Consider the following 144179-nt stretch of genomic DNA (forward strand, 5'->3'; position numbering starts at 1 on the left):
CAAGATTGACTATAACCTTCGAGTTATCTGTTCCGCTCCTCGAGAAATACATTTTTGCCTACTAGCTTCTGTAAACATCCTCTCCAGCTGCAGAGCCAAAGGGCCGACCTGTCTCAATGCAAGTAATTCATAGCCTCTGTTACCATGCTTCCATGGAAGGCCCCGTGCCCCCACGCTTCTCATGCAGACACTTAGGCGCTCATACACGCATCCACAGTTAGCATAGAATAGCTTCTGCCCTAGAGACCTTTCCGCCCAGATAGTATGGTTCCTAAACATCAGATATCAGATACGATAAAAGTACAAGTTGATCTGACATGCCAGACTTCTGTCTCTTCCCGTCAGTGTAAATGTCAAGTCCCCTGCACCCCGTCAATCACACGTCATGCAGCTGCGCGCGCATCCAAGCTTCCGATTTCTGCTGACATTGCAACAATTCTGTTAGCACCACCCCTTGGTGCCACCCACTTGCGTCACCTATCAGTGACGTTTCTAGTACACACCTCTAGTTCACGCCTCTTGATTACGTACTAGTACCACGTGTATACTGTTATCTTGTCTTCTCTCAGCTGTTACGCCTCTTGCATTATTACGTATGATGTGAATTAAGTATATAAGCTATGTAATGTCAATAAAGTTTGCTCTATCCCTTCTGACACCCCTGCGGTGGTCAGAACATGATATCCTGGTCTTGGCCATTCCTTTATGAGGAATAAAACCCTTAGAAACTCTAACACCACGGACTCTGTCTTTTTTCATCCGATCTGAGTTATTATTGATTAAGTACTTACCTGCATAGAAATTAAGAGAGTAAATTAATTATTTACGTCAGTATGATGAACAAAATTAGAACGAGGGCAGCGATATTTTTACAATTCGTAGTTATCCGCAATGTGGGATCCAGAGTGCCGGGTAGGGTGGGCATCGAAGTGGCAGAGGGAAAGAAAGGCGATAATGGTTTAGCAGTTAAAACATGTATGGAGGAGAACATAGTTGTGAGCGTCCACAATTCTGTTGCGGGCAGTGGTATGGCTTCAAAAGACTTTCGCAGAGGTGAGACAGAAAGTGCACGAATCATGCACGAACTACCGTGGCAGATATACAAAGCCGAGTGGTCCATTCAGTTAAAAAAACATTGTGGGTGAAAGACAGTGAATCACGGTGTCTAACGAAAAATCTGTGTAGGTGCTGCTATGTTTTTGATCAAACAGGGCAAGTTGAATAGTGAACTGGTAGTGATCTATGCCGAGAGGTATGAGCGTTAGTGTAAGACAAGAGGATTGGGGGCGTGTGGGAATTAGGTTAACAAGCTCTCTGCATTGCTGTGGCGGGGGAGCGCATTCCTTTGAAGTCTGATGCGGGGCAGGGAGCGGATGCGTTTGAAGTCTGATGCTGAGGCGCACTGGCTCCCAAATCGCAGACAGGAATGTGTGATGTGCACGCGCCTGGCTCACATGAACTGTATCGAATCCGTAGTTTGGGGAGACTTTTCGGAAGCCTTATTATAATCTCGCTGATCAATGCTTACGCATTGGTTCAGCGAGACCTAAAAATAGTGCAAGTGAGAAAGCATCAGGGCCAGATGGGGTCCCTGTTGATGGTTTTAAACACAATGAAGAACTTTGGTCCCCCATCTTAGTTAACCTGTTTAATGCTATTATTCACGGGGTGCTACTGCTAACTTGGGCTGAAAGTTATGATCGGCCTTATTTTTCAAAAAAGTGATAGAGGTAGCCAAAATGCTACCGACCAATTTCCCTTCTAGATTCCACCTCTAAACTAATGGGCAGAGTTCTGTTAGGCATGTTGGAATGCTGGATAAAAGATAAAAACATCTTAAAAGATGCCCAGTACGGTTTTAGAAGGGGTATTGGAACGGTGGAGCAATGCGTAAACCTTGAGTTGCTTATAGGGAAATACACACTTGCCAAAGAAGGTTTACTCCACCTTTGTTTTGTCGACCTCTCTAGTGCTTTTAACTTGGTAAATCATGCCAAGTTATGGTGAACTTTAGCAGAGATGGGTGCCCCCGGCAACATTATACATTTTTTATCACAGATATATGCCCATCTAACCTCAAAAATACGCTATGGCCAGAAGGGGGAATGCACTACGCACTTTAGAGTCACTAGAGGAATTAGACAAGGCTGCGTCCTCGCCCCTCTTTTATTCTCCCTTTACATTAACAGATTTGATCTTTTATTACAGAGTCTGCAAGCTCATTCCCCTGTTATTGGTAAACGTGTCACCCCGTTTCTTTTATATGCATGATGCAGGCCTAATATCCAGGACTGCAAATGGCCTCGAACTTTTGATAGATAATTTTACAAACTTCATGACTAAAAAGGACCTAAAAATTAACCTGAGCAAAACACTAGTCATGATATGTGGGAAAATGAAAACAAAGAGAAGAAACCAAAATGTTAGCGGAACCCCTATTGAAAGGACATCTACCTTTTCTTATCTGGGGTTACTTTTTTTAATGGCAACGGACCATGAACTACACATGTACATTCCTGTAAATTAAAGTTTGTGAGATCAAGTGAGGCTCTTTTTAAATTTTCTCAAAAAATAGGGAATACTAAGTGAGATACTAAAGTGCATCACAGGGGTTTGCTATGGTGGAGCGCTCTGGGGTATGGCAGCCATCTCCCCACTACAAACCCTTGAGAATACATTTTTGAGAAGGGTTTTATCGGTCCCAAATTCAACAGCAACATATGTAGCTCACAAGGAGTCAGACGCACCATATATGAACAACCTGATCAATGTAGCTGCCCCCATATTGTGGCATCCAATCTGGACTAAAGAAGAAGCTCACTTTACTAAATACATAATCATGGATTGCCTGAAACAAGATTATCATAGGAATATACCATGGTTGGATTATATCTGCAGCTTTTTAGCAGAGTGCAACTTGGAAACAAATCTTAAAGATCCAGTGAGCATCCAGACCTATAGTAAAATGGAGCTCAAGAGGATATTCCTGAAATCCAGAGAAAATAAGAGGGTAGCTGAACTTAGTACAAAAACAGGTGTTACATTTTATTGTGAAGGACCGATCTTTTCTGGCACACAACGGTACCTCATTTTTACTAGAAATGTACATCATAGATTTTATTTGACAAGATTAAGGCTGAGCACGCTCCACTTTCAAGTAGCCTTCCCAGAGATGGGTAAGTGGAGCCGAAATGTACCTAAGTGCCCGTGTGATGGTAAAACTCCCCAGAGTACTTTGCATTTTATACTTTTTTGTAATTTTTACTGGGACACCAGAAAATTAATTTTATGACCTTTTGTTATTACTAACAAGTTGTATTCTTATAAATCTGCTTTTTATCATGTCTGTAATCTGGAAAATGCATTGATATGTAACACAGTTATCCTTTTTACTCAGATGGACGTAAATAGAGAAAGGATCTTACATATTTGGAAGCGCTAAATTATGAACTTGACTAGATTGAAATTTTTATACATTTTAATAATATATATTTTTGATACAAAGTTTTTAAAGATAATGTGCCGCTATTTTTGAGGATCAAACTTAATTGTATATATTTTTTGACCTCTGTAATGAGCCGTAATCCATACTACCCAACATTTAATGATATATTTTGTTTACACTTGTTAAAATTTGTGATTTGAATTGTATTTTTTAAAAATTCATGATGAAATGTTTTTATTTGTAGAATGCTTTTATGGTTATATACTTATATACCGAATAAAGCTTGTTTGAATTGAATCTTGATTTATGTGGCGCGGAGGAAATGTGATTTATGTACTGGGATTTATGCACCATGATTTATGCCTCTAAATGGTTTTAGGATTATAAGGTTTTGGTACTGTGGTTATTATTATCATTATTGCAATTTGTAAAGCGCAAAGATCTACCTCCGACGGAGGTGTCCCTGCGCTAAAAGCGATTGCGGGGGGTAAGGTACCTAGTGGGGGGAGGCTCTAAGGTATGCTAAATAGCCAGGTTTTAAGAGATTTCCTAAAAAGAGGTTCTGACTTAGCCTTTCGGAGGTGCTTCGGCAAGGAGTTCCAGAGAGCGCCAGTTTTAAAAGCAAATGAGCGACCGCCCAGTCTTTCTTTTTTATTAAAACATGGAATAGCCAGGAGTCTCTGATGATTCGATCTCAGATTCCTGTTTTGGATATTTGGGTTAGTATTAGTTTTAATTATTTGGGGCCATTGTCATTGTTGGATCTGTAAGCGAGGGTCAGAGCCTTTAATTGGATCCTCTTTTTAACAGGGAGCCAATGTAGGCTGCGCAAATATGGGGCGATGTGATGGCGGAGTGGAACGTTTCTGATGAGCCTGGCTGCCGTATTTTGAATAACTTGCAGGTTTCTGATGAGGTAGTCTGGGAGTTCCAAGTAAAGGCTGTTGGTGTAATCCAGCTGAGAGATAATCAGTGCGTGCACTACCGTTTTCCTGCGGTCCATTGGTAGGAGATGTAGAATCTCCTTAGGGTTTTCAGCTTCCAGTAGCATGATGGCGAGATATGGGCATCTTGGCTTTTCCTGAGAGGGTGGAGTCAAATTTAAACCCTAAATTTCTCACCGACGAGACTGGCAGAGGAGGGAGATTCAGTTCCTTTGTCCACTAAACCTCGGCTTTTGGTGGTGATGGCTGGTTAAAAAACAGGACTTCTGTTTTGTCTGTTTAATTTTAAACAGTTGGCTGTCATCCATGATGAGAAGTTTATCAGGCACTGTTTTAAGTTGGTAAAAATTGCCTCAGAATGATCCCTAAAAGAAAACACCAGCTGGGTGTCATCAGCGTATGAGACCACCTTGACATCATTTTGTTCAATGATTGAGGCAAGTGGGGCGAGATAAATATTAAAAAGGGTTGGGACTCGACAAGCAAGCCGGCGGGCAGCGGATACATGAGGGCATAGACAGATTTTCTGGGATCGGCCTTCTAGAAAGGAGTGGAACCAAGTTAGGACGGTGCCTCCCACACCCATCAGCTCAAGGCTCTCCAGAAGGATCCGGTGTGAGACAGTGTCAAATGCTGCAGACAAGGCCAGCAGCTCTAAAATTGCGTAATTACCATGATCCAACGTTTCTCGTATTGTTTCTGCCACTTCCAGTAGAGCTGTCTATGTGCTATAACCTGCCCATGAATCCAGATTGGGAATCATGTAGGAGGTTGTTTGATTCAAGGTATGCTGAGAGTTGTTTTTGTTTTTCCAAGGTCTTGGCCGGAGTTGGCAGAAGGGAAATCGGTCTAAAATGTTTTAATTTGGTAGGGTCAGCATCAGATTTTTTTAGGATGGGCTGTACTAGTGTGGTTTTACATATAGATGGATAGGTGCCAGTATTTAGGGAAGAGTTCCAGATCTGATTTGGTGGAGGGTTCAGTGCTGGGGCAAGTAAGGTAAATGGATCAGTTGGAAATCCAGATTTGATTTTGACAAGTTGATTAAGGGAAGCTTCAGAACTGAAACTGTGAAATTTACACCAGGTGTCTGGGCAGTGAGGCTTAGGTGGGGGTAGGGAAAGGGTTTTTGTTGGGGTAAATGCAGAGTATATTGCCTGTATTTTATTCTGAAAAAAGCTGGAGAGGTCCTCGCACAAGGTGGTAGAATTTGCAACGGTGCATTCCAAGGCCTTTGGCTTGATAAATCCTTGCACAATCCTAAAAACTTATTTGGTAGAATTGTCAGAGGCGCTAATTTGATCAGCCAGAAAGTCCCTAATAGTGTGACATTTGAGTTTTTAAAATTGTTTTAGTGCCGCTTTGTAAGCTCTCTTAGACTCAGTGTCATAGGTTTTCCGTCATATTTGTTCCAACATTTTACATATAATTTTCATTTTGCGTAGTTCATCTGTAAACCAGGGGGCGGATGGTTTGGTTCTAATCCTTTTTGAATTTCTAATCAGGGCCACTTTATCAAGAGCTGTGGTAACCCATCCATTGAAAGAGGAGGAATCATGGCTCGGATCCCCTGTGAGCAACAGAGGAGTGTTTTGAGACAGCCGGTCCCATGGATTCCAGTGAGACTTTCCTCCGAATCCTTTTCTCTTTGTATTTGGCTTTCACTGGAACTTTGCGGCAAGGACCAGCAAAAGTAAAAGGTATTCAGCTGTGATCTGACCAAGTAAGGGGGATAGGATCTGCCACCTTTAGAGTTGGAACGTTGGTAAAAATCAGCTCAAGTAGATGAACGGCTTTGTGAGTGGGAAGAGTAACCATTTGGGAAAGGTTTAGTCCCAATAGGGAGTCAGACAGCTGAGAGACTAAAGGACAGTTATCATTGTCCATGTGGATGTTGAAATCGCCCAGGACAATGATCTTTGCGTGTCTGAGTGAAAGATCAACTATCAAATCGCATATCTCCAACAACTCAGACGGCTCAGAGTCCGGGGGCCTTTAGATCAATAGTCCTGCCACAGAAAAAGTGGGGGAGATTTTAATGCTGAAGGAAATTACTTCAATTCGTCTGGTCTGATCAATTCTTTTATATGAGATCTCCCAGTGGTCACTTATGATCACAGCAAGCCCACCCCCCTTCTGCTGCCTGTCCGGTTAGCGGTGATTATTTTATAGCCTTCTGGAATGGCAAGCAGTATGTCGGGGTTGGTGCATTCCCTCAGCCATGTTTCAGTAAGAAACACGAGGTCAAGAGTTTTGGATTCTAGGGTTAGCCAGATGTCATCTCTGTGTTTGGGGAGAGATTGACAATTGATTAGACATGCGTAAATAATGGACCCATCGGCTGGTGTCCGTGCTTTAGACAAAGTATCTGTATTGATTCTGTTATGTCTATAACCATGGGTCTGTCCTTTACTAAGAGAAAAGGTGCACGCCTTGCAGTATTCCTATTCGCCATCACTACTTAGTTTGATGGAGCTTGCTTGTGAGGTTATTTTCTACTGTGATTTATGCCTCTAAGGTGATTTATGATTAGAACGTTATGGTCTAAAATGTTTAGGCTTATGAGGTTGTCGCATATTGTATTTTGCGCCTGATGTGATACTGTGCATATTATGATATATATTGCAGGATATAATTCTGAGTACAGTGGTTGCCAGTAATTACTGGTTGTGTTCCACATTTACTATTGGTTTTACATCTACTATTTTCACTGTGTGATGGTCCTGTCAGGTGTATATAATCCCCTGTAAATATTGCCTAGTGCCAGTTGGCACAGTGTATTTGTGTGATTAATATTCTAATGTGTTTATGATAATACAAGGCTATTTTTATATATAACCTTGTGTGGAGTTCCTTTTGGGTTGTGCCTAGTATATTGCTGCTGTGGGTGTGTTGCGCAAACGCTTTAAACATTGCCTCTGTGATAAGCCTGACTGCTCGTGCCATGCTACCAAGGGGGTGAGCAGGTGTTATCTTCAGGTAATCTCCCTTGCCCTGACTAGAGTGGTGATTTCTGCCTGACTTAGGTGCAAGCCCTAGCCAACCAGAAATCCCATTTCTAACAATAACATGACATGACATTACATAACATACCATAACATACCATAACATACCATAACATACCATAACATACCATAACATACCATACCATAACATACCATAACATACCATAACATAACATACCATACCATACCATAACATAACATAACATAACATAACATAACATAACATACCATAACATACCATAACATACCATAACATACCATACCATACCATACCATACCATACCATACCATACCATACCATAACATAACATAACATAACATAACATAACATGACATAACATAACATAACATAACATAACATAACATAACATAACATAACATAACATAACATAACATAACATAACATAACATAATATTACATAACATAATATAACTGGAGAAGATCTGAGTTTGCTCATCAGAAAGAGCTTTGGTGAAGTTTGTTTAAGGAGTGTTGGGAAAGCTGCAAGTCATCATTAAAGGATTATTCCCGAAAGTGACACCCTCTCAGTCAAGCATGAGTTAAGGGGGAGTACCGATTAATGTAAGAAATAATTGTCCGAGATACTTGAGAAGATGGTCAGCGGATGTAATAGTGGGAGCCAACTCCTCAGAATAGGTTTGAAGAGGGGTGGTCGGTTGTGATTGTTTATGATCCTAAAGCCTTGAATACTTGGTTGTAGACGCCCAACCATCGCCTAAGATCAATGAAATGATTTCTATGCTACATGGGGCTGCTCCGCTTTAGACTTGAAAGCCCCTCAGATCAGGTGGAGTTGGCTCCGGAAGCAAACTACTTGTTCCCTGCATAACATCATTGGGACTGTTGTTTTACAAGAATTCCACTGGTTCTGGCTTCAGCAGCCTCTTCATTACAGCTGGCCTTGGTTAGTATATTTAAGGATTTTGATACAGGGTTAACTTTGTCCAGATTTGGTGTAATTCTGTACAGCTGTTTTTTCTGTAGCTTCGACAGGCGTTTCCTTTGAGAATGAAAATGGGAAATCAACGTTTTGGGTCACCCCTTTTTTCTTCGCACCCACTTGACAATCTTCATAAAATGTTCAAGGAATGAGCGGGGATGGATCAACTTTTATTTTTAAATGTTTTGAGAAGAATCTTCAATTTGTGCTAAAGTTATGAACAGCACCGAGACCGCCCTCATCGCCGCCACCGATGACATCCGAGCCCTGATGGACAATGGAGAAACAGCGGCCCTCATCCTCCTAGACCTCTCCGCGGCATTCGACACGGTCTGCCACCGCACCCTAATACGGCGCCTCAGCAACATCGGAATCCAGGACAAGGCGCTGGAATGGATCATCTCCTTCCTCGACGGAAGAACACAGCGAGTCCGCCTACCACCGTACAAGTCAGAGGCCTCCGAAGTCATCTGCGGCGTCCCCCAAGGATCATCCCTGAGCCCCACCCTCTTCAACGTCTACATGAGCCCCCTCGCGGCCATCGTACGCAAACACCACCTCAGCATCATCTCCTACGCTGACGACACCCAGCTGATCCTCTCCCTGACCAACAAACCCGCCGCCGCCAGAGCCAACCTACACGAAGGGATGAAAGAGGTAGCCGAGTGGATGACGACCAGCCGCCTGAAACTAAACTCGGACAAGACGGAGGTCCTCATCCTGGGCTCCTCTCCCTCCGCCTGGGACGACTCCTGGTGGCCTCCCGCCCTGGGCACCGCACCCAAACCGACAGACCATGCACGAAACCTGGGCTTCATCCTGGACTCCTCCCTCTCCATGACCAGGCAAGTCAGCAGCGTCTCCTCGGCGTGCTTCAACATCCTACGCATGCTACGGAAGATCTTCTGGTGGATCCCCACAGAGACCAGGAAGACCGTCACCCAGGCCCTCGTCACCAGCCGACTGGACTACGGCAACGCCCTCTACGCCGGGACCACCGCCAAGCTCCAGAAGAGACTCCAGCGGATCCAAAACGCCTCAGCCAGACTCATCCTCGACATCCCACGATCCAGCCACATCTCCGGACATCTCAGAGACCTTCACTGGCTCCCCATCAACAAGAGAATCACCTTCCGCCTCCTCACCCACGCACACAAAGCCCTACACGACCAAGGCCCGAGCTACCTCAACAGCCGAGTCAACTTCTACGCTCCCAAACGCCACCTCCGATCAGCCAACCACGCCCTCGCCGCCGTCCCCCGCATCCGAAGAGCGACTACAGGAGGAAGGTCCTTCTCCTACCTGGCCGCCAAGACCTGGAACTCCCTCCCGTCCGACCTGCGCCTGACCCAAGACCACCTCTCCTTCAGGAAGAAGCTGAAGACCTGGCTGTTCGAGCAGTAGCGGCACCCCCACCCCCCCCCCCCAGCGCCTTGAGACCCTACGGGTATGTAGCGCGCTTTATAAGTGTCACTGATTGATTGATTGATTGAACAAAACAAAAACGTGTTGTTCTTATGGAAACTGTGACCTCACTATGACTGCACAGTGACAAACTCACTTTGTCTGTACCGTGGCAATCGCTACTATGCAATATATATGTATGTATGTATGTATATATATATCTGTTACATAAAATCAGATTGTTGTTTCAGATGTTATTTTTCCCACCGCACATTTGTCAATGCACCGTGATGTCTGTCCTTCACAGAAATCCACAGGTGTGGTTTCAGGATTCCTGAATTTTATAGCAGGTTGTCGAATGTCTACTGGCTAATTAATATTCATTAGGCAGGAGGTTTTGCACCTTCCTGCAAATTAACATTTTGGGATGCGCGTGACTTGTACATCACTCTGAAATCTGTAAAAGTGGGGGGTTTCGGCCTCTTACTAGCACCCAGACTGGGCCTCTTATAAAGTAATACAAACAATTTCAGTGTCTAGGTGCTCTAGTCAAATTATAATATTTCGCTATAAAACCACATTTGTAATTATAGTGGTCTTGGTGATTTATTTCACGCTCGTTTTTTTACTCTGAATACTATTTTAAACATTCATAGCGTGTCTTTCTTAGCAGGGCAACTTTTTCTCTTTTTAGCATATATACATTTCACAATGTTAATAAAACATTTGAAAAAATTAACATTTAAATGAAAAGGAAAAACAATTGTGAAGTAGACCAGTCCTTCAATCTAAGAAAAAAGCACATGGCGGAATTCACATTTAAAATTCAATCATGTTATACATCCTGCCAGTGTAAGCTAGATGGGATTCTGTAGCGCAAGAACAGGCAATTTGCTATGTTTTCTGACTGCTACAGGTCTCTTTGGGTCATATCTTCCCCCAACCAGCTTGGTCAACACGTTTCAAACCCTTTTTCTGGGGTTGTCCTCCGGACCGGGACTTGGTCAGTGATTTCTCCTTTTTGTACACTACTGGAGCACGCAGTGAGTTCTGTTCATAGTGGTTTCTTCGAAAGTGCGACTATTCCGTACATGTTGAAGCAGGTTTCTGCTCTTTATGCAGTAGCGGCTCAGGATGGGAGTGCTGCGGGCGGTGGGGCGGGGTGGGGAGGAGCAGGGTGGGAGGTAGTAAAGTATGGAATATGGCCCAAAGGAGGTAGGTAAACAAACAAATAAATAAAACAAATTTTGTTGCGCACGCTGCATCGCATTTGGCAAAGTAGTGCGCGCAACGAAATTTGTTTTATTTATGTATTTGTTTACATACCTCTGTTCACCCATATGCCATAGTTTATTACTCCCCACCCTGCCCCCCCCCGCTCCCCTCCCACTGCCCCCCAGCACTCCCACCACGAGCCACTACTGTCTTTATGGTAGTCCGTAAACTGCAGTCTTCGAACGACCTTGAATTATTCCTAACCTATGCAGACTGGCGTGTAACATGAAGTAAAACACATCAATTTCTTCCCGTGGTGTAACTTCTGTGGAAATTCAGAACAGCGTATCTTTCGGAATGGAATACATTAATTCCGTTCTCCTCCTTTGTTGACCGGTGGCGTTCAAGCAATTAATGTTTAAAAACGTTTTCAAAGTAAAAAAGGAGCGTGAAATAAATCACCTTGGGCCATATTAGCAATGGCCAGTGATAATTATCGCTGGCCGTGCTTAGCGATAATTAGATTATCGCAGGCTATCCCTGCTTTTTATCACCTTGGTAGCGCGTAATCAACAACGCGTTACTCCAGGGCGATAAAAATTGCAGAGATAGCGAGGTTATCTCCCTTTTGCAGGGAACATCTCTGGTTTTCCAGCGATGTTTCCTGCAAAATAACCTTGCTGATATGACCCACAGGGTCGTATCAGCAAAATCCACCCCCTATGTTAGGTGTGGCTAAGTCAAGAATTTACGCTACAAAAGGGGGTGGTAATGGACGGAGCATCTGAACCAATCAAACACTCACACCCAGTCAAAAGATCTGGGTTTAATCATCACCGTTCTTTAGCCCACTCTGCCACCCCAGTTCAGACATTGCTATATGCAAATCAGTCTGACCCTGTGCCTCATGGGAACATTTCAGCCCGAACTGCCAAGCCATGCCTTCCCTTGACCGGAAACAAGCTTGCGAGGACCGGTTTCTGGCATTCCAGCCGTCTTCAGCCCGGCTTGCTTGAATCCAGTGGCAAAGTGAGCAAGGGACTCACGTCTGAGCATACCCTGCCACACTTATGGCGGCCAAAAGCTATACAAAAGGGGTGGTAATGGACGGAGCATCTGAGCCAATTAAACACTCACACCCAGTCAAAAGATCTGGATTTAATCCATCACCGTTCTTTAGCCCACTCTGCCACCCCAGTTCAGACGTGGCTATATGCAAATCAGTCTGACCCTGTGCCTCATGGGAACAGTCCAGCCCGAACTGCCAAGCCATGCCTTCCCTGGACCGGAAACAAGCTTCCGAGGACCGGTTTCTGGCATTCCAGCCGTCTTCAGCCCGGCTTCCTTGAATCCAGTGGCAAAGTGAGCAAGGGACTCGCGTCTGAGCATACCCTGCCACACTTATGGCAGCCAAAAGCCGTACAAAAGGGGGTGGTAATGGACGGAGCATCTGAACCAATCAAACACTCACACCCAGTCAAAAGATCTGGGTTTAATACATCACCGTTCTTTAGCCCACTCTGCTACCCCAAGTCAAGAATTTAGCAGACGTTAGTTTTTGGACAAAACAGCAGTTTTCTCCAAAATCAAACGTCTGCTAAAATGCTGGGGCATCCTTGCTGATAGCGCGAAGCCGCGCTATTGATGTCCTGACATGTAGTGTATGTCAGGAACGCCCACTTTGCATCTCATTAGAGATGCAGAGTTAGGCGTAGTGCAAAAGGGTGTTAACATGCGATTATGCATGTTAGCACCCTCTTGTAAATAGGGCCATATTTTTGTCTCCGCTTTTTTGGCTTTTTAAGAGATAAAGCCCTTGTAAATAAGCCCACCATAATTGCAATTGTGGTTTTTATAGCGAAATATTATAATTTGACTAGAACAACTAGACACTGAAATTCTTGATATTGATTTGTACATCAGTCAGATAACAAAATGTTGCCCAGACCAGTGGAAGTGGGATTTGCATTGGTTAATTCATGACCTGGCTTCAAACATTAGACCAATGATTCACCAGTTTATTACAACTGTAGTTTTCACAAAAAAATTGTGCAGGAAAGTACTGGGGAATATTTACAGGAATTAAAAATAGCACTGCAAACCCATATATAGGCATGTGAAAACCAGAATGTCATCAACCACAGCACCACAATTTGCTCATCCTTTCCCTCTGGTGATAGTGTTTTTCCAGGAATTGCAGACGTGCTTCCAGAGGTGTGTCGAAATTCCACTATTTGTATTTCAAACTGACTGAGAACTCAGTCCAGGTATATTTCACAGCACACACCCTACAATTGCAACACACAAAGTGCTTCCTCGACCTGTTTAAGGTAGTGCCAGAAACTGATGTAATGCTAATTGATTCGAAACTGAGCCTCGCATCTCCACCTTGAGAAATAGAGACATATTTTAGAAATGTAGATTTATATATATATATATATATATATATATATATATTCACTGAAAAAACCATAGGTTTCACACCAGTTATAGTTAGGAATTAGCATTTAAAAAACCTATTAAATTCACTGAAAAAACCATAGGTTTGACCCCAGTTATAGTTAGCTGGAAATTTTACTGATATAAAACCATTGAAATTCACACGTTATAGTTAGTCGGACTCACTATAACTTGCGCGTGCAATGCACTGCTGATGACATCACATATTACATCACTCATGACATGGTCAGTGACATCACTCATGACACCATCCTTGTGACATAGTGACAGACCTCCTTTCACTATAATGTAACCCTTGAGACACATATTCAAAAATAGAAACTGAAATTTTTAAAAAAATGGAGATACCTATATCAGTTACAACAAGCAATTCAGTAATTCCACTATCTATATACACATCCACTCATTCACCAATAGTTTTATATAGTCACTCATACATATACTCACTCATCATATGAAGTGATACACCTATACATCCTGTTACACACCGACATTCATCCAAAAGTTACTCACACACATATTCACACGTGCAAATAAACTATTGGACATCCATTTATTTGAATATAGAGTTATACACACACTTCCACCTTACTTCTATTTAAAATTACACATATTTATTCTCTTAAACAATCACTTATAGAAACACATACTTATTTAAACAGGAACTCTTACAATCTCTTACTCTCACATATACTCACTTATATACATCAATATTCATATATACTAGATTAAAACATATGTAGTTACTGATAAAGACACTAGTGAGACAGTCATTCACTCACTAACAAACACATATAGACACTCATCCACCCATACAGTCCTGTACATATGCTGTCTTCAAAACACATAGAAACAGAGAGTCAGTCACTCATGCATCTATGTGCTAAGTAATACCCCCACCAAACCATATAGACACTCATACTGATACTAAGAGAAACATCTAATAACCCATATACATACGCATGTAGCTACTTACCAACACATGTAGCCACTTATACACAAAGTAAAACACTAATATATATATTTAAATATTTAAACATTACTCACTAATATTTACTTTTTCAGAAAGGCACATATTCACTGGATGGTGTCATCAGTGATGTCATGAGTGATGTCACTGACCATGTCATGAGTGATGTAATATGTGATGTCATCAGCAGTGCATTGCACGCGCAAGTTATAGTGAGTCCGACTAACTATAACGTGTGAATTTCAATGGTTTTATATCAGTAAAATTTCCAGCTAACTATAACTGGGGTCAAACCTATGGTTTTTTCAGTGAATTTAATAGGTTTTTTAAATGCTAATTCCTAACTATAACTGGTGTGAAACCTATGGTTTTTTCAGTGAATTTCATAGGTTTTTTAAATGCTAATTCCTTTCTATATCGAGTTTGTATCCTTTTTTTTTTTACAATTTGCTGTTTTTTTGTAAGTATTCTTTTTTTTATATATTTTTTTTTTTTGCGCTCTTGGTGCGCGCTCCGAGAAGCTTTCAGCTAAGCGCTCCCGTAAGCTTTCCGGTGAGCTTAGCAGAAAGCGCACCCGGAGCGCTATTGTCGCTCGTGAAAAAAAATATGAATGAAAAGATAATAATAATGCAAAACTTTTCGTACTATACAAATAAAATCAGTTTTTTTTAATAAGGAAAATGATTATGCATTTCTGTAAAAGTTTGATGACATCACTTCGGCGCGCAACGTAAGTGCCCTCGGAAGCGCCTACGCTCGCGCCTCGTAAACGCACGCAGAAGCGCCTACGGTCGCGTCATATGTGCGCCCCGGAAGCGCCTCAAATCGCGCCGCGTAAACGCACCCGGAAGCGCCTACGATCGCGCCACGTTTGCGCCCCGGAAGCGCCTCCGCTCGCGCCGCGTAAACGCACCGGAAGTGCTCCGAAGCGCGCAGCGTAAGCGCGTCGGGTCATGTGACCCTAAAATAACACTTTTCATTGGTTGCTAACAGTTTTTTTTACAAAGAATGAAATCCCCACCCATTTCCTTCACTATTGCTTTGTACTTGGAGAGAGCAAGAGCTGTTCTGTGTACTATCTTCATCTCCTACTTTCCTGATCTACAGCAATGGCTGCAAGAGAGTCATCCAGCAGTGATTCAGATGCATTTGTAGATGAGGACCCTCCTACGGAGAAGAAAAAAATCCATTTCATCTGGAAATTTTATAACATCCCTGAAGGTGAAAAAAAAGTCAACGCTCCAAAAGTAACCTGCAAAATATGTGGGAGTACTTTATCCAGAGGCAATCCTCTGAAAAAATATAGTTTTGGTAATGCCAATTTAATCAGGCATGTCAAAAGAAGACACCCAAACAACTTTGCGAGGGAGAGTGTCAGAGACCTGGCACGGAAATTACCCACAGATGGCGGCAGCACCTCCACTGGTGGAGCAACACCTTCGGGACCATCCCGTAGAAGAATGGTCCCTAACATACAGCCAGAGTTTGCAGGCATCAAATTTCTGTGCACGGAGTGTAACGAACTGCTCTGCTATGGGGAGCAGAGTGTTGAACTTATTGCCCTAAAGAAACAGCAACACCGCTGCCCTGACAGTCCCTAAATTTTCACATTTTTTTGCTCCTGTTGAGCCGTTTTTGAATTCCTGTTTTTTGTTTTTCCCTTGACAAAAATCCAAAAAAATTATAAAATTGTTTTAAAAAGCCAAAAAAAGTTCAAAAAGTTCAAAAAACACAAAAAAATATAAAACAACAAAAAGAAGAAAAAAAAAAGTTCTTTTCAGAACTACCTCTAATTTATAAAAAAATGCATTTTTTTGTGAAAAAAATCTGTCATTTTTTTTCTCCTTAGTACGCTCCTCAGTAAGCTCCCCGGTACGCGTACCGGGTGCGCCCCCCGCGGAAATCGAAAAAAAATAATTTTTTTTTGAGGCCCCGCGGGGCCCTTTAATGGCCCCCACATCAAAACTAGGGGGTCAGAGGGGGTGTACTCTTCCCCCTTATTGTCATTTCCCCCTTTCTTTTAGCCACCTCTTGTGTCTCGATTTTACCGAGACACAAGATGGCGGCCGCTCCAGACTGTTTAGAATGTTTACAGACAACTGAGATCCAATCAGCTTCCTGCGCGCAAGTCGCGTGTCGCGCCTCGAGCGCTCTCCGGTGCGCGCACCGGAGCGCGGCTATAGATATATATATTTTTTTGAACCTAAATTACTCAAAATCCACTGGAGCACATATCTTGAGACATAGCAAAGGCACATCGGGCTACCAGTCCCTACAATTTTGCCAAGTTTGGTGGAAATCCATTCAGCCGTTCGAGCTAAAAGTGAAATCGACCGCCCTATGGAAATTAACATGGGGAAAACGCGTTTTGGGACCCCCCTTTTATCTCGGCCCCCGCTTGACGAATCCCCCCCAAACTTTCAGGGAAAGACCGGACCGCCATGAGACCATTTTCCTGAAAATTTCAGGCAGATTCGTCAACCGGCGCCAAAGTTATTCAAAATAGAATGTTGAGATTTAACATTGAAAATTATCCTAACTATAACTACCTACTGGCGACCGCCAGTAGGTAATATATATATATATATATATATATATACATATATATATATAAATCTACATTTCTAAAATATGTCTCTATTTCTCAAGGTGGGTCTATATATATATATAATAATGGAAAATTCATTTGCATCATATTTTCAGCTCATATATGCAGGAATGGGAAACTGTATTTTCCTATTGGCCCTACACCAGGTTGATACTCTAAAATGCAGAGCTATTGTTGCCAAAATCTTTTGCAATTGCTTGCATGTGCATGCATGAAGACACACTGACGTGATGTGAGTGATGTCAATTTTCGAATGGGTTTTCTAATAAAGAAAAGAAAAATGAGAAGGCAGGAGTGTGGCTGAGGAAGGAATGTGGTGAGTCAGGGGAATAGAAGAAGTGGAAGGAGAGGCAGCACAAGGGAGAGAGAGAACAAAATACACTCCCTTCCAGTGCTTACATAAAAGCAGTTCCTTGACTGCAAATAAAGAACATCTTGGAAGGATAAAAGTCAACCAATCAAAGCACTGTGAGACCAAAATGCTCCTGGTGGTGATATATACATGAGCAAGGAAGAAAGCCATTGAATCAGAAAGAGGATAGGGGTCTTAACAAAGACATATAATATTAAGCCGTGTGCTGACCCAAAACTCTCTAAGCATATTGAAGGCCATCGGTCTGGCAAACAGACAACTTAAGCTGTCTGTAGGTTGTTTTATGTGGAATTACAGCATAACTATGTGTGGCCTATCTTTTCATGTATGGAGTTCTCCGCCCTGATCTTGGAGTATCCACAGTCTTAAAGTTACTATTAAATTGCAGTTTTGAGAATACTGAAAAGAATAAACTCACAAACACATGTACGTTTATCTTTGTGAACATGGCGGTGTGAGTGGTGGACAACGAAGACAAAGGCATACTAAAGGGGTATAAGCAAACCTTTAATTGGATTCCCAATGTCAAAGGTGATTTTTGCCAGGTAAAACTGGGACACCTGACAGGCGTCAAAGTTATGTAACATTTTTAGCAGATAAGCACCGATCTCTCAATCTTCCACCCTCCTATCCACTTCAAAATCCAAGCCAGGAGACCAAAAGTGAGATTAAATTAGGTTCTTGAGATCAGACCTACCCATGTGACCCTGGGGCCCATGCCCAAGCATATCTTGCCTAATTCCTTCACAAGTTATAAACTTTCCATTTCTCAAAAGTGAGGGATGTTAAAACACTAGTTCTGTTGCTCCATGGTTTTGCGACTTCATACTACCATGTTGACAATAGACACCTTCAGTAAGATAATATGTGATCAATTTGAAAGGCTCACATTTCCACAGCCTCCCATTCCCTGTCTACACTCCTGAATGAATGATTTACCCATTCTTATAACTTGGATAGTTCATCACTTTCACAATCATCCTTGCTAACCCTGAAGGATGGTTTTAATGGAAGACGCGAGAGACAGGCATCAATCACATGCTTTTTGCCAAGTATAAAATGCTACAGCAAACAAATGATGGGCGGAATGCTGACAATGCAAACATTCTCCCCCAGTCAAAAAGATCTGGGTTAAATCCATTGTTCTTTTGCCCACTACGCCACCCCAGCTCGGACCCAGCCATATTCAAAGCCCCATGGGAACAGTCCAAACCGAGCCGCCAGGCCAGGTCCTCCCTGGACCGGAAACAAGCATCCTGGGACCGGTTTCAGGGTATGTCACCCTTCTTCAGCCAGGTTAGCTTGAATCCAGTAGCACAGTGAGCAAGGGACCCATGTCTGGCAGTACCCATCTCACTTAGGGCGAAAAGTGTTACAGCAAACAAATGATAAAATGCATCTCAAACGAGTACTCTTGAAACTTGTACCAATACCATGCGATCTTGGCCATAGACTTTTCCCTCTCACTGTGATGAGATATTAATAAGTGGCTTGTAGTCAGATATAAGAATTATTTAATTTCCCCACACATAGGGCCCGATTCACAGAATGAACTTAAGACTCAATCCTAAACTTACTACTATTTTGGTATTCACAGAATGAACTTACTGCTTTTGGTATTCACAGAAGTTAGGATTTTGTCTTAAATTTGTCTTAAGACAGACTTAAGACAGACTTAAGACAGACTTAAGACAATCTTAAGACAGACGTAAGACAGACTTAAGACAAAATCCTAACTGAAGTCTGTCTTAAGTCTGTCTTAAGTTTGTCTTAAGACAAACTTAAGACACAATCCTAACTTCTGTGAATACCAAAAGTAGTAAGTTCATTCTGTGAATGCCAATAGTAGTAAGTGCATTCTGTGAAGGCCAATAGTAGTAAGTGCATTCTGTGAATGCCAAAATAGTAGTAAGTTTAGGATTGAGTCTTAAGTTAATTCTGTGAATTGGGCCCTTAGTACTGGGGGTGATCAATAGCTCAGATGCAAGCAATAAGTTCTCTCTCGATCACTGCATATTTGCATTCAGTGATAGTCCATGCAGTTCTTTAAGATAAACACAGTGCCAGACTTAAAACTCCAGAAATCAACACCATAGCCCTTGAGAACCCAGACCCAGTGGCCAACTTCTTCTTTGCATTGCTGGGGTCTGTTAACCACCCTTCGCATAGAGTTTTGTTTCTGGTGTGAGACTGCTTGTTTAAATATGCTTTCCAGATACTGTGATAGCTGGTAATAGCTTGTAGAGCATTTTGTTTAATTTATTGTATGTTATTGTTTCACTCAATGTTTTAAGTTAATCCTAATTACTGGGATAAATGAGATTTATGTTTTGCTCTGGAGTTTTCGTTGTGAATAGGTACTGATTTTCATTTATTTTTTTAAATTTAGAAATAATATATAATTTGGAATTAAAAAGTTGTACACAAGACCAGTTGTAGCGATGAATCGAGGCTCAATAATGTTCAATTTGAAAGTGTACTTTGAGTGCTGCCACGACCTTCAAAGTTGATGCCAGTCATTTAATCTGACGTGCATCAACATTGGGAGGTAGCTATGTAACGTGCACAACATTTGTGATGATGTCTTGCCTTATCGAGGCCATTTTGAACTGGGTCTGGCATGATCGCATTAGTTGGATGTTTTACTGACTCTTCTACCAGGATTACTTCTTCGAAAATCCAAACATCAGGTCTCCTAGCAACCTTTTTTTTAATAAATTTGTTACCTTAAATGAACAAATTAAAAAGAAAATAAATATGTTCACCAACATTTTATGAAGTTACATATGGCCTCATTTACAAAGAATACATTAGGTAAATGTGTTCGCAATTTTCCCACTGACTTTTATGGAATGCATTCTTATTCGTGACCGACCAGAAATACAGAATCGTAGTGAGTAACAATTCGATCTCCCTCATAAATATTAATGAGGCAGGTAGCCATTTGCGACTCACTACGATGGTTACAATCACAGGCATGGTGGCCTGTTGGGGTCAGCAGACCACCATCTCTGTGATTACCTATATAAACAAAGCAATATATTTTTTTCAAATCCAGCCGTTTTCCCAAAAGTAAAACGGGATGTGTTTAAAAAAAGGAAAAGGAAAATATTTACCAACTTTTTTTAAAGTGCGTGCTTTAAAGAATCTTTTTCAATCAATCAATCAATCAAAGCATTTATATAGCGCACTACTCACCCGGAGGGTCTCAAGGCGCTAGGGGAGGGGGGGTCAGGTCTAGAGCTGCTTCCTGAAGGCAAGGTGGTCCTGGGTCAGGCAGAGGTGGGTCGGGAGGGAGTTCCAAGTCTTGGCGGCCAGGTAGGAGAAGGACCTTCCTCCTGTGGTGGCTCTTCGGATACGGGGGACGGCGGCGAGGGCGTGGCCGGTCGATCGAAGCTGGCGCGTGGGAGCGTAGAAGTTGAGGCGGCTGTTGAGGTATCCTGGGCCTTGGTTGTGTAGGGCTTTGTGTGCGTGGGTGAGGAGACGGAAGGTGATTCTCTTGTTGACCGGGAGCCAGTGCAGATCTCTCAGGTGTCTGGAGATGTGGCTGCGACGGGGGATGTCCAGGATGAGTTGTGCTGAGGCGTTCTGAATCCGCTGGAGTCTCTTCTGGAGTTTGGTGGTGGTTCCGGCGTAGAGGGAGTTGCCGTAGTCCAGACGGCTGGTGACGAGGGCCTGGGTGACCGTCTTCCTGGTCTCGGTGGGGATCCACCGGAAGATCTTACGTAGCATGCGCAGGATGTTGAAGCACGACGAGGAGACGGCGTTGACTTGTCTGGTCATGGAGAGGGAGGAGTCCAGGATGAAGCCCAGGTTGCGTGCGTGGTCTGTTGGTTTGGGTGCGCTGCCCAGGGCGGGGGACCACCAGGAGTCGTCCCAGGCGGAGGGTGAAGATCCCAGTATGAGGACTTCCGTCTTGTCCGAGTTCAGTTTCAGGCGGCTGTTCATCATCCACTTGGCTACTTCTGTCATCCCTTCGTGCAGGTTGGCTCTGGCGGTGGCGGGGTCGTTGGTGAGGGAGAGGATCAGCCTGGTGTCGTCAGCGTAGGAGATGATGTTGAGGTTGTGTTGGCGTGCGATGGCTGCGAGGGGGCTCATGTACACGTTGAAGAGAGTGGGGCTGAGTGAAGATCCTTGTGGTACGCCGCAGATGACTTCGGTGGCCTCGGATCTGAACGGGGGGAGGCAGACTCTCTGTGTCCTTCCGAACGAGATGATCCATTCCAGTGCCTTCTCCTGGATTCCGACATTGCTGAGGCGCTGCACTAGGGTACGGTGGCAGACAGTGTCGAAGGCCACGGAGAGGTCTAGGAGGATGAGGGCCGCTGTTTCTCCGTTGTCGAGCAGGGCTCGGATGTCATCGGTGGCTGCGATCAGGGCGGTCTCGGTGCTGTGGTTGGCCCGGAAGCCAGACTGCGAGAGGTCGAGGGATCCGTTCGTCTCGAGGAAGGCGGCCAGCTGCTTGTTGACGGTCTTCTCGATGACTTTTGCAGGAAACGGGTGCAGCGAGATGGGGCGGTAGTTCTTGAGGTCGGTGGGGTCGGCTGATGGCTTCTTTAGTAGAGCGCTGAGTTCGGCGTGCTTCCAGCTCTCCGGGAAGGTAGCGGTGTTGAAGGAGGTGTTGATGATGTCCCGCAGGTGGGATGCGATGACAGCGTCGGCCTTGTTGAAGACGTGGTGAGGGCAGGGGTCGGTCGGAGATCTGGAGTGGATGGAGTTCATCGTGCGGACGGTGTCTTCAGTGCTGATCGGGGTCCAGGCGCGGAGGGTGGTGTTGGGGGGCGGTGGTTCAGTCATGGCGTGCGTTGGTTGAGTGCTGAAGCTGTTGTGTATGTCCGCGATCTTGTTGTGGAAGTAGGAGGCGAGGGAGTTGCAGAGGTCTTGTGAAGGGGTGATGTCGTTGTTTCCGGCGTTGGGGTTGGAGAGCTCTTTAACGATGTTGAAGAGTTCCTTGCTGTTGTGTGCGTTGTTGTCCAGTCGTTCCTTGAATGCAGTTTTCTTGGTGGCGTGGATCAGTTGGTGGTGTTTTCGGGTGGCGAGCTTGAGGGTAGCCATGTTGTTCGGTGTTGGGTCTCTGCGCCAGGCTTTCTCGAGGGCTCGGCAGTTCTTCTTGGAGCTCTTGAGTTCGTCGGTGAACCATGGGGCTTTCTTGCTGCTGGGTCTGCTAGGCGGGGTCTTCAGAGGGGCGAAGTCGTCTGCGCAGTTGCTGATCCACTTTGCGAGGTTGGTGGCCGCCTGGCTTGGGTTCGTTGTGCTGGTGGGAGGGTTCATGCTCAGGGCAGTCGCGAGCTGGTCGGCTGTGATCTTGTTCCAGCTTCTGCGTGCAACCTGTTGCTGGTGGTGGTGGATCATGGTCCTTCTGAAGCTGAAGTGGACGCAGCTGTGGTCCGTCCAGTGGAGACCGGTGGCGTGGCTGAAGGTGATGTCCTTGCTGGATGAGAACACGGGGTCGAGTGTGTGTCCAGCGTAGTGGGTGGGGGTGGTCACCAGCTGCTTGAGACCGAGGTTGGCGAGGTTGTCCAGGAGGGTGGTGGTGTTGCGGTCGTTGTTGTTCTCCAGGTGGAAGTTGTGGTCCCCGAGGAGGATGTAGTCAGCGGAGAGGAGGGCGTGCTGGCTGATGAAGTCGGCGATGTCTTCGCTGAATTGTGTGCGTGGTCCCGGGGGTCTGTAGATGAAGGTGCCTCTGAGGGTGGTCTTGGGGTTGATGTGGATCTGGAAGTGCAGGTGTTCGGTGGGTGCGAGGGTGTCATCGGTGTTGGTCGTGATGCGGATGGTGTTCCTGTGGATGATGGCGATGCCTCCTCCTGTCTGGTTGACGCGGTCCCTCCGGATGATCTTGTAGCCATCCGGGATGGCGATGGCGATGTCGGGCGCTGAGGAGGCGTTCATCCAGGTTTCCGTGAGGAAGGCGACGTCTGGGGCTGTGGTGTCAAGCAGGTTCCAGAGCTCGACGGCGTGTCTGTGGATGGAGCGGGTGTTGAGCAGGATGCACTTGAGGTGGTTGCTGCTGGTGCTCGGTTTGGTTGGTGCTGGTGTAGTGCAGGTCCGGATGCAGGTGAACTTGCAGGAGTGGCAGCAGAAGGGTCCGTGGGTGCGTCTCGGGTGGCACGATAGCAGCCTGGGATACGACCGGCGTTGAGTGCGTAGAGTTCGGTGGCGTCGTAGGTCCGGTGGGTGGGTTGGTGTCTGCGGGTGCCAGGGGTCCTGGCACTAGGCGCGGTCCAGGCGCGGACGGGCGCAGACAGGCTTACCTTTGGCGCTCCCGCTGCGCGCGTCCGCTGCGTGGTCGCTCAGGGGACGTCATAAGTAAGGAGCCGGGAGGGCGGGTCAGCTGGGTGGCGGGAGCGGGGCGGCCAATGGGCAGGAGGGGGGCAGAGTCGGCGGAGGTCTGTGGCGGGAAGGGGGACTGAGGGCGGCTCAGCGGCGGCTGGGTCGTCCGGCGGCCGGGAGCGGCACACAAGGAAGGGGGAGGGCAGCAGAAGGGGGAAAACAGGAGGCAGCAGAGGACAAAAGAGGCAACACGAGTGAAAGGCTAGCACAAGGGGAGGAAACAAAACAAAAGCGGCAGCGAAGGCAGCCACGAGGCAGCCGAGGAAAGAAAGAGGCTAACACGAACAGTAGGCTTACACAAGGAAGGGAGACAAAACAGAAGCGGCAGCAAAGGAACAACGAGGCAGCAGAGTGGGGAAGAACAGGAGGCCGCAGCGAGGCAGCAGAGCAGCTTAGCAGGGCAGCTCAGGCAGTCAGCGGGCAGGAGCAGTGGAGTGGGGGCGACCTCGCCTGGAACAGGCTCAGCGGTCGCTCCCATTCAGTAAGGGGGAGGGGTTTCTTTGGTCTTAATGTAATTTCCTGGTTAAGGGCTGGGTAGAATATGTTTCGACAGCTTGAAAACTGTAAATTGAATTAGATTAGTTTAGTCACTTTTGTACTGTGGAAAAACAAATTCCTCAGCAATGGGGGAGGTGGTTCACGATGTAATGTGTCAGAACATAGGGGTGTGCTCTGGAGACCCAAAGGCATAGAAAACTCGAGTAACACACCACGAAAAATATGCAGAAAAAGTACAAGGCATGATTCATGAGTCAAATCATGAGTGCACTGGCCACCATTTCGTGAAACATGGGAATCGTATTAAATTTGCAACTTTTACAAAGGTTTATAAAAACTCTTGTGGTGTGACTGACGCAAAGAGATGAAAAGAGAGACATAGAATAATTGACAAAGAGGGGTGAGCCAAAGTTCATGCACAGTGGTGGGGGGTGTTGTCAGTTGGGATTGTGCGCTCACAGCAGGTTGGATGCAGGGCTCGGTAGTGGGGCAGGTCATTTGGCCATACCATCCTGCACACAGTTCTGTGCAGCAGGGGATCGGTGCCCACAGTGGGTTGGGCAGTGCACAGAGGGCTTGCCCCACCACCCCTTGCAGGCTGGGAACATGTGTAACTTCAGAACGCGCAGCGGGCGCGCTGTTTGCGCACCGAAGGCGCGCCTAAGGCAAGCCCGTCTGCGCCCGTCCGCGACCAGCCGGGACCCGGGGCCACAAACCTTGGCTCTCACCCCACCCAGAGCAGGACCTACAGCTCGGCGGCCTTATACAGCATAGGTAGGACTGCCACTCCCCAGTGCTCCCATATCTTTGCTCCCACAGAGCTACCCGCCCGATGTACGGGGTGCAAACACTCCTTCCGCAAATCCCCGTCGGCCGCGGCACAAACGTACCGTATGTACGCGCTAAACTGCCGCTCCTTACCTAAACATAGCACACAGATTGCCATGCTGCTAGAGGAGCAAAAGCCAGACGCGGTTTTCCTGACAGAAACGTGGCTCACTGCTCACTCTGAGCCAGACGTAGTTCAAGCCTTACCCGTAGGCTACCATATCCTTAGAGTGGATAGACCGGTAGGGAGAGGCGGAGGTCTGGCGATCATTCTGAAGAACCAGTACCGATGCCGTACTACAGCAGAAACTATCCCTGAGTGCGAGAGTGTAGCATTCTGCATAGAGTTCAACACAAATAGCACTTTCTCCGGCACCCTGATCTACCGCCCCCCTGAGCCTGTAAAAGTGTTCCATAGGTCTCTTCCAGAAATTATAGCGGAAAGAATTCTTTCTTCCGCCAACCACACGATCCTAGGGGACCTTAATCTCCATTTTAACTCCCCCTCAGACCACATTGCTCAGGAATTACTAGATGATCTGGAAGCTCTCCAACTGTCCCAACTTATTGCAGCCCGACCCATGAAAAGGGCAATTTACTTGACCCTATATTTAGTAACTGCCTGGATCTAACTGTTGATCAACCCACCCCCCTCCCATGGTCGGACCACTTTTTGGTCCCGTTTACCTGGGTCAAACACAAAACCCCCCAGCTACCTCCCCAAGTCTCCACCAGGAGGAACTGGTCAAAACTCCCATTGGAGTCCTGGCTGCATAACCTGTACTCCACTCGCCCGTCACCCTGCCTAGACCCCAATGTGGCAAACGTCTACTATGAAAGTTGGATCACCCACTCGCTAGACTCGATCCTCCCACTTCGTAGATCCTCCTCGAAGAGACTACAGAAATCTGCCCCCTGGTTCTCTGACTCTCTAAGACAGCTAAAACGTCTTTGCAGGCAACGAGAGAGAGCCTGGCGTTTAGACTTCCTCCCAGATAAAAAGGCAACCTACAAAGAGGCGATCAAAGCCTACAAAGAAGGGATCAGAACGGCCCAGGCAACCCACTACTCTGAGAAAATACTAGAAGCAAAATCTAAGCCCAAAGAAATTTTCCAAATTATAAAGCAATGTTCCAGTGCCAACACGGCACCCCCTCCTAACAAAACCCAGGACCAATGCAACAAGCTTGCGGATTTTTTTCACAACAAAGTTCTAAAAATTTACTCTACCTTCCCAACTGCAGCCATAACCCCGGATGCGATTAATCCACTCCCCCCTAGACCACCTCTTCACCCAGACCAGCCTTCCCTTGAGCACTTCCCTCCTCTGGACCTCGTCACTTTAAGCAAGGTGGCACGACAAGTCAAGTCGGGCTCCCCTTGTGATCCTGCTCCTCCAGAAGTCCTGATGCAGGCAAGCAAAGCCACCCTGCCTGTAATCCTGGATCTTCTTAACACATCCATATCCACTTGCTCAGTCCCCACAGCTTGGAAGCAGGCCATGGTACGGGCGCTGTTGAAGAAACCCAGCCTAGACCCAGATGACCACTCCAGCTACCGCCCCATCTCACTTCTCCCTTGGGCTAGCAAGGTGTTAGAGAAGTATATAAACGCGCAGCTGGTCCAGTTCCTGGAGGACCACTCTCTATTACACACATCCCAGACAGGCTTCAGACCGAAGCATGGCACGGAAACCGCCTTGTTAGCAGTCACCGAAGAAACCAGAAGGATACTGGACCAGGGAGGATCAGTGGCAGTGATCCTCCTTGATCTAAGTGCCGCCTTCGATACGGTCAGCTATACCACCTTGCTGGACCGTCTCTATAACATCGGAGTTTCAGGTGACGCTTTAAGGTGGTTTGACTCCTTTCTGTCTGGGAGGTCGTTTCAGATCTTCGACGGAGAGACAGTGTCCTCTAGCAAACCCCTGAGCTGCGGAGTACCACAGGGCTCCTCCCTGAGCCCTGTATTGTTCAACGTGTACATGAGGCCGCTGGCGGGTGTTGTCGAACCATATGGCATTAAAATCGTGTCATACGCCGACGACACCCAGCTTGTGGTCTCGCTGGCCACGGTGAACAACAGGCATTCCCCAGCCAACCTGCTAAAATGCCTAGAGGACGTTAAGGGATGGATGACCAACTCCTCCCTAAAACTAAACGGAGAAAAGACGGAGCTCATGCTCCTAGGCCCAACCTCCCCTGTGTCTTTCACTTCCTTGTGGCCCAGTGCACTGGGCCCCCCCCCACCCCTAAGGAAAGTGTCAAAAGCCTGGGAGTGTGGCTGGACAACAAACTCTCTTTCTCCACCCAGGCCACAAAACTGTCCGCCACTTGTTTTGGCCTACTTAGAATCTTGAGGAAGGTTCTCCCGCTACTTCCACTAGAGGCCAAAAAGGTGGCGGTACAAGGTCTCATCCAGTCCCGCCTGGACTCGAACAATGCCCTATACGTGGGGGCACCTGAGATGACCCTCCAAAAATTGCAGGTTGTTCAAAACTGTGCAGCACGCACCCTGCTGAAAATTCCGCGCACCCAGTCAGCCAGACCTGCTTTAAAAAGTCTCCACTGGTTGCCAGTGAGGCAGAGAGTGACCTTCAAGGCGCTGTGCTCGGCGCACCGCGCCTTCTGGAAAACGGGCCCAGCCATTAACACCGACCTTATCACCCCCTTCCACCCTAACAGGAACCTTCGGTCGACGGAGGCGTTCCTCGCCGCTGTTCCCAGAGTGAAGCGAGCCAGGTCTGGGGGTAGGCTGTTCTCTTTGAACACCGCCAGGCTCTGGAATGCTCTCCCCATCTCACTCCGGTCCAACCCAGACCTCCTTTCATTCCGCAAAAACCTAAAGACACTGCTGTTTGCCAAATCCTATGTACCCTAGCTCCTCTTCCCATCACCTTCCTGCTTCAACTCAGCGCTTGGACGCCTACGGGCAGCAACCGCGCTTAACAAGTATTTTTACAATTTACAATTACAACCTGCCTGAAGGATGTGCACAGCTAGGGTTGGAAATTTAGTGTAAAAATCCCTTGAAATTCACAAAAAAACTAAAACAAAAAACTGAGTTATGCTTTTGCTCTGATATGAATTAACCTTAAATAAATGAAAAGACAAGAGGCTTTCAGCAAAACAGGAAAAAGTTGGTTTAATTAAACGCTGCAGCCGGGAGAGCCTGGATAGAATGTGTCTGCTCAAAATCTCTCGATGTACAAAGTTTTGGCCGTTAATTTATACAGTTCATGAGGTATAATAAAACAACTTTCTACATCTCAGTTGCAAATCAACAATCGCAGGCATCTGATAAGGACACATATGGCTCTCCACCTTGGGGAGAGCTAGTGTGGGCTTTTGTGTATGTGTCCAGATGTCCGGCATGAGGAGCGGGTGATCACTACCTGTGGTGTGCCTGTCATGTCCTGATTGTTTGAGTGTGCCTTTCTACGTATGGTATCTAGCTTTGTGGTATTTCTAGGGAGCGCAAGCCTTTGGCGACCATTTATCCTGGACTTGTTTGTGGTGCAATTATCTATCTGTGGACTCGATCAGTGTTTTCCCTGGGAGCATATTAGTCTTTGGTATATGGGGGACCCCACCTGTGACCTGTTACTCGATAGTCGTGCGCATGGGCCGAAGGACCTGCCTGACCACGTATCTCTGACGAGGGGTTTGAAGAGGTCACCTTGGGTCAATCCAACAGCAATGATATGAGTTCATCAGAACTCCTAAAAATAATAAGCCAGCCACTGGTATCATTTTTGTCAACAGTATCAACATTACGCATACAGTTGTCATTGTGTACATCGATATAATTGGTACTGGTATTAACAAGGTTATGTTTGCTCTGGTCTGAACGTACATTGACATTGTTCTTACTCGCAACAATAAAATTATCGTATGAGCATGGATCATGGTATACATTGGTATCGCTATAGCTGATGTTGGCGCTGAGGTGTAGACACAAGTTACACTATACATTGACATTGCATTCATGGGCATTGGATAGGTACAAGCTGTGGCATTCTTTAACATTGCATTTACTGATATTTCCGTTGTTGGGTCTGCACATATCATGGCATTCATTGACATTGTATTCACCCATTCCGACAATGGTTCTGACTGAAACGTGTAAAACACTGAAGTTTGCCAGTTATGGTTCACAGCACACACACTTCATGGCATAACCAAAGGAGATAGATAGATAGATAGATCGATAGATAGATAGATAGATAGATAGATAGATAGATAGATAGATAGATAGATAGATAGATAGATAGATAGATAGATAGATAGATAGAAGCACTTCTAAGGCGGAGGAAGAAACACTATTGGGGTCAGGTGGCAAAATATTTCCCTAAATAGGAAACACTAGAGCAACAGGCAGAAAGATGGAGCAGGCAGTCACATTTCTATTCAAAACATTACCTTTACTGTTTGCTATGTGAGGCACTTATGATTTCTTTGGAAGTCAAAGGTTTTTTGAGGTCACTGGGGCCCAGATTTAGTAATCCCTGCATTTGCCCAAGGCAACAAAAGGACTTAAGTCAAATTTATGAAGCGGAGTAGTAGGCAGTGTGCATTGTTTTTGGCAACTTGCGTGGTGGAAGTGCTGCGCAGGCCTGTGTGATGCAATGATTAATGTAGGCAAGGTGGGTGTTCCCATCGAAATTCGAATTAAACAGTAATGCAGTGGGATTTACAAAGATATTGCTGCATGGCGCATCTCTCGTAAATACAGCCCATCATGATGAACAAAAGTAAATACCAAAGTGCAACACATTCTCACACAATGCTATGCAATGCAGCACTGTGTAAGTCTTAGAACATCAGGCCCTAGGTACTTTGGTGAATCAACTTCTTGGAAACTCCTGTACAAGGCAAATTATCACTTTAGGTGAGCATTAATTGGCTCTTGTCCAAGTTTTGGGAGTTGTAACTTGAGTTGAGGACAGTCTCTTGTGCAAAACCAAGCCTCTTCTCTTCCTCAAAACCATCAAAACTTGGCACAGATTTCTGAAGTAGGAGTGGGAAATTCTTCTGCTGCCGTGGTCATGATTACTGTGATATGTCACCTGTTAAACCTTAATATAGAAAGGAACTCACCAACTTTGTTTCATAGGTAGGGTGGGGCCTGATACTCCAGAGATACATAAATAACTGAGGTAGAAGATGAATATATAAACGTAACAAGAAAAGAGTGTTTAAGAACACAACTTAAGTACAAATGGAGCAGGAAAACAATGAGTATATGACCCCTCTCGGGTCATTATCGAAAGCCCTCACTCACCACCCTGGTTGGTGACATGCTTCATCATAGGGCCCCACTGGAGAGGCCGAGTGCCTCCCCAGTGTGCTTCGACGCCAGATCTACTGCGGAGCAGGTTTTGTGAAATAGACGTGAAGTGAGTGATTAGGAGGTGATAGTGATAGTTAAAAAATGTCTTCAGTGTCTCAAAAAATATATTTTATTACTTGATCACTTGGACAGATTAAAATAATGTGGGAAAATGGTCCAAATAAATTGTTTGGTTATTTCCAGTAGGTTAATAATAAGTCAACATGTTTCTGCCTTGAAACGGTGTGAATTTACCAGGCATTCATCAGGACAAAAGTGTACTAAACCCTGGCGGTATGAGCACTCTAAGGCTCACCCTAACCTAGGGACGTGAAAGTGAAAATCGCGTGTTAAAAAGTGCATGGAGAAGGAGCGAACTCCTCCTAAGGTCCTCCCAATTTAGGAGACCTCACAGTCAATGAATATGCACCTGTTGGAAAAAAAGGGACAGCGACATACACATAAGAGACAGGACAAACAGTTAAAATTTGCTATGGTCATAGGTATATCTCCAGTGCACCAAGTGTGGTGAGAGGACAGTGGATGGCGGTATAACTATATTGTTAACACCATACTATGTCCCTGGAGAGATTGCGCTATGCTATAGTTGTGCTGTGGACTACAGGTGGTTCCCAGATTTAAAGTAGCCCTTGCTTGGATGCCAGCACGTGTAAAATATAGGATCAATGGACCTCAATGGCCAGTGACACCACCTGTAAAAAACACATAGAAGTCCGAGATAAAATGTCTCCCTTGAATGGTGAGTCAGATGCACACCATGGATCTCTAGAGGGGGGTGTTAGCATAAGTGGCACACCCTCAGGGAAGAAAATAACATATTCCAAACATTAAATACAAAGAAATGAGGGCGCTCTACTTAGCTCGATCACGCCGGCTCAGGAAGAGCTGTGGATTAAGATAACCAATTTACGCCCTCGACGCCAGGCACCCGCTTGGAACCTGCTGACACCCTCATTAACCGGATCCTGAAGATAAATGTGGACTCCGGTAATGTGTGTGCGCATCTGTGTGCATGTGACGTTATTGTGGTTGTAATGTTACACAAAGTCAGAGCAGAGAAGTTTTCATAGGAACACCTGACCTCAAAAGCAAATATTCACCTTTGAGGACAGAGGGAGGGAGTGACAGGCGTAAGTCACCGGAGACACTCATAAATCTTTCATAATTGTAATTATGTGTAAGTATGCAAATTACATTGTACATAACTGTATTAACTCTTCAACTCCCCCACCCCCATTTTAATCTGTTCTGAACCAGGCCCACCAGACCCCCAGTGTTCAGTGTTTACAACCTTAGGCTCGAAATGCTGATGCAGCATTAATAGTGTCTGTCAAAGGAGGTTTGAGCTTTATCAAATACAGAGGGCCACTGGAATTATGCGGCAAAGGAGGGCCAAATTATGACAGGTGACCAGATAACTTTTGCAAAGGAGGACCCACCGCTGCTCAGCATTACGTGGGTCCGTGTTTTAGTAACTTTTGAAACATTTTAGGTAGAAACAGTTTTTGTAAAAATCTTCAAATTATGCAGCAGATAATGGATTAATGGATTAGGTGGCAAATGTGACAAACTCATAACTTTGCAGAGGCCACTGAATCACTTAAGTGCAGTGTCCCTAAAATACTCAAAGCAGGAATATTGATTATAGTGGTGACATCAGCAGCTGGATTTAAAAACTTGCTGGCACAACTTTCGCCTTTTTGTGAATTGCAAACCTGCCCTTGTCTCCCAACAAGCTTGCTGTGTGAAAAATGCAAAATCAGTTGGTCATAAAAAAAACAAATTGTTTTTTTAAACACCAAGGGGCAGATTCCGATTCGGTAAACCAATCGTACGACCTAATCGAATCCGTAGCCCTTTCCGTACGACTCATGCAATTCCGTCCGAATCGCGTAGTACGATTCGTTTTGAAAAATATACAACAGAATTGTTGCAAACCGTACGAAAAGCAAGGGAAAATCCGTATGACACGGACCCTCACAGTGAATCGTTAACATGCTGTACGACCCGACAAGTACGATCCGGACCGGGGAAGGAGAACGCGATTCGTACGGAAAATGTCGCGTATGAGCGGTTCATACGGAGAGCCACACAATCACCTATGCATCGTACCCCTGCAATCATGGGGTGAACGCACCATACCCCTACCCACCGTACCCCTGCAATCATGGGGTGTACACACCATACCCGGGGGGGGGGGTCCGTTTCATACTCAGTTCGAGTCAAAATCTGCTTTTCCGCACGTTTTGAGCTCCCGTAGAAAAAGAGTCGTACGGAGTATTGACAAGACGAATCGTGCTTGCTGGGTCAGAAAATGCTACTTCGATCCGTACGGACGTTGCAGACTGCGTGTTCCGAATGTGATTCGTATGTATTTTTAAGTCGTATGGTCTTTCTTATGATTCGTACGGAGATCTGCCATGGGTCCGAATCGTACTTCATCGTACGTACGGAGACGTTTAAGAGTACAATTCGTACAGGAAATATACTGCTATTTGTAAGGGATTTTACCGAATGGGAATCGGCCACCAAATGTACATATTATTACGTATTTCAGTTCTTTAAAAAACAAACTGCTTATCAGAGAAAACAGATGATTTTTATAAAACAATTACAAAAAGTGTTTCTCTAAAATAGAAATTCTCAATTGTAAATGCATTAGATATGCTCCCCATATTATATGTTTTGAAAATAAATTTTTCAGCTCCATTCACAATTTATGTAAATAGGAAAACATAACATTTGCCCATTCTCAGTTAGCATTGATGACGGCCCTACCAGACATGGCCACGCACATCTGGTGACCCTATAATACATAGGATCACTTTCCTGAACCTCCCCTTAGCACACGAACCTGCAATGGTTGTTTACTCAGTGAATGTTCCTTCCTTGTGTTACACAGGTAGGGAGCACACCCAGTACAGCCTGCATAATATCCACCAAGCCCACCCTTGGGTGATGGACCTGGCCGCCCACCTGGACATCCTGAAGGCTTTCACTGCTGTGCTGGGACCTGACATAATCCTGCTGGACTCCCGGTTCATCTGTAAATACCCCTCCTCTGACATTCCACACACAGACGACGCGGTGCCCTACGTGGCCTGGCACCAGGACATCAAGTAGGCAAACGCTCATGCACACCCAATCATCATACCTTTGGGGCCAAACGTGGGCTTAAACTAGAGGTCTGTAAAACTGCAACTGTGCAGGTCTTGTTGGTTGCAAATTCATCATTTTGTAATTGCATGGTTTAGGAAATTTTAAGTGTTCTTTTTATTCTGGAAAATAATGGCCAACGGTTTCTAAAAACGCTCGCTTTATTAAGTTGAAGGACATTTTACAAAAAGTCGAGTTACAACTCCGTTCTCTCACAAAACTGATGGTTTGATGACATTATGTCTCGCAGTTAATTATCACTCATAGTGAGTTCCAGAAATCATTATTACAGGCGTTATGTGAGGGGCATTAATAGCTAAACTGCTTTGACAATATCACACCTGACCGAAGATGTATTGGTGTTCAGTTAATGTATTACAGCTGGTCTTTCTGTTTACCCTTCACAGGTACTGGGGCTTCGAGGGCGGGCCAGTGGCCTTAGTGTGGCTTGCTCTGGATGACGTAGACACAGAAAATGGTGTCCTTCAGGTTATTCCAGGTATGGACTTATGTGTATATGCAAAGCATCAGGCAGAGCGTCTGGGGCAAAGTTGGAAAGAAAAGCCTCCCTTGCTTTCAGCAAAGAGCTTTTGTGTCATAAGGAGCAACTTGGCGAAGGTTATGAAGTTGGGGGAGTGTCCATATAATGATTGGGTTCCCTCCGTGCGGAGAGAGGGTTAAGGTTGAACACCTGAAGGATAGTTGCATCAGTTGGATGTTGATCAGAGTCTCAGACAGAAGATTTAGGACCAGATTCACTTCCTCATGTTCTGCAATGCATCTATCAGCTGTGATACCACCTGGACTCAAATAACTTACCAAAATTGGGAATTCTGGAAATCAACACAAAAAGGGACAGCAGAATCCTGTCACAGCAACAGACCTTCCTCTGAAAAAGCACCTTCCTCCTGCTTTCATCTTAGACACCACTTTCCCTAGTTCCAGTAGCAACCAAAAAAAACTCTTCCTACAAACCTTCTGTTGGTTATCTTCTTGAGTGCCAACAACACATTCACCAATCCATTCTCAGCCATGAGCGTTCCTCAACCAGCCTTCTCCTTCTGAGCATTCATCTTCTGAAGGCCTCTTCATTCTATGAGGTTACTTTATAAGTCCTATCTAACACCACACATTTGCATCCCTCTAATGATCATGAAGGTAGAGACACAGAAGTACCCAGAAGCATGAGAGTGATGGGTGAGGTAGCTGGAGGAGGAGAGAGGAGTAGGCATGTGATGGTCCCTAGATGGAGGTTTGTGGAAGAAGCAGGACCCAGTTGTTCATGGTCTGCCTTTTCACGTTGAGAATGTGTGGCTGGGGTACAGAGGTGGTCTGGACAGGAATCACCATTAGGAAACAATGAAAATGTTTACACTCGATCTGTGTCCTCTGTAGGAAGTCACAAGCGGGGCATCCTAGAACACCAAACAGCCGTCAACCCAGGAAACATGCTAACTGCTAATCAAGAGATTCCCCGACATCTGGTGGATGCAGAGAACGCGGTGGAGTGTCCGCTCAAAGCTGGGCAGATGTCGGTAAGTGCACCTTGAGCTTTTGTTCTCCTGTACATTGTATTTTAACAGATTGATTCACTGACTTACTTTAGTCATTTGTCTACTGCACAGTACCCTAACGAAGCCTCTAGGGTTTGATGACCTAGAACAGTTGCCTAGAATAAATGAGCCTTGAGCAGGTGGCTGAAGGAAGTAGCTGCAGGGACTGTCTGGAATTTCAAGGAAGGCCAATCAAGGCCAAAGCATCCTAAATGGAGAAATATCTTTCTCTTTGATATGGTGAAACAAGAGGCCTAAGAGTGCACAACTGAGAACACCTGGCCACCCTACATAAAATACGTATCAGTCAGGCATGATTTAAAGAGAGTCGAATCTTTGACTGAGAACCAGTGAAGAAGTTGTGACCATCTTAAATTGATCTTTCATCTTTAAACTATGCTCAAGGTGAACATCACATATTGCATCAGCTGCAGAGGATGTACAGTCGACTGAGGGAGTAAAGCATACACCTGACATCACCTGTAGTCTATGCAAGCAGACTTAGGGAGATAACCACACACCATGCATCACCTTTGTTCTGTGTATGGCACACTTAGAGAGATCAGTACACATCTTGCATCACCTGTAGTTTATGTGTGGCAGACTTGGGGAGATTAGAATATTTATTTATTCATTTGCAAAGTTTTATATTGCGCTGGCTAGACCCTGAGGTATCAGAGCGCTTTACATGAGGATCAGCGAGTTACAGGTTACATCAATTACAGGAGCTAAGTATATACATAGGAGAAAAACATGAGATTACACAATAATATGAGCTATTAGCGCGTAGTGTAGCCAATGCCTTTTATTTATGTTTTAATAACGAAAACAAAAATGAAAGGCATTGTTAATTGCAATGGCAATAGCTCAAACTAACGTAAATACAAGACCTATTGCATTGCAAATGCTTGTTAGAATAAGGAATGTCTCCCGCTTCAGTTTGTCGAAACTTCAGTCAGTCGAAAAGATCACTCTGAAAGTATAATCCAAAATGTTAAATTGGGGTACTCTCTCGATGCTTGTCCTTCTTATAAACCATCGAAGGCAGCTAACTAATTTAATCCGCAGATTAATGCCCTTTTTAAATTGCCCTTGGAACTGGGTGAGAGAACATCAATTTAGAAAAGGCACTTCTGGTGCCTCTTTAGAAAAAAACCAACAAAAAGAAACAATGCAAATCACTTATTCTGATGACTATATGTTAGGTTATATGGATATACCTTTCCGCACCTACTATCTACATATATATCAATGTTGATCTTAGGGAGGTCAGCATACACCTTGTATCACATTTAGTCTATCTAGTATCTATGACAGATTTAGAGAAATCAGCAAACTCCTTTCATCGCCTAAAGCCTATGTACAATATACACAAGTCAGCACTGTCTCGCTTGGAATTGATCATTGCTTCAAAAATGTTTACCCAATGTAACAGGGAGGACAAAGGCATGACTTCGTACCAAACTGTACTCCTGCATATGATTGAATAACGTTAATAGACTCCTGAAAGTCACTGGTCTGTGACCCAGCAGCTACTAGCCCTTTCTTTCAGAAAAGCTACAATTGACGTCAGATCATTTTCTTTCTATACATCCAAATTCTCTACATATCTACCTATTAAGTCCAGAATGTTTATGCTATAATGCCAAGTTAACTCCTTCCGTGCTGGAACGCTGGCGCTGTGCTCATGACGAGCTGAGCTCGTCATGACACGCGTGGCGCTCACACATGGGGCTAATTCCCCCTCTGTGCTGAGCGTTCTATGAAAACGGGCGTGGTCATGACGAGCTCAGCTCGTCATGAGCACAGCGCAACCTTGCAGCGTGACGAGCTGAGCTCGCCACAAGCACCGTAGCGCTGGGTGCGCCCCCCTTCCCCCAGCACCGCGGGGTAATTAGCCCCGCGGCGAAGGTGCTAATTCTAATTATAGTTTCAGCAAGCTCAATACTATAAAAAAAAACCTCCAGGTGCATTATTGACTTTTGCTAAGCCCATGATCTTATGAGAGTATAACTGCCATTGGTCCTTTTAAAGTGAACACAACATTCTACAAACATCATGAAGTGGTGACATGACAAACCAAGGCACTGATAAGAAACAAAAGAAGACGGGACAAAAACGACCTATTCCGTGGCGAAATCTATTTTCTGGTTGATGGAGGACTTTTCTATTAATATGTTAGTGTTCAAATGGTACTCTCAATAATGTATTTATTCCCTCAACTTCAGTATCTTCTAAAAATAGGAACATTTGTGAGGTACTCTTCATATCAAATTCGGGAGTTTAAACTAATGCAAATTGACAGGACAAATAATTATTCTTTTATTATACACTATAAATCTCAAACAGCCATGCAGCACATTCTTTGCATAATTGCTCACTTCCCTAGGAAAAATATAATATTGAGTGAATATTAATACTTGAGGATATCTAAATTTCGAAATATTTTCAGATTGTGTTAAATGTCTTGATTGACAATTCTACTGCAGGGAAAACAGGCATGTGGCATTTCCTGTGGTCTCATGACATGATTTGTAAGTTCACAATCAAGAGTACATTCCCAATGTTTCTATTTTGGGTATAAATATTGTACCAGTAGTCTTAGTCTGCCATTTTACCACATATGTGCTAATAGATTCATTGCCTGGATCTGAGCCTTGATGTGCTAATGATCTATAATCTTTATAATGATAACAGAAAGATGTAACTATGAAGAAGTACATATTGACTGCAAGTAAGTACCACATGCCTCAATGCTCTTCTTCGTCCTCAGGTCCATCTTCTTATAAACCTCCAATGTGCCTGTCCTCTCCTACATATTTATTATCATCATCTTGTCTTTCCAGATCCATGATGGGCTGACCGTCCATGCGAGCGAGCCAAACATGTCCCACTGGAGAACATGTGGATTTGTGATCCGGTATATCCCCACTAGAGCCTATCCCGTGACGGTGAGTAGAGTCGAAGGATATCAGCATTAGACGAACTATCAATCAGCTCAGGTGCAAGCCAAGTCAACCAGAAATCAAACTTAGAACAGTTGATACAATTTCAGTGGCCCCTTTGAAAATTCAGACCTTTTACAATTTCTATAGATTTGGAAGATATTTCTGAAAGTGAGAATCTGCTGCCCTGCTACCTTTTAGGACAGTCTTTGTACACATCTGTATGAAATCCTAATAGTTTCTGAAGCCTGTACATGCTGCCCCAGAGCCGGACTTTATTTGTCTGTGAACTGTTAAATGCTTTTGCAATAATTTAAAACGCATAAATAGAAGGTAGTTTTGTATTCAATATACAAAAAATGAAGAACAATTGCTTTACTTATTGGGGATGCCAGTAGGCATCCACATATAAGCAGCAGAACATTCTTATATACCACATAGCTTCCTACAAAATGGAAGCTGTACTGTTAGCATAATGCTGCACCAGGCACCAAGCTCAAAAGGGAACAAAACACAGCTTCAAATGAGGACAAATGTATCATTTTGCAAGCAATTGCCTAGCATTTCTGATTTCTGGACTCCTGGGAAGGTGTTTATGATGGTGGATCTTAGGGGACCCCTGGAAAGGTGTTTATGATGGTGGAGCTTAGTAGAGCTTAGCGGACTCCTGGGAAGGTGTTTATGATGGTGGAGCTGGTTTAGTGGACTCCTGGAAAGGTGTTTATGATGGTGGAGCTTAGTGGACTCCTGGGAAGGTGTTTATGATGGTGGAGCTGGAGCTTAGTGGACTCCTGGGAAGGTGTTTATGATGGTGGAGCTTAGTGGACTCCTGGGAAGGTGTTTATGATGGTGGAGCTGGAGCTTAGTGGACTCCTGGAAAGGTGTTTATGATGGTGGGACTTATTGGAGCTTAGCAGACTCCTGTGAAGGTGTTTATGATGGTGGAGCTTAGTGGAGCTTAGTGGACTCCTGGGAAGGTGTTTATGATGGTGGAGCTGGAGCTTAGTCGACTCCTGGGAAGGTGTTTATGATGGTGGATCTTAGTGGAGCTTAGCGGACTCCTGGGAAGGTGTTTATGATAGTGGAGCTTAGTGGAGCTTAGCGGACTCCTGAGAAGGTGTTTATGATAGTGGAGCTTAGCGGACTCCTGGGAAGGTGTTTATGATGGTGGAGCCGGAGCTTAGTGGACTCCTGGGAAGGTGTTTATGATGGTGGAGCTGGAGCTTAGTGGACTCCTGGGAAGGTGTTTATGGTGGTGGAGCTGGAGCTTAGTGGACTGCTGGGAAGGTGTTTATGATGGTGGAGCAGGAGCTTAGTCGACTCCTGGGAAGGTGTTTATGATGGTGGATCTTAGTGGAGCTTAGCGGACTCCTGGGAAGGTGTTTATGATGGTGGAGCTGGAGCTTAGTGGACTGCTGGGAAGGTGTTTATGATGGTGGAGCAAGAGCTTAGTCGACTCCTGGGAAGGTGTTCATGATGGTGGATCTTAGTGGACTCCTGGGAAGGTGTTTATGATAGTGGAGCTTAGTGGAGCTTAGCGGACTCCTGGGAAGGTGTTTATGATGGTGGATCTTAGTGGAGCTTAGCGGACTCCTGGGAAGGTGTTTATGATGGTGGAGCTGGAGCTTAGTGGCCTCCTGGGAAGGTGTTTATGATGGTGGAGCTGGAGCTTAGTGGACTCCTGGGAAGGTGTTTATGATGGTGAATGTTAATGGAGCTTAGTAGACTCCTGAAAATGTGTTTATGGAAACCTCAAAGTGGGTGGACAGGGACTCTGTCAATATTTAACAGATGTTTATTACCATCCACTTCTAAAGGAGGCCTCAAGTCTTGAATTTAATTGCAGAGTGAGCAGGATCTTGTGTGAATTATTAAACAACGATTGGTGGTCCTGTGGGACTGGTTCATAGGTCTGCCAATGCTAAACCCTCTCATCCTGATGTTGTTCTCTACTCTATGATTCTAGGACCCAGAGCGCCCTCGCTCCTTTCCTGCCACAGTCCTGGTCGCCGGAACAGATGAATACAAGCATTTTGAAGATCATGCACCCAGTTTCTTCTGGAAGGCTTCCTGAAGCACAGGGACACTTCTGGCAGCAGAGCACTGACTGAAAAGCACTATCCCTCCTACTGCACACGGGGATCGATTATCGTAATTGATATTCAATGAATGATGGAGCACTGTCGCTAATTTCCACTATAGATTGAAACTCATACCTCAGGCATCACTTTTTGTATTGCAAATGCTAAACGAAGGATATAAAGTCCAGTAGTGTCAGATTCTCACCACACTGTGCAACATACTGTTAACATAAATAACTATATATTTCAGAACTCAGAAAAGTGAACTGTTTTCTATATTACACTTTTATTAGACAGCTGAGATATGGACCATGGACACCCTAAACTCTACTTGTGTTGTAAATTCTCTGTTACTTGTCATTATTAAATGTATTAAAAATGTTTATATATTTTTGAATCAATAAGCAGTGTATTAAATATGTATAATTGCAATGCATTATGAGTCCTTGGATGTGTACTGCACCTATATGTTCACTCAGCTTCACACATTCATATACATTATGTTCCGGATGCAACCCAGCTACTGAGAAATGCTATGCATGTGTGCCATGGTACAGACAGCAAGACCCATATCCCTCACCCACATATTCCTGCTGCTGCTACTCCTTGATGCAGTGTCAGAGAAGAACTACTGTGTCCAGTGCCCCTGGGCTGGTGGAAGATGATGTCTGAGAGCCTCTTGCATGAACTAGATACCCCAACACTCCTGTGGGCACAGGTAGTGCCAATGTGAAGTCAGTCAGTGGAGTGCAACATATCAGTTACACTATTAACTCTCATTCATGGATACTCCATGTCCTTAGAGATCAGCCCTGTTGCCGATCTGCTGTTAAAGGGCTTTGAGAAAAAAGAAAGAAGGAACAGTTAAAGGGAACAGTATAAATCCCTCCATGTCAACGCCTCAATTACATAATATTGAGATTACAAAATCTAAGGGTGTGTTGTATGGAAGAAATCAGAATTTGTGATATTAATTTGCAAACATTGACTCACTCTAGGCAAACAGATCTACCATGAAAAACGCCATGAGCATAGAAGTTGATTGTTGGAAAGCCAAAGAAGCCAAATTATATTTATTCTCGAAGCTAGAGTTGAGGGAACAAATCTGGGAATATTGCTAGAGGTTGATAGGGCCTGATGCTTAGATAGTAGATACTTTTTCTGTTTTGGCAAAGGACTGGGTGCTTCCAGCTACTTCTCCTAGCCAGCAGCCCTGAATCATTGCCGCATCATACATAAATATATAAAGTTTGGGTTGCAGAAGCATCTTGTTATGGTTAGAATGACCAAATAATGGTAGAAAATGATGTAGGGTAATAATCTAAATGCGAAGTGGCTATTAAGAGGCGGTGCTTTCTAAGGAGTTTAATACCTCAGCAGCAAGAGGTGAGTTTCTTTAAACATGTCTAGGTCAAAGAAAGCTTCCGTCAGTGATTGTGACCTCATGGAACACTCAGATACCTGCGCCCACTCTCCGAGGTACACTGAACAAACCGACCTGTTTTGTTACACTAATATAAGTATTCTTATCTCACAGGATCTAAGTTATTGACCTTGTTAGCAGTAGATAGCAATACCATTTGTACTCAAGCGTAAATACTGGATGCGAAAACCACCAATAAATAACTTTTTAGCAGGGTACAGTTTATTATTTGCACCCTGTTTACAATTTAACTTTAAATTCACTGTTTTGGAACAGTGGTTACTGCCAGCTAGAAGCTGCTGCTAAATGAGAGCACAAATTAGGTGTGTGCATAGTTTACACTTGTCCCTTAACAGGCACTGCAGTCTATACAAGTGAAAATGCCATTGTGACCATTGTAACACTTCCACATGGGCCTAATTGACTCTGAAAATGTACCCTTGCCAGTCAGTAGGAAGATTGTGCAAATTGAGTGCGGAATTCAGGTAAGGTGATATTGACTAAGGTTTCCTTGGAGAAGTAATTATTTTATTGATGATGGCTGTCAGGAGCTCCCCGCCCTGTCTGGTATGTCAGCACCCTCAGGGGTCCCTGTTTGCTCACGTTTCTGTCCACTAAGTTGTTTCCCCCCCCCTTTTCTTGCCACTGCCAATGTTTGTTTCTTTTTACTGTATTTGTTGGTGCCAGTGCTTTTTTTGCCAATGCTTGCTGTTTTTGGATGCTAGGAACAGGGTCACATTATTATTGGACATGTGCACCTGCCATGCTGCTGGGCATGGCTAAGGCAACTGGCATGCTTATGGGCGTGGCTAGCCATGTGTCGTTAACTGCCACTGAACTGGCTATAAAAGCCGAAGCCTCACACCTGTCAATGCTTGGCTTAATATCCTGGTTCCTGCTTCAGCTGGAGACTTCTTCTTTCAACGCTTCAGGATTTCCTTCTTAACCAATGGACAGAAGTATGTGCCGGTCAGAGACTGCAGCAAGCATCAGACAGCGAAGTGCACCGCGCTTTAAGGCTGCGTGTAAGTGAAAGGCTGTGTGACTTTGACATTTTCTGTTGGATATCGGAAGGCTCATCCTTGCATATTTGCCATGTGACTTGCCCATTTGGTATATGGGACACAAGTGACTTTTGATTCAAGAGGTGCACAGTCTAAATATTGAGTTTTAAATATCGACCTACAAAAATATCGAGTTGGAAAAATTGAAGGTACAGAACATCGAGGTCAAGAATATCGTTGGACAAAATATCAACCCTAAGGTAAGTAATATGGATTTTTTTTATATCAATGTAAGTAATATCGAAGTTAGGAATATTGATAGCATATATATCGATGTAACTATTCTCGATGTTACTAATATCGATATTTGTATTATTGTTATGTATTTTATTATGTATTTAATATGTATGTGTTATATGTTTTTTGTTAAGTATTTTACATGTTATAAATTATATTTATACAATTTTATATATTAATAATGTTATTTTTAAGTCAATTTTATGTTTTAGTACCGGAACGGGTTGTAGGTTTATAGGGGAATAGGGTGGGAAGTAATTTAAAAATACTAAATTAATTATACATTTTTAGGACTTATAAATTAATTTTAATTAATTTTTGGGTTTATTTTTGTAGCGGGTTGTGGATTCATAGGGGAATTGGGTGGGAAGAAATTTTATTGTAATTAATTAATGATTTATTTTTATTTATTGGTATTGATAATTATTTATTTTTAATTAATTATTATTGGCAATTAATTATTTTAATTGATAATTATAATGATTTTTTGTTAATTGGTAATTAATGTTTCTAATTGGTAAATCATTTTTTAATTGGTAATTGATTTTTTAATTGGTAAATAATTTTAGTAATTGGTAATTATCTTTTAATTGGTAATCAATTTTTTAATTGATAATTAATTGTAATTGGCAATTAATATTTTTAATTGGAAATTAATTGTTATTAATTTGAAATGATTTTTAAGTAATTGGTAGTTAATGTTTCATAAAAAGTATTTTTATGAAAATAATTGTATTGTTTAATATTTTTTAATTGTTAATTAGTTTTTAATAATTAATATTTGTTTGTAATAAAAATATTTTATTGTTTAAAGTTTATTATATGGTGATTAATATTTATTAATGATTATTTATTGGTATTTATTGTTAATTTATTGTTAATGATTTATTCAATTGTAATTATGTTTTTAATAATTATTAATGGGTATTTGTAAATGATGTAGAGTTATTTAAAAAATAAGATATTTATTATTTTAATTACAAAAATGATTTATAAATAGGTTATATTTCAATTCTACGCTATCCAATGCTTTCCCTAATGTTTCACTCTCTGGAGTTGGAATAGTAATTTTTACCCCTACGCTATCCAACATTTTCCCTACTGTTGCACTCTCTGGAGGGGGAATAGTAATTTTTACCCCTACACTATCCAACACTTTCCCTGCTGTTTCACTCTCTGGAGTTGGAATAGTAATTTTTACCCCTAAGCTATCCAACGCTTTCCCTACTGTTGCACTCTCTGGAGTGGGAATAGTAATTTTTACCTCTACGCTATCCAATGCTTTCCCTACTGTTTCAATCTCTGGAGTTGGAATAGTACTTTTTACCCCTATGCTATCCAATGCTTTCCCTACTGTTGCAACCTCTGGAGTTGGAAAAGTAACTTTTACCCCTACGCTATACAACGCTTTCCCTACTGTTGCACCCTCTGGAGTTGGAATAGTAATTTTTACCCCTACGCTATCCAACGCTTTCCCTACTGTTGCACCCTCTGGAGTTGGGATAGTAACTTTTAACCCTACGCCACCCCACGCTTTCCCTACTGTTGCACCCTCTGGAGATGGAATAGTAATTTTTACCCCTACGCTATACAACGCTTTCCCTACTGTTGCACCCTCTGGAGTTGGAATAGTAATTTTTACCCCTACGCTATCCAACGCTTTCCCTACTGTTGCACCCTCTGGAGTTGGGATAGTAACTTTTACCCCTACGCCACCCAACGCTTTCCCTACTGTTGCACCCTCTGGAGATGGAATAGTAATTTTTACCCCTACGCTATCCAACGCTTTCCTTACTGTTTCACTCTCTGGAGTAGGAATAGTAATTTTTACCCCTATGTTATCCAACGCTTTCCCTACTGTTGCACTCTCTGGAGTTGGAATAGTAATTTTTACCCCTAAGCTATCCAATGTTTTCCCTACTGTTTCACTCTCTGGAGTTGGAATAATTATTTTTACCCCTACGCTATCCAACGCTTTTCCTACTGTTGCACTCTTTAGGGTGGGAATAGTAATTTTTACCCCTATGCTGTCCAACGCTTTCCCTACTGTTACACCCTCTGGAGTTGGGATAGTAACTTTTACCCCTACGCCACCCAATGCTTTCCCTACTGTTGCACCCTCTGGAGTTGGAATAGTAATTTTTACCCCTACGCTATCCAACTCTTTCCTTACTGTTTCACTCTCTGGAGTTGGAATAGTAATTTTTACCTCTACGCTATCAAATGCTTTCCCTACTGTTGCACCATCTGGAGTTGGAATAGTAATGTTCACCCCTACACTATCCAATGCTTTCCCTACTGTTTCACTCTCTGGAGTAGGAATAGTAATTTTTACCCCTACGTTATCCAACGCTTTTCCTACTGTTGCACTCTCTGGAGATGGAATAGTAATTTTTACTCTTAAGCTATCCAATGTTTTCCCTACTGTTTCTCTATCTGGAGTTGGAATAGTTATTTTTACCCCTACGCTATCCAATGCTTTCCCTACTGTTGCACTCTTTGGAGTGGGAATAGTTATTTTTACCCCTATGCGATCCAACACTTTCCTTACTGTTTCACTCTCTGGAGTGGGAATTGTAATTTTTACCCCTACGCTATCGAATGCTTTCCCTACTCTTGCACTCTCTGGAGTTGGAATAGTAATTTTTACCCCTAAGCTATCCAGTGCTTTCCCTACTGTTTCACTCTCTGGAGTTGGAATAGTAATTTTCACCCCTTAGCTGTCCAACGCTTTGTCTACTGTTGCAACCTCTGGAGTTGGAATAGTAACTTTTACCCCTACGCTATACAACGGTTTCCCTACTGTTGCACCCTCTAGAGTTGGAATAGTAATTTTTACCCCCGACGATATCCAACGCTTTCCTTACTGTTTCATTCTCTGTAGTTGGAATAGTAATTTTTACCCCTACGCTATCAAACGCTTTTCCTACTGTTGCACTCTTTATAGTGGGAATAGTAATTTTTACCCCTACGCTATCCAACACTTTTCTTACTGTTTCCCTCTCTGGAGTGGGAATTATAATTTTCACCCCTACGCTATCCAACGCTTTTCCTACTGTTGAACTCTCTGGAGTGGTGATAGTCATTTTTACCCCTACGCTATCTAATGCATTCCCTACTGTTGCACTCTCTGGAGTGAAAAAAGTCATTTTTACCCCTACGCTATCCAACGCTTTCCTTACTGTTTAACTCTCTGGAGTTGGAATAGTAATTTTTACCCCTACGCTATCCAACACTTTCCCTACTGTTGCACTCTCTGGAGTTGGAATATTAATTTTTACCCCTAAGTTATCGAATGTTTTCCCTACTGTTTCACTCCCTGGAGTTAAAATAGTTATTTTTACCCCTACGCTATCCAACGCTTTCGCTACTGTTGCACTCTTTGGAGTGGGAATAGTAATTTCTACCCCTACGCTATCCAACACTTTCCTTACTGTTTCCCTCTCTGGAGTGGGAAATGTAATTTTTACCCCTACGCTATCCAACGCTTTCCTACTATTGAACTCTCTGGAGTGGGAATTGTAATTTTTACCCCTACGCTATCCAATGCCTTCCCTACTGTTGCACTCTCTGGAGTGAAAAAAGTAATTTTTACCCCTACGCTATCCAACGCTTTCCTTACTGTTTCACTCTCTGGAGTTGGAATAGTCATTTTTACCCCTACGCTATCAAACGCTTTCCCTACTGTTGCACCATCTGGAGTTGGAATAGTAATTTTTACCCCTACCCTATCCAACACTTTCCTTACTGTTTCCCTCTCTGGAGTGGGTAATGTAATTTTTACCCCTACGCTATCCAACGCTTTCCGACTATTGAACTCTCTGGAGTGGGAAAAGTAATTTTTACCCCTACGCTATCTAATGCTTTCCCTACTGTTGCACTCTCTGGAGTGGAAATAGTAATTTTTACCCCTAAGCTATCCAACGCTTTCCCTACTGTTGAACTCTCTGGAGTGGGAATAGTAATTTTTACCCCTACGCTATTCAATGCTTTCCCTACTGTTGCACTCTCTGGAGTCAGAATATTAATTTTTACCACTATGCTATCAAACGCTTTCCCTACTGTTTCACTCTCTGGAGTTGGAATAGTTATTTTTACCCCTTCGCTATCCAAAGCTTTCCCTACTGTTGCACTCTTTGGAGTGGGAATATTAATTTTTACCCCTACGCTATCCAACACTTTCCTTACTGTTTTACTCTCTGGAGTGGGAATTGTAATTTTTACCCCTACGCTATCCAATTCTTTCCCTACTGTTGCACCATCTAAAGGTGGAATAGTAATTTTTACCTCTACGCTATCCAACGCTTTCCCTACTGTTGCACCCTCTGGAGTTGGAATAGTAACTTTTACCCCTATGCTACCCAACGTTTTCACTACTGTTGCACCCTCTGGAGGTGGAATAGTAATTTTTACCCCTACGCTATTCAACGCTTTCCTTACTGTTTCACTCTCTAGAGTTGGAATAGAAATGTTTACCTCTACGCTATCAAACGTTTTCCCTACTAATGCACCATCTGGAGTTGGAATAGTAATTTTTACCCCTACGCTATCAAATGCTTTCCCTACTTTTTCACTCTCTGGAGTAGATATAGTAATTTTGATCTCTATGTTATCCAAAGCTTTCCCTAATATTGCACTCTCTGGAGTTGGAATAGTAATTTTTACCCCTAAACTATCCAATGTTTTCCCTACTGTTTCACTCTCTGGAGTTGGAATAGTTATTTTTACCTCTACGCTATCCAATGCTTTCCTTACTGTTGCACTCTTTGGAGTGGGAATAGTAACTTTTACCCCTACGCTATCCAACACTCTCCCTACTGTTTCCCTCTCTGGAGTGGGAATTGTAATTTTTACCCCTACGCTATCCAACGCTTTTCCTACTGTTGAACTCTCTGGAGTGGGAATAGTCATTTTTACCCCTGCGCTATCTAATGCGTTCCCTACTGTTGCACTCTCTGGAGTGGAAATAGTAATTTTACTCCTACACTATCCAATCCTTTCCCTACTGTTGAGCTCTCTGGAGTGGGAATAGTCATTTTTACCCCTATGCTATCCAATGCTTTCCCTACTGTTGCACTCTCTGGAGTTGAAATAGTAATTTTTACCCCTACGCTATCCAACACTTTCCCTACTGTTGCATTTTCCGAAGTGGGAATAGTAATTTTAGGTGTTATGCTATCAAGGGGTCGATTCCGATTCGGGAAAAAACGATCCGAATAGCCTTTTCAGAGAGTTTTTCCCGTACGAATCGTACCCTGCAATGTCCCCCGTACGTACGACGAAGTACGATTCGTACCAGGAGCTGGACTCCGTGCGAAACGTACAGAGACCGTACAAATCAAATCCCCGTATAAATCTCCCTCGGAACCAGCTGTACGCGACATCTGTACGGTTCGCGGCTGGTTTTTCCGACCCAGCAGTGTCGGGTACGCACCGTACAACCCTTTTTCTACGGGAGCTGAAAACAGCTGTAAAAGCAGAGTTTGCCCTGAAACAGGTACGGAACGCCCCCCCCCCCCGGATACGGTTCGTACACCCCAAGATCAGAGGGGTACGATGTGTACCCCTGCGATCATGGGGTGTACACACCGTACCCCTGCGATCATGGGGTGTACGCACCATACCCCATGTTCGCTGGGTGTACGGTGTGTACACCCTGCGATCACAGGGGTACGGTGCGTACACCCCATAATCGCAGGGGTATGCACCGTACCCCGCGATCATGGGGTGTACGGACCGTACGGTGTGTATGTGATTGTGTGCTTTTCCGTACGAAGCACCCTTACCTAACGTGGAGCGTACGAATCGCGTCCTCATACCCCGGTCTGGATCGTACTCGTTGGATCATACAGCATGTTTACGATTCGTACGGAGAGGGCTCCGGATACGAATTGTACGGACGTTTTTTTTCCAGGATCGGAGTCGACCCGCAAATGTTATCATTACTATCGTTTTTTTGGGACTTTGAATATTAATTTTATTTATTTAGCTATTTAATTATTTTTTATTATTTTTGATAATGTAGTATATAACTAATTTTAAAAATATTGAAAGTATATTTTATTGTTTTAATGTATTAAATATAAATATTTACTTTTTATTTGTTGTGCTATTGTTTTATGTGTGTAGATATATTTGTAATTTATAATAATTTTTAATAATTTATAAGTTATTAAAATAATTATTTAAAGTTATTATTAAGTAAGTATATATTATATATTTTATGTAGATGTTTAATTAATGTTATATTATTGTATATGTATGATTTATTAATTTTAAACATTATGAAATATTTTAAACTATGTTTATTTTGTTTATAAGTATGATTTACTTTATTTTACACTTTTTTTATTACGAAACCCCCCCCCAAATTTTTAACTATGATATTTTTAGCATCGATATTTTGGTTTCGATATTTTTGTTCTTGTTGTAGATAGGATATATTCTTGCCTTCGATATTCCTGCGTCGATTTTTCTGTAGGTCGATATTTTGTCCATCAATGTTCTGTCAGTGATCCGATTCAAGACTTTGGCATTTACATATTTGTTTCACGCTTTGCTCTTGGGGTCATTTTATGTTTGAAATCATTTCAGATTTGTATTACGCTTAGCGCTTGGAACCATTTTATGTTTGAACTCATTTCATATTTGTGTTACACTTAGCTCCTTGAGTCATTTTATGTTTGAACTTATTTCATGTTTATATTCAGCTTAGCCTTTGGGTTCATTTTATGTTTCAACTCATTTCCAACTTCTGAGAGTTTTGTTTCTACTTTATATGCATTCAACTTTGATATTAAGACAATTATTGAGAACTTGAAACCACTCCTTGTGCATGTAAGCATCCTGTTACCCTTCTGATCATCATATCGTATGAACACTGGCTTATGTAGCCCTTTGGGCCTGTTCCTAGATGTGAATATTTGTTTATGGGTGCTTTGTGCAAACAAAACAACTTGTCCAGGCGCCATTCGTTTACCTGGCTGTAGATGACATATTATCATAGCCAGTGACTCTATTTTGGCAGCATTGTTCTTAGAGAACTATAGTTGGATTTTGTTCTCCTGCAACCTACAGACAAAGGCTAAGAGAGTATCTCATCTCCTCTTGAGAACCAGGTGACTAGCATTAACTCGCTTATTATGAGTGTGTTGAGTGCGCCTGGTGGTCCTGGAATGTCTCTGTACTCATCTGTTGCATTTCTTAATTAGAGAAACACAAGTCCTCAAAAAGGCGACTGCACTCTGCAAACACATCCCCTTGAGGGTGCCAGACTGGAACTGGCTTTGTGGAGTAGCAGTGTTCTCTCTCTTTTTCTCGTCCCATTCCCCTTCCCTTTTGGGTCACCTGCTGTGACCCCTGTAGCGAGTTCAGTAGTGCCGAGAGGTGTTCTAGGAGGAGAGGGGACAGCTCATTACTCCTGCATACAACCTGAACTTCAGGCGAGTGGCTGTGCCACAGTCTTAAATTAAACCAAGCCACAAAATACAGGCCCGCCTGAGCGATGATTTCTAGGAGGGGGTCCTTTGGCGATTTATCACAGGCACTAGAATCAGATGCTCACACTTTAGCAGATATTACAAAAGCCTTAACTTGTTTACAATAGACGGTCTCAAATCTAAGATTAGAGAATCAGGATTTCAGATGGGAGTTACAGCGGTATAAGCCTTGAGGCAACCCATGAATGAAAATAAGGTAAAACAACCCAAGACCTTTATGCAACTGATAGAGCGCGCGGGTCACCCGGGTCACTTAGATTACCAAATTTTCCACGCACTGGGCCCTGGCGTGCATATGATGACAGCGTTTCGCAATGAACCAGGTGAAAAAACCTCTATCACGCTACTATCAGTAATCGCGGTGGGTGACTCTAACACCACTTACTATTCATGTACCTGACTTACCACAGGCACATTACTCCTGACAGATCCGGAGCTAGCAGTGGACAGGTGATAAGGGTTTTCCTACAAGGGAGAAAATTCTAATTTACACATTTAATACCTTTAATATTTCTTTATTGTATAATGACCACAGACACCTTGATGGTTTTAAGGGTTTTATATAGTATAAGTTTAGAACGAAAATGCCATTACAAGTAGGCAAATACAAAGTAATACATCAATGATTAGTATTAGGACCAGAATATAACTATGGATGAGAGTGAGTATCATAGAGTAAAAGGGAACACTATAGGGCATGAATCATATGGACAGTTATCTAATACAGTTTAATCTAGGGCAAGGACGTGAGGAAAACCTAATGTTCAACCTAATAATTTTATACTATTTCCTAAACCTTATGCTATCTTTCTAACTTCACGGCAACCATACTAAGGGAAAGGGAATAAGTGGAACAAGCTAGATAAACAGTCGGGTTTAACAATGTCCTATAGGAAGGGTAAAAGTGGAACATTTACTAATAATCAATTGCATGATATTACATTCAAAAGAGAAATGGAGAATATCACAGGCAAGATTGCTTTAATCAGAGGAGGAAAAGTTGAGGGTATAGTATAGACAGACACCTATGCCAATATTTACCTAAGTGAGAATGAGGACTAACCCTGGCCACGGGTCAGTTGGGAAAGAACGGGACAAGGACCCTCAAGGATTCAGGAAATACCAGAAGGTGAGCAGGTACAGCTCATGGACAGTCAGGACAGGATACTTCTCAGGTCTGGGTCAGGACTGGGTTCACCAAGGCACGACCAACCCCTCACAGTTTCGGATGCAACGCCAGCGTTACCCCCTCTTCTGCACGGAATTCGCCAATAACCCCGATTGGGTTTTCGAATCTCCCAGCAAAGTGCTTCGCTTAGCACTTAGGACTAATTTCCACCCCTTGGAGTTTGTGGAAAGTTTCAGGCAGAATGTTCCGCAGCACTCTGTATCAGGCACCTATAGAGTTCGTAGGGTCAGTGACAGGTCTGCTACTCGGACAAGTCGGACAATTTCTCTAAGCTAAGCTAGGCTATATATACAGTTTTAAGTCCCCAAGACCACCCATAAATGTTGCAATATGACAAAGTCCCATCTTCTGATTGGTCAAGGGAGGTGGTTTAAGACCATTTGTCACCACCTATATTTCTATTACGTATTTCACGTGACATTACCCTCCCCCTAGCATCTGGGTTCCCAGGCATACGTGTGGGAAAGTACAATAGTGAAGTAATGGTTTGAAACATTGTTGCATTTTCAGAGTAAAAATAGAAAGTCTTCAAGGGCAAAGGTGCGCCTGGAAAGGATAGTCCCCTTTTCAATGGCCAACTGGCCAGGTTCCATTGCTGCACGTCCCAGATCTTTGATCACGTGATGAGGGATACGTCAGCTTCAAAATGGATCCCATCCCCACGGCAAGGCCCTCATTTACGCGGTACATGAAAAGTAAGCGAAAACAAATTAATAACACAGAATAAAATGAATACACTGTACACCATGACCAACTACTCTTAATCCCTTATTTTATAATACTTATAGCATTAAGAGTTAGTGCAGAAAAGATGCATAGACAAAAGCGGCTTAAGATAGCATGAAGCATGATTAGTGACAAGCGGCCATTTTAACACCACTGCGCATGAGCGAACTTTTCCCTCCAGATTGCGAGTGCGTCACGTCACATGGGTATGACCGACGCATGCGCAGACTGAATTTCTGCAAAGCGGCCATTTTATTAATGTGCAAGCTTGATTATGATGAAAAACACATAGGCAAGCCTCCTAAGGACACCCGTGTGTTGGGGAAATACAAATAAATGATAAACAATCGGAGTTAGTACAGTTACGATTCAAGGCGAGGTTCATGATAGAGAGCAAGTCGCGTTACGTGCAAATCCTTGCTCCATCAATCCCCTCTTTGATGATATTTACTATCATCACTACACATGAAAACAGATGCCAACTTCATTCATCCAATTCATCCATCTCAATCTCAATGAACTTATTGTTGAGCTTTCTCTCCGCCTCTCTGTGTGTATGATTGTTCTTTATTTTCTTATATATCTGGTTTCTTAATTCTTCTAATTCTAATTCTTCAGCCTTTCGCTTTCCTCTTTTATTCACTATATATTTTCTGCACTTCTGGCATTTGCAACAGATGAATATGATCAGAACAATCAAACCTATTCCAGCTATTGGCATCAGTATTTTCCATATAAGACTTTTACCTAAGTTAGAGAACCAACTACCTACAGAGGAGAGACCATCAGTCAGTCTCTTCCATGCACTGTCAACCTCCAATGGTTTGAGTTCTTTTTCCAAATTAATAATGTTTCTTATATACTTCTTAATTTCGACACTTTTATCAGGAATGTAAGTGCAACAATGTTGTGCCCTCAGCATCCTGCAGACTCCGCCCTCTTTTGCCAATAAGGTATCAAGAGCAAGGCGATTCTGTAAAACCATTGATCTGATCGCAACAATTTCGGTATTGATCATCAGAAATCCAGCAGCAGTGTCAGTTGATAACCGATCCACTACTGTAGATAATTTGCAGATTCTATGAGTATTCAGAGCTACCCCCATTCCAGGTATCAGTGCACTAAAAATATCACCTATAATTTCTCCTACACTTTCACGTTTTCTACGCACTAAACCATTAGTAACCTCATTGCTTCCAGCTGCATTGTTCACATGGTATATTTTCGGAAAGACAATGCCAAAGTAGCAGCTTCCATACCAGTGATCCGGCAATTTGAAATAAGCCTTGTTTCCACATATATAATAAATTCCTGGAAACACAGGTTCTGACCCATTTTTGAAACCCCAACCTCCAATTACCTTGTAATTATGTTCACACTCGCTGGAACCAATGAATACATTGTTATAATAACTAGTCTTTTCTCTATGAAGACAGAGTTTCCCTTTCCGTTCAAAATCCAGCAACAGAGCAGGAGTAACTTCGCTTTGTGAGGTGTTATCCATGTTTTCTGCCCATCTAGGGGTTCTGTTCTGTTCGTCATTTGCCTTTTTCTGAAACTTTTCCCTTCTCTTCTCTGCCATTTTCAAGAACATTTTCTCTTGTGCATGTAAGGAACACGTCAAGTTGTCTCTACGAGCTTCATTCAGATCTATGTCACCTATAGTCAGGAAATATTCCCCCATGTAGCGAGTCACTCCACCAAGGGTATGTACAAGGTTCAGATTCCCTCTAATAGGAAGTTCTGAAAAGATAACGTCAGTGTTTGAGTAATAATACTGTAAAGTGCTTCTATAGAATAAACTAGCTAAAATACTACAGGAAATTCCATAGGTCAGGGGTAAATGGTGGTATGTCACACCTTCAGCTACTGAAGTAGGTAGCATCATGCAGACATAGCAATCTTCTATTTCCATAGCTTCTACATAGTGCACTAAGAGGTTTGCGAAAACATTTAAGTGTGTCCTGTTCTTCATTTGGTGATAATGTAGTTCTCCCTCATCTGATGCTTCTAAGTCAGGTCGTGTATGTCTCAGACTCATTGCATTGTCACGTCTTTCTACTCTTCGTGGTGTTTCTTCAGTATGTACAACTTCTGCGTCTTGTGTCGTCAAGTCTGTAGGATATATGTTAGGGTCTTTGCTTATCATAAAAGGTATAAACACTGTTAACCCTATCCATATCATTACTAGCACCACTACACTACAGATGCATATTTTACAGCAAGTTCTGCAACAGCTAAATCTGGACCTTCCAGTGACATTTGAATCAGACATTTTATCTTACAGGTGGCTTTCTCAACCCCTCTTCGTTTCTTCTCAGCTGAGGTTTTACTTTGCTTCACCTCAAGGAGGGTCTTCGTCAGAACTCCGATCAGCAATGGACCCTTCGTAGCTTTTGCCACAAGCTTCAGGCTCATCAATTTCTTCCAACACCAAATAGGTCCACTCAGGGCTCCGATACAGTCTGTTTTGTTTCTTTACTCTGCCGCCCTTTCGGATGGATTTTCCTCGGGCTTCTTTTCTTTCACTTTCAGCCCTTTTTCGGTCCTTTAGTTTTTCTTCGACTGTTTTTTATTCTTATTCTCAGTCTTTTTACATATCGGGGTTCATCCTTCTTTTCGATCCTTTTTGTAGTCGAGGAAACTTGCTCTTCCTCGTGAACTCTTTTGCTTTTTCTTCTTTGTCGCACTATTGCTTCAGCAGTGTCTTTTTCCCTTCCTGTCTGACTAGTTCCAGGTCTTTCATCTATTTCTTCTGCCTGGTCCTTAAGCTGACCTAGTTCAGGTTTAGACTGTATTTGATCTTTGTTTGTTAGTGATTCACTGGACTCTTCTTCCTGAACACGTTCATCTATTACTAACTGGCCTGGTTCATGCTCTTCGATCTCTTGATTTTCTTCCGCATGAACTTCTGCTTTGACTACTATCTGTCCCTTTCCAGTCTCCTCTTTCTCAGAAGGAGTGTCGATGACTTGATCTGTCCCTACTTGGCCTATTCCCTGATCAGATTTTATGATGGCTTTGATGATCTGACCTTCTCCTTTTTGTTCTGACTCACCTGCACTGTCCCACTCACTACCTAGGTAAGAGTATTTCCTGGTTCTTATTGGATCAAGAACCTGGTCATCAGCATGAAACCATTCAACTTCTTGACTTGTGCCTGGTAGTTCGATGTCAGCGGGATCCGGACCCTCTTCTGGAGTCTCCTCAGCTGGACTACCTTCGGCTTCAGTCGCGTTTTCTCCAGTCACCTTCTTCGTGTGACTTGCATGGATCCACTTTGGTACACCAGCACACTTCACAGCAGTTGTGGTGACAAGGATCACTTGTCGAGGCCTGCCCCACTTCGGTCCAAGGCAACTCGTCCGGGTGTGTTTCTTTAACACCACCCAATCACCTGGTTTCAGTTTGTGTGCTGGAGTTGTAGGCCATTCGACAGCAGTCTCTCTAATCTGGTGAGAGATAGAACGCACTTGGTCACCCAACTGCCTGCAGTATTCTAGCACCATATCATCAGAAATACTTAGCAGTTTGTGTCCAGGTACCCATGCCTGTCGCATCATTCTTCCCATCAGCACTTCATGGGGGCTCAGGCCTGTCTTTCTGTTTGGAATACTTCTCAAGCTCATCAGTACCATTGGCAAAGCTTCTATCCAATTCATTTTTGTGGAGTCACACAGTTTTGCCAGCCTGGACTTGAGAGTGCCGTTTATCTGCTCGACTATCCCAGAAGCCTCTGGATGATAGGCACAGTGCAGTCTTTGCTCCATTTTGAATGCTCTGCAGAGTTCCTTTAGGACCTCGTTTGAAAAATGTCCACCTTGGTCTGTTTCAATTGTCTCAGGAATTCCAAAGCGTGGTATCAGTTCCCTAAGTAGTAATTTTGCTACAGTCAGGGCATCATTCTTCTTTGCTGGGTAAGCCTCCACCCACCGGGAAAACAAGCAAACTATGACCAGGACATATCTATATCCTTTGCACAGGGGCATTGTTATGAAGTCTGCCTGCATCCTAATGAAGGGACCTTCTGCTCTCCCAATGGTACTTTGCTCCACTACTGTCTTCTTTCCTGCATTGAATTGTTGACACACTAAACACCTCTGACAAAGTTTGTCTGCTGTGCTCCTGAATTTTGGACTGTAGAACACCTTTTCAAACATTCGGCACATGGCATCCCTCCCAATATGTGTTGGTTCATGTATTATCCGTGCCATTGCGGTAACCAGTCGTTCAGGTAGTACAGGCATACCAGTCACGTGGACCACAACACCATCTCCTTCCCTTGGTCGACATTCATCCTGCCTCCACATGTCCTTTTCTTTCCTGTCTGTGGTCTGTTGTAGTTCTCTCAATTCATCCCATGTTCCCAATCTTTCAAACAACATCAGTTGGCAGCTGCTTTCACCTCCCCATAATTTAATTAGGAGTGACATTTTGTGTCGGGCGCAGTACTGGGCAATTTGGTCTGCATATCTGTTTCCGGCTGTCACCTCGTCATTTCCAGATCGGTGAGCCGCACACTTGACCACAGCCAATTCTTTGGGCAATTGGATGGCTTCTAATAAGTTTTGTACTGGTTTTCCATTTCGGATAGGAGAACCTGAGGAAGTCATGAATTCTCTTTGCAACCAGAGCTGGCCGAAGTCATGAACAACCCCATAACAGTACTGACTGTCAGTATATACAGTTACCCTTTTGTTTTTCCCAATTTTACAGGCTCTGGTTAGAGCAATGAGCTCCGCTACTTGAGCAGATTTAACTTCGCAAAGATAGGAAGCTTCCAGGGTCTTTTCCAAAGTGACTACAGCATAGGCAGCACTCAAACCTCCATTCTCATGTCTCAAGCATGAACCATCCACAAACATTTTGAGTTCTTCATCAACCAAGGCCACTTCTCTGATATCAGGACGGGGTTTTGTGCTAAATTCAGTCAAGTCTATGCAGCTATGGTCAATTTCATCTCCTGCCTCTACATCAATGGGAAGGGGCAATAGAGTGGCGGGGTTTAAAATATTACATCGGGTGATTATTACATTTTCTGCACCAATGAGAATCCTCTCATACTTAGTCAGCCGACTAGGGGTGAGATACTGTGTCTTGGTTCGGGTGAGCAAGATCACAACTGAATGTGGAACAAATACAGTGACAGGATGTCCCATCACAATGTTCTCACTCTGCTCTAGGCTTGTACAGGTAGCAGCTACTGCTTTCAGGCACCCAGGTAATCCAGCAGCCACTGGATCTAGGGCGGCCGAAAAGTAGGCCACGGGACGTCTAATCAGACCATGTTCTGGGTTAAGACCGAGAGCGCACAATTGTCTCTCGTGTCACAGAACAGTTCAAAGTTCTTGGAATAGTCAGGCATTCCTAAGGCTGGAGCTGTGCACAGACAATTCCGCAATGTTACCCAAGCAGTCATGCATTCATCATTCCAACAAACTGGGTCTTCCGCTCCTTTCTTTGTCATGTTAATCAAGGGTTTAGCTATAGCCGCGAAACCCACGATCCACTGCCTGCAGTACCCAACAACTCCTAGGAACATTCTTACTTCTTTCTGGGTTACGGGTAGTGACATTTCTCGGATTATTTTAATTCTTTCTGTAGTGACTTTCCGGATCCCTTTCTCTATCTGGTGCCCCAGATATTTTACTGAGTTCTTGCAGAACTGTAATTTGTCTGGTGAGACCTTATGTCCTCCTTTTCCTAGGTGATTCAGCAAGGCAATGGTATCAGTGACACAGTCGTCTTGACTTCTAGATGCTACCAGCAGGTCATCTATGTACTGTACCAGGACAGACTCTTTAGGCAGTACTAGAGATTCAAGGCATTTCTTTAGAATCTGGTTGAAAATCGATGGACTTTCGGTGTACCCCTGGGGGACACGATTCCAGACATAGACCTGGCTGTTGAATTCAAAACTGAAAAGGAATTTGCTTTCTGGATGCAATGGGATGGAAAAGAACGCATGGCACAAGTCTATGACAGTGAACCATTCCGCATCCCAAGGAATTTGATACAGTATTACTGCGGGGTTAGGCACTATGGGACAGCAAGGTACTACAATTTGGTTTACCTTGCGCAGGTCCTGCACTACCCTATACTTTCCGCTAGGCTTCTTAATTCCAAGTATGGGTGAATTACAGGGACTGCTCATCACTTCCTGAATGATGTTTGCTTTGAGCAATCTGTTTACCTCCTTTGCAACTCCTTCTTTCACTTCTGCACTCATTTTATACTGTTTGGTATTTGGGTATACAGCATTTGCTTTTATAGTTATTTTAACTGGGTCTACATTTGCCATTAAGCCTACATCTTTTCCAGTAAAATCCCAAACTTCAGGTATTACGCTTGATTGCAGTTCTTCAGGTAGACTTTCAATGGACATGGGCTTAATGTCTGTGTCGGGCCTTAGTAACATCAATTTATACAGGCCATCTTCATCTGGGGTCTGAATTTCAACACCATTTGGTGAGCAAAAGATGGTGCAACGCATTTTGCACAACAAATCTCGTCCTAATAGGTTTACGGGACTGGAATCACAGACCACAAATCTGTGCATTTCCTTGAAATTTCCTATGGAAATTTCCATAGGTTCTGTTACCGGAGTACTGATTATCTGATTTGAAACTCCCACTACTTGGATAGCTTCTCCCGAGAGGGGTAGGTTAGGAACGTCCGCTGTTCTCACAGTGGAACGGGTAGCACCAGTGTCCAACAGAAAGGTGACATCTGTCCCTTCAACCTTTCCTTCAATGTATGGTCCAGTCTGGTCTACCGGTAAGGAGGCGCCAAGCACGCACTCCTTGTCCTCCCCTCTCAGGCCCCGTCAGTATTGATCATCACAGAGAAAAGTATCGTTTAACAGGTACTGTGGAATGGGTGCATTTCTTTCATTCTCTCCTTCCCACACTTCGACCCTTTCATTCTGTTGACCCTGATTCCTATAATTCTGTCTAGGTGCGCGTGGCACCGGGGGTTGATTTACCTGCTGTTGGGTCTTTCGGATCCCCTCTTTCTGCACCTGTGGATTTAAACCATTTACGGGGACATTACCAGCCTGCAAGTGCGGACATTTATCTCTCCAATGTCCCATGTGACCACATCCGTGACAGGGGAATTTTTCCATAGCCTCTTCCCTACTCATTTTTACCCGGGGCCTGCCTCCACCCCCAGCATTCGGATTTGGAGCATTATTACTGTTAGTCATTTTACTTAACTGTTTTTCTTGTTGTTCAGCTAATTTCACCTGAGCCCACATAACTTTCTCCTTTAGGGCTTTCTTTTTGTTCTCGATCTCATCTTCGCAGTATTTGGCATATTTGAGAACATCATCAATGGGTTTCCCTTGCCAACTGATTTTGTTATCCCTAATCCACTGGGATATTTCAGGTCTCAATCCTAACACGAATCGATAACAGAAATGTGTCATGTCCTTCAAGTCCACATTATCGATTCCACTGTAAGTTTTGAAGACCTGCAGTAACCTTTCATAATAAGAGTGGACTGATTCATCACGCTCTTGGGTAGTTCTATCTATACGGGTCCAATCAGTTTCTTTTGCGGGCACCTTCTTCTTGAGGTACTGTATGACTTGCTCATACTTCCTCATTACTTCAGGTGCCGGAGCTCCTGTTATCTCGTCTCTCGCATATTCTTCGCTAGGCCAATCAATTTCAATTTTGCAGTCGGTCCACAAATCTACAGGGACCACAATATCGAAAAAACCATCCAGGTCTTTCAGAAGACATTTCTGAACTTTTATGAAGCGTTCGACCTGTCGGTACCAATCGACTGGTTTCTCCCGTAATTTTGGAAAGTCATTGGTAAAAGATACTATATCTTGTCTGGACCAAGGGACATGGACATACTTTCCCCCTGGGACTTCTCTCATGGGACATAATTTTTCTGGTTTGTCCACCTCTTGTAGGACGTACTCAGCAGTCCGTGGTCGCTCCTTGCTATCCTCCTTTTTCTTTGCCCACCTGGTTTTCCACTTGTCTAGATCTCCCCATTTCTGTGCTAAGTTTATCAGTTCCTTAATCTGCGTCTTCTTCCCTGCGGTATTCAGGTTTTCTAGATCTTTGTCTGAAAATTCTACTCTGTAGGATTTCTGTAGTACTTTGGATCTGCTGATATCTATTCCCATACATACTGCCGTGTCCATTAATTTGTCATAGTATATTTTTGCGTTCCGAGTCAGGTGTTTGCACATGAACAACAACTCATCTTCCTCCCGGACATTCAATCGTTCTAAGCCCACATTCCCTGCACTCAGTTCCTCTAGCTCTATTCTTAGTTTATAAATATCTAGTGGTTTTGGATGAGGGGTTCCCTTTTCTAATTCTCGGGTCCATCTTTCTATTTCCTCGGGAGTTACCACTGTCGCACTTTGAGTTCCTGATGAAGACTCTATTAGTACGTCTTTGTTCCTCATCTGAGTTCCAGTTCGAGACATACTAGGTCCCGGTTCCCTATTTGGCAAATCCATCAAGGAAGCCATGGACTCACATTCACTTGCTTGGTCATCAATAATGAGTGGTTCCCTTCTGGGCGGGGGCATCATCGGGGTTATGACTGGAGTTTTAGGAGTATTCATTCTGTCCCCATATAGAGGAAAAACTGGACCAATGGTTACTGGAATCGTCAAGGCTTCAGGATTTGGATTAATCTGAGCTATGGCATGTATGAGATCATTCCGCTGTCCTCTCAGGGCATCCCTTTCCTGCTCGTGTAATACTCGATTCATGGGGGGATCCTGTATCATTTGGGGTACTAGAGAAGGATATAAATTCGGAGCAGATGGAGTGGATAAAACTGATCTTTCCTCACCAAAAGGGTTGTAATTCGGGACCACAGGGTCGGGTCTACCAAATCCCTCTCCTCCCGCTCTTTTCTGTTCTATCCCTGTGGAATCGGCTTCACTAGTGCTTCTTCTTCCTGAAGGTCTCACTGGAGTAGTTAAGCTTTGAGATCTGGTGTCTTCATTATAAGGCGGGGGAACTTTCTTAAATAAGTCCTCTAAAAATTCATCTTCCGATTCACCCAGGGGCATCATGTGTCGGGTTTTCTCAGTACATTTCTTCCCTCCCATTATTTCATTAGCTCCGAACATGGGGAATAACCCTTCTACCATCATATTTTGTCTCCACTGTTTCAATTTCTGCTCCTTGGTTTCTTTTACCATTTTTGGATACCATCGGGTCACTCCCTTGTCCATTCGGGGTCTGTCTCGCTCTAGAGCCTCGATTTCCGATTCCTCTAAAGCTTCATACTGAGTTAATCTAGGTCTGGGATGTAATTCATTCATTCGGGTCCTCAGGTTAAATAGGACTCTCCCGTTAAAAGTACCATCAATGGGAAAGGCTAAAACTCCATCCTCCGCAGTGTACTTTACCCAGTTCTCTAACCATACACAGGTATGATACCCTTTTTCTAACATCATGAAAGAGGCTGGAGTATCTGGCGGAGGAATGATCACGCCCTCCCTAGTTCGTACGGGTTTGTCAGTTTTGAAGAAATTCTTTATTTTGCTGGCAAATTACATTTTTCTCTTTCCTCCGTACATGTTGTGAGGTCTGCCTCTGCTCATCAACTCTTTATGACACCCTAGATTTCGTGGATCAGGCAGAAAATCAGGGTACCACATACACCGCTCGTAACAATCTATAAGCTCAGTGCGGAACATTTTTACTTCGTTTGTGCTTCCAATGCTAGCGCGACTCCAATTTCTCAACAACCAATCAGTGCAGAGGTTGCAAAGGTTCTTGACCAATGGGTGTGCGGCCTTTTCACGAGACGCGTTCTCACGCTCAGGCACTCACCCCTCCCTTACAGTTTTCGGCTTCACTACACACCCGCTGGTTTAACCAATACCAGCGCGGCACGGAGTGACGTCAGAGCAGCCCTTCGACTGACTCCCTCCTTCACAAGGTAACGGAAACTTTGTATTTTCTCTAAGGTGCTATTGTTAATTTTAGTCAACAACGTGTAACATTCGCCATTGTGTAGGAGTGTTCTAAAGAGATAGAAAGTTCTTCTTTTACTGCAAGTAAACCACTTCTGTCTACTTTTCATACACTTCGGATAGACTTCTCTTGCCTACCCTCACGCAAGCATTAGAAAACCTGCTATTACCCAGTCTCATCCACTTCTTTCCGGGATATATACTAAGCCTGGGGTTCGTCAGCGTTTCCCTTTGCTATCATACAAGCTCCGATGACTCTATTACTCCCTTAGTGTGACCCTTACTAGGTGATATCAGACCAAGGTTTCTATCAGCAGTCCGTCACTGTCATTCATACAGTTTTCCGAAAAAGACCTAATTAGCGCTTCCAGTTCCACTTGAACCATGCACTAACCTTTCCTCCCTACAAATGACCTCAGAACGCGATGGATTCTACTCACCATCCGTTATACAATTCCCCGGGGATTTCAGACAACACTCAACAAGCACACACAATTGGTTAATAAAACATATAATATTTAGCAGCAATACATATATAAAATTATCTCAAACAATTAAAATATTTTTAAAACCAGTTGCGCAATAAAATATTAAGTAACATAATCAATATTAAAAAATAATTTTAGCAGCACTTTTATTTTTCACGGTTTATTTTCTAACTATCTTATCTACCTATCTTACTAGTCCTAACCATTCCTCTGCTTACCAGAAATTACTGATAGAGCGCGCGGGTCACCCGGGTCACTTAGATTACCAAATTTTCCACGCACTGGGCCCTGGCGTGCATATGATGACAGCGTTTCGCAATGAACCGGGTGAAAAACCTCTATCACGCTACTATCAGTAATCGCGGTGGGTGACTCTAACACCACTTACTATTCATGTACCTGACTTACCACAGGCACATTACTCCTGACAGATCAGGAGCTAGCAGTGGACAGGTGATAAGGGTTTTCCTACAAGGGAGAAAATTCTAATTTACACATTTAATACCTTTAATATTTCTTTAATGTATAATGACCACAGACACCTTGATGGTTTTAAGGGTTTTATATAGTATAAGTTTAGAACGAAAATGCCATTACAAGTAGGCAAATACAAAGTAATACATCAATGATTAGTATTAGGACCAGAATATAACTATGGATGAGAGTGAGTATCATAGAGTAAAAGGGAACACTATAGGGCATGAATCATATGGACAGTTATCTAATACAGTTTAATCTAGGGCAAGGACGTGAGGAAAACCTAATGTTCAACCTAATAATTTTATACTATTTCCTAAACCTTATGCTATCTTTCTAACTTCACGGCAACCATACTAAGGGAAAGGGAATAAGTGGAACAAGCTAGATAAACAGTCGGGTTTAACAATGTCCTATAGGAAGGGTAAAAGTGGAACATTTACTAATAATCAATTGCATGATATTACATTCAAAAGAGAAATGGAGAATATCACAGGCAAGATTGCTTTAATCAGAGGAGGAAAAGTTGAGGGTATAGTATAGACAGACACCTATGCCAATATTTACCTAAGTGAGAATGAGGACTAACCCTGGCCACGGGTCAGTTGGGAAAGAACGGGACAAGGACCCTCAAGGATTCAGGAAATACCAGAAGGTGAGCAGGTACAGCTCATGGACAGTCAGGACAGGATACCCCTCAGGTCTGGGTCAGGACTGGGTTCACCAAGGCACGACCAACCCCTCACAGTTTCGGATGCAACGCCAGCGTTACCCCCTCTTCTGCACGGAATTCGCCAATAACCCCGATTGGGTTTTCGAATCTCCCAGCAAAGTGCTTCGCTTAGCACTTAGGACTAATTTCCACCCCTTGCAGTTTGTGGAAAGTTTCAGGCAGAATGTTCCGCAGCACTCTGTATCAGGCACCTATAGAGTTCGTAGGGTCAGTGACAGGTCTGCTACTCGGACAAGTCGGACAATTTCTCTAAGCTAAGCTAGGCTATATATACAGTTTTAAGTCCCCAAGACCACCCATAAATGTTGCAATATGACAAAGTCCCATCTTCTGATTGGTCAAGGGAGGTGGTTTAAGACCATTTGTCACCACCTATATTTCTATTACGTATTTCACGTGACATTACCCTCCCCCTAGCATCTGGGTTCCCAGGCATACGTGTGGGAAAGTACAATAGTGAAGTAAAGGTTTGAAACATTGTTGCATTTTCAGAGTAAAAATAGAAAGTCTTCAAGGGCAAAGGTGCGCCTGGAAAGGATAGTCCCCTTTTCAATGGCCAACTGGCCAGGTTCCATTGCTGCACGTCCCAGATCTTTGATCACGTGATGAGGGATACGTCAGCTTCAAAATGGATCCCATCCCCACGGCAAGGCCCTCATTTACGCGGTACATGAAAAGTAAGCGAAAACAAATTAATAACACAGAATAAAATGAATACACTGTACACCATGACCAACTACTCTTAATCCCTTATTTTATAATACTTATAGCATTAAGAGTTATTGCAGAAAAGATGCATAGACAAAAGCGGCTTAAGATAGCAAGAAGCATGATTAGTGACAAGCGGCCATTTTAACACCACTGCGCATGAGCGAACTTTTCCCTCCAGATTGCGAGTGCGTCACGTCACATGGGTATGACCGACGCATGCGCAGACTGAATTTCTGCAAAGCGGCCATTTTATTAATGTGCAAGCTTGATTATGATGAAAAACACATAGGCAAGCCTCCTAGGGACACCCGTGTGTTGGGGAAATACAAATAAATGATAAACAATCGGAGTTAGTACAGTTACGATTCAAGGCGAGGTTCATGATAGAGAGCAAGTCGCGTTACGTGCGAATCCTTGCTCCATCACAACCACCTAGGTTTGAGCTTCCTTTACACTCTCTACCTGTTCAACCAGCCCCTACTGCAATCATGGTTCCTCAACCCTTGCATCTGAATGTGATAATCCCAACTCCAGTCCCGTTAGCCCCACCTGAGCGCTTCTTTGGGATAATACGAAATTCTCATGAAAACCCTTCCCACAGCCAGTGTGCTAGTGACTTTGATTATACAACACATAGTGCGTCTTCATGGGTTAACTTCTTCCATCGTGTCTGACTGTGGCCCCAATTCATCTTGCACTTCTGGCAGTGTTTATGTTCCTCTCTGGTGATAAATGTCCGTTTGTCCTCTACATATCATCCACAGACGGATGGTCAAACGGAACGTACTAATCAATCCTTAGAATAAATCCTATGTTGTCTGGTCTCCGTATGGTCCTCCGAGTGGGATAAGGTCTTGCCACTGGTTGAATTTATCTTTAATAACAGTAGCACACAGCTACTGGGGTTTCCCTTTTTTATTGTTTGACTGCCCATCATCCTAGATTGTACCCTATTCTTATACCTACCAAAGCAGGAAAAGTCCAGTCGATGCAGGAACACCACACTAAATTGTATGATATCCAACAAATGGTACAACGACATATAGCTCAGTATCAAGGGGAATGTAAAACACAAGCAGATAAACATAGAATATCTGCTCCTGACTATCATAGTGAGTATTGCGTTTGGCTATATTCCAAGAATTAACATTTGGCAGGATCAAAAAAACGACTCCCCCATTTTCTTGGTCCTTTTACCATCCGTAAAGTAGTGAACTCTTTGGCCATGGTACTTGAGTTACCCCAGGACTATAAGGTGCACCCTGTATTTCATGTATCCCTGCTTCGTGCCTATTCCCCTACCACTTACTCAGCTCCTCCGCCTCCCCCAATTAAAGTGAATGGACAGTTGGAATTTGAGGTGGTGAAAGTTCTGGATTCCAAACGCATCCGGGGCGCGTTGCTCTATTTGCTGGCCTGGGAGGCCTATGGTCCCGATGACAACTCTTGGAAACCCACCTCTGCGGTCCATGCTCCTTGTCTTTTGCATTTCGTTCACCTTTACCATCCCACAAAACCCCACCCCCTACGAGTACCTTTGGTGGGAGGGAACTGTCAGGAGCTCCCCGTCCTGTCTGGTATGTTGGCACCCTCAGGGGTCCCTGCTAGCTCACATTTCTGTCCACTAAATTGTTTGTTATTTTCTTTTTCTTGAGAAGTGTGATGCAAAGAATTAAATAGGAGCAAAACAATTTAGAACACTTTACTTAGTGATGGGTAAATGACAAATATTTACAGAAACTCAATTTCTAAAACCGTATTGTTCGTACACTATATAGTTTTATCAGTAAAACTGCATGCCAGTGGGAAATGTTGTGCCTATTTCAATGTAAATCTGCTGTTTGTAAATGACAGTGTGCTACAACTTCATGCCTGCACCTGCTCTGATGACAATGCTGTTAATGAACTAGGAGGCAAGTCAGGGGTCATGTGTATCTTGTATGTGGCTAGATTTGTATAATATATGGAGCAAAGGTTTAGTCTATTAAATAAAACAAAGGAGTTTGTTGGACATCAGGCATGCTGAACTGGCATATTTGAAGGTGCTCTCATATGTGATAATGAAGAAAATGGCAGTGTAGTGAATTCAAATATTTCCCCAGATCACAGAATTTGAAACCAATTTATGGGTCAAGAGCAATTCAAATAGGTTGAGTAGATTATTTAAGTCATTAGACCTGCATTTCTAATAATAATACATTTATGATTTTTTGAGGCCTGTTCAGGTCTTCTTTGATGTACTTATACACAACTTCCATGTTTACCATTCAAAACAGAAATATAAGAGAACAGCCATTCAGTAGACATCTGCATAGTGGGGACCTGAGCACGCTGTTGCAAAGTAAGAAACAGGCTCCTTTGTGGATGACGAACTCACTCTTAAACGTAATTTCTACTTTGTTTGGCTATCACCTTTGTTTTTCTTTTGCCACATTGGTCCTATTCCGTGAACGGGAGCACCACGGAGGAGCAGAGAAATAAATAAATGCATGTGTAATACCAGCCAGTCTCAAACCATCTTATGTCCTCAGCTACCAGGAACCCAGAAAGGACCTGTAACCATGATGGCTAGATCAGTTTTCATTCTATGTCCATAAAGGCAATTCAGCAGACACAGCACACACAGAAGGGGGCTATTTTCACCATTATTTGGGTAGAAGGGATTTCCATGGACAAGTCACATAGTTGGGTGCAGCTCAAGTAAAACGAGGTTCATAAGATGTGATAAAAAAGAGATTTTGGTTACAGTAAGAATGTCTTCATTTACAACCATATCATACAACATATGTGTTGAACAACTTCAACGCTTAAGCATGAATACCAGCCCACTACCACTCTATAGACCATGGATACTCACAAACATTTTCCCAGGAGCCACAAAGTATGATTTGTGGTGTGACCAAGGGTCGTACTGATGCCAGCAGGGTTGTGGTTGGACAATATGGGATTTGTAAGGTTGGTGTAAGGGAAAAGGGAAGCATATACTTGCAGTGGCTGAATTGCACAATGCAAAAACTGAAAACCTGGGATCAATTCCTACTTCCCCATTTGACCAAATTGTGTGATCTTTGTCTCCTTTTCCTTCTCTTGTGTTTAATTTAATAAACTATGATATTTTCCATTTGAAATAGCCAACCAGTCCACCCAGAGGGTGCACATTGCAACTGAGATGCCTCTTAGTTCACTAGTGGCATTGTTGTCAGAGTTGGTGGAAGAATGAATGTTTCTAAATTCTTATTTGAAAACTATCATTTAAAATAAATAAATACTTTGATGTAGTGATATCATTGGATAGGTCCTGTATCACTGCTATAGCTCAATAATAACAAAACACAAGACAGTGGCTCACAAGGGAGGTCTGATGAACATGCATTCTTGTATAAATCATGCCAAGGATACATACAAATATTGTCTCCTTCGCTCTCTACGCGTTCAGAGGAATTCTCCATGTCTCCAGGCTCTGAACCCGTGATTCATCATCTACGACCAACAATTCACGTACATTGTGTACAAACATGTCGGTCTGTGCCATTCTTAGGTGATCATAGGTAAGTCCATTGCAGAACCAACTGAATCTCCCTTTAGAGTCACACTTCCAACTATACTCTTGTAGTAGACATATGGATGAAATAGAAAATTTAAACTGAATCATATCAAAGCATTAATCCTAATACTAGGAGATAGTTCTTCAACTTTTTCTCAGACTACGGTTTGCTTTCTTTGCATATATTCTCTTTGCATATATTCTCTTTCTACACCTAGATTAGGGAACAGGTAATCATACTGAATATGATTGCTCCCTCAAGTCTTCTCAAATCAACACTACAGCCTGTTTTGTCTTTTGCAAACTGAAGGCACTTCACATCTTATTTAGCTGTCTCCCTTTTACAGTTAGCTAGATGCTGTGATTTCTGACATAATGCACAGTGCCACCTTCCTTGAGAAAGCAATATACAAGCTCCAGAAATGATGGACTGATTTTTCTATGGGATTCAAATCTACAGATTACAGCTTTTCTAGCTGAAGTTGACAGCAATAATTCTCACTGCAGTAGTTACAATAAATGTGGCAACAATATAAACCCTAAACAATGGGGGCTCCCACCTGCGCTCCTATATATCAGTTGCTAATAGTTATGATCCAAGTAAAGGTTTACACAATATAGGAAAAAATACATCAAACAATTATAGCACACACGCATAAACTGAGTGTTGTGACCTAAAGTTCACTGGTCACATGAATAAACAAAGTCCAACCCTCAAAATCAAGTCTAAATGTGTAATCCAATATATCCAAAAGTTCCACAAATAATGTCTTTAGATTGTAGTTTAGTCGAACAGATCTTCTTTATTCTTGAATTTCTTTAATTAGTCACATTCCTTTAGCGTGTCACTTTCCACAATAATCAATCTACAGCCAACACGTGTTTCATCTGGCTCTATACATCAGCCATCGACTTCATCAGGGCTGCATAATAAACATCAAAAATAGATATATGTCAATATATCATCATGCTAAAATTAATCCTAACTAACTTAAGAATAGGTGAAAAAGTAGAGTATAGTCTGATTGGGCAAGAGTTCCAGTGGATTTTGAGGAAAAAGCAGAAAGGAAGAAAAGGAAAGTAACCTTAAATTACCAGGGTCAATAAGTCACCTTTGTGCTCACCAAATCACCTAAATAATAATATATGTGAAAATAATCACCTTTCAAAGTATATTCTGAAATTAAAGATTCGTCCTAGAAGGCTCGTCTACTTCATGTACTCTGTATAATGCAAATTGTAAAATTTACGTAAGATGGTCCCTACTAGACTACAATACCGCATTCCGTCTACCAAACCACTTTCTAATAATCTTGTCTACTGAAGACTCACCAATATCATGTATCACTTCCTTCTCTTAAATGTTATTAGGACAGGAGTCTATTTTCACCCAAATTAGAGCGTTGATGATTGTCTATAAGAGATTTTTAAAGAGACAGTCAATGTATACCTGTCCCCTGATTGTCCAATACCAATATACATAAGGTTCATATGCAGTATTCCATGTTAACTCACCAATGTTATGAAACACCTCCACTTTACGTAATCTAAAGAATATCCCTTTACTATGGCGATCTAGTTCTGTAAGGAAAATATCAATATGCAACAATCACATGTTACAAGTCAAAAGAAGTTATTTACAAAGATGTATCTAAGTATCTATAATCAACTACGCCACTTACTTTAATAAAATGAGAGAAGTTCGTGCTCGCGAACCTATTTCAAGCGCTGTCCAAAGAAATCTAAATTGTCAGACGGACAAGAACAATTAGTTACTATATTTAACTAAGGAACATATTCATAGAGAGACGAATATTTCACCGCGTCTCACCTTGGTCACACACCCAAATCCGAGATCGGTTGAGGCATATTATATTGATCTCACGAGGTGTCTCAATTTGGGGATGTATATTTGAAACATACTTCAAAGGATCTAAATTGTAAATAGTCTGGGTTAGTCTCCAAATAGGATTGACTACTATACATTCTAAAGTTATCGCAAATATTTGCTGAGACTCACCTAAGTTTCCTGGTTCTAACAACAATGTCCTGAAAATTAGTGAATAGATATAGAAGTAATTAGAGCAATCCCAAAAAGAAAGGTGTTCATATAAAAACCCACACAGAGATAGGAGGACTTACCCACTTAAATATCCGTAGTGGGTCTGTAGTAGATGAAGTCCGCAAAATATAAAAAAGCAAAATGATATAAATTAATCTAATGCACGACTAAAGTCATGTATGCGAGAAAGGAGCGGGCAGTCATTCACACTTACCGTATATCATGGAGTTATCGTCTTCTTCAAATCTGGCGTACTGCGTGGTCGCCATATTGCTATGTCCTTTTATACCGGGCCACTTACTGGTGCCATATTGTAGTGTGCAAATATCGTTTGCCAGTAGTTAAGGATTATTTCCCTTAAGTAGAGGATCTGAGTTCTCAAAGTAAATTGTACAGGTCCAGGAGTAAAACGTGAAATAAGATCTTAAATCTAAGTCTGGGTTCCTAAATAATAAACACGTTCCACAATGTCTTCACGCTATTATAGCTCCTATCCGCCCTTTACGTTTATGTTGCTTTTTAGTAATATTGGTTCAGTATACTTAAAAATACTGAAATCACCAATACCTGAGCAATATCCAAAAATATAAATAAAGTAAAATAAAAAGAAAAATATTTTGTATCCTAATTACTCCAGTCTCGAACCGCGTTTCAGTAAACGAGTACACCATCCTCCGATACCTAGTGCTAACACGGAGTCAGTTGTTTATAGTCACTAATGAAATGGTGGTATGGGACGAAAGCCGGTAGAATCCAATAGGAACCAATTCACAGAGATATATGCTGAGAAATATCAGAAAAGTAAAGGCAAAAGAGAAATTCTATAAGCAATTAGTGGAAAATAGATCCCGGACTAGACAGCAGAGATAACAGGGACAGAGGAAAAGTCATATTTTTCTCAGTTAGAAAATGCATTCCTTCCAGTTACTAATGCATATAAATTTCCATTATTAACAACATTAGCACATTTCTCCATTTTTTGAAATTCATATTAATATTCATTATGCGAATACATCATGCATCATGGGCCTAACATCGAGTATATATTCATATGTTTGTACTATTATGTTATCATACATGGGTTCAACTCCATATTCAATGACCAGGGAAATATTGAAGCTCAGAGTCTAAATTAAGCCCATCTTCAACAGCCCTAAGTTTCATAATCCACATACACTCTCTACGCCGAAGTTGTAAGGTTCTATCACCTCCCCTCTTATCTGCGTTTACAACATCAATTCCATGGTAATGGAATTGGTGTTTCATTGTGTCATTCTGGGTGTTGATATAATGGTCTACTATAGGATATCTTGTGTCACCATTTTTTAGTGCTCTAAAGTGTTCTACCATCCTTTCACGAAGTTTACGGATAGTGCTGCCCACATATATCTTAGTACATGTGCACACAATTACATAGATCACGTATGTAGTATCACAAGTGATAAAAGTATTGATTTTGTAATCTCCCATTCCATTATAGTTAAATACTTTGATCTTAGTCACTGCCCATCTGCAAGAACTACATTTTCCACAGTGAAAGAAACCTTTTGGTTGTGATTTAAGCCAGATTGGTTTCTCAGGAGTGCTATAATGACTTGGGCAAAGTTTGTTTGAAAGAGTAGTACCTTTTCTATATGTTATATTCGGTTCGTCATTCAGAATTCCCTTTATATTAGAGTCACTCATAAGTAAATGCCAGTATTTTTCAAGAATCAGAAATAGCTGTTGGCTCCCTTCGCCATAGTTGGTAACCAATCTAACTAATTCTTTTGTTTCTCTAGCATTTCTAGGACTCGGATTGGATTTTAGTGTGTCTTGTCTTGATATATTCCTGACTCTTCTTATTGCTGTATTAATGATTTTGTCTGGATACCCACGTGCTTTAAACCTGCTATTCATGTCACTTAAATTAGTTTCAAAATCTGTATCCTCAGAACAATTCCTACGTGCCCTCAACATTTCACCATAAGGAATGGAGTTAATCTGACATGAGAGGTGGCAACTTAAAGCCGATAATACAGAATTACAACTTGTAGATTTACGGTACATCCTACTACATAATCTTTCATTTTCAACAAAGAGTTCCACATCAAGAAAGGTCAACCTCTCATAACTATATTCTGTTGTGAACTTCATATGGACTTGATTACTGTTTAAGTAATCAAAAAACTCATTTAGTTCCTCTATAGTGCCTCTCCAGATCAATGAACAATCGTCTATGAATCGGCCCCAATAGTATATGAGGTCGATCCATTTACTCCCGCTGGGACCCCAGATCCACTCCGCCTCGAACCAGCCCATAAATAGGTTAGCAAAAGACGGAGCGAATCTGGATCCCATCGCAGTACCATGCCTCTGTTTGAACCATTTATCTTTAAACAAAAAGTAATTGTTCTCAAGCACCAGTCTGGTCATTTCTAATAGCATCATTGTGTGTTCATATTGTTCTGCTGGTCGTTTTCTGAGAAAGGTATCTATAGCGTTTATCCCTAAATCATGATCAATATTGCTGTATAGAGAGACCACATCTAGAGTCACCAAAATCATACCTTTTTCCCATGTAATATCATTCATAAGGTTAAGTACATGTCTTGTGTCCTCAATATGTGAAGGTAGATTGTTGACAAATGGTCGTAGGTAGATGTCTATATATTGTGACACCTTCTCTGTTGATCCATCAATACCCGATATAATGGGCCTCCCTGGCGGGTTCTCCACTATTTTTATGTATCTTTGGTAGACAGTAAAAACAAGGGGAGCATGGTGATGTTACTTTTAAGTACATATATTCATCAAATTCCAACAAAGATTGATCATACCAAATTTTCAGTTTGTTATTAATCACAGATGTTATTTTGGATATGGGATTTTGAAACTAATTTAAGTGACATGAATAGTAGGTTTAAAGCACGTGGGTATCCAGACAAAATCATTAATACAGCAATAAGAAGAGTCAGGAATATATCAAGACAAGACACACAAAAATCCAATCCGAGTCCTAGAAATGCTAGAGAAACAAAAGAATTAGTTAGATTGGTTACCAACTATGGCGAAGGGAGCCAACAGCTATTTCTGATTCTTGAAAAATACGGGCATTTACTTATGAGTGACTCTGATATAAAGGGAATTCTGAATGACAAACCGAATATAACATATAGAAAAGGTACTACTCTTTCAAACAAACTTTGCCCAAGTTATTATAGCACTCCTGAGAAACCAATCTGGCTTAAATCACAACCAAAAGGTTTCTTTCACTGTGGAAAATGTAGTTCTTGCAGATGGGCAGTGACTAAGATCAAAGAATTTAACTATAATGGAATGGGAGATTACAAAATCAATACTTTTATCACTTGTGAGATTACATACGTGATCTATGTAATTGTGTGCACATCTACTAAGATATATGTGGGCAGCACTATCCGTAAACTTCGTGAAAGGATGGTAGAACACTTTAGAACACTAAAAAATGGTGACACAAGATATCCTATAGCAGCCCATTATATCAACACCCAGAATGACACAATGAAACACCAATTCCATTACCATGGAATTGATGTTGTAAACGCAGATAAGAGGGGAGGTGATAGAACCTTACAACTTCGGCGTAGAGAGTGTATGTGGATTATGAAACTTAGGGCTGTTGAAGATGGGCTTAATTTAGACTCAGAGCTTCAATATTTCCTTGGTCATTGAATATGGAGTTGAACCCATGTATGATAACATAATAGTACAAACATATGAATATATACTTGATGTTAGGCCCATGATGCATGATGTATTCGCATAATGAATATTAATATGAATTTCAGAAAATGGAGAAATGTGCTAATGTTGTTAATAATGGAAATTTATATGCATTAGTAACTGGAAGGAATGCATTTTCTAACTGAGAAAAATATGACTTTTCCTCTGTCCCTGTTATCTCTGCTGTCTAGTCCGGGATCTATTTTCCACTAATTGCTTATAGAATTTCTCTTTTGCCTTTACTTTTCTGATATTACTCAGCATGTATCTCTGTGAATTGGTTCCTATTGGATTCTACCGGCTTTCGTCCCATACCACCATTTCATTAGTGACTATAAACAACTGACTCCGTGTTAGCACTAGGTATAGGAGGATGGTGTACTTGTTTACTGAAACGCGGTTCGAGACTGGAGTAATTAGGATACAACATATTTTTATTTTACTTTATTTATATTTTTGGATATTGCTCAGGTACTGGTGATTTCAGTAGTTTTATGTATACTGAACCAATATTACTAAAAAGCAACATAAACGTAAAGGGCGGATAGGAGCTATAATCGCGCGAAGACATTGTGGAACGTGTTTATTATTTAGGAACCCAGACTTAGATTTAAGATCTTATTTCACGTTTTACTCCTGGACCTGTACAATTTACTTTGAGAACTCAGATCCTTTACTTAAGGGAAATAATCCTTAACTACTCGCAAACGATATTTGCACACTACAATATGGCGCCAGTAAGTGGCCCGGTATAAAACGACATAGCAATATGGCGACCGCTGTCAGGGCCCGCCTCGCAGGATCCAAATGATGAACAAAGGGTTCCACCTCCAGATGTTACCAACCCCCTGAATATACTCACAGGGGGTTCGAACCATCAGGCGAGGGATAATAACAGAAAAAGACCGGGGACGGGAAAGGGTCAGCAGGGACAAGGGATCTGAAATGACAAAGCATGATACATTATATACTTGGCACTTGAAACATGGCTACTCTCGAATATTCTCACTAGAACTATAGTACCTTACAAGGCTGTACTTTTCCTCCACAACCATATAATAGATCTAGTCCTTTTTCCTGTAATCAGAAACACATAGATTATATACCTCATTAATCCACTTCATTCCTATACATATCTCACGAGCCCATAGTATGCACACACCATATAATGAGGAAAAGGACTTTGTCAATATCCCTTGGTATCAATGTCAGTTCCTTCACTTAATCCATTGAATAAAGCAATCCCCGTATTCTTTCACCAGTTATAAAAAAGAGTTAGAGATAAGACTCTCCTTTGTCACTCTAATTCGGTGTAACTGTAATGTTTTTACAGAAGATCTTTTGAATCCTCCAACCTTGGTAAACAATCAAGACTAGAAACCAATCCAAATAGAAAGGGAAATATCTGATGATAAAACGGCAACGTGTGGTTGCGACCACCACTACGCTCCGCCTATCTGCAGAACAAACAATGTATATCAATAAACCGGTAGCAGGTAGTTGAGACCACCACACTGTTCCGGTAATTCGTAAGGAGCCTTAGCACACGGTAACGTGTAGAGCCCCACTACGCTCCGGTGCTTTTATCCTTTAACAGGCTCCTTGAGTAATCCTTCCGATCACACAACAAACCGGGGAGTTAACTGGCAGTTCCGTGGGACTAAACCGCCCACACTGAATGTCGATATCGCATCAGCCGATGCTAGTTTCTAACGGGGCAGGAAACAAAAGAATCACAGGGCCAGGACACAACTCGCGAGCAACGGCTCCCAGCGAGTCTTACAACTAAATACCTCTAAATAACGAGAATGGTTCAGCAGCCGACGAACTCCTTCCGCGTTAGCAGCGCGAGGCACACTCAGCAACCAGCGCTTCAACCATGGACACAAATGAAGGACTCAGTATTACGTGCAACTTCCTCTCGTGACTCGTCACAACTTATACTTCCTATAGAGAGGGCTCATGGGAGATGTAGTTCATTAAAAGTTCGGTAGGCGCGGCAGGGCAAATCCTGACAACCGCGCAGTACGCCAGATTTGAAGAAGACGATAACTCCATGATATACGGTAAGCGTGAATGACTGCCCGCTCCTTTCTCGCATACATGACTTTAGTCGTGCATTAGATTAATTTATATCATTTTGCTTTTTTATATTTTGCGGACTTCATCTACTACAGACCCACTACGGATATTTAAGTGGGTAAGTCCTCCTATCTCTGTATGGGTTTTTATATGAACACCCTTCTTTTTGGGATTGCTCTAATTACTTCTATGTCTATTCACTAATTTTCAGGACATTGTTGTTAGAACCAGGAAACTTAGGTGAGTCTCGGCAAATATTTGCGATAACTTTAGAATGTATAGTAGTCAGTCCTATTTGGAGACTAACCCAGACTATTTACAATTTAGATCCTTTGAAGTATGTTTCAAATATACATCCCCAAATTGAGACACCTCGTGAGATCAATATAATATGCCTCAACCGATCTCGGATTTGGGTGTGTGACCGAGGTGAGACGCGGTGAAATATTCGTCTCTCTATGAATATGTTCCTTAGTTAAATATAGTAACTAATTGTTCTTTTCCGTCTGACAATTTAGATTTCTTTGGACAGCGCTTGAAATAGGTTCGCGAGCACGAACTTCTCTCATTTTATTAAAGTAAGTGGTGTAGTTGATTATAGATACTTAGATACATCTTTGTAAATAACTTCTTTAGACTTGTAACATGTGATTGTTGCATATTGATATTTTCCTTACAGAACTAGATCGCCATAGTAAAGGGATATTCTTTAGATTACGTAAAGTGGAGGTGTTTCATAACATTGGTGAGTTAACATGGAATACTGCATATGAACCTTATGTATATTGGTATTGGACAATCAGGGGACATGTATACATTGACTGTCTCTTTAAAAAATCTCTTATAGACAATCATCAACGCTCTAATTTTGGTGAAAATAGACTCCTGTCCTAATAACATTTAAGAGAAGGAAGTGATACATGATATTGGTGAGTCTTCAGTAGACAAGATTATTAGAAAGTGGTTTGGTAGACGGAATGCAGTATTGTAGTCTAGTAGGGACCTTATTACCTAAATTTTACAATTTGCATTATACAGAGTACATGAAGTAGACGAGCCTTCTAGGACGAATCTTTAATTTCAGAATATACTTTGAAAGGTGATTATTTTCACATATATTATTATTTAGGTGATTTGGTGAGCACAAAGGTGACGTATTGACCCTGGTAATTTAAGGTTACTTTCCTTTTCTTCCTTTCTGCTTTTTCCTCAAAATCCACTGGAACTCTTGCCCAATCAGACTATACTCTACTTTTTCACCTATTCTTAAGTTAGTTAGGATTGATTTTAGCATGGTGATATATATTGACATATATCTATTTTTGATGTTTATTATGCAGCCCTGATGAAGTCGATGGCTGATGTATAGAGCCAGACGAAACACGTGTTGGCTGTAGATTGATTATTGTGGAAAGTGACACGCTAAAAGAATGTGACTAATTAAAGAAAATCAAGAATAAAGAAGATCTGTTCAACGAAACTACAATCTAAAGACATTATTTGTGGAACTTTTGGATATATTGGATTACACATTTAGACTTGATTTTGAGGGTTGGACATTGTTTATTCATGTGACCAGTGAACTTTAGGTCACAACACTCAGTTTATGCGTGTGTGCTATAATTGTTTGATGTATTTTTTCCTATATTGTGTAAACCTTTACTTGGATCATAACTATTAGCAACTGGTATATAGGAGCGCAGGTGGGAGCCCCCATTGTTTAACGCTTTGTTCCCACACATGTGGATTTCGAGGGGAGTCTGGTAACCACCCTCTTTCCCACCTTGCAGCACCACAAATTTGAGAATCTACTTTCCTTCCCTGGAGATATTGTGAGCGCCCTTAAACCTGCATGGTTACCAGTAGTAAAAATTTCAACAATATAAACCCGCCAGTCTCATTTTACCAATTTATGGAAAGCTATCACACTGCCTTGTAGCATGACCAGGTGCTTATTTTAAGGCTTTCAATGTCTAAGGTGTTTGCATACATGCCTGTGTAACACATCCCAGTACATAAACAATCAACATTCTACGTGAGCTGCAGAATGCAGCACACATTGAAAGAGGAAATAAACAAGGAGAAATTAAACAATTTCTCCTAGTTGTGCCTCCGTACACCTTCCTTGGGGAGGCATAGCATTCAGATGCATTTCCAGGTTAACGATTTCTCGTAAATCTCTAAATGTGTCAGGTTCCATGGGTGTTGCATGGGAACACCCACAACAACACCCATGGAACTCCCCTTTTGTGGAAAATAAATACAAACTTAGTGAACATTATCGGCGCCATCTTGCCCCTTTCCAAGCCCATTCGTGCGCGTAAGCGGCAGCCATTTTGAGCACCATGGCCTCCCTGCCCCTCGCTGATAGCCAGCGCGTCTCTCTCTCTCTCTTAACCTCGCAAGCATTCCCCCGCACGCTGACGACCCCCGCTCTCTCATGCCCTGGGTCATAAACCCCTCTTCAGCGCAGCTTCACCACGGAACCCCATCCTGTTCCCAGCGCAACACCTCCCCTCATTCCTTTCATGGCCTCAGATCCTTTTGATGCAAACCCCCTTTTTCTGTGTCCCCGTTTGTCTTCCTTGTTCCCAGGCCGCCACCTGGCTCTGCGGATACTGTTTATTACCCCGTACAGTAGGAAGCTTCCCCTCCCCATCAAAAGACCCCCGAACCGATCAAAGCCCCCACCCCATGAGATCCGATCAACCCCATGCATTCCGTGAATCGGCGGAATGCCCTGCTGTGCGACAACCATCACCTGTTGTGACCGGGGTGGGGAATCCAACTGTAAATATATGTGGGAACGGGCCTAAAGGGGAGATTCCGAGGATGTTCTTTCAACTATTAACGTATTGCGAGAATGTGTTATGTGCAATAAAGGTCATAAACCCTAGTATAAGAGGCCAGGCCTCAGAGATGTGGTTAGAGCACCTCGTGACGATACTTGCTGTCTGAATTGATGTGTTCTCCTCCGGAGAGAATAAAATCCTCGTTTCCTGCCTTCCAGTCTCCAGCGCCTGCTTCTTCATTGATTGACATTGGTGGGTCATAGAGGCGATATCGCCGGGCAACAAAAAGGGTCTTTAGTTACTGGTTGTCTTTGGAACCCTTTTTAACAATTGGCGTCCCAAGCGTGGGGCCCATCAGCGACTCGCGGATCCAGTGGGAGAGGTCCTGACGACAGAGTGAACGACTGCAACGATCGGAAGGTACCCTGTCCGATAGACCCTCGTCTGACAGCCGATCATCCGAACTTCACTGGTTCCGAACAGACCTCTCCCGAGTGATCTGCGGTCCTGACTGGGAACCATCAGGAGTGCCACGAGAAGTACGAAGAGAAGAGGACGATCGGGCGCTGGATTCGGAAGACAAGAAACTGTCCATGCGGTCCGGGTAAGGTCGTGTAAACACGACGATTTGCGAAAGTGATAGATAATTGAAAGTGATTGATAATTGTTGAGAAAATACTAGTATTACTTTTTGTTAATTTATTGGAGATTCACTGTCTACAAACGGAGAAACAACAGGCTCTCCCTTTATAAACAGCGAAGGATAGGTACGCACCCGTCGGACCTATCTTTCTCCCCCGCTGAACAATTGCCCCTTCCCCCCATTGATTAACTGTTATAGATTGTTTTCTGGAGATTCTCTGTCTGCAAACAGGGAAAGAATAGGTCCCCTCTTTGCAGATAGTGAAAAGGTAGGTGACGCGAACCTTTGCGAGCCTACTTATTCTTCCCATTGACCATATTGATTTTTTATTTTTGACCTAACGTTGATTGCTCGAGATTGGTTCATGAGGTATTCACTACGTGCAAACAACGTAGAATAGAAATATTCTATCTAGTCTTTGCACGCAGTGATAAGATAGGTAGTGCTGACTATTATCCCATTGCGATCCGTCATGCCTGTCTTCTCCCCACTGGTTAGTAGCCTGTTTTACCCGGACCGCTTATTAGAGATGAACCATCCGGCTCCGCTGGAAGGCACCCCTAATAAGGACATGTTCATGAAGCATGGATTAATCGCTATAGCCTATAGTGAGCTATGGCATAAATATACGAAAAAGGATCGAGAAAGTCAGTGGCCACTGAGAGGATCCTTTGATCTTGACAAAATAGAAACGGTAGAAATAGCCCTTCGTAGGAATGAAACAACACCTATTATGCTCGATAGTCTCGGCATGTGGCGCAAAGAAGCCACACGACGAAGGGAAGGCGACGAATTTAGAAAAGATGAAGGGACACGACGGACAACCCTCCGAACGTCTAGTAGGCAAAGGGAAGGGCCAGCGATGGCACAGTCCCGAGGAGTAGACATGAAAAGAGAACGGTGTAAAGGGGTGTGCCGACAAGTCAACCCCGGAACACAACGACCCGAAGGTAATCCCCCGGCACCATGCACAGGACGAACAGATGTAAAACAAAATCAATGTGCTTTTTGTAAATGTCTTGGACACTGGAAAGCTCAATGCCCGACTCTGCAGAGCATAGGTAAGAACGGAGGGTCGACAGAAAGAACAGGCCGACATAAAGGGAAAAGGCACGAGATAAAAACCAATCAGACTAGTGCAGACAAGACAGACAGAACCACCCCGTTTGATTATGCTCGATGGCACAGATTTCGTCAGACCAATTTTAACGACATGTTAGAGTTCTGGGACTGATTGCTCTCTGTTGCTCCCCCACCCTGAAAACCAAACACAACTGCAGGCCAGTGTGAACAACCCCCCGTTAGAGAAAAAGACTCAAGGAAGCCAAGCGTCTATTATATAACTTAGGATTTAATTACGGTAAAGAAAACACACAACCAACAGTAAATAGAATAACTAGTAGAACTCTCTCTAAAACAAAACTTTACTAATAGGAAAAATACAGAACATATTATGCTCACTCCGGAAGTCCTCGAAATGTAACAGTTCGATGGTCCCGCCCATCCGAAACACATAGCACGTGTGGGGCGGGGCCTGCCAGCAACCATGGGCCAAAAAGAGATCGCTGGCGAGAAGGTACTGGAGACTCCACAAAGCAGGCAATGAAATGGTCTTTCCATACTGCCCTTCCAGGGATGGCGTCCCCCGGGCCGCGAGTAGGGAGGGGGCGGCTGCAAATGACCCCCTCCCTCGTATCTCCTGGTCCGGCCATCACAAATTCCTCCATCGAACGGATGCAGGGTGGGCAGGGAGGGAGAGGCGACGCGGACGAGCCTCTCCCACCTCCACAGGTAGGAGGCTTCCCTGCCCTGGCCCGGCGCCGAAGTCCTCCAGCCGGGCGACGGCCATATACCTACGCTGCACAGGACATATCATACCCGCCTGGTATATTTTCGCAGCACAAGACATACAACGCCCGACTGGTATATTTGCGGAGCACCGGATGTACAGTGGTCCCCCAAGAGTCGGAATCAGGGGCGTAGGGTGGTCATCATGTGCGCCCCTGATTCAAAGGGACGGCGAAGGATGCGCCGGGAGAGGGAGGCGGCACAGACAAGCCTCCCTCACCTCCCCAGATGAAGGCTCCACTGCTGCACCCTGGCGCCCCGAACCAAAATGTCCTGCTCCAGCAGATGCTCTGTCCTTCGCCATCACAGGAAGTTTCTTCCACTCCTGATGGATACGACAAAGGGTGGCTGCCGCAGGATCTCGAAATGGCGTCTGGGCCCTCGACAGGCGGGTCTAGGCCACTGGAGAAACTTTGTCCGAAATTACAACTCGGGCGCTTGCTCACCTGGGCGCAAGCCCCCACCATCGACAAACATCCCCTCGACTTTGAAGATTCTACCAAAGTCCCAAGAGCCCTCAGCCCCTTCAGGCTCCCGGTGAGGAACAGCTGCATTGATCTCAACTGAAATAACCACGGCACAGCAACAAGATGGCGGTGCTCTCGTGTCTGCATCAGCTTCCGTCTGAACCACCCAGGAACATTATGGGCTAACGAACTCGAACAAGTTCCGGCCAAACATCAACACGACCCGGTAAGAAAGACTCTACCCCCCTCCCTCTCTTGATTGACGGTCCACACCACCAGCCTCTCTGTTAGCATAGTTTTCTTTTGAACTGCCGAAAGGAACTCTGGTCCAACCGCCAATCGTCGGGTACATTTTTTCCTCTGATGCTACTTCCGGACTAAACCGGCCTCGCCCAAAATGGCGCCGGTATCAATGGAAACTAACGGATGCCTCGTGGTGTTCCTTAGCTAATGAAACTTGATGTACTAAGATATATATACGAACCGTTGTGCACTCGATGAGAAAGGGAGGAGGGTTCACTTGGCGAACATTTGAGAAGGGTTCCGTAAAAATGTTGATTTCAATGAACAATTTTTTTTTTTTTTTTTAGTGTAACTGGTACATAACGTCGCTTATGATGCACACCCACGGTTTACATCTAGGAAATGTGATTCTGATGAGCTTGACTGTGTTTCCATTTATGAACTGAAATGCCCCTGATTCCCTCGTCACGCAATGAAATGTTTTTAGTTACTTGCAAATAATTAATTAGGCCCTTTTTAATATGTTCTTGTGCCACAAAATAACCCCCTACTGCATGTGCTTCCATCGTCGACATGTCCGGCCAAAATATGATTGCACTCTTCACATTTTACGTACTGAATACTTATGCAAATAAAGGTCTTCAAAACTATGAATAGGCATCACATACTTTTGTAAATGTGGGAATCAGTGGGAGGGTTTTTCTGTGCGCAACCGTTCTGCTCTTTTTTTAAGGTTATCTGAGAAATGGTTGTTCGGCTCTGGATTGATGATCGAATCAAAGGTATGATACGTTGCCTCCAAAATATGCGACTAAGCTCAGGAACTAATGTATGAAGAAGGACCTCGACTTCTGAGAATGGGTAAAGTAAAGCGGTGTGATTGATAAAATGCTATAAAGTTATGATGGTCGAAGGTACTCGGGCACAGGGTTGAACGAAGAACTGATATGCCTTAGAACATCACAGCTTTAGGGAATGATTTAAGGACCCCGATGGCCGGATACATCTACAAAACCGGGCACCTCACGCTAGGCACCTCTGATCTTTTTAGCGTTTCCCTACACACGATCCTTAATGCCATCCTCGAACCTCCCCATGAACCACCTATCACGTTGCCCGCCCCCTTAAACTTCAGAGACCAAGACCCTAAGGATTATATCCCGCAGAGATAAGTACGAGTATGTGGTAAGTAAAGGACTTTCGTGCCCATACATTTGATGTGTTCGAATGTTGTCCCCCCACCTCCCCTTTTTCCTCCTTTTTCCCTCTGCAGGTTACATTAGAATCCCGATTAGAGTATCGTAAGGGATCTGGAACCACGTCACGCCCGATGCATGAAAACGGACTAGCGCTGCAAAACGGCACAACAAGGACGCTCTACCCAATGCACGACCTTTTTGTACCTGATCTAATGCTCTTCTGTCCCAAAACTGCATGCTTCCTACATCCTAACACAGACCCGAAACGTCTAAACGTTAGGGTATCACTGTCGGAGGAGAAAGAGACCGGATGTGGGAGCACGCGGCCTGACTGCGGATTGTGGAACATCAGCGACGGAGGCCGAGGCGAGACCACAGCAGTAAGGAGTCGCAGGACGGGGCACTGTTTCAAACAAAGCTAAGGAAAGGGCTGACCTGAAGCCCCTGCTCTATGATCAACGTGTGCCAAAAAGTCCCCGCTCTCTGAACATGGTTACGGACCCGCCTGTCGCAAACCCTCCGTCCCCCTGATCTGCTCCCGACTTGGCCTTGCTCCATCCCCTCCTCCTCCGACCTACCATAAGGACTGTTCACACCCGCACCTTTCCACCCGAACTCCCAAGTTCCTCCAAATCCTACTGAGCTACCCAGAGAAGAGTACTCCCTGCGTCAGAAGGGAGGGAGCTCCGACTAAGTAGACCACGAACTATGTTAAATCCCAGAACGGTGACCTAGAACTCCACCAAGGGTCGCCCCCGAAGAAAAGATAAACAAAGTCTGTGGTTCTGCCCGCTACCAAGCACCTCGAAGATGATGGAAGCAACAGGAAATGCCCACCACAGACTCAAGAAACGAACAGATCTCACAATTCTGGAACAATTGCATTTTCCATTGCAAATCTATGCTCTGCATTACGGAAGAAGATGCACCTGCTCCAAAACCGTAACGCATTTCTCCTACGAGGTCTGACGAAAACCAAACAAAATGCACCCCTACCCGCAGACCCCCAACGACTCAATCCACATGAACATTTCTGTTGATAGGTAATCCAGGTGCTCAACAGTGCCGACAGAAGACGACAAAAGACAACGAGAACTCTGATATTTTTACTGTATCTCCTTTCTCTCCCAATCATCATTGGACTAACTATGTTCCCGCCGAATACAAAAAGGACTTACTTATATGATAACTTACCAGCTCCTATTCCAAATGACTATAAGTATCTATGATCTGTACCCAACACCCTCGCTACGTACTTCTAGTCTGATATTGCATTACGATGACTTTTTCTGCAACCAACTTAACGATGAACCCGCCTACTAGATGATGAGATTTTTTAATATGATGTTTATAATGTGATGTTTATGTACAGTTCTTTTGCCTAAGTCCCCTCTCCCTTACTTATGATCGCTGCATATAGGTGTAGATAGGAAATAGGCCAGCAAGATGTCTTGGAAATGTTAAAGGGAGGACTGTGGAAAATAAATACAAACTTAGTGAACATTATCGGCGCCATCTTGCCCCTTTCCAAGCCCATTCGTGCGCGTAAGCGGCAGCCATTTTGAGCACCATGGCCTCCCTGCCCCTCGCTGATAGCCAGCGCGTCTCTCTCTCTCTCTTAACCTCGCAAGCATTCCCCCGCACGCTGACGACCCCCGCTCTCTCATGCCCTGGGTCATAAACCCCTCTTCAGCGCAGCTTCACCACGGAACCCCATCCTGTTCCCAGCGCAACACCTCCCCTCATTCCTTTCATGGCCTCAGATCCTTTTGATGCAAACCCCCTTTTTCTGTGTCCCCGTTTGTCTTCCTTGTTCCCAGGCCGCCACCTGGCTCTGCGGATACTGTTTATTACCCCGTACAGTAGGAAGCTTCCCCTCCCCATCAAAAGACCCCCGAACCGATCAAAGCCCCCACCCCATGAGATCCGATCAACCCCATGCATTCCGTGAATCGGCGGAATGCCCTGCTGTGCGACAACCATCACCTGTTGTGACCGGGGTGGGGAATCCAACTGTAAATATATGTGGGAACGGGCCTAAAGGGGAGATTCCGAGGATGTTCTTTCAACTATTAACGTATTGCGAGAATGTGTTATGTGCAATAAAGGTCATAAACCCTAGTATAAGAGGCCAGGCCTCAGAGATGTGGTTAGAGCACCTCGTGACGATACTTGCTGTCTGAATTGATGTGTTCTCCTCCGGAGAGAATAAAATCCTCGTTTCCTGCCTTCCAGTCTCCAGCGCCTGCTTCTTCATTGATTGACATTGGTGGGTCATAGAGGCGATATCGCCGGGCAACAAAAAGGGTCTTTAGTTACTGGTTGTCTTTGGAACCCTTTTTAACACTTTCACGCAAAGTGCTACATGCAAAGGGCCCATATCTACAAGGACAGGTGAAGCCACTCAGGGTGGCTTTTCCTGTCCTTGTAAATATGGGTCAGGAAAATGTGCTGCCGGTGCGTCACAAAAAGTGACGCACCGGTGGCGCAAGGGGCTTGTATTGTGCCCCTCAATTCCTGAAGACCAATACATGTTTCAGAAGCAGTATCCAACTCATTAAAAGAGTCCTTTGGAATGGAAGCATAGCTGCAGCCCAGATGGAGTTCCAATTTGCAACATAATAGAAATAACCCTGCATGTTTGGCCAGTTACTTGGGGGTGCGACTTGGCACTCTGAATCACCGGTCCAACAGCAGATATCTCTGGATCACTCTCACAGGAGATTGGCATGTGCTGCCGCAGGACCATGAATGCCCCAGCTACTGTTTTAAGCCTAATGCTTAGGTGCTGGGCAAGGGTTGGCACAAAGCACTATTACCCACCCAGTTGTTTCAATGGAGGTAGAGGGAGGTACAGGGACAGATTCGGTCTGTGGTGACGTGGTCACTGGGGCACCAATTTGAAGAATAACTTGCAGTCTTGCAATGGACAGTGATGTCATAAATGATGTGATTTCAGATGTCAACAGTCATAATATCAAATATATCATACAACATTTCAAGAGTAATTTAATATGTGAGGTCATAAACAGTGCATGATGAGGTTCTGAGTTATAGTTACTTGAAATAACTAGAACTGCTGAATTTCAGTTTTTTTAACATGTTATGTATAAACTGCCTTTTCACCTAGCTATAATGTCTCTTTAACATTTGATTATTTTCTGTGAATTTTTGAGGCGGGACGGTGGCAGCGTGGGAAGGATCGGCCCCTGAAGCTACGGCCGCAGGACACCTGCCACCTGGTGTTGTATATGAATTTAAGACACTAGTGTAATTTTCCCGATTCATGCCCATATATAGGTATAAATCACCCTATCCTTATATAGGCATAGAAATCATAAGCATATTTAGACTTAGCCTATGCAGTCCAAATACCGCATTTAATTCTTCATGTATGATTTTTTAGTTGTCAATTTATATTACTTGTTTGCCCATTTTGTTGACTGCCTAGGGTTTTGTTCACACACAAATACCGCATGGCTACTTCCACCAGTTCCGAAAATCCACAACAATTTCTTGGAAAAACCCGCCTTCAGCAGTCAGGGACTTTCCCTTGCTTGTATATTGATTTAACCAAGAACTCTTGGAGTTTTCAAAGAACTGAGTCTATGATGATGTTATTATGTCCAACCTTACGTCAAACTCGGCACCTTCAAGGTATAAATATGCCCACATTTGCCCAGGCAACCACACGGTGGTTTGGAGCAGTTCGACTATCCACCTACACGACACTGCTCACCGCAGCAAGTGTCGAAGGAAGCCGACCCTCCAGCCGACGCACTGAGAGAGACGCTGTCTTTGCTCTTGCCGAGAAATCCAGCTCCAGTGTTTCCAAACTACCCTTGCGGGTTGTTGGGAAATCGAGTCCTGAGAGAGAGATACCAGACCTCTTTCATTCTAAAACCAAGGACCGAACTGATTAGACCTTTAGAGAATTCTTGGATAGGTTCTTGGCAAAAGAATACTGAAACTAAGCTACACCTCACTTACTTCTTCCCTTGTACTAGACCTAGGTTAGGTACACCGGGGTAGGTGTATTTTAGAAGCACCAGTTGAGTACTTTTTAGTCTTTATTTAGTAATGTATGTATTCTATGTATTTTAAGGCTTAGAAACCATATCATGCTTTCACAGTATTATTTTATAATACTCTTCGTACTGTACGCATTGTACTTTGCAACCAGTATTACAATTATAGCAGTTCATTTCCTCTGCATGAGAAAGAAGACTGTTCAATAAATACTTTTTATTGAAAACGCCCATCTCTCTATTTCTCTGCACCTCTGGTGAAACGAAGCATGCATGATTGACTTGGGGTGAAATAACTATCTAATGTTTCCGCGACTCTAGAAATACATTTCTTATTCTTGGGAAACAAAGTTGTCATGTTTATGCGGTTGTCAGAAACTAATCCCTTCTTGGTCATTCGAGAAAGTTTCTAGTGACCTCTGAGCTAGCTGGCACTTACAATTAAGTCTAATATATTCGATAGAGACCTAGTAGACCTCAGTCCTACATCAAATCTATAGTATTTATTATTCCAATGCGCAGAGCCTATTGGGAATATAGGAACTACACTACATGGCGCCCAAAGTTTGGTAAGGCGATAATTTAACGCTAGATACTAGAGTAACTCAGTCGTGCTTCTCACACAGACTCCTTTTTCCCGTAAAATACTCCAATAGACATCTGGAGTGGGTAAAAGGATATATTATCCGCCGCAACTGAGTAGGACGAAAATCCTATGTATTAGTTTTTGGTTTTTGTTCAACGTTGAAGGATACAGTGTTCCAAAAACATTGTGAACCTTATCTTTGTTTCCTTGAAACTTGCTCTGCAAACTTTCAGTCAACAAAATGTCAGAGAGTGACGACGAAAGGGAGAGAGCTACACCAGCAGCTCAGGCAGTTTTAGATGACACAGGTCTCCAACAAAATGACCCGGATGCTATTCTCATCCCGGTAAATATAAGAAAAACAATCACTATAAAGCTTATAAATAATGGAGTATCATCAAGAGGTGGTAAAGTAATCTCTGTAATAGAGGCACATGAATATCGGCAGGCAGAGGTATTTTATTGAAGGATTCTGTTTCCTTCAGCAAATCCAGTAACACATGAGTTCCACTACTACGAAGTGGTGAACAACCGTTACAACGCAACTTTTACAATGCACTACCATTACAACGAAACTTTTACAACGCAAGTGTATTTACAACGCATGGTTTTACAACGCAAGGACTTTTACAACGCAAGTACCTTTACATCGTAAGTATTATCTTTCTTTATATATTAATGACATTTTTATTTTTATATTCTAATTGTTTTTAATTTATTGTTTAAACATTTATATATATTTTTGTAATAGATATATTAATTTCAGTATTTAAAAATTGTATTTTAGATTTATTATTTTATAAACAATAATTTAAAAAAAATATGTATATTTATAGTACTAAAATAATTATTTAGAATTAAAAAAAATGTTATTTATATTATTTTAATATATTAAGAGTATTTTTTATATATAAATATTAATTAAATAAATAAAAAATACTCTAGTATTTTTATTAATTTATAATGAATAATTTAAAAAACAATATGTTTATCTATACTACTATTATAAAGAGAGAACTGTGTCCTTTGAGCCAGGTAAACTCGAAAAGTACAACACCAACCCAAACCCCGAAGACATCTTTGAAAACCTCAGGGCAAGCAGAAGGACATAGGCTATATAAAAATAAAAAATATACGTTGTTTAAAAAATTAGGAATAAAAATAAAGTAGTCCCTTGCAAGTAGCGCCGGCCGCGACGTCTGCGTGATGACATCGGGAAAGAACCTGGGCGCTTTAGTATTGTTTCAGCAAAGGGGACTACTTTTTCTTCGTTTTATATCTGCCCCGTTTTTATAAGGTATTGGCTGATGCCTGCAAGGAAACTATCGCTCTTACTAGAGAGAGTCTGTTTATTCGTATTTTATAGCTCACGCCCTTGGAGCTGCCAACTCTGACCATCGGTGAAAAAACGGCAAAACGCAGAGGAAATCTCTCCACGTTTTGCCTCTCTTCAGGTGAACGCGCTGCTGCGCCAGTCCCGCCTGCTATGGGATGTGCACAGCCCAGCAGAGGATCAGTGCAGAGAGAGAGGGAACGAGGGAGAGGGGAGGGGAAGTGTGCTGCAAGTTCTGGGAGGAAGGAAACATGTGTAACAACAACTTCAGGGGGAGGGGAGGGGTCACAACGTCAGCTACAGAGAGAGAAGCGAGTGATTCCAGAAAGTGCGTGACAACACCAAGCATAAGTGTGGGATTAGGTACTTTTTAAAACATCAAAGTAATTTTTTCCTTTCTAGCCTTAAAACGTTTGATGTGGCTTTCAGGGCTGATATGTTTTTTATACACCCCATCACGCCAGAGGATAAGGAACGTGGTTTCATTCAGCTTTTAAAGCTCACTTGGTATCCTGGGGCTACATAACCATTTTAGTGTTTGCAGGCCCTCTTTTGTAAATCTTGGTATGGTAAAAGGCTGAGCTGACTCTGCCTCACGTTGCCTAAGTGGTTTAGAAGATATATGCAGTGTGGTAGCTGGCGTGTTAACCCACTGAGCTGTGTCACCTTCTTGGCAGGGGGGTGCCCCGATGCAAATGTCACGCAGAGACACTGCTTTCAGTGTTTCCCACAGCCTATACCACAGGGGGTGAAAGGAGGTCTGCACCTGAGGAGATTTCCATTTTTTAATACATTCCAGGTCCCACCGGGAGACGCAGCTGCTGAATATTAATGGAACTGCAAGTTAATGAAAACAGCAGACGGACTTCATTTCTGTTATTGGATGAAACGCGCGCCAGAGGAAGTGAAACACCAGCGCTGCACACCCTTTTCAATAACATTAAATGACCCGTCCTGGGGAATCTTTCCGCTCTCCTCTCATGGATATTCTGCGTCTCTCACACCTGCCTTCCCCCATGCTGCATGCATCCTAAGCAGAGAGGCCAAAGCAATCACATCTTTTATAAAGCACAGGGCAGGATTAGCCAAGCAAAATACGCCCTGCTTAGGGCTTCCAGGGAAGGGGGCACTACTGAAATTTCCATGGCTGGATTTACCATGAACCATATGGTGCAAAACTGCAAATGGTGCAGCTGAACCGATCAATAAAGTGGAAGTTTGCAAAAATAATCATTATTTTCCATCTTCCTGTAAGTTTTGTTTCATTTTGAAAAAGGCAATTTTATTTTACGGTTTATCTATATCTATCTATCTATACTACTATTATAAAGAGAGAACTTGCACCTTTAGGCAAGGTAATCTCGGGAACCACAGCGCCAATACACACACCCGATACAGATGGACATAGGCTATATACATTTTTTAAAAAAGCAAATTAAAAAAATTAATTTTCAAAACAAAGTAGTCCCCTGAAAGTAGCGCCGGCCGGGACCTAGCACTGGCCGCGACGCGACGTGCGTCATGACGACGAAGGAGGAGCGGCGGCGTCATGGAGGAGCGGCGGGGCGGCGGTGCAGTGGTGCAGTGATGAGCGGCGGCGACATGAAGAGGAGGAGCGGCGGGTCAGGTAAGGAAAGGACATAGTCGGGGCGGGAGGAGGGCGAGAGTCGGGAGGCGGGGGGGCGGGAGGGAGGCGGGGCGGGGGGGCGGGTGAAACGCGGGAGGCGGGGGGGCAGGAGGGAGTCGGGGCAGGGGGCGGATGCACCGCTCGACAACATGCTGCCCCAGCCACCTTCTGCCCCGGGCTAAAAATGCAGCCCCCTTCTGCCCCAGGCAACGCTGGGGCGGGCTGCTAGTTTATAGTACTAAAATAATTATTTAGATTTTTAAAAAATGATATTTTTAGCATTGTAATATATTAAGAGTATTTTTTTAAATATATATTATTTTATATAAAAAAACTAGTATTTTTTTTTAAAAAAAGAGAATGATAATGTTTAGAAATAAAATAAAGAAATATTTTTTGATGTGTTACATAAAATATATATTATTGTAGATACTTTTTATACAGAAAGTATACTTTTATCAAAATTTAAATTTGAAAATATAATTATTAATTTAAAATTATTACTTTAGTATTTTTTCTAAAATTTAAAATACATTTGTTATTTAATATGATTTAAATAATATCATTGATAATTTTGAACAATTGTTTAATATCAAAATAATAATGTTAAAATAAATAAAAATTGTATTAAATATTAAAAGAAATGCAATATTATTTAGTACTTTTATTTGATTAATTTGATGATTATATAAGGTTTTTGAACTTTATTAATATTTTTGGGATAGTTATTTAAAAATTAAATTTATAAAACTTATTTTAAAAATTGGAAAAAAAAATATTTAATTATTTTAGGTGACATTACATGTTAGTATTATATTAGAATTTTTTTTAAGGTGTCATATACTTTTACATTACTTTTTGAAAAAAAGTTCCCACGGTTTTGCATTGATTCTAATGGAAGTAATTGTCCTTCATTTATTTCCATAGTTGAAGCTGGTCATTCCGCGGAAAAGAAATGGAAGGTGTTAAAGAAGAAGAAAGTAAAAGATTTGGAAGGAAAAGAAATAAGGATGAAGGTAAGGATAAAAAATCATTAATTTACAAGTAAATACATATAAAGATGACAATCTAAATTAAATACATTAATAAAATAAATGTAACATAGTTTCATTTTTTTTTTTTTATTCAAAATATATATAAAAATAGCAACATTTTTATTACATTTTTGAATATATTTGACATTTTTTACATGTAATATATTATTTAATAACAATTAATACTTAAAACAATATTATTAAGTATTAAATAGTCCTTTTTCAATCTTTGCAGCTTTCAATGACGTATTCACGTAAACGTAAGCGGCCATTTTGAAGAGCATCGATGCAGGAAGCAGCTGAAAGCTGATCTACGTCCAGGTAGGAAACATTTCTAACATTAAATAAACATGTTTTAAGTTAAAAAGAATACATATATTGTAAAGAAAGGGTAAGGAGAGGTTGCCGTTTTTTCGAATGTAATTTAAAAATTGAAAAACAACATGTCGACTATCGTGTTACTTGTTTATGCCTATGTCGGGTCGGAAAAAGTATGAGAGGTAAAAAAATCATGTTTAGTTTTTGTTTGAAAAATATGAAACATAGGGGCCCCATTAGGATGGCGGGCGGACTCAGTCCGCCCGCCACCCGAACAGAGATCGGGACCGCCTGCAAAAAGGGCGGGGTCCCGACATTTACATTAGGATGCGCCCGCCACAGTGGCGGGCGCATTCCTCAAGTTTACATTGGGGCGGGCAGTGCTCACTGCACCACCAGCCACAATGTGAAATACAAATGCACGCATTTGCATAATCGAAGCGGCAGGCACTGCGCGGTGCCTGCCGCTGCGATTATGCAAATGCAGGGGGGTACCACAGGTACCCCCCGTGTGCCACCCCCCTATGGCCGTCACTCTGGGGGCCCACAGGGGGCCCCGCAGCAATAACCGCCTGCCCTTCCGTGGCGGCATTGCCGCCGCGGAAAGGCCCCTCAATTAAGCCATTGTAATATGGCTGGCGGTGTCCATTGGACACCGCCCCCATATTAATCTATTACCGCCGCGGTCGCAAGGCGACCGCGGCGGTAAAGCGACAGATGGTCTTTCCGTCCGCCATTGTCCCCTTCGCCATCCTAATCAGGCGGAGGGGAAAACGAGAGTGGTTGTCGGCCGGATTGCCTCCGCCTGGGTGGCGGTGGCCACCGCCACCCTGGCGGAGGCTATCTGCCCAATATCCTAATGGAGCCCATAATGTTCTTAGATTGTTTTACAATAATATTTGTAAAGTGAAAACATAAATGGAAAATGCATTTTGTTATATAAGTAATCGATTTTCTTTCAACTAATAATGTGATAAATGTTGTAAGTATATTAATGAAAAATGCTTCTTCATTTTATTACTGTAATTTTGGTTAGGAACACGATCAAGAAATAATTTTGAAAATAAGAAATGTTTTTAAAATGTGTTAATTATGACATTGTTTCCATTATGTAAAGGTTGGAGAGAATCTTGTTTTAATTACACTTGGTTGTTTTGTTGGTTTTTAGAAAAAATATTCTACTGTAAAAAAATATATAGCAGTTATTTTTGTTTGGTGAATATCTTTGGTTTGGTTGGTAATTTTCGGTAATGGCTTGTTATTTATTATCACATTTTGGAAGTAGCTAGGGTTGTATAGCGAGAAATTGTTCTGGTAGGAGATAGAAAAATATTTAGGATGTTATTATTGTACAGTCGTATTTAAAAAAAAATGCATTCATTTATAACGCTATTTACTTTGATTAATTTTTTTCCAAGTGTTTAAATTGATTCTTTGAAGTTCATAAAGGTTTCAATTTTTAAGGCTGTATTTATAGATAAATTCTTTCGACATTTATGGAGAAAATATTGCATTATTTTTCAAAATTGTTTTGTATTTCTAACCAAAAAAAGTTTGGGTTAATTTCATCTACAATTAAAGAAGTATTTTAGAAATATTTGTTTAGTTGAAAGGTTCGAAAAAAATAGTTTCATTTAAAAAGGCATTTTTAAAAAAAGAATATGTATAAATTTGTTAGCAAAATTGGAATGGATTTATTAAATTTTGAAAATAAAATAAATTATTTTCTCATTTCCAATTTTGAATACTTGGGGATAATAGATGTCATAAATGAAAGGATTTCTTATGGCAGGAAAAAATAGAAAAAGAAAAGGAAAAAAAAGTAGGCTGGCCCGACTAATAATTTTGGAAAATAATTTTGAAAAATATTAAAGCCAATTGTAATTAGGGTTTTATTAAATTTAGGGCAAAGCAGGAAAGTAAGGTCAAGTATTTATTTTAGAAACTTAGGGCTTCATTAGGATGACTGCCGGACTTTGCCCGCCCGTCATCCCATCGTAAATCGGGACCACCCGCCATAAGGGCCGGGGTCCCGGGGGTGCCATTAGGATGTGCCCGCCACAGTGGCGGGCACATCCTCTATTTTCTGCATTGTGGCGGGCGGTGCTCTCTGCACCGCCCGCCACAATGCTGAAAATGCACTTTAACATTGTCATGTGCAAAGCGGCAGGCACCGCGCGGTGCCTGCCGCTTTGCAAATGACAATGAAGGGGGTACCACAGGTACCCCCCCATGTGCACCCCCCATCTTACTTCACTCTGGGGGCCCACAGGGGGCCCCCAGATCGAAGACCGCATGCCTTTCTGTGGCGGCATCGCCGCCGCGGAAAGGCACTGCACACCAACCATCACAATATGTCTGGCGGTGTCTATTAGACACCGCCACCATATTATTCATTTTCCGCCCCGGCTGCAAGGCGACCGGGGCGGAAAAGTGGCGGGCGATGTTTCCCTCCATTGCGTTCGCCCCCGCCATTGTAATGTGGCGGGGGGAAAAGGGTGGCGGGCGGGCATTTCTGTCGGGCGGATCGCCACCGCCACCATGGCGGTGGCGATCCGCCCGACATCCTAATGGAGCCCTTAGAATGTTAGCCACATTTTCGAGGTAGTCTAGAGCCATACACAACGAAAGCTGTTGTATTATACCCAATAGTCTTTCAGACATCTCTTTTGTTTTTTTTGTAACTCGTGGGTTTAGACTACCACTTAATGCTTGGGAAAGTCTCATTTCTTGGAAAATTTGCTCCTTCTTCAAAGTTTCCAAAAAAGAGTAGAAATTTGGGTGAGGTTTTCCAATTGTACGGTTGAAGGAGTTATGCCATCCCTCAATGGCATTATTTGTTTTAGCTTCTCCCTCTAAACAGCTCGTGTAACAGTTCCACCAGTCCACATGAAAACGAGGCTTCCTCCTGCGACCCGATCTGCTTAGGTGCCCAATCCATGTGTCTTCGAAATAATTTAGGATGGGTGCCAATTTGTCTTCATTTTGGTTGTAATAATCTGATTCAGTAATGGCAGTGTAGTACTCATCTACACTTTCGGGAGGAACAAAACAAAGTGCTGTTAATTTTTTTAATTCAACTTGGAGTTTGCTGTCTGAGGAGTATTCTGTAACCAGGGATGTTTTCTGTAATTTACACCAGAATGCCTGGGAAAAATGGAAAAAACACCCCTGACTTTGGGTATCCGTGTACGTTTTACTGATCACATTGATCATGGTCAATTCAAAATCAACTATAATTTTCCTAGGACTTTTTGATGTTGTATTTTTAATAACTGAAAAAAGTTCAGTGTAGGTTGCAGAAGTCTTATCAGGCAGCAAACTATATACTAAGGGGATCACATTATGGTTAATTTTAGCGTGTATAGTGTAAATTTGGAAGAATAGATGGGGTGTACTTTTAAACGTCCCATCCATCATCCAAATTTAACTTTTTTCTAACTTTACAAGGTTGCGGGGAGTACTAAAAATTAGAATACGTTTTTGAGGGTTTTCGTTGTCATGGAGAAGGAAGGGTTCATTAGCAAAAGAATGAGTTAGTTCTTGTGGAATAATAATATCAGAAAAAGTATGTGGAGTGATGGTTTGAGTGTTACTTGCCTGCTTTTGTCTTTGAATAATTCGCCTCAAATTAGGAATTATAGGCATATTACTAGCAACATGAGAGGGGACATGTTGTGCAACCTCTCTTAAAATGTTTCCTGTAGAATCATTGGAGGTGCTTGCTAGTTGTTTCATCTCATTAATGGTTTCCCTTACATCAATCTCCATTGCAGAGGCAGAGTGGTTGTGATCAGTAGTTTTTACAATGAATTCATCATGGGTAACCGCTCTGCCGCTGCAATGGGATGTGTAGTATTGCACACACCTCCAATGATTTCTAGGAAAACTTACCCTTTCTTTACAATATATGTATCCTGCATGGTTAAATAGGTTGTTTCCTTTCTTTGATTTGATGTAGGAAGCTCTTTCCTGTGTAGACATGTTCTGTTGGGAGAAAAAAAATATTTAAATATGTGTTTGCAAATACAAAGAATTATAGAACTATATCTAACAGTTTGTCTGCTTCTGAATGTTTCAAAAAATAAAATTGTTCATCTGCAGTATTCTTGTATTTTAATAATGTTTCTCCTATTTGCAGTAAAAATTGGCAATTTGATTTCATACACCATCCCACACTTTCCCTAATGATGCACCTACCTGGAATTAGAATAGAAAATAATACCCTTTTACCATCCTACACTTTCCCTACTGCTGCACCTACCTGGAGTTTGAATATAAATTGATAGCTCTACACCATCCCACGCTTTCCCTACTGTAGCACCTACCTGGAGTTAGAATAGAAAATAATACCCTTTTACCATCCTACACTTACCCTACAGCTGCACCTACCTGGAGTTTGAATAGAAATTGATACCCCTACACCATCCCACACTTTCCCTACTGCAGCACCTACCTGGAGTTAGAATAGAAAATAATACCCTTTTACCATCCTACACACTTGCCCTACTGCTGCACTACCTGGAGTTTGAATAGAAATTGATATCTCTAAACCATCCCACACTTTCCCTACTGCAGCACCTACCTGGATTTAGAATAGAAAATAATACCCTTTTACCATCCTACACACTTGCCCTACTGCTGCACCTACCTGGAGTTTGAATAGAAATTGATACCCCTACACCATCCCACACTTTCCCTACTGCAGCACCTACCTGGAGTTAGAATAGAAAATAATACCCTTTGACCATCCTACACTTACCCTACTGCTGTACGTATCTGGAGGTAGAAAAGTCTATCATTTCCCTGCATCATTGAACACTTTCTCTTGCAGTATGTATTTTATATACCTTTTGGGTTTGTTTCTTTCTTTGTCGTCTGGTTTCTGCTTTGATGTTTTGTTTATTGGTTGGTTTTTGGGTTGTTGCTCTCTTTCAAAAACAATAGTTCTTTGATGATCTGAAGATGATTGTGATTTTGTAAAAAAAAAGAAAAAGGAAAAGGTAATGTTATTTAAATGTGAAGTGTTTCTGAGGTAGAAAAAAATGTCAACAAGACTGTGTATAATAGCCTTTTTCCATCCTACACTTTCCCTACTGCTGCACATACCTGGAGTTTGAATAGAAATTGATACTCCTACATTATCCCATATTTTCCCTACTGCAGTACCTACCTGGAGTAAGAATAGAAAATAACACCCTTTTAGCATCCTACACTTACCCTACTGCTGCACTTACTTGGAGTTTGAATAGAAATTGATACCCCTACACCATCCCACACTTTCACTACTGCAGCATCTACCTGGAGTTAGAATACAAAAGAATAGCTTTTTCCATCCTATACTTACCCTACTGCTACAACTATCTGGAGTTTGAATAGAAATTGATAACCCTACACCATCCCACCCTTTCCCTACTGCAGTATCTACCTGGAGTTAGAATAGAAAATAATACCCTTTTACCATCCTACACACTTGTTCTACTGCTGTACGTATCTGGAGGTAGAAAAGTCTATAATTTCCCTGCATAATAGAACACTTTCTATTTCAGTATGAATTTTATATACCTTTTGGTTTTGTTTCTTTCTTTGTCATCTGGTTTCTGCTTTGATGTTTTGTTTATTGGTTGGTTTTGGGTTGTTGCTCTCTTTCAAAAACGATAGTTCTTTGATGATCTGAAGATGATTGTGATTTTGTAAAAAAATGAAAAAGGTAATGTTATTTAAATGTGAAATGTTTCTGATGTAGAATAAAATGTCAACAAGACTGTGTATAATAGCCTTTTACCATCCTACACTTTCCCCACTGCTGCATATACCTGGATTTTGAATAGAAATTGTTACTCCTACACCATCCCACACTTTCCTTACTGCAGTACTTACCTGGAGTAAGAATAGAAAATAATACCTTTTTACCATCCTACACTTTCCCTACTGCTGCACCTACCTGAAGTTTGAATAGAAATTGATACCCCTACACCATCCCACACTTTCCCTACTGCAGCACCTACCTGGAGTAAGAATAGAAAATAATACCCTTTTACCATCCTACACTTACTCTACTGCTGCACTTACCTGGAGTTTGAATAGAAATTGACACCCCTACACCATCCCACACTTTCCCTACTGCAGCACCTACCTGGAGTTAGAATAGACAATAATACCCCTTTACCATCCTACACTTACCCTACTGCTGCACCTACCGGGAGTTTGAATATAAATTGATACCCCTAAACCATCCCACACTTTCCCTACTGCAGCACCTACCTGGACTTAGAATATAAAATAATACCCTTTTACCATCCTATACACTTGCTCTACTGCTGTACGTATCTGGAGGTAGAAAAGTCTATAATTTCCCTACATCATAGATCACTTTCTCTTGCAGTATGAATTGTATGTACCTTTTAGTTTTGTTCCATTCTATGTCGTCTGGTTTCTGCTTTCATGTTTTGTTTATTGGTTGGTTTTTGGGTTGTTGCTCTCTTTCAAAAACAATAGATCTTTGATGAACTGAAGATGATTGTGAATTTATAAAAAAATGAAAAAGGAAAAGGTAATGTTATTTAAAAGTAAAACAATTTTGATGTAGAAAAAAATGTCAACAATACTGTGTATTATAGCCTTTTACCATCCTACACTTTTCCTACTACTGCACCTACCTGGAGTTTGAATAGAGATTGATACCCCACACCATCCCACACTTTCCCTACTGCTGCACCTACCTGGAGTTAGAATAGAAAATAATACCCTTTTACCATCCTACACTTACCCTACTGCTGCACCTACCTGGAGTCTGAATAGAATTATTTATTCCTAACCCTACACCATTTCACACTTTCGTTACTGCTGTACCTTTCTTGACTACTATAAATTATTTTTATCTCTACAGTTTTTATTTTTAATACATCATTTCTGCATTATTATTTATATTTAAACATGCAGTTTTGTAAATAATAATATAATTACCTTCTTTAAAAGTTGACTTTTCAATTTTCAAAGTTGAAAGTATTTAATAATTTTCTCGAAAATGAAATTCTCTGTAAAAATTAGATTAAATATATGTGTATTAATAAATGTATTTTCGTTTAGTTTGTTTAGAATTGTCGATTAAAATATCGAAAAGTACCTTCAAATTATTATTGAAGAGGAGTGTTGCTTCTGTAGCAAAATCCAATTTATTTATACTGGTCTTTATCGTCGTTGTTTATAGTAGTTTGACTAATAAAAAAATGTAACATTTTGAGATGTTTGAAAAATATTTTATGTTTATTTCTTTGAAAACAATTTTAAATAATAAACAAAATTAATTACATTTTTTCTCAGCTTTAAAAATGTAGGGTTATTTATATATGGATATATGGATATATGTATACATAATTATAGTAATATCTCGGTGCTATAATATTTTCTTTAAACTGGAAAAACAAACGTATTAGGTGCGGCGTTGTAATTGTTTCAGAATATATTTCTGAAATTAATTTAACTAACTCACTTGTATTCCGAAAAATAATACTCCTGAGATCCGATCTGGTCTTTTTTTAGGTGAAGAGGTCAGAGGGTCAGCTTTTAGCGTCTGGTCACTCTGGGAGTTGAGAATCAACTGTTTTAAAAATGGTGTCTGCCTCGTATTTATAAGTTTTGGTCAGTGTCATTGTTTTTTTTTAACACAGCGTTGGTATTATTATTTTACATACGTTTTATTTCTGTGTAAAGTTATAATTTAAAAGTTTGTATAAAGATATGTTATTTTCGTTTTCCGTGCCGTTTTGGCATCCATTTTGAAAGTAGTGTTGTGGTATTACTTTTATGGAAAGAGTTGTAGGACAAATGTCGGAAATACATATTTTAAAATGGCGACTATGTGTGTATGATTTTGTTGGTTTCAAATAATTGTTTTCTTTCATTCTAATATATGTTAAGTATATTGTTTTTTTATTTTCGTTGAGTGTGTAAAATTTTCAACAGTTTAGATTACAAGAGTATTAATTTTTAATACTCAAGTATTAATTTTTAATACTTGAGTATTAATTTAAAATAAAATCGTTGAATTTCTTTTCCTTTACGTTTAGTTTTTCTCATCATTTTAAGACACTTCCCCACCCAAAACCCCTAGTTTCCCTGCATCCCATTCCAGGTTTTATTTTACAAAAAAATATATATATATTATATTTGCGTTGTAAAGGTATGCGTTGTAAATGTTTTCGTTGTAACAGCACTTTACTATTATTAACACTATCTCGCGTTGTAATAGTATTCGTTGTAAAAGCATGCGTTGTAAAAGTATTTGCGTTGTAAAAAATGCGTTGTAAAGTACTGCGTTGTAATAGCATGCGTTGTAACGTCATACATCCCTACGAAGTAGAGGAACCTCCAGCGGAATACTTTCCTTTCGAGGACGTTGAAATTCCACTAACTTACCAAGAGCATCAGCTCTAGTTTAAAGGCGCCCACCGACATCATAATCACATTATCAGGCTCGGTCCACTAGGTAGACCAGGAGCAACATGGCCGGTATTAGCCAGCTATGCACCACCTCCTGCCATTGAACAAATGACAGGTCCAGAACTATTAGCTCAGCTAAAACAATGAAATAAACTGCATAGACAATTGGTTCAATATGTCATGCGGACTTTAACAGTCCAACCTGCTATAAGGATTCCACAGCACACCCCTCATCAGGGGAACACAAACAAAATTACACCACAGACTATACAATCAGTCATTGGTAAATTGCCCGCAAAAAGGGAACAATAGAGGCAGTATTTCTCGATAGTATACCTCATGAGAAACACAGCATTCTGACAATCTGTTTACCAATGAGGATTGCACCACACGTAGAGGACTGCGACACTTGGGGTACAGTCTTTGCTTCAATCTACACAAAAACACATGGGGGCGATTCCGATTCGGGAAAAAACGCTCCGAATAGCCGTTTTTCCTGTACGAATCGTACCCTGCAATGTCCCCCGTACGTACGACGAAGTACGATTCGTACCAGGAGTCGTACTCCGTAGGAGTCGTACAGAGACCGTACAAGTCTAATCTCCATACGATTCTCCCCCGGAACCCGCTGTACGCGACATCTGTACGGTTCGCGGCTGGTTTTTACGACCCAGCAAGTACGATACGTGTCTGGTACGCACCGTACGACCCTTTTTCTACGGGAGCTGAAAACAGCCGTAAAAGCACAGTTTGCGCCGAAACAGGTATGGAACGGCCCCCTGGGTACGGTGCATACCCCACATGATCAGAGGGGTACACATCGTACCCCTGCGATCATGGGGTGTATGAGCCGTACCCCATGTATGATGGATGTACGAGCCGGACCCTATGTACGATGTGTGTAAGCACCGTACCCCATGTACGATGGGTGTACGAGCCGTACCCCATGTACGATGGGTGTACGCACCGTACCCCATGTACGATGGGTGTACGTACCGTACCCAATTTACGATGTGTGTACGAGCCGTACCCCATGTACGAAGGGTGTACTCACCGTACCCCATGTACGATGGGTGTACGCACCATACCCCATGTACGATGGGTGTACCCATAGTACATGGGGTACGACTCGTACACCCATCATACATGGGGTATGGCTCGTGCACCCCATGATCGCAGGGGTACGCACCGTACCCCTGCGATCATGGGGTGTACGGACCGTGCGGTGTGTATGTGTTTGTGTGCTTTTCCGTACGACTCGCCCTTACCTGACATGGACTGTACGAATCACGTCCTCATACCCCAGTCCGGATCGTACTCGTCGGGTCGTACGGCATGTGTACGAGTCGTACGGCATGTGTACGAGTCGTACGGCATGTGTTCAAGTCGTACGGTTCACCGTTTCAGCCTTGCAATACGTACGGATCGCGACGATTCGGTCGGATTCACAGAATACAGATCATACTACGCGACTCGGACGGACGGGTACGATTCGTATGGAGAAGGCTCCGGATACAAATCGTACGGATGTTTTTTTTCCCGAATCGGAATCGACCCCATGGTGTTCCGTCTATGGCGGTAATACCAGACGTCCTAAGACAGATTCAAATTGAATACGGACCAGAACCTGCCTTAAATCTTCGTATGAAGTTACTAAAAGATTTCAAAGAGGTCTCTGCTATACTATTAGCTAACATCAAAGGTGAAGCAGCATCCGTGGCAATCTGCCAAAACTAAAAGAAACTGATATAACAGAGCAACCATATGAACTTGCAAGAATTATTGAAGAATCCTATGAAGAAGTAGGAAGAGATAGTTTGGGGGGTAATCAGTAAAATCAGAACTAACAGAAAATCCTGAAAAATGTTTTATTAAAAATAATCTCACTACTCCTAAAAAGAAGTGAGAAAACACTAAACAGATGCTTCCTAAAGAGAAACGCTCTCAGTCCAGAGGAATGTCTCCTCAAAAGGAGCCCTCTGAAAAGAGGTATAACCTTAGAAATAGGGATAATTTGAGAAAACCTGATAGATATCAAGACATTGATACACTTTCCTCTCGTACCTTTCAGACTTCCTTTATACAGGTTCATATTCCCCTGATATCGCACAATCAATCATAACATGCTCACACATTCATGTGACCAAGTGCGGGGTCTCACATTGAGTTTTGAGACCCACTAGTTGGCGGGGGGCTTCCTGCCAATTAAGAATCAGTTTCCTTTTTCAGATGGTGTGGATGTGATTATAATGAGGGTATGAATGTGTGAGCATGTTATGATTGATTGTGTGATATCAGGGGAATATGAACCTGTATAAATTGTTTTTCTTGTGTATATAGTTATTGTCTTATTTGAAAAACCTTTTCTTTCTTATTGTATGAACCATGAAATTATTTATAAAATGTTAAAATTGCGATTAAATGTCTCTTATGAACTTAAATAATACGAAAGAATACAAATACTTGAAAGCAATGCTTAATAGAAAATAAAAAACGTGATATATTTTTTGAAGAAAATAAAAAAAGTTTGTTGTGAATCTGTCATCTTTGATACACTAAGAATGGGATGTATACCTGTATTGAAACATTGTGGCCACTGAGGGAACACCTTTCTTATTGTTATGGAACTCCCTCCCCTTACATCTTAGAAAAGTTCCTACCCTTCTGGAATTCAGGAAACAGTTGAAGACTTGGCTTTTTCAGCAATAATAGCACTTAGCACAGTATGCTTGCACTGGAAGCACCCAGACACCCGAGGGTATTCGTGCGCTGTACAAATTTCATTAACATTAACATATTAAGAATAAATCCATTCATTGGATTAGGCATGTAAGGGGTGCAGGTCTGTGGTAAGGGATGATATCCTGAGAGCAAGAAGATGTGTCCTGATTGATAGCGCAGTTGGCGCTATAAAGCTCACATTGGCTGACGAAAGTCTAATGCACAATGTAATTGTTTTGGAAACCAGGACTTGCCCTCCACCCACTTCGAACATTCAATTCAAGCTGTATATGCCTAGCAACGTCGTTCAGCACAGGTCCAACCTGAGTCCAACAAGGGCTACCCCATCTTCGCCCTTAGCTCAAAATGGCTGACTGCAATTAGGACCCTCACCTGAATATGTCACAGTTAGTACTCCTGACTCTGACCTTAATACAGCTTGCTCATTTTCTGTGGGGGTATCAAAAGCAACAAAGCTATTGATTGGCTTGGGTTCCAGCAGCCCTATGACACAGAATCTTCTAGAAGTGGGAGACACCAACCAAGTTGTGGATATAGTCACTTGCAACCACTTTATGACACAGGAAGCTGAGAACCACAGCACATTTGTTAATTTAGATCAAATACAGCCCACAGGTTTCTGTCGGCTCAGGATAGCCTCATGGAACGTGGCTGGAATAAGGATCACGCCATGTCTTCCTCACTGGCTAGAGATTATAAATTTTCATGATATCTGCCTTTTGAATGAAACCTGGAGATTAACTCCTATATTTGTGTCAGGTTTTGTGACCCTTTATAAACAGGCTGAATCATCCAAACAAGGTCGCCCTTCAGAAGGACTGTTACTTTTGGTTAGCATTGCATTAATTTGAGTCATTAAAAAGGTTCCTACTGACAGCCCAGACATCCTTGCTGTAAGGCTAAGTGGTAGTATGGGCAAGAGCATAGATATTTAGAATGTCTCTGCAAGCGGCACAAGAGTGGGCAAATCCCACCCCCTACAAACCCTAGATGAGCTGTTAAATACGAGGCGAGTATCATTCCCCCTAATTATAGGTGGGGATTTTAATGTCACTTTTGAGCCCCTTGATAGGGAGTATATTTAAGAAGTTAATGAGGAGGATAAATTGTGGTCAGTTCCACCTCTCGACCTCCCTCCATTAAAGAAATGGTCCTATGCAGCCGACAAATGAATGCACTTGCCTTAGATTAAAGTTTGCAGGCCACAAATGGAAGAACACGCTCTGATAGAGGAGGGGGCTTACCTTCATTGGCGCAACTGGTAGCAGCAGTATGGATTATAATTTTTTGGATCTCACACTTACGCCGATTGTAATTGATATGGCCATAGTTAACAATTGCGAAAGAGACCACAACCTGTTAAGCTTGCTGCTTGAATATCCGTGGGGTGAAAATGGTAGCATAGGCACAAATAAATTGAATACTAAGGAAGTGGCACCTTCGAATGACAAACGTCGCCTCAAGAGGCCAATGAAACTGAAGGACAAGACTAGGTTTAACACCTTAAAAAGGAACCTTGCCTTGCATACAAAGGGCCTCATTTATGAAAAGTGATCCATTGCTGCATTAAAACAACAATGCATCACTTTTCATTGTGCCTTCCCTTCGGACATGCTAGATACGTCATATTTACAGTATGACACATCATGTCGCAAGGAGTTGCAGATACGTCAGTATTTCTGGTGTGTCTGTAGGCACAAAAATGACACATTGCTGGAGTGTGTCACGAAAGTGACACAACTCAAAGTCAAAGTCAAAATTTAGCTTTATTCGATTTTTGTGTTAAAAAATCATAAAAGCACATCTAATAACAACCAATTAAAATATTAAAAACTTTAAAAAATTACAATTACAATTCATTTCATAGTTAAAAAGAATGCTACATATGCTACAACAATCAGCTTTTTGCCCACATATTTTGTGCAGTGGTGGAAGAGAAACGTCCAAGACAAATACAAATCACTAATCACGGTACCCAGATCACATAGTTTTCCTTGAAGCAATGAGTATCCTAAGATAAGAGGAAACTGATTTTATCACAAATTCCGATTCCAATTGTTTCAACCTAGAGAAAGCTGCTCTACATCTCCTTATGCCCCATTTCCTTAAGATTGGCATCAAAAACCTTCTCCTGGTGGTAATATAAAATTTACAGAATATGATGCAATGGATGTTAGATTGCAGGGATAATTCATCACATGGGCATCTCCCTAAATGTGTGGACCAATCGTTACAGGTCGGAAATGTCACCATGCGAAAGAAGGTATCCACCCGGAACCTAGTCAGCAGCATTCTTGAAAAGGGGCTAGGATCTACCAGTATATAGGGTTGTATCCCTACATGAGAAATCAGTTCCTGATTCGCTATGGCTGTTTGCTTCCCTTTTTCAGTGTGCCACCTTTTTTTATCCAGATGTTCCAGAATAGATCTTTTAAGAGTACGTTTTGGGATTTTTTCCAAACAGGTTGGGTTGTCAAAGAATTCTTTGTGCCCCATCTCCAATGATATATATTTAATATAGTTGAGCCATTTGATCTTTCCGGCTCCATCTAGCAATAGGCAATCTCGTACCACTTCTCTATTTAATGATGTTTCTGGCCTCACCCAGATTTTGTGCCATAGGAGAAGTGGAGAAGATTTGATTATATCTTCAATGAATGGTAGCCCCACTTCGGCATGGCTAAAATAAATGGGCATCGATTTGAGTGCAGCCAGTAGATAGCGAATTAAATTATTTTCGATACGTTGTATCTCCTCTGTTTTAACCATTCCCCAAAGACCAGCCCCGCAGGTACCAGTGGGAACGCACTTATCTTTGTAAATCTGGATCAGTTCCCGCACTGGTCTCCCACCTAATTTTCTTGAGAAATTGATCAAGGCACCATTTGCCCTGCTAAGGGCCAATTTTCTTGTGCTCACTACCTCTTTCCAACTCCTTCTACTGTCGAAGGTGACTCTTAAGTATGAGAAACTGCCGGTATTTTCAATCTTGTTTGTTCCCAGGTAGATAGCTTTACTTGCTCTTTTCAGGGTACTACATGTCATGCTGTACGTTTTTTCAGACGTTTATTATTAAACCTCGGGCTACCATATAGTCTGAGAATTCAGCTACAGCCCTTTGTTGGCCGATGACAGTGCGTGACATAATGGCAGAGTCATCGGCGTACAAAAGAATGGGGATGGGCTTCCCTCCCACAGCAGGGTAGTCGAACTGGAACTCCTTGAGGTGTTGTCCCACAGTGTTGATATAAAGCGTGAAGAGGAAAGGCGCTAAAATGCAGCCTTGCCTCACACCTCTTTTACTAACTAATTTATACCTGAACAAATTAGGATCCACTTTTGCCCATTTAATAGTATAACCAATTGTACTTGCTAGACTAATTTGAGTATGGTATGTAACTTTATTAGTTGCTTGAAGTCCCTCTGTTTCTAAACAAAACGAGATTGATCGCTCAGGGCGGCATCGAGTGTCTCCCAAGATGCAACCAATGATCCATATCTAGATGATAGGAGAGTAAAGTCAATTGTAGAATTAGTCCCTCTGCCGTTAAAAGTCGGTTTAAACCGCTCCTCAGGTGAACAACTCATTGATGAAACGCAAATCGAATTCATATATCAATGCATTGAGCAAGTCCCCTAATTTAGAGTGGACAAAATGAGTCAGTGGATCCTCCCTTTTCCCCATCAAGGGGCATATACCTGTGGCGTGGGAAATGCAGAGAGAGCAATTAAAATCTCCCACACATAAGATTGGCAAATCCCCGTCCCTTGATTTTTATAACTCCCTCAATAGATTTCTTAGTCTTTTTATAGTTTCCTCCCACTTAGAGGGGTGAGCATTATTATAGAAGTTTACAATGGCCATACTACTCAGGCCTGGACAGCTAACTAACAAGATCTGATAGCATTCTGCTGTGATAAATTTAAAAACGGTTAACTCTGAGGTGGTTGCAACATAAGTGCATAAACCCCCTTTGTTTCTTCCGTGCTGAGTTACAGTGGCCAGAGTATTAAAGGTTTGATATCACATTAAATTCAACTCTTTAACCGTCCAGGTTTCTTGGAAGCACAGGATTTTATGTTGATTTACCATATCTTGCCATTCAGGGTTGTCCACTTTATCTTTTAGCCCCGCTATATTCCAAGACAAAATCCGCTGGCCTAAATAGATATTAGTATTATTAATGTCACTCTCTCCCTTTTCCATCAAGAAGTCGGCTGGAGCTTCTCCCTCAGTTATTGATGGATTAGTATTTTGTATAAGTAGGACATGATCTTTCCCCATCTCTTTTGCCCCATCTAGGAGTCAGTCAACTCCCTCCAGGCCCGTAAGAGGGGCATATCTATTAAAGGTTGTCACGTTAAAGGTAGGGCCTTGCAAACACTGGTTGTTCTGGTAAGGTGGGCTGCAGTATTTTCCTATGAAGGCTCGTGGGTAGAAATAACTTAGATCCCTGGTAGATATTCCACCCCCGTACCCATCCGGGAACCAGTCTCTGATGTGGTTAGTCGCCCTACGGTCCCTGAAATTAATTATGATGGTATCCCCCTGAATGTCCTTTGGTCTTCTTCCTACCCACCCCAATCTTCTGACGTGCAATATCCCTCCATCGATATTGGGTGGAAGAGGCCTGTTTTTGCTAAGCCAATGAACTACCTTATTTTTAAGGTCCTGCTGACCTTCATATTTCCCCTGTGGCAGCTCTGGTACGCCTGTGAGTTCTATGACGTAAGGTTCCGCTTCTGGAGGTAGATCGATATGCTGATCTTGTCCTAGTAAGTTTTGAACCATATGGGGTCTATTTGCGGAGTTTCCCTGCTTATGGCCATGGTTACTTACTAACCCTCTTTCACCAGCTAGCACACTTTTCTCAGAGTCAGAGGCTGTGCTAGGGATTGGGATAGTTGGAGTGTTATTCATATCAGTGAGCATTGGGCCAGAGTTTTTCAGGGAATTTGGTTTTACTGGCTCTGATGCTGAGGCGACAGGGGACTGGTTGTCTCTATTTGCTAATTATTTAAGTAAATCTGAGTTTGCCGAGGTTGCTTCTTGAAGGGAGCCTAGTTGCTCCACCAACCTCTTTACCCTCTCAACAAGAGGTAGTACTAGGGATTTGACCAGTTTCAATAGGTTACTCATCAGATCTTGTGAACAGTGTGGATGTGTACACAGGTTTCCTTGTTCAACTTTACTTTCTACAGGACCTTTGGAATTTGGGGGGTTCATTACTAATTTAGATGATTTTTGACATCTACCCTTTTGTCTATTCCCCCTACCCTGGCCTTTAGTTGGAAGACCTAGACCTCTTGTGTTAGTTGGTACCATCTTTTTTTGTGGCTGAACTATTTATTGTTACAAATATCTGTTCGGCTGCGAAATCTCAGTTTGCGAACCACAACTAATATCTACCGGTTTTGGTAACCTACTTCCTGCTGGCGTGTCTGGCAGGTCCTGAAGCTGTAGGGGAATACCAATATCACTAGAATGATCTGTGCCAGAGCCATGATGAGGTGGGGTGCTTGCTGTCTGAATATGACCCAAGGAAGAGCGTTTGTTCTGCAGTTCAGAGGATAGGCGGCGCTCAGTATATGCGATTTCACGCTCTAGTACGGAGGCTGCCCTTGTAATGAACTGGTCTAATGTTCCTCTCACAGACCCACCCACCAGAGATTTTTTATACCCCGACTAGGTAGCGTGGTCATAATGTATGATGTGACTTCAACTAAGTATCTCGAGATAGCATACAAGCAGAATAACAATTGTTAATGATGAAAAATGTAAGATGTAGTATCTTACTAATGTGTCCAGGATGTCCAGATATTTTGGGAAGGCAAACCAAGAGGGGTAGCCCAGCCCAGCCTCGGCCAGCCACGGACGGCCACAGACGGCCCGCCCTTTGCCCGGGCTTAGCCTGGTTACCGTCGCACGTCCCGCGATGCGGAGGAAGCGCTGTTGTTTTTAGCGCCTGCGGGCGTGGAAGTGTCCGTGGGTGGGCGGGACTATCCCGCCGGAAGTTCTGGGGCCTGTAGTCCCCCCGCACAGAGGCCGCTAGATGAAACAGTAAGTGGCGGCGGGGGGGACCGGCAGGCTTCCTCGTGCTCAGAGCACTGATTAAATGTTGAAACTGGCCCAAAGTTCCACCGGCCAAGGGAAAGGGCAAAGCTAGGTGCCAGACAAGTTTTTCGAAGCATCTCCCGCAACTCGATCAATGGGTTATTTCACATAGGCAAGTCCCATTTCAAATGTGCGTGCGTCAGTCTTATGCCTGCTATGAGGCAGGCAAAGATATTGATGCATTTGCTTCCTAGAAGCGTCGCTTCTACTAACCTTACTTGCATCAGAACATCCCCCCTGAATACATTATACCTGGTGCAGGTATAATGTGGCTGAGGTGTTCACAAAGAGACGCATCTACCTATATACATCCCTTTGTAAATATGACGCAACTTGGCACATTTTTTACCTTGCTGGTGTGTCACAAAAAGTGACGCACTGGCGGTGCAAAAGTTACACATGGGCTCATAAATAAGCCCAAACGTTTTTTGACCAATTGGTTAAAAACTTCATTGTTCACTTTCATACTTAAATCCTAAAACAGAGATAAGTAAACAAGCAACTCCATGGTTCATACAGGAATGTAGGTGCCGGAGGAGACGATTGGCTACAGCTATCAGACTTAGGAATATGCCCCTGGTATATGATCTAAAGAGGCTGTATATATTATCTAAAGCAAGGGCCAAGCGAGATTAGGACGAGAACAAGTGGGAAGAACTCGGTGTGGTTTGTTCCCAACCAGACAATATGACATTTTGGGCTTTTGTGGGGAAGAGCAACCTTGAAAATTTAGCTCCCTTAGCCAATAATATCGCGGCCAAAGCATGGCATAAGCACTTTAGTGCTTTCTAGATGAACATCATCAACCACGATTCAGGGCTATCTCCTTTTGATCTACCCCATTCTACATCAAGGCTCTCCTTTTCTAAGGAAGAAACCCTGGCCTCTATAGAGGTGATTGTACCAGCTAAAACATTCGAACAGGAAGGGATCCCTGCAGATCTCTTCCTCTCTGACAAGGACAACTGGGCCTCTTACATAAGGGCACTTATCAATGACATTGCCAGGGGGCCCCCATTCCCAAATAGTGGAGGGGAGCTGAAGTGATCCCTATTCACAAAAAGGGTGACAGGAGCAATCCGGCCAATTATCAGCCTATTAGTTTGATCGATTGCATCCAAAAAGTATTATGTTGTTCCCTTCTAGTGAAGATCTAAGATTGAATGACTGAGAACCATATTCTAGAAAACGGGAACAATTGATCAGGTTTTCTGTTTTCTCCTTCTTTATTGGAAGGTGGTATTACTGGGCAAGGGGAGTCTTTACGTAGCTTTTATAGATCTGAAGTCGGCGTTTGACCTTGTGCCCAGGAACAAGCTTGACAGGTGCTCAAAGAGATGGGTATTCTGACACTACTTATAAAGCTCCATGCAGAGATTTACACCAGGGTGAGATGGGGCAGCCAAGGCCAAGTCACGCATCCTGTTAAAATCATGCACGGGGTTCGCCAGAGCTGCGTGTTGGCATCAACATTGTTTTTGCTATATATCAACCAAGTGGTCGAATTCTTGTCAGCAACTCCAGCAGATGCTCCTTATTAGGGGAATCAGAAAATCGCAACTCTTCTTTATGCAGATGATACCCATCTCGTCTCCAAAACACCTACGGGGCTGTAAAGAGTTTTAAATCGATTCAAGCCCTTTTTTGACGAGAGGGGCCTTGAAATACATACCTCAAAGACAGAACTGATGCTGCTGAATCCCCAGAGAGAGAGTGAGTTGTTTCGATTACTTGGGTATCAAATTGTCCGAAGGTATGGCCTGGAAACAACAACTTAATAAGCCCTACCATAAATTCTCCCAGGTAACTGGGGCTTTAAGGAAGGAACATTGTCGCTCCTATACAAAACCAGTCGCCCCAGCTGTGGAGCTATACAAACAAAAGGTTGTTAGTAGTGCCCTTTATGGGACAGAACTCAGGGGCCTTGAAAATTTGAATGATCTCACAGTGATTGAGAATAAGTTTCTTAGGAATCTAGTGCCCCTTCCACCAACCACACGTCTTCGACCCCTAAAGCTGGATATGGGAATTGGACATGTCAAGGACCTTGTGAAGCTTCGCCTGCTTCTATTCTGGCAGAGGCTTGTTTCTACCCCAGAGTTGTCCTCTTATGCAGTTGCCATCAATGAGGTTTGTTCTCTTGGTACATCAAGCAAAATAGGATGGATTAAACACGTTAGAAACCTCATCACTATTATTGGGAAATAAGGCACAGCGTCAACTAGAAACAAATTAAAGTGCTGTATTGGAACTGGGTAGAGCAGAACAAATTTAGGGATAACAAGCGGGGCAGACTTTCTGAGGAATTTATGGATTTTAAATTTAGCTGTTCTCCGGAAGCTTATCTTCATATTATAAAGGTGCCGGCCGATAGAAAATTATATATACAATTTTGGCACAGCTGTTTGCCCATAACTTCATTCACAAACTTGTGGCTATGTAATGTTGCCAAGACAAAAGACTGCCCCTGCTGTTCTTCATTGACCGAATCAACAATTCATGTCTTCTTTGCTTGCCCCGCATACACAAAATCTAGGGCCAAATGGTTAATCCCCATTTGTAAGCGACTAGGAACACTCAACTCTGGTTTTGCCTTGCGTATACTAAAAACTAGACCCATATTTGAGTGCGTAATCGCGAAGTTACTGGGTAACATGTGGGAAATTTAGAAGGAAGCCCCAGAGCCCAATTTTGACCTGATCCCAATATGTCCAAAATATGCTGATGAGGGAATTCACTCTGATTATGATGAAACCCTGTCACTGAGTGAATTGTTTACATTTTGATCTTATATTTTTATGTCAATGGCAGCGCAATTCAATTGGTCTACTTGTTTTTACTTCCTATAACATGGTTTTAAACTGCTCACTGCGCCTTTGTATTAGGTACTCTGAATTAATTAGTCAGCAGTTTTTATTATTGTATAATTTTAGGACAGAAACAAGGATTATGCTTTTAATGATGAACTGTGTGTCGTGATGGGTTTTAACATAGTCAAAATGTTTGTGGACTGTATACATGTATTTGCACTTTTTTGGTCTGAAGACCTAATAAAGTTTATTGAATTGAATTGAATACAAAGCAACATTGTGGTTGATTTTAGTCTTTATTTTTTTCAGTGAATTCCTAGATTCTTTGATTTTACATAAAGTAATATTTTATTACCATACCTAACTATGCAAACCCTCCATCCACATGCAGCCTGTGGTTGGCTGCGGGCCTTGGATGTGGCCAGGGCCTTTGCCCAACCCCCTGCTGGCAGTCCCACCCACTGCAAAGGCTTTTGCAGTGTGCAGCATGGGATTAGCTGTAGGGTGCGGCATGTTAGCAAGCCTTGCGTGTAACCCTCTGTGGGAAGTCAACCACACCCCTGCACTTTGCCTTTGGCAATGTACAGTGTGGGGTTGGCAGTAATCCTAACCCAAAGTTTGTACCCATGCCCAAATACCATAGCTCAGAAGGCCCTTAGCCTAACCCAGCATGGGATAGCTTCAGTGTCTGGCTAGGCTTTGCGCACAACCCCACGCAGCTCACCAACCTCCTGTCATGCCTGGGCCTTGATATGCACTGTATGTTGACTGCACATCCCCACCCCCACATGCCCCCCCTCAGGTTGGGCACAGGACCTGCTTGAAGCTTGTGCACAGGTGGGTTTGTAAATATAGTGTAAGATTAAAAAAACATTGTAAGTCACTCCAAAAGACAATTAAGAAGCATTTGCAATGCAAAGGGTCTCGTGTTTACGCGAGTTTAAGCTATTGGCATTGTAAATGACAATGCCTTTTATTTATGTTTTAAAAACGAAAACAAAAATAAAAGGCATTATTATTTGCAATGTCAATAGCTCAGACTCACGTAAATGTGAGACCTATTGCACTGCAAATGCTTGTTTGCTTTACTGAAGGACATTAAAATATGTTGAGTTGAGCCTAAGCAATGTGAAATGAAATGAAATGAAAATTATATTTATATAGCGCATAGACTACCCTGAGGCCTCGTAGCGCTGGTGTCTGAATCAGAGAAGAACAGGTTGGCGTGCTAGCAAGATGTTCAGAACAAATGGGTTTTTTATTGCTTTCTGAATGCCAACAGGTTGTTATTCTTTCTGAGGGCGAGAGGAAGGGAGTTCCAGATTTTTGTGGCATTAAAAGAGAACGAACGACCTCCCCAACGGGCCTTGTTTATCTTATGCAAAGTAGCCAGATGTGATGAGCTAGAGCGTAAAACTCTGTGGGGGAGATAAGGAGTGACAAAAGGATGCATTATAGCTGGACCGGTCCTCCAAATTGCTTTCTGAGTAAGACACATGGCTTTGAACTGTATCCTTGCTGCAATAGGAAGCCAGTGCAGTTTCTTGAGAGCAGGTTTGGCGGATTGCCTACGTGGAATTTGGTAGAGCAGTCGAGCAGCACAGTTCAGCGTAACCTGCAACTTGTTGATTGTGGCCTTTGGAGCTCCCAAATAGAGAGCATTGCCATAATCCAGGCGAGAGAGTATCAAAGCCGGAATCATGATTCTCCTCGCCTGGAAGGGAAGCAGGGGAAGAATCTTCCGGAGCATTCTCATCAGACCATAACAGGTGGATGAGGTCTTAGTGGCCTGGACCTTGAAATCGAGCGAACTGTCCAACCAAACTCCTAGGCTCTTTATCTGTGTCTTGGGAGGGGGGGAGGTCCCAGGCATTTAGGCCACAACGGGGCAAGAATATTGGGTGGTGGATTACCCAATAACATGATTTCGTTTTTTTCCCCATTTAGTCTGAGGCAGGAGAGTTCCATCCATTTGGCGACTGCCTCCAGACAGGGACCCAGAGTGCTAGACGACCCCTCAGCTTGGTTTAACGAGACCACAAGCTGGGTGTCATCTGCAGAGGTAACAATTCTAATGCTGAAAGAGTGGACCACCTCTGCCAAGGGCCTCATATAAACGTTAAAAAGCGTGGGGCTCAGGGCAGAGCCCTGGGGAACCCCACACCTGAATGGCTACTTAGTGGAGACAACCTCTCCCTCAAAAACCTGGAAGAAGCGCTCCTCTAGGAAGGAGGTCGGCCATGTCAGTGCTGCGCCCGACACCCCCATGCCTCTGAGACGATGTAGTAAGATGGCATGGTTAACCGTGTCGAACGCAGCACTGAGATCTAACAAGATAATAACCGCCTTCCCTCCCTGGTCCAGCACGGTCCTTGTCTCCTCTGTCACAGCCAACAGAGCTGCCTCAGTCCCATGCTGGGGACGAAACCCCGTCTGGGATGTGGACAACAGATTATTAGATTCCAGATACTCAACCAATATGTTGTTGATGTGCTTCTCAGCCAATTTTCTTATCCAGGGCAAAAGGGAAATAGGGCGGTAGGTGGATAAATTGCCTTGGTCCAGATTGGGCTTCTTTAAAATAGCCCTGACCATTGCACATTTCCATGATGTGGGAACTAAGCCCGATGCAATCGAGGTGTTAAGAACATCAAGGATTACTGGACGAAGCAGATCAATGACTGAAGTGAGAAATTGGGGAGGCGCTGGATCCCTTGGAGAGCCCAAGTGTTAAAATCTAGGTTGCAGCGTAAACATCATCGGCGCCATCTTGTCCCAATTCCAGGCACATACGTGTGCATAAGCAGCAGCCATTTTGAGTACCATGGCCTCTCTGCCCATTGCCGATCGCAAGCGCGTCTCTCTGACCTCGCAAATATCCCCCGCGCACTGACAGCCCCCGCGCTCACATGCTTGGGCCATAAACCACCCCTTCAGTGCCGCCCTCCCTCGGAACCACATCCCGTACCTGGCTAACACCTCCCACCATCCCTTTCATGACCACGAATCCTCTGAAGACCCCCTTTCTCCGTTCCCGTTTGTCCGAACTGATCCCAAGCCATCACCTAGCCCTGCGGATGTAGTTTATTGCTCCTACTGTAAAAACTCACCCCTCTTCAAAGGTGCTAAGATTAATCAATACCTCCACCCCATGAGATCCGATCGACCGTACACATTCCGGGAACCGGCGGAATGTCCAGCAGCGCGATAGTCATCACCTACCGAGATCAGATCGTGGAGAAGTGTGGCTCACTGGTTAGAGGAGGCAGACCTGGAAGCAGACGTCAGCCCGGGACCAGGGTTAAATTCCCGGCTCGGCGGGGTCTTGAGTCCTAAAATGTCCATGGACTCGACAATTCTCGCTCGGTGCCTACTCGATTCACGGGTTCACACTTTGCGACTCTGGGCAATAGCTTGCTTAATCTCCACAACGGCCCCTCGCGGCGGGATGCGTGGCTTTCACCTTGCGGATACCCTGCCGGGGCTATCTCACAGGGGAATACCAGGACGGGTTCCCTAAGCAAGCGCTTAGAAACCGCTCGGTGATTTGCGCTATATAAATTCCTGTACATTTACATTTACATCAGGGTGGGGACTTCTACTGTAGATATGTGTGGGAACGGGCCTGAAGCGGGGATTCCGAGGAAGTCTTTCCGTACATCAAAGTATTTACAAGAATGTGCCACATGTAATAAACTGCAATAAAAGTATAAACCTGTGTATAAGAGGCCAGGCCTCAGAGATGCAGTTAGAGCACCTCAAGACGATACCTTGTTGTCTGATCTGATGTGTTCTGCTCCGACAGAATAGACCCCTGTTTCCTGCCTTCCAATCTCCAGCGCCTGCCTCTTTGTTTTTTAATTATCAAGTGGTATGAGAGGCGACTAACGCCGGGCATTACTTAAAGGTTATCGATTGAAAGCGCCCCTTTTAAAATTGGCGTCCCAAGCGTGGGGCCCATCAGCGACACGTGGATCCAGTGGGAGAGGTCCTGCCGATAGAGTGAACAACTGCAAGGATCGGGAAGAGCTCCTGCCCGATAGACCCTTGTCTGGCAGCCGATCATCCGAACTTCACCGGTTCCGAACAGACCTCTCTCGAGTGATCTACGGCCCTGACTGGGAACCATCAGGAGTGCCACGGCAATAACGGAGAATAGAGGACGATCGGGCGCTGGAAGCGGAAGACGAGAAACTGTCCATGCGGTCCGGGTAAGGTCGTGTAACACGACGAATTGCGAAACGATTGTTCGATTGTCTGAAAATACTACTATTGTTCATTGGTTGCTTTTTGAGACATTCTCTGCCTGCAAACGGGGAAGAATAGAAATATTCTCTCTCCCTTTGCAGATAGTGAAGGGTAGGTAACGCGGACCTTTGTCCACCCTTTGTAATCTGTTGTGCCTATTTTTCTACCCACTGATTGATTGTCCGAACATTGATTGTTTGAATTTAGTTCTTTTTGAGATATTCCCTGTTCGCAAATAACGTAGAATAGAAATATTCTGTCTAGTCTTTGCAAGTAGTGAAGGATAGGTAGTGCGGACCTTTGTCCACCCTTTGTAATCTGTCATGCCTATCTTCTCCCCACTGATTGGTAGTTGGTTCAGCCCGGACCGCTTATTAGAGGTGAACCATCCAGCTCCACTAGAAGGCACCCCTAATAAGGACATGTTCACTAAATACGGAATAGTCGCCGTAGCCTATAGTAAGCTATGGCATAAATATACAAAGAAGAATCAGGAAAGTCAGTGGCCACTGATAGGATCCTTTGATGACAATAAAATAGAGGTACTAGAAACAGCCCTTTGTAACAATAAGACAACGCCTACCATGCTTGACAGTATCGGCATGTGGTGCAAAGAAGCCGCGCAACGGAAAAAGAGAGATGAAGTAAGAGCAGAGAAAGAGTTACGAAAAGCAGCTCACCTTGCCGCCAAAAAGTTAGAGGAAGAGTTAAGGAGAGAGAGGAAGCTAAACAGAAGCAAGAGTCCAAAACATCTGGCCAGTGTTCTGTTAGAACACCCTCTACGCTCTACCCTGAGTTACCTTCAAAACAACGAGCGAACGATGATTTATTACTAGGTCCCCCAATCATCTATATGCCCCCTCCATATGCTCCCTCCCAACCTTCAGTACAACACCCGCAAACCCCAAATGCAAGTGAGAATAGTACTAGGACCTCGGTCCTTACGGCCTCCGCGCCGGCCGAGCCCCTTGTACTGAACACAGCACTAGCAGTAACAGTAGGTGACCCTGAGACTAGAAGGAAAGATACCACAAGAATGAACCGGTTGAGCAAAAGTGAACAAGCAGGGATTGATAAGATAGTGAGAACACTGGTGGAATGGAAGGAGAGCGAAGAATATTATGTAACAGATATGTACAATTCAAATGCCGATAGCCACAGACGACATTTTGTTGTGCGATTTTGCTACCACACCCTCAATGTCTATGAGGACAAATACCAAGATAAGGGTCCTGAGAGTCTAGCGGCATTATATAGGAAAGTAGATATTGGAGACGAAGGCGAGTGCGATGTGATGGACCTCTTCACGCGCACGCTTGAAGTCTTCCGCCACCTCACTGAACAAAGGCTAGAACATAAGACTACAACTCCTGTAGCGACTGAACCCCGAGCAGAAAAAACGGACACAATGATGCCTATAAAGGCGGCCGCTCCCTACTGGATTCCCCCACGAGGACAGGGAACACATGATGACATTAATCACCAAGATGCGAAGGGAAGGGCAGTTTATAACTGGGTCTACCAACCATGGGATCGACAAGACATCCTGACTTTCCGAAAATCCTTACCCGATTTACGAAAGAACCCCACTGCCTTTTATACTGAACTAGGTACAGCCTTGGGTTCGACGATTATGACCCTAGCGGACATCGATTTGTTTTTCGGGCTATGTCTGCCAGCTGATGTGTGGAAGCAAATCCGGAAAATTTACCACCTTGAGCTGTTCGGACATACCTGGGGACAACTCGATGGCATAGATAGGCAGTGAGAGCCCGGACAGAAACCCTTAAAAGCCATTTTAGAACACCCGGACAAGATCGTCCAGAAATTGAAAACCCTGATCCAAGAAAAGAAGGTGGACTGGTCGATAGTAATGGCCTGCCGCCAGAAACCCCTGGAAGACGTATCAGAATACTTCTCCCGGTTTGAGACGGTGTTTTCCGATTACAGTGGCTAGGACATGACCACTGCAACCGGACATCATCTGCTTGTCCAGAATTATGTCAAAGGTCTGTTGCAGGAAGTCTCACAGAAACTACAGACTAGTGAGAGTAGTTGGGTGGCCTCCAAACCTGCGGCTATCCTTCAGATGGCCCAGTACTATGAGCATCAAAAGAACGAGAACGATAGGGCGTCTTAGAGAAAGAAAAAGGACCTGAAGGAAAGGGTGATGATCGCATAGTTGCAAGGGGTGACTATAGGCAAGGAACCTTACAAAGGAAGTTATCAATCAAATGCTCCTAGAAATCCACCCCCTAGAGACCGTACACCCGCACCCTACGCTGGACGTAAAGACTTAGATGAGAACCAGTGTGCGTTTTGTAAAGGGTTCGGTCATTGGAAGTCCCAGTGTCTGGTCCTGCTAGAAATTAACAAAAATAGGGAAGCAAGAGATGTAGCGGGCGGGCCAAGAAATAGAGGACAGGGACGTGGGTACACGAATGACACCAACAATGACAAGCCAGGCAGACCGAACACATTTGACCGTCCCCGACAGAACTAATACCAACAGTCTGACTGCGAAGACACCCATAACTTTGCAAAGGACCGCCAAGGGCAAGGGAGGGATCCAGTCTAGCTCTATGTTGACCAGCAAGGTCCTTAAGTCACCGCTATGGTCTTGGGCACGAAGTCTCCTTGTTTGGTAGACACTGGAGCGAAACGTAGTGCCTTATCTAAACGACTGATTCCAAGGGCACCCTTGTCTGGCTCACACGTAACATCAATAGGTTTTGATGGAACACCCTGCACTAATCCCTTGTCCACACCGGTTTCCTTTGACTTAGAGAATAACACCACTGACACAAAATTTCTGCTCTCCTCCAACACCCCCGACGCCATTATGGGACTTGACTTATTGAAACATTTCTGAGCTACTATTAGATGTTCACAGGACGGAGTTCGAGTCATTCTGTACGACAACCCGAATCTGCTCAGACCTTGTCCCACACGACGCATGTTTTCTATGACTGATGCTGACCTGTCCCTACTCGACGCTCTACCTCCGTACCTATGGGCCAAAACTGATTTGGACGCAAGACGCATGATGATTGACCCTGTACATATAACTGTTCGACAGGAGGCAGTGCTCCCAAAACTTCCACGGTATCGGATATCACCAGAGGGCGAGAAGGCATTGGTAAAGATTATCCAGTCCCTAGTGGATGCAGGAGTGGTAGAGGAAGTAGTTAGTAATGTTTGCAACAGCCCTATCCTACCTATTGTAAAGAAGCAGGGTGAGGGAGATGAGAAAGCATACCGTTTCATCATTGATCTACGAGAGGTTAACAAAGTAGTTGTACCTCAGTTCCCCGTAGTTTCAGACATCACCACCATTCTGACCTTGATTCCATCCACTGCCACCACCTTCACTGTAATTGACCTCAAGAACGCATTCTTTTCCATCCCCATCCACCGAGACAGCCGCTACCTCTTCGGCTTCACCTTAAAAGCCCGTTCATATAGATTTTGTTGCGCACCCCAAGGCTACACTGAAAGTCCCAGCATCTATAGCCAGGCCCTCAAGAGACAGCTGGATACAGTCCAGTTACCGGATGGAGTGGTGTTGATACAGTACGTCGATGATATCCTTTTGGCGGCCGACACCACTCCACTTGCAGTCAAAGCCACCATCCAACTCCTACACTTCCTCGTGGAAAATGGCCACAAGGTCTCCAAGAAGAAGTTACAATTCTGCCAACCCCAAGTGACATACCTAGGCCACCTCTTGTCCAAAGACGGGAGGAAGCTTACGCCCAACCGAATTCAGACCATTCTAGAAACCCCTGTCCCTAAGACTCAGAAGTAAGTCCGCTCTCTGGTAGGCCTCACCTCCTTCTGCCGACAATGGTTGCCAAATTCCAGCCTTATTGTAAAACCACTACTTTCCCTGCTGGCTAAAGATGTCCCCTTCCCACTCCCTTGGACCCCGAATGCCAATCTTCCTTCAAAGAGTTACGAGATGCCCTTTGCTCAGCACCAGTCCTAGGAACCCCAGATTACTCCAAGCCCTTCTCTCTCTTCACTCACGAAAGGGAGGGGTGCGCTTTGTCTGTTTTGACTCAGTCCATCGGACCCAAGCAACGCCCTTGTACCTACTTCTCTGCCACTCTTGACCCCGTAGCCAGAGCTTTGCCTGCCTGCCTTCGAGCTGTAGCTGCCGCTGCTGTCTCTATCCGACAAAGTGAGGGAATCGTGCTCTCGAACTCCCTTACAGTGTTAGTGCCCCATGCAGTTGACACCCTCCTCAACCAGACTAAGACGCAGCGTCTGACTAGTGCACGACTGACTGGGTATGAACTGACTCTGCTTGCAACCCAACATCACACTGAAAAGATGCACCACTCTGAATCCAGCCACTCTGTTACCATTACCTGAAAACGACCCCAATGTGTCCCCTATACATGACTGTGTGACCCTCACGGATGAACAGACTAGGAGTAGAGTTGACCTCCGAGACACCGCCTTCCCAGACCCTGACGGAGAGCTATGGGTAGACGGCTCTTGCATCAAACTCCCCAACGGCACCACCTCAGCTGCTTATGCAGTCACCACAGCCCGAACTGTAGTTGAGACAGCCCGCATCACACAGCGATCCGCACAGGCGGCGGAACTGATTGCCCTCACACGAGCGTGTATTCTAGCAGCAGGGACAACAGCAAATATATACACGGACAGCCAGTATGCCTTCGGGGTGGTTCACCATTTTGGGCTCTTATGGAAGGAGAGGGGATTCCTGACCTCACACGGCACACCCATCCTACATGGAAATCTAGTCTCCGCTCTGACTGAAGCAGTCCTCCTCCCCAAACAGCTTGCTGTAATCAAATGCCAAGCACACAAAAAGGTGACGGACATCATTGGACAGGGGAATGCACTGGCTGACATCACTGCCCGGACCACAGCCGAGAATAGGATGACGACACGCATGTACGTGACCAGGTCACAAGCAGAAAAATGGAAGGATGCTAGGGAAACTATTAGGGACATTCATTGGCCAGCTCACCACACAAATTGACTGAATGGGCACGGGTGGGACTGAAAGGCGATGAAGGCTGCTGGCGGACAAAAGACACAAACAAATGTTTGCTACCCAACTCGTACCTGATCCCCATACTGACCATGGCACACTCCCCCTCACACATAGGATCTGCCCCCATGGCCGAACTTGTTTCCAAAGTTTGGCACAATGACAAGATCACAGACTCAGCTAAGCATCTGGCCCAACAATGTCTGATATGCCTGCAACACAACCCTGGGAAAGGAACTGTCGTACCCCAGGGAGGGTTTGGGGTCCCTGATCATCCCTTTGAAGTCCTACAGATGGACTACATCCAGTTAGAAAGGTGCCAAGGTCTAAAATATGTACTTGTGGTCGTATGCGCATTTAGCAAGTGGGTAGAAGCCTATCCAACCCGAGACAACACTGCCATTGCCACTGCGAAAGTACTACTGAAGGAATTCTTCCCTCGCTACGGCCTTTGTCGGATTTTGTGGAGTGACAATGGCCCCCACTTCGTAGCCGAAGTTATCCAACTCATCTTGAAGGGGTTGGGTGTAAAAGTTTAATGCGGTCTTCCACCCCCAATCTGCGGGCTTGGCTGAACGATACAATGCCACACTGAAACTCAAACTAGCAAAGATAGTGGCTACCACAGGACTGAACTGGCCAGACGCTCTCCCTCTGGCATTGCTATCAATGCGTTCCACCCCCACCAAACACCACTTGACCCCCTACGAGGTCGTCTTCGGTCGACCTATGAGCATTTGGTCTGCACCAAAGCCGACATCCATTCACGACGTCCCGGACGTCCTAATGTCTGACTATCTGTATAATCATCCATCAACAGGTGCTGCAGGCCATTCCCGATGCTTCCAGGGGCCCCGGACACGACATCCAACCAGGGGATTTCGTTTTGATCCGGAACTTCCAGCGTGCAAAGAGTCTGGAACCCCAGTGGACGGGCCCCTGGCAAGTCTTGATCACCACCCGAACAGCTCTTCGAGTGGAGGGGAAGCGGAACTGGCTCCATGCGCACCATTGTAAGAAAATATCCTCGGCTCTGACAACAACTGAAGACGTCGCCACCCAAGAAGAGCTCCTGAACAAAGACCGACCATCCCTGAGCTGTTATCCTGATACAGAGACACTCGAATTGGCAAAGTTTCCCGATCCCACTGTGCCATCCAGAGAAGGGTATAGCCTGCGACGAAAGGAGGGAGCTTCGGCTAAGCAGACCACTGACTAGGTTAAAACTCTCAGAACGGTAGCCTAACACTACTAAGGCTACCAGGAGAGAGGCTAAACGAAGTTTGTGGTTCTGCCCGCTACCGAGTCCCTTGAAGATGATGGAAGCGCCCGATACGAAGATGATGGAAGCAACCGGACGTCCGAAGATCCACTACAAAGACCCAAAGTCTGACAAAATACACAGCTCAAAGACTATTGCCCTTTTCATCGCCCTTCTATTTTGCCTCCTCCTCATGGCCACCTTCTGGATTGTAGAAGAAAACGCACCCGCTCATAAGACATTGTTAACCACTGCACAGCCTACCACTATGAAAGAACATTACCTCATTTCATTTTCACCCCAGCTCCGAGAAAGACGCAAGGAATTCTGGAACAATTGCTGCACCAACATAACCTTGCTACCAATGCCACGAACTGCTGGATCTGTGGGCTGCTGCCACATGCAACTGAACATTCTATCCCTTTCATTCCCTCGCCTTTTTCCGTTCATGGGTCCTGCCTTGCCTGGCTGATACTCTTGCAGGAGAGTTACAAGGACAATGCAACGTCTGGCGAAACCATTTCACACTTCTACAATGAGTTCTGGCTGAGCAAGACTGGAAAAACTTCTGCTCCCTTTTGCCCTTTGACATCCAACACCACCTTTCAAATGAACATCCCTGAAAAGGAACAAATTGAAATGAAGGTGTTTAACAATCCAACCAGACCCTCCTTCTCTTATCTCCGGAAGCGAACTGCCACCACATTGACTGTGGCCCTCTCCGGGGTGAATGTTTCTGGCCTTGTCTGCATTGAAGGTCATGGGACAAAACCAGTGGGTCACAGCTCCTGCCTCATCACCAAGATCTTGCACACAACTGATCCACCCTCTTCTGTTGCCTCCCCGAATTTGTACTTCGTCTGTGGAACCAAAGCCTACACCTGGCTCCCAAGGGGCTGAGAAGGCACCTGCTACATCGCTTTTGTCCTTCCTCCGACATATGTGGCACCAGCAAATCATCACTGACAAAAGCGAGCAAAGGACATTGAACAAGCAGACTCCTCTGGAGCGCAGTTCCTAGACGCAGTAAAGGGACTCGTTCCATTTTGGGTCCTGATGGCAAACAGCCGCGCCATCCGACATCTGGCCCAGGCAGTTGAAACGACTATGAACATCACAGCTGGCATCCTCACGAACAACACAGCCGAGCTTCAGGCGGTCCGCCTGGTGGCTCTTCAGAACCGCCTTGTCCAAGACGTGGTTCTAGCAGATCGTGGAGGAGCATTCGGCATCATCGGATCTAGGTGCTGCACCTACGTGCCGGACAATTGGCCCTCAGTCTACAAGGCCATTGAACATCTCCACAGACTCTCCTCAGAGGTTCACCAGGAACAAGAAGGATGGTCGATTGGGAGCTGGTTTTGGAGTACTGTGAAAGACTGGGGGTGGAGGTTGTTTATGATCATATTGATACCGATTGTAATAATATGTGGATTCTGCCTGGGTGTTCAATGCTTACCGCCTCTGTGCTCACTTTTTGCGAACTGTATCTGCCCTAAGACTCTGGACTTTGAAGCTGAGCGAATGAAAGCTTTATACGAAGTGGAAATACGTAACATAATGGGGATAGATATAGATTGACTAGCTGGCTAGATATGTTGAAAAAGGAGGACTGTTAAAATCTAGGTTGCAGCGTAAACATTATCGGCACCATCTTGTACCTTTTCCAGGCACATACATGTGCGTAAGCAGCAGCCATTTTGAGTACCATGGCCACTCTGCCCATTGCCGATCGCCAGCGCGTCTCTCTGACCTCGCAAACATCCCCCGCGCACTGGCATTGCCTGCACTCACATGCTTGGGCCATAAACCACCCCTTCAGCGTGGCCCTGCCTCGGAACCACATCCCGTACCCGGTTAACACCTCCCTCCATCCCTTTCATGACCATGAATCCTTTGAAGACCCCCTTCCTCCGTTCCCGTTTGTCCGAACTGATCCCAGGCCATCACCTAGCCCTGCGGATGTAGTTTATTGCTCCTACTGTAAAAATTCACCCCTCTTCAAAGGAGCTAAGATTAATCAATACCTCCACCCCATGAGATCCGATCGACCGCACATATTCCGGGAACCGGCAGGAATGTCCAGCTGCGCGATAGTCATAACCTACCGAGATCAGGGTGGGGACTTCTACTGTAGATATGTGTGGGAACGGGCCTGAAGCGGGGATTCCGAGGATGTCTTTCCGTACATCAAAGTATTTACAAGAATGTGCCACATGTAATAAACTGCAATAAAAGCCATAAACCTGTGTATAAGAGGCCAGGCCTCAGAGATGCAGTTAGAGCACCTCGAGACGATACCTTGTTGTCTGATCTGATGTGTTCTGCTCCGACGGAATACACCCCTGTTTCCTGCCTTCCAGTCTCCAGCGTCTGCCTCTTTGTTTGATAATTATCGAGTGGTATGAGAGGCGACTAACGCCGGGCAATACTTAAAGGTTATCGATTGAAAGTGCCCCTTTTACACGAGGTGACCTTAGGAATTATTTTATCCAGGGAGACAGGATCCAGGGTGGTCAATTGTTCCAGCATGCAAGTGGCCTGGGAGTTAAAACTCAACGTTCCAGCTGCGTCTGGTTCAGCAATGTCAGGAGCAAAGGAGGCATAAATGGTCTGAATCTTTTGGTGGAAGAAGGTTGCTAAATTGTTACAGCGTGCCAATGCTCCTTCTTAGGAGACTAATTCTTGGGGAGGGGAAATCAGTGACTTGGCTATCTGAAAGATTTCCCTAGATGAATTGGCAGCTGTAGTAATTTTTGTTTCAGAAAAAAGAGCTTGTGCGGCTTTGATTTCGGTCTTATAAAGTCTAATTGCTGTTCTGTATTCTGCTTTCCTGCACTGGGAATGGTCCATTCTCCATACCCTTTCTAGCCTACGACAGGATTGTTTCATGTCCCTCAGTTTAGGTGTGAACCGTGGGGCTACTTTTTGCCTCTTTATACACTGTAGGCGTTTCCTGGGAAGGACTAGGTCAAGAGAGTTTTGTATCCAGTTATCAAAGTTACTACCTGCCAAGATGGGGTTGGGAACATTCACAGGCTTAAGATCAGCAAGAGCAGACTCCCATTGACTGGTGGAAAGTTTTGACCATTTCCTCCCCCATTGTTTTTTTGGTTCTTGGATAGATGGGGGGTTCCCCGTAACCCAACTCAGGGGAATTATGTAGTGATCTGTCCAGGGCAGAGGGAGAGGCGTTTCAGTAGTTAAGGTGTCGATATTACTGAAAACAGGATCCAGTAAAGGACCCTTGTTGTGTGTCGGGGCAGATCCTTTTTGCACTAGATCAATTGCTTGAAGACTCAGCCGAAGATTGTTGGCCGAGGGATCAAGAGAACTATCCAGATGTAAATTTAGGTCACCCAGTACCGTAAAATTAGCCGATGAGCTGAGTCAGCAACTAGGTCGACCATGTTGGAAATAAACTGACCTAGGGTTCCTGGTGGGCGATAAACCAGGATAGCCGAGAAGGTATTTGTCGGCGCAAATTCTAGTGCAAAAGACATACTTTCGCAGTCTGAGAGTATAGTGGGGATAATACAACATTGATATACATCTCTATAGATAATCGCCAGACCACCTCCTCTGCCAGTAGTACGATCAGCTCTTTTTATAGTATAACCTTGCGGAGTTGCCCATACAGTGGCTGGGTCGGCTTCCGATTGGAGCCAGGTCTCCGTTAAAAAAGAGCATCGGGCTTAAATTCTTCTATTAGTAGGGCTAACTCGGTATAGTGTTTGGGCAGTGATCTACAGTTAAGAAGAAACATCTTCCATAGCCTGTGAGTAATGTGTCTCCCGAAGGTATTAGGTGATAACTTCAAATTACAATGTTTACAGTAGGTCATCGTATCAGGACGCAAGGAATGTAAACATTTAAGGTTAACAGCAGGTCTTAAATCACGTAAACGTGAGGATACATAGGTAATTAGGCTTACGGCTGTGTGACCAGGGGTCTGGGGCTCTGGGCACGGCTGGACGCGGACTGGCACAGACTGGCTTCTCTTAGGCGCCTCTTCGACGCATCCGCAGCACGCCCGTTGCGCGTGTCCGCTGCGCGACAGCGTCATATGCCCTGATATAGATTAGGTTCCTAGGAAAGCTAGAGCGTCACCTTGCCAAGATGGCCGCCCGCTAATGGCACCACCAGGAAATGCTATGCACTATGTTCTCCCTCCACAACAATCAGCACCAATTAGCTGCGGTGGAACGGGGAGTCAGCCAGGATTACAAAGTGCCCAAAAACGATTAAATGTGAGTGACAATTTTTAAAAACAGTGGCAGCAGTGTAGCTTAATAATAGCAAACTCAGATTCAAACCTGTATCTGCCTAATTTAAATACAAGCTAAAAATGTACAGTAAAGCTGGAGTATAAGTTTAAAGTTACAAAGGTGCAGCTGAAAAATGTTGTTTTTATGCTGCCTTGTGTAGCGGTGTAAATAAATCCTAGTGTATTGGCATTTGTTATTGAAAAAAAGGAGCCTAAAAGTCTGCTGTGGAGGCCACGGGTGGTATTGGTCACCAAACAGACTCTGGGCAGACCCACAAGAGCTCTGGCTGCGGCGTTCTGTACTCTCTGGAGCCTCTGTATTTCTGCCTTATTCACCCCTAAATACAGAGAGTTCACATAATCAGACCTAGATATAATCAGTGCTTGAATAATGATCTGTTTAGTAGGGGCATCAAAGAAACCTAAAATGGGTTTAAGTCCACGTAATAGGCCGAAACATGTGCCTGCTACCTTCTTTGCTTGCGTCTGGAAACTCAGCGTGGAGTCCATCCACACCCCCAAGTTCTTTATGACCTGTTTCGGAGTGGGGGGGGTGCCTAGATTCCTGGGCCACCAGTGTTCGTTCCATAACCCTTGGTCCTTTCCCACCAGCAACACCTCCGATTTACTAGCATTCAGCTGGAGGCAGTTAGCTGTCATCCAATTGGCAACTGCCGCAAGATCACCTTGAAACTTTTGCGTCGTCGTCCCTGGAGTTACTTGACAGAGCTACCACCAGCTGCGTGTCATCGGCTTAGGAAACCACCGTCAGTCCTCTGCTCTTGGCCAATACAGCCAAAGGTTGAACATATAAGTTGAAGATCAGAGGACTCAAAGAGGAACCCTGTGGTACACCATGCCTGATGGGAAAGGTAGATGAAGAAAACGGGGGGGCAATCACCTGGTAGGTCCTGTCAGCAAGGAATGACCCTAGCCATTTAAATGCCAGGCCACTGATGCCCGCCTCTTCCAGCGGCGCAACAGGATAGCATAGGACACAGTATCGAACGAGGCACTGAGATCCAGAAGGATCAGTGCCGATATCTGTCCTGCGTCCAGCGCTCTGTTACTGCCAAAAAGCGCCGACTTAGTACAATGGCCGGGACGAAAGCCATTTTGCGAAGAATCCAGTATATTATTGCTGGTCAAATGTTCTGATAGAGTGGATTCAATATGAGCTTCCACAATTTTAGCAGTCCAAGAAAGCAATGAAATTAAGAAAATTAAAACCATGAACCTACCACAATGTTAAAGCAGGACTTTGATTTAAAAATTAAATTGTGTAGCCCATTAAAAATACAACGAGTGCTGTTCACTCAATGCGCCAAACAAAACACCGACCACCAAATTCAGCCTTCTGCAAAACATTGTTATGTTCCGCTTGATAAAATATAGGGAGATTAAGTGCTTTGTCCAAAATCACACGCTATTACGCAAAATCTGACACTAAAACCGTGCTTTATACATGTAGTGGTATTTTAAACATAGAGAAAGTGCAATGGTAAATATGTGCTGGCGGTTTGTGGTGCTCAACAGCAGCACCTAATAATCAACAGAAATACTTTATCTGCAGTCCAGGACACCTGTAGTTTTACTGCGCGTAGGGAAATTCAGAGGCAGATTTACAAGCCCCTTGTGCCACTTTTACGCCGCCATTGCATCACTTTTGTGACGCAGCGGCGGCGCAAAGCCAGCGCCATGCTGCGGTGTATTTACAACATGATGCATCTGGGAGATACGTCAAGTTGTAAAGCCCTGCGCCACATATGGGCGTTCCGGCGCAGGAACGCCTCATAAAAGTGGCTGAATGAAATCTACAAGATTTCACTCAGTAACTTTTAAAGCCATGCTGCGTCAAAACCCTGTGCCTGCTTGAAGCAGGCGTAAGGATTGATGCAGCATGTTAGGGATAGGGGCACCCGAGCCTTGCTAGAGCTACGTCGCGCTTGCGAGGCAACTCCAGCAATGCGCCGCCTTTCTGACAGGGGATGCGACACGCATCTACCCATCCGTGCACCACAGTGCGCCGCATTGTAATACTCCTGAAACAGAGGATTGCTGCGGTTCCTGTCATCCTTTGCGACATAATAATTATTGTATTTGCAACATCGAACAGTGTGACTAATAGCGCACCTTTGAGGAGATTTATTGTGCCTCCACGAATCATTAAGAAGTGATTAAGATACACAAGCGAGAGTCTTTCCAGCAACTTTTCTACAAATATTTTGTAGTCGGGCCTTTTCTTGGAAAGGGTTATTTTCAAATGCAGTATCATATTGTCCTGAAGATGGTCTGAAAAAATAACTTGAACGAAGCCCGAAATGTCGACTCCATTGCCTGTTTCCTGCACAATTGTAGTACTACTTTTGACTATCTGTTTGACATTTGTCAAGATTTGATTTTTTGAGGAACTGGCATCTTATTCATGAGATATGGGTAAGATTTGACTGTACCTTGTTCTTCTTTCTTTGCATTTAATTCAATGACAAGTCTTTGTCTGTATGCACCCTATCAAATATATTTATAAATGTTGGTAAGGTATTCCTGTGTTCCTTTCTTTTCTCTCACCATTATTTGCCTGTACATTGATTGTATACTTTGTTCAATTTATTTGATTGTTGGTCTAAGATTGATTTAATTCTAAACCATTCAATCAGCAAGATTCAGATTACACTGAATATTTATTAACTTTTGAACGAGATCCCTTGTTGGCACCTTGTATTTGCTTGCATTGTAAACGCGGCGCATCAGTGGTGGCGCACAGGTGGGTAGATGCGTCGCAACTCTTCTGGCGCATCCCTGATGATTAGCGGAGAAGTAGTAAATTCTTCCCCTCAATGCTTTGACCAAAATCACACCCTATTGAGTAACATTTGAGAATGGAACCTGGTTTCCGAGCTGATACAGTTAGAAGTTTTGTCCGTGAAAGCACATTCCCTTCATATTTACACGGGTTGTGTGCTGCCTGTTAGGCAGGCTAAAAAAAGAAGGGGTAGATTTACAAATCCCTTGCGCCTCTTTTACGCTGCTGTTGCGTCAATTTTGTGACGCAGCGGTGGCACAAAAAATGCGCCATGGTGCGGTGTATTTACAACGTGACGCATCTCCCAGATGCCTCACGTTGTAAAGCCCTGCGCCAGAAGGAGGCGTTCCATCTCGGAGGGGGGGGCGTTCTGGCGTAGGAACGCCTCCCAAAAGTGGCTGAGTGATATCTACAAGATTTCACTCGGTCACTTTTAGGCCAATGCTGTGTCAAAACCCTGCGCCTGCTTGAAGCAGGTGTAAGGATTGATGCAGCATTGTGGAGATGGGCCCCCCAGAGCATTACTGGAGCTGCTTCACATTTGCGACGCAACTCCAGCAAAGCGCCGCTTTTACGGCACAGATGCGTGATGCATCTGGGCCGTTTTTGCCCCCAGGTGCGCCGCATTGTAAATGCTGCGCATCCAGGGTGGCGGAGCCGCGGCGCACAATAACTGGTGCATCCCTGCTGATATGCAGGAATGCGCCAGTTATTGTAAATCGCCCCGAAGTATGTTGTCTGAAGCTGCTGCCTAATAAAAACCAGGGCAGTTGTAAAGTTACATATTAAGCATTGAGAGTACGACTGGAGCCAGAAGTTTTGTCTTTTACAATAACATTCCCTTCATATTTACAAGGGTTGTGCTCCATGTTTTAATAGTGAAACCAATATTGAATGTAGGTTACTGTGCTTTATATTATGTAGTGGTGTTTTAAACATAGGGAAAGTGCATTGCTAAATATGTGCTTCTGGTTTCTGGGGCTCAACAGCAGCACCTAATAATCAACAAAAATACTTATCTGCAGTCCTGAACACCTGTATTTTTACTACGTGTAGGGAAATTAAATGCTTTGTCCAAAATCACACCCTACTGAGCAACATTGGAGAATGGAACCTGGTTTCTGAGCTCCTACAGCTAGAGGTTTGTCCTTGAAAGGACATTCACTTCCCATTAACACAAGTTGTGTGCTGCATGTTAAGCAGGCTAAAAAAAAGAAGTATGTTGTCTGAAGCTGCAGTCAAATAAAAACCCGGGCAGTTGTAAAGTTACAAATTAAGCATTGGGAGTGCGACTGAAGCCAGACATTTTGGGCTCCATTAGGATATCGGGCGGATTGCCTCCGCCAGGGTGGCGGTGGCCACCGCCACCCAGGCGGAGGCAATCCGCCCGACAACCACTCCCGTTTTCCCCTCCGCCTGATTAGGATGGCGGAGGGGACAATGGCGGACGGAAAGACCGTCAGCTGCTTTACCGCCGCGGTCACCTTGCGACCGCGGCGGTAATAGATTAATATGGTGGCGGTGTCCAATGGACACCACCAGCCATATTACGATGGCTTAATTTAGGGGCCTTTACGCGGCGGCAATGCTGCCACGGAAAGGCATTTTACATTACATTACATTACAGGCAGGCGGTGATTGCTACGGGGGCCCCCTGTGGGCCCAGAGAGTGACGGCCATAGGGGGGTGGCACACAGGGGGGTAGCTGTGGTACCCCCCTGAATTTGCATAATCGCAGTGGCAGGTACTGCGCGGTGCCTGCCGCTTCGATTATGCAAATGCGTGCATTTGTATTTCACATTGTGGCGGGCGGTGCAGTGCACACCGCCCGCCACAATGTAAACTTGAGGAATGCGCCCGCCACAGTGGCGGGCGCATTCTAATGCCAATGTCGGGACCCCCGCACTTTTGGCGGGCGGTCCCGATCTCCGTTAGGGTGGCGGGCGGACTAAGTCCGCCCGCCATCCTAATGGGGCCCTTTGTCTTTGAAAGCACATTCACTTCCCATTAACATAAGTTGTGTGCTGCCTGTCAGAAGTCTGGTGTCTGAAGCTGCTGCCTAATAAAAGCCCCGGCAGTGGCAAGGTTACAAATTAAGTATTGGGAGTGCGATTGGAGCCAGAGGTTTGCACCCACATGCATCAACCTATTTAGGAAGTGCAAACGGTGCGAATCGTAAAATTCGGCCGTTTGCACTTCTTAAATAAGTTTTTGGGATGCATCATGCATTTTTGAGAAATTCAGTATTTTTAGCGATTTCCAAAAATGCGATTGCTTCTAAGGAATCGCAAATTTGCGATTCCTTAAAAGCAATGCATGATTGTTTTTATAATTGCGAATTAGCAGTTAGGAGGTGCAAATTACCATGAGGTTGAACCTCGTGGTATTTTGCGAAAAGTTGGGAAAATGCTCAAAAATCCATTTTTTACACTTTCATGTTTCAGACACACATGTCCTTAGGACATGTGTGTGTGAAACATGCACTTCAAGTTACATTCCTGGGGTGCAGGGGGGGGTCCTTTGGGCCCCCCCTCTGCACCCTTGGAATGCATTAACAAATTGCGATTTTCAAAAAGAAAATCGCAATTTGTTAAAGCCTTCCCATTGATCCCTATGGACCTTTTGGCCCATAGGAATCAATGGGAATTGCGAATTCGCACTTTGGAATTCGCATAATATTTGCGATTCGGTAAAAATTGCGATTTTTACCGATTCGCAAATATTTTGCGAAAATATACATGCATCCCATTTTGCAAATTCCAAATTGCGATTCCCTATTTTTCGCAATTTGGTATTCGCAAAAGGCCGGGATGCTGCATGTGGCCGTTAGTCCTATAAAGCACATTCCCTTCATATTTACTCGGGTTGTAAGCTGCTTGTTAGGCAGGCAAAAGAAAATATATAACATTGTTTAAAACTGCTGCCTAATGACAGGGTAGTTGCTTGGTTACAAATTAACCATTTGGAGTGCAGCTAGAGGCGTGCCACTATTCTATTTCAGTTTCTACCCCATAACATTAAAATATGTTCAGTGTACTTACAGAAATGTATGTGCCTTATAAAACTAAAAACATGCAGGTAGGATACATTTTGAGCTGGAATTCTATGTTAAATAAAAGCACTTCGGAAGGCGATCGCACAAAATGCAATAAAAATAGAAGTAAAAGAGAAAGTTAACTATGTGTATATAAAAAAATGAAAATCCGTGAATAAAATGCGCTATAATACAGATAAAAGGCACAGATTTAAAAAACCCATTTGCATGCAAAAACATGCAGTCCCAAGCACTTTTTTTAAAGTGCATCTAAGGAGATTAAGTTCTTTGACCCAAACCACATACTACCAAGCAGAATCTTAAACTGGAACGCAGTTTTAAAGATCATACATTTGTAGTGTTGTTCTTTAAATAATATGTCCTTCCAATTTACCCAGGTTATGTGCTCCATGATAAACAGGTTAAAGAATAAAATATGTTATATAAAGATGCTGCCTAAAAAATGCCCTGGCAATTCTTCCGGTTATAAATTAACTATTTATATTGTATTTTACAGAAGGACATTAAAATATGTTGAGCTGAGTCAAAGCAATGTATCTGCCTAATTGAAATAAAAGCTACAAATGTACCGTAAAGCTGGAGTATAAGTTTAAAGTTACATAGGTACAGCTCAAAATATGTTCTTTTTATGCTGCCTTGACATAATCTTTCCTTAGCTCACTTCACCACCCCAGTTCAGACACAACTATATGCAAATCAGTCTCGACCCTGTGCCTCATGGGAACAGTCCAGCCCGAACTGCCAAGCCATGTCTTCCCTGGACCGGAAACAAGCATCCTGGGCCCAGTTTCAGGCTAACAGACCTCATCAGCCAGGCTAGCTTGAATCCAGTGGCAAAGTGAGCAAGGGACCCACGTCTGGGCATACCCTGCCAACTTAGGGCAAACACAGCAAACACAAAGAGATGATGGTCTGAGCGCTGAAATGTTTCAGACTCTCACCCCAGTCACAGATCTGGGTTGAATCCATCATCATTCTTTAGCTCACTCCACCACCCCAGTTCAGACACAGCTACACGTAAGGGTTGGCAGATCTTTGGGGGGCGGGTGGGGGGAAGGAAGGGTTACCCTTCAGTCATTATCAGCAGGTTAACAATCCATCAAGAAATCATGGGAGCAGGATTGGTGATCAGACAGCCTAGAATGAGCTCTCACTTCCATTCCTCTGTATCCTAGACACGTTTTGTGTGATACTGAATGGTGACGGAAGTGCATATACAGTAAAGAATCCAGAGATACAGGTAAGTACTCCATTCTATATTAAATCCTGTGCACATTACAGATGTGCTTCGTCTCAGCCTTTGAGTCTACTCTGTCCCTCTGTACATCCCAGTGCATAAAAATATATACTGATATTTACATTCTAAGGATGATCTCACTAGGAATAGATAACATCAAAGTAGAATGAAGACACAACACATCTTTTCGTTTTAAACAAAGCAACATATTTTCTCCCTAAAGAAAACAAGACAGAATACAATTGTTTTTTACAAAACGGTAGAAAGTACCAAAGAAATGCAGCCATTAAACTTTGCTCTAAAATATCATAACATATGGCTAAAGAAAAACGCAAAATATTTAATCTGTTATTTTATAATAATTGTTTCGCACTAAATGTTTTCTCGGCAGAATTCTGCACACATTTTGAATAAAGTTCCACATGCCCTTGGAATTACCTTAACTCACTGGTCCTAGGTTCTTGTATTCCAGTTCAAGGTAGGCCTGGCTTCGTAGTTTGAGCTGGACTGTTAACATTGGCTCAGGATCAAGACTAATTTGCATATGGCTGGGTCTAAATTGAGGTGGTATGGTGGGAGAAAAATGATGGATTGTGATGCGTGCCCGAGCAATTGCCAGTGGCTGAGATTAATACAAGCATTCCATCCATCACCTTGCTGTTGTTGCAAGTTTCTAACAGAGGCATTTACAAAATAGCAATTTAAAAACCAACATCACAATTATGGAAGATAATAAATTCCAATTAGAATGAGTAAAAGAAGGGTTTTTTCTAGCTGTTCCCAAAATGAAGGTATCACTTCTTGTCACGGCATTCCCTATGTTATGGCAGTCATGCCAAGTGGCACAATACCATACTGATTTCTTTCCCAACTACTTATACTGTTATCTACAGTTTAAGGATGACCTCACTAGGAATCAGTGATATCAACTTAGAATGAAGACACAACAATGTAGAAGCAAAAAAACGAATTTCGTTGCACGCTCTGCATCGCCAAATGTGATGCAGAGTGGGCAACTAAATTCGTTTCTTTTTCTTCTCGATACTTACCTCTAATGGTCCTTATCCCATATTTTACATCCCCCCCACCCTGACCCTCCCCTGCCTGACGTCACCGCCCCAGTATAACGCCCGGCACGGGCCGTGCCTGAATATGCCCCTGGGTTTTTTGGGTTGTTTTTTGGGATTGAGGGAGATTTGATTTCGTTAGTAGAATGGGTGAGTGGGTGAAAGTGAATGTAGGAATACAGTATTGGGCAAGGGAACATGTTATTATGTGAGTTGGTAATTGAGTGGTAATTGGGCAGGTTGGTGAACAAGTGCACTGGATGAATGAGCTCATTGTCTGATCGGCTAAGAACTCAGACTGAGTAGCCAGCAACTTAACCACTCATTCTCTTCCTTCTGCAGATGTTCGGCCTAGCAGTCTGATCTGCTGATAGGCTTGGGAGTCAGGTGTCAGGTCAGATTCTCTTACCTCCTTTATCTTAGTCTTTGTGTGCCTCCATGCAGCACACACGGTCCTTTATTCAAGTCTCCTCAGATCACAATCTCGAATACAAAAATAAATGGTATTGTTATTTACAATGGCAATAGGTGAGCATTAGAGAGTAGTAGAGAGTATTTGCGGACGCAGAGCCACACACACACAGACAGAGACGTGCACACTCACACAGACAGAGCAGCGCACACACACACACAATCAGAGACAGAACGCGCGCACACACACACACAGACAGAGCCACACACAGACAGAGCCACACACTGACAGAGCCACACACACAGACAGAGCCACACACACACACACAGACAGAGCCACACACACACACACACAGACAGAGCAACACACACACACACACAGACAGAGCTACACACACACCCACAGACAGAGCCACACACACACACACAGACAGAGCCACACACACACACACAGACAGAGCCACACACACACACAGACAGAGACAGGGCCACACACACACACAGACAGAGCCACGCACACACACACAGACAGAACCATGCACACACACAGAGCCACACACACACAGACAGAGCCGCATGCACACACACACGTAGAGCCATGCACGCGCACACACAGAGCCACGCGCGCACACACAGAGCCACGCGCGCACACACAGAGCCACGCGTGCACACACAGAGCCACGCGCGCACACAGAGCCACGGGCACACAGCCCCACACACACACAGCCCAACACACACACAGCCCAACACACACACAGCCCACCACACATACAGCTCAACACACACAGCTCAACACCCACACAGCTCAACACCCACAGAGCCCAACACACACAGAGCCCATCACACAGAGCCCAGCACACACAGAGCCCAACACACACAGCAAGAAAAACGGCACAATCAGGGGGAGCAGAGGCAAGAAAAACGGCACAATCAGGGGGCAGAAGGCAAGAAAAGCTGCACAATCAGGGTGCAGAAGGCAAGAAAAAATGGAGAATTCATACACAAGATCACGTAGCTTCATATTTTTTGCCATGAGTCCATCACATTTTTAAATCTTCTCTAAAATAACATGAAGGCCTTCAACCTAGGGGTGTTATATAAACTAAGTTTAGCCACTAGGGAAGACTTTTACCAATGCATTGCACGCACAGTTTTAGGAAACCCATGATATTGTGTCTTTAGACAACCAAGCCTGATCATTTTAAAACAAATTGGGAGAGATTGTATTAAGAGTAAAGAAAGCCAAATAATAAAAACAAAACTATTGGAGTCTGGCTTGACATATAGCTTTCTTTCATTTGTCAGACCACAGTTGTCATGCGAAACATCAGTTGTCAGTTTATAAAGCTAAAAGGTTGATTCACTCCTCCAAATGAGCCATCACATCACCCTGATAATGAAGGTATTGGACACGCCTTATCTAGACTGCTTCAAACTGGCCAATCATGTGCAGAAGCTCCAGAGCTTACAAGCAGTGAGAATGATAAACCCCAAAGATGCCAAACTGCGTCACTCAGGCCCCGAAGGACGTCAGTGGACCCCAAGAGGATTAAAGGATCAATTTTAAACTACTTACCATCATCAATGTCCACGAGTTACAAGACCATCAATACCAGCAAAAACTGGTACCTCACTACACTTCCAGTTATGAAACAAAAATCCGATCTTACCAACCAAATCTAAGCAGACTAAACAAGAGGGTAAAAGTATCAGAAACCATGGAACACATCTCTGAAGCACTTTTTATTTATCTGACACTAGGAATATTAAAAAAGACAGAATCCTAATCATTAAATGTATGCTTGGCACAAAAAAGTAACTGAAAACATGGATGTTGTATTTGCATTTTGCATCTTGTTGCCCAATAGCAGGACACAAAAATAAGTTAACAATGTAAGCACCAAGGGTGCCATTTCGACCTGAACATTAATGTCTGTCAAATTTATGCGGTGTGTTCCAGGTGTTTGTGCACTCAATTCAGAGACCTGGGTTTAAAATAGGGAATAATGTATGGAAACAGCAACTGTGTCATTGTGCACACATCAGTAACACTAGCGTTGTGACTCGTATGGTCAAGTACTAGCATGTACAATGTGCTAGTATTTGAGTGAACAAATATAAGGGTATGCTAATTTGCAAATCCACTGTCTTGCAACTTTGTGTCATTATGCATGCATAATTACTCCTTCAGGACTTTTTTTTTTTAAGATGAGCCTCGGCGGCCATCACAGCAGCGGGAAACCTTTATTGATGCAGCAAATAGCAACTAAGTGGCAGGTGGACTGCTGAGCCCATGTCAAACATCAGGAGATCCGCCATCCAAGCTTTCTACTGTGCCATTGTTTCCAGGCTCCATGCTGATGCCCTGCACCCCCTCACAGTTGTGCCTCCATAAGGTGGGTTGTGCCAGCAAGCAAAGCTTTCCTGGTGCCGGAAGTTCTGCCCATGAGACATTTACAACAGGAGATCCAGGTTTGCAGCAGGCAGGGTACAGTGTTTTCCCTTAGGATGATGCTGGATAACTTAAGCTGGTGCAGTTGAAATGAATTTTCCAACTTTGCCCAATGTTGCTGGCAAACATTTTCCCTACATGCCCCCTCCCTATTCACGTGCCGAAGTGAGTGCAGCTTGCGCTCAACTCGCGATAAGCAATAGCAGCAACATGGCATGTAGTGGGATTGATTCTTGTGATATTTTATTTCTGATACAAAAATTGTGATGGAATATGTGATGGCTGAGGAAAAGTGCTGGCCATTATTTCCTAGTACTGTATGAAAATGTGGCATTTGTAGGTGGTGCACACTGCATCAAATTAGCAGTGCTTCTCTTTTTGCACACATATTTGCCTGCTGTGCCTCCAGCGTTTTGGACTGAGAAATCAGTCTTCTAAAAGGTGCATACATGATCTGCTGTTATGGAGAAAAATTGCTCCTGCATACTTTGATAAACCTTAGACTAATGTATTAGTTCTTTAGTTCATATTTGGGACTACTGATGAGAACAATTTATAACCAGCTTTCTAAAGAAATTTTTGGGAAAATTGCTCTGAAATGCACCATTTAAACCCAATGTATCCAGCATTCCCTGCTATTGAAGCTTTAGTGCGCTAAGTGCATTCCGAAGCTGCTATAACGTCCCCCAGGGCTGCTCCGGATTGTTGTTCTAGCCCTGCCAACTAAAGATCTGCAACGTCCTAGAGCACATTGTCAAAATGATCTTCAAGCACTGACAACCCTGCGAAGCTGACTTCATGTGCACAGATGCATTGATCACTCCTGGACGTTAATATATTGCAGCTCATGTAATATGTATACATGTTTACCAAAGCTTGTCCACCTCCCTAAGCCAGAACCAGTTGTAGGATTGTCTTTGTTACACACAAAATAGCAATTTGTTGTTGCAGCGATCATTGTCACTCAATAAAAAAGCAATGTGTTGATCTTGTGATTTGGCGCTGTCTGGTGTAGCACCATACATCTGCTTCCTTACCTTGCTTTATGGAAATAATGACCCTGCCTTACATACTAGTTTTGTTATCAACTACTGCTAAATTCCCCCATACTTTTCACATAAACTCTAACAGAGCCATTCCGATTCGCATGCCCAGCAAAATACAAAAACACAAAAAAAGGCTTTTGGCTTTCGTTAGTACCTTTGGTCAAGACTTAGAGTAGATTAACAGGTATCGCCTGCTCTGAGCTGGTGGAAACGCTGAAAAGATGGCAAACACCCTCTGCTCACAAACCCGATGTGTGCATTTTTAGATTATAAATTGTTCACAGTATGAAGGGTGGCCTGCTCTTAGGTTCATAACAACAGCTCTGCAAAGAGTCTTCACAGCACGAGCACCTCGAAAGTTTGGAAGTCCGAACCCCGAAACAATATGGTCTGCAGTGCAGAATGCATTAGGCACTACACAACAGCAATAAGCTATGTTTTAAAAAACAAATCTACAGAAACAGTGTCATGGAAGCATTGGGCAGTCGCTAAGTGTTGGCACTTCACTCGTCTTTGGATGGAACCTGAGACCGTGTCATCAGTCGCCCCTCACACCCTGCTTAGCAAGGCCAGGGGCAGGGGATGTCCCAGTATTCAGGTCACAGTCAAGGGAGGGGTGCTATCAGCTTTCTCATATACTTATACAGGGCACATGACAGCATCCCTGGGGGCCAAGAACACGAGGAGAAATCGAGAGAGCACAGTCAGGCCTTGACATATTAGGAAACTGCTCCGGTTCGGGATAGAGTGGCCGCCCGCCTCCATGTTGTTCTATTCTTGGGCTTTTATTTGACAGCCTGGTAAACTGTACGAGTCATAAACTTCGTTTACTTAACTGCACTTACCAGAAAGCAACGATGGGGAGCAGCTGACTGTGAACATCTATGAGTGTACGAAAGTATTACATTTTCTATTACATTTTCAAGGCAACTGCCCCAGCTGCTATTATCTCAAGTTCCACTATCGATTATGAGAAATATTTGTTCAAAAACATTGTGAGAGTGATGTCATGTTGGTTTGTTTTGCCACTGCTAACTTCTGTGCTTTTGTTAAATAAAACTATTCCGGACTTCGAGTCGGCTGAGAGAGTGATTTTTATTTGACGTCACGCATCTCGTCCTGAAATGTACTGAGATCGCAACCTTAAACAGGGAGCAGGCCCCTGCTAAGAGGCCTGGGGGAGAGCACTGCATAATGTGGTTAAGACGAACTGGTAAACCGGGTCAGTGATACTCAAAGTATGGCCCCTGGGGCCGCATGAGGCTCTCCGGACCTGCGGCTGGTTGGGAAGGTGGCGGCTCCTCTCTGCCGCGGGCAGGGCTGCTGGGCTTCTCCGGTCGGCGGAGGCTGGGGACAGGCGCAGGGAAACCTCCCGTCCTCTTCCTGCCTGGCCCACTGTACTTCCGGGTCGCAGCTGCGGTAACCAATCGCAGCGTGGCCCTGGAGTTTGGAGGGGGGTACAGCGCCTCTCAGAGGATCCCCGGGCCGTCAGCGGTGATTTTCGGGTGTCCTTGGCTGCGGCGGTAATGCGGGGCTGATGAGGGGTAGGCTCCCTCTTTAATTTAAATATACAGCGGGGTGAGCACCTGATAGGGGGGGATCCCCATGCCGGAAAGTCCGAGAAGCACCAGCATTTTCGGATTCGGGGGCGTGTTCGGCGTTCTAAAAAGGGGCGTGGCTACAAAATGGATAGAACTGCACGAACACGCCCCCGAATCCGAAAGAGACGGAGCTTCTTTCGAGGGACGCCTCTCTCCTCCAATGGCTGGCCTCCGTTTAGGAAGCCAGACAATGGAGGAGAGACGAGGAGAGAGGCGGGTTTAAAGCACCCACAGAAAGACATTAATTCTCCGACTTCCGGCTGGCAAGCCAGCCATCGGTCCTCGACCTAAAAAGGAAAACCGTTTTACAAAGCAGACAGTCCAAGTACATTGCAACTGTTGCAGTAGAGGTGATGCTGAAGAAAGAACTCCAGTTGGGAGGCGGGAGCTTAACCTTTTACAGACATCGAAGAAATTCTTACAAGGTAGAGATGGTGAGGGCTATTCACAAAGTTAACCTTACACATGAGTAAATCTACACATGTAAATGTATTCTTACACTTTGTAGAAAATGTACTACTTTTTGTTTAATCATCTTTTGCAAGTGTAAATTTAGTACAAAGTGTAGACTCACATGGCTCCACCCACAAGTACTTTTTTTACAAAGGCAGAGATTTCTGCCATCGGGTTAGAATTTCTCTATGGTAAAGCATAGGGAAAAGTAGAGAGGTTTATTGAAGTAAAAAAAATACGAAAATTACTTTTCATGTTAAATAATATTGTAAATTATTTTACATATTTGATTTAAAGGTAGAACAAAGTTAAAAGAAATGCTACAGTGCTATTACTTTAAATGTGAATTAAATATTAAATTACTTTAAATATATTAAATTTGATTTTTTTTTAAACTTACTAAAAAAGCCCATGTAAAGTAAAATGTTTTGACTTATTTAGTATGTCGAAGAAATTACTAAAAGTTCTGTGGAGAATTATTTTCAATTGTGTTAATTAGTTTAAAGATGAAGGATTGCTGCATTTATTTTTTAAATGAAAAAGGTACTTAAAATATTTATAGTAAAATATCTATCTATCTATCTATTCATCTTTATTTATATTTATATCTATTTATAAGACATCTAAATAAATTAATTTATCTTAACATTGTTTTCTATGGGGTGCTTTTTGAAGTATGGGTATGTACAAAATTCATGTAATTATGCAATATTTTTGGAAAATTACAAAATTACATGCACTAGAAATGCAAATTGATCATTTAGCACTATATTTTACAGTGAAATGTGTCCTCGCGTCAGTTTTTGCTGGAAAAATGTATTCACATTAAAAAAATAGCATGAATAACACAAGTGGGGCAAGCTACAGCTACTCCCTTTCTGGCCATTTGCTTTAATCTTGCATGCTTGCAGTAAAATATTGCCACAGACAGTGTATAATTACACAAAGAGTCAACATTTAGTAAATTTTGAATAAGAAACATAACTTGAAATTTCAGGAATTATTGTAATTATGCTGACATAATTATAATTTTACATTGAATTTTACAAAAAAGTGATGGATGGACTACCTGTATTATTCTTAATGACCATGGCCGCATCCCAGTCCATTGTTATTTTGCACACCATGCCTCTCCAGTTTAAATCAAGCCCTTTGTAAATCAGCATTGAGCCTGCTCCAGTAGAAACAGTGTGGTCCGAACTGCCAGGGCAGGTCCTCTCTGACCTGGAAGACGAGCATCTCAAGACTTGTTTCACCCTTCTTAGGGCTCATCAGTTGGATACAGTATGTTTCCAGTCGCACAGTGTGCACGGGGCCCACGTGTGGGCATACCAGTCCCACTCACTACTTCATCCAGTCCTAATTTTAAATCCCCGTCACCTTTATTTTCTTTGGGAGGGTGCTGCAGTGCCAGGGCTCGGACACGTGTGATTTTGGACATACTCCACGTCTGAGCTGGGGTTCATTCACAACTGTTTTAAGTCATTTTGACTGCAGTAACTTTAGAAGGCAGTTTGTGAATAGTAATGGGCTTGCTTATTTGTGGGCGGGTGCATGTCCCTCTCTAAACCCCTACTTTTCTCTCCCTTAATTCCTTCTTACTCCTCCTAACACCCTCCCATTTAGAAGTAAACTAAATAGGACACAAAGCTCTGCACATGGGCAAACCTGCCTACCTGGCCTCCAAACTCAACAAGGCTGGTCAGACAAGGAATCTCAGGAGTACTAACACTCTACTTCTCATCCCTCCGAAAACTCAAAAACAAAAATCTTTATCACGCTCCTTCTCAGGTAATAGCACAGTGCAAACACGTGTAGCAGTCATTTTTTGCTTGCTCGCTGTCCTCAACGTCATGTTGGCGACCGCGAGCGAGCAAAATTACATCCTGGCGAGACTTTTCCCCGTTCGCGATCAGTAAAAAATAAACCTCCCGGCGAGATTCTAAAAGCGGGGAGGTCAGGTTTCTCATTGCGAGTGGTCGCGTATTCTCGCGACCGCTCTCGATGAGAAACTACCAGTCCATGTTGAGAAAGCTGCCACTCAAGTAGAAATCTACTCAAGTGGCAGAAAACTACCGCTTGCACTGTGCAAGATGCAGTTTGCACTGATTGCACAGTGCGGACAAGCATCCGGCACTGTGCAATTAGTGCGAACAGCATTTTACACAGTGCACTACGCAGTTCGAGTAGCTACGTGTAGCTCGCATAGTGCGAAGTGCACTTCGCGTAGCTATGCATATAGCTACTATGCGAACTACGCCCAGGGTTACCATGGGTGCTGAGGGTACTCATGGAAACTCATGTGTATTATGTCACTGAAGAAAATTAAGTGGCTGAGGCTTCTCTAATAACTAACTGGTAGACAACCTGGAGAGAGTGTCTTTATGGTGACTCATCTATGATTACTCTGTACGAGAATACTATAGAGGGTTCAGTGACCATGAATCCTTTAAGACAACTACAGACGAGAACCCTCCAGCGATCTTAATGACTGGGAGGTCTCCGCGATGACTCTAGAGCAGGATCGTCTCAAGAGCTCAGTGACTGCGAGGCCTCCTTAATGTTATATCCCCATAGTGTTCTTGCATGTTACCCAGCCTAGCTGTCTCCTGCTGCTCAGCCAGAGTGAGAGATGGCAATGAAATGTTGGTGTGATTGACAGGAGTGGAATGCTTGGGTGCCTGTGTGGATGAGTGGGGACAGGTGGAGATGGGCTGAGCAGCAGGGAGGCTGCTCCTGGTGGGGCTGGCGCGAAGGATACACCCGGCTTAAAGACTTATGTACATAGCAACTTAGAACTAATAAAGAAGCTTACAAAACTCTTCCTGGCTACCTGTCATAAGATACAACACTGCAAGACCTCCTTGATGACTCTAGAGCAGGATCGTCTCAAGAGCTCAGTGAATGGGAGGCCTCCTATATGAGTCTATAGGAGGGTCGTCTTGAGAGT

Source organism: Lissotriton vulgaris, chromosome 10 (assembly GCF_964263255.1).
Source record: "Lissotriton vulgaris chromosome 10, aLisVul1.2, whole genome shotgun sequence".
Lineage (NCBI taxonomy): Eukaryota > Metazoa > Chordata > Amphibia > Caudata > Salamandridae > Lissotriton > Lissotriton vulgaris.